Below are 121896 nucleotides of genomic sequence, written 5' to 3' on the forward strand. Positions count from 1 at the left end.
CCTCAGACCGTGCCCTCGGCCCTTACAGGCCCTTTGCTGTCACCGCGCGGATTCTCCCACGGTTTTCACGTCCTGCAGGTCACCCTCCCCAGCGATGTGTTTTCATGGCTCTCTTTGCCCCATCCGAAGGCGCCCTCTTCGCACAGTTCCCAAGGCCTGATTCCCTTCCTCCCCCTCAGGCGGCGCCCCCTCCCGGCCCTGGCCTGCCCGCCGCCCGCCCCCTCACCAGCGGCTGCATCTCCGAGTGCGCGGTGGGCACCTGGAACCGGTCGATCTCCTCCATCATGGTGCCAGCGAGCGAGCGGGCCCGGGGCCGGGCGCGGCCAGGGACGCCAACGGGACCGCGCGGGGCGGCGGCCCCAGGAGCCGGTTGGGTGGTGCAGACTAGGCCGCCTCGGAAGAGTAGGGCGGGCAGGCGGTCGAGCAGATCGACGGTTAGGAGCGGGACGGGAGGTTCGCTGGCGGGCTAAGGCCCGCGTGGCTCCGTGGGCTTACCCAGCACTATAGCGGCCGTGGCGGGGCCGAGCCGCAGGTCTGGCCTCGCCTACTCCTCCGCCACCGCCTCCTGTCAGCAGCTCAGCCACTGCGGTGACTCGGCAACTCCACTTCCGGGTCCGGGACACCGCCTGGATATGCATTATTCATGAGGGGGCGGTATCTGGGAGCTCCAGCCCCTCCCACATGCAGGAGTTACAAATGCGCGCGGCCGCTGGTCGTGTTATTCCTGAGGGGTTGGGACTTCCCCGCACGCTCAGTCCCGCCTCCCCCTCCAGCCCGGAGGAGGCGTCAGAGGCGCTTGCGCGCTGGCTGCGGGTTGGTTGCCGGGTAACAGCGTCAGGGAGGAACCGATTCCCTCCGGCTAAGGTGCGGGGACCCACAACGACGGGTGTCCCTAGAAAACCTCTACGACTGGTAATTGAAGTGAAAGAGAATCCAAATTTCCCGTGCAAGATCGAGGGGACGGACAAACTTCTTGTCTTCAGGCAAGGGAGCGTTTTGTAGTGTTGAGCGCTCCAAGTGTTGAGGTGCTTCCTGCTTCTTTGAAGATGCCCCAGAAACTGCAGTCACGTAAGCAGGTAACACTCCAACCTGCCCTCCCGCGATGAATTCTGACCTTCACCACCAATGACTACTGATCATACCTCTCCTACTGATCCTTCATCTTCCTTTCCCTGTTGACTCCTAACCTGCTCTCTCCTTGTGACCCCTGGCCTGTGTTCTCACTGACCTCTGACCCTTTCCTTTTCTGTCCCACTAATCTTAGCCTTGCCTCCCACACTGCCCTTGACCCACTGTTTCCTACCTCTCTTTCACTTGTCCTCCCCTCACCATTCCATTCCCTCACTCCATCCTCCTTAACTCCCCACCCCCACTCCCACATGTCAACATGTACATAGGTCAACATGTACAATTATTGTCCTCACATTGTTTTGTTTTGTTTTTTTAAATATGTCTTTATTGATTTCAGAGAGAGGAAGGGAGAGGGAGAGAGAGAGATAGAAACATCAATGATGAGAGAGTCGTCACTGACCGGCTGCCTCCTGCACACCTCCGACTGGGGATGGAGCCCACAACCCCGGCATGTGCCCTGATGGGGAATCGAACCGCGATCACCTGGATCCTAGGTCGATGCTCAACCACTGAGCCATGCCTGGCTGGGCTGTCCTCACATTCTTGTCCCAAAGAAATTATTTTTCCAGGACTTTGCTGTGTGACCATTGCTGGGTTAAGTGTGGACACAGGCCTTTGGGAGCCCACAGAAGAAGTACAAGAGAACTGTACAGGAGACACAGGACAGACTATGTGTGCCAGAGTTTGGTTTAGATTTTCTGAGCTGTGAGACTTGTGAAAAGAGACAGGTCAGGTAAAAAGGAAGAGGAGAGAGACCCTTTTCCTATCCCTGCCCCCACTCACACACTGCACACCCCAACACAAACACTTTCCCCCAACTATTTCTGGAGCCTCATATGTCTCTCTTCCTGTGAGCCCCTGGTCCACTCCTGTGACTCATTCAGCCATGTGAATTTTGTGTTCCGGTTGCCACCTGGCCAGATGTCATCCCTTCTCACAGAAAACCCAAGAATCACGCCCCCCTTACCCACTCAGCACAGAGAGCTTTCCTCCCTACCATCACCCTAGAAGGTGAGGTAAGGCGTAGCTTCTAGGGGAGCCCTCTGTGGTGAAGGCACTCAGTCCTTCAAGAATCACTTTTCCCAAAGCTTTTATGAATTAATATCCTGGGACTAATATGCAGTTTCTGGCTCTGTGAGTCAGGACGTCTATTTATTTATTTTAAATTTCCCTCCCTTGTGCCTAGGTATTTTGAGGTTTGGAGAGCAAATCTGTGTCCATGCTGGCTGTGACTTTACATACTGGATTTTGATCTGCCTTCCTCCATATTAGCCTTTGTTCCTTTGCTTCTTTTACCTGGCCTTCCATAGCAGGTGGACCCATCTTTCTTAGATCTCTGTAACCATGGGGAGGCAGCTTTTCCCATATGGCCGTGCCCTAGTTTTATGTCCCGGTTGAACTTTGTTTTGAAGCTCATGCATGTACTGTGTTTGGGCCTTCTGACTTTAGAAATGTTTTTATTTATTGTTGGCAGCATTACAGGTTCCCCCCATGCCCCTCTTTGCTTCCCTCCGTCCAACCCCCGCCCCACCTCAGGACTTCCCCACATTGTTGTCTGTGTCCAGTTTGTTTTAAATTCAGCATTACTGAGGTTGGGTTTACGTACAATTAAATGGACCATTTTAGTTGTACATGTTGACAAGTTTTGACAAATTTGTACATTTGTGAACTACCACTACAATCAAGATATAGGACACTTCCCCTACCCAGAAAAGCTCCCCCTTGCCTCATCCCATTCAGTTCTCCTGAACCCCCCAACCCTAGGTAACCACTGATCTGCTTTCTGTCACTACAAATTAGATTTGTCTTTTCTAACACTTGCAGTTTGAACAAGCTTAGGGATGAGTTTTTCCAGCCCATTAGAGGAGATATTAGAAGCTAATTACACTGAAAGCAGAGAGAAGTGGCTGCAGACAGGAAGCAGAGAAACGTGGGTTACCTGGCCCTACGCATACCAGCGCTTTCTACTCCCCCCCCCCCATGGGTGGAGTGTGAGAAAAGACTGGGTTGTGCAAGGTTGTATTCATCACCTTCTTGTCTCAGTAAAGCCTAATCTGGGTCAGTGATGAGCTGAGTGTATGACAGCCTAAAGAGATTTGAGAAATTGCCCCTGTCCTTTAGGATATCTTAGTCCAATGCAGAGAGACAGAACCTAGGCATACAAAGATAAGGGAGTGGGATCCCTGGAGGTGAGGAGGAAGATGTGCAGGTTGGAGCAGCAGAAAAGCTTCAGGGAGGAGGCAGCTACGACTTGGATGTCTGCAGTCGAGAGGGAAGGAAGATCAGGATTAGGTCTGTTAGGGGACAAAGAAGAGTTTAAACTACACTGTTAATGTTGCTCCACTGATCAGATCTTTCAGTGGCTCCCTCTTGTTCTTAGGATAAAGTTCCAAAAGTCTAACTTGCTTTGTATATCCTGCAAAGCCCTGCAAGATTTAGCCTTTGCTACCCATCCTACTTCAGATCTCACCATTGTTCTGTGAAAATTCCACAGCCATAGCACACTGAGCTGCCCTCACTTCCTGGAAAGTGACATCCGCATTCTTTCTTCTCTAGGCTTTTGAAAATGCTGTTTCTTCTGCCTGCCTGGTACAATCTTTTCTGTCTGTTGCCACCTGCTGCATGTCACCCTGCCCCAAATCTCTCTTTCATCTCCTCTTCATACATCAGGTCTCCAGTTTGCCACCAAATTCTCCTACAAGGGATTGAGAACCCTTTCAGGAGGTGGGATCGGATAATATCCTCACTAGAATATAAACTCTGGGATGCAAGAATCATGTTTGTTTCATTCATTGTTGTTTATTTGTTTTATTTTATTATTTTTTCCTTCTCATTCATTGTTGATTTCCCTGAATCTAACACAATGTCTGGAATATATTAACTTCTGAAAATGAGTTGAATATGAATTCTGAATGCTTCAAGCCATTCTTTGGAAATTTTGCTCTGAGTGGGTTTGAAGGATGGGAAGGGATGAACCTGGGGTGAGGAGACAAGTGGAGAGAGATAACAAGGAAATGTCAGGGTAGAAGAATGTTTTTCCAGGTTCGTGTTAATATCTGCTTTGGCAACAGGGCTATGAATGATTCACATTTTGAACACATATACCCATGTCTTAAAAGTTGGGTGTTAGAGATTAAGAGATCAGAAATTCCGATGATAAATAGCCATTCTCATTTTACAATTATTTGTTGAGTACCTACTATTTGCCAGGTACTGTTCTAGGTATTAGTAATAGAACAACAAACAAAAGAATCAAAATCCCCTGCTCTCATGGGTCTTAACTTTTAGGAGGTAAATTGCCAATAAACAAATAAGTAAAATATAAAGTTCATCAGATGGTATGGTAGGTGTCAAGAAGAAAAATAAAACAGGGAAGTAGACTAGGAAGTTTAGAGAATCAGAATATTATGATTTAAATATAGTGGTCAGAGAAGGCCTCATATAGGTGGCATTTGAGAAAGAACTGAAGGAAATGAGAGTTAGCTATGTGATATCTGGGGGGAAAGCATTCCAGACAAAGGGCATAGCAAGTGTAAAGTACCTGAGATAGGCGCTTGCTACACATGTTCTGGATCAGTAAGGGAAGGGGAGGAGGAAAGTGGCAGGAAATAAGTTCAGAGAATTACATCCCTCTACCCCAGAGGGTTAATCATACTAAATTGATCAAGATGAAGCTCCATGAGTCATAATGTATCATTAAAATGCATGAATGTCAGGCACCATAAACCACGATCAGTTCAAAACATCACTAGCAATGCCCCAATAACAAAGTATCCTTCCTGAAAATTGTGAGAATTCTGACTTGCAACATTGCCAAATATTGCCTGGCAGCCAGACTTCTTAGTAGAGAACTGAATTAGAGTCTTCTGTAAACTCCAGTTAAAAGCTAATTTTAGTTTATGACTAACAAATTTGAATACTCCTTTAGAACTCAGTTGGTTACCATAAAAAATATGAAAGTCTAGAATTTTGCATCACTTGCCTGCAAGAGCCAAAGAAAAGACTTGCTTTTTTGGATCATTTTGTGGTCTCTCCAGAGGCCCCTCTAAGACAATACTTGTAGTATTATTGATCTTGATAAGGGGTGACTAGGGTAGGGGCGAGTGGGCAACATTGAGCACAGGGCCAAAAGGGAGTCTTATTAATTCAGAGATTTTGAGTCTGGTGCCTGGGCCTGGGATCCATAGAAGAGAGGACAGGAGAGGGTGAGCAGAATCTAAGGGAAGTTGATATGTTTCTATATGTCCAAAGTAAGATGTTCTTGCTTCTGTGACCCTTCCCTTTAGTGTCATCCTTACACCTCTTACCTTCCTCAAGTCCTAAATATAAGCCTTTGCCCTTATAACTCCTGAATATCTCTCAAATTAAACTACCTTTTTCATATTCGCTGCCACCCCACTAGCCCAGTCTACAATCATCTCTCACCCAGAGTGCTGTAAAAGCCTTATAACTGGTATTCCCCTCACCCACTCATGCCCTTACAATCTATTCTCTACTCTGCATCAAGTGATATTTTCACAGTCAACCGATTATATCATCCTTCACGCAGAACCCTTCAATATCTTCTCATTGCTCTTAAGATAGGGACCACATTTTTAGATAACCCTTCACATGCCTGTATGGACTGAGGCCTACTTGGGTCTCTAAGCCTTCACTTGTACCACTTTCCCCTGCTATTGCTGTACTTCAGTTCTACATGCTGTCCCCTCTTTCTGGAACACTCTTCATACCTTCTCTCACACATGCACTCACTCACTCCTAGGATTTTAATCCCTACAACCTGCTCCAGTGCCTCCTGCCATGTTAATGAAGATAGGGTTAAGATTCCTCTATTATATAGTCTCATTGCTCTTGATCCTTTCTTCTATAGCATGCATCACAGAGTGTAATTATTCACTTGTTTGTGTAATTATTTGATTATTGTATGTCTTTCTTATTAGACAGGAGCTCCTTGAGAGCAGGGCCTGTGGATGTTTTTGCTCACATCTGTGTTCTCAGTTTCTAACACAGTGGCCATCACATCCAAAGCTCCTAGTGAATGCTTATTGAATGGATGGTGGACTGTGGTTGGGGAAATAGCATATGGTGCTGTGGAAGCATGTGGTAGGAGGTCTTAACACTGATTCTGGGGGAATCAAGGAACATTTCTAGGAGGAACATCATGATTAAAGGTTTGGAAAGATGAAGGAGTCCAAAATGTAGGATAAGGAGTGAGCATAGAAATTAGAAGACAGCAAGGAAGAACAATGTCCCAGAAGCCTAAGGAAAAGCGTGTTTATAATGAGTTTATAGTGTTTATAGAGTATGTGGTCAGTTATGTTGCATGCTTCTAAGAGGTCAATGAAGCTAAGAACTAGACATAGAATAATTATTCAGAGGTAAAAAGCCAGACTGATTTGAGGTAAGAAGCCGTAAAGACCATGTAGACAGGATTTTTTAGAGATGAAAGTAAAACTTGAATATGTTAAATGCCTGGCATAAATAGAAGAAGTCGAAGATGAAGGAGACAGATAAAATAACGGGCAGGGCCAAGTCTCTGAGGAGGTGGGAGTGGATGAGTTATGGACAGAAGGTGGAACACTTTGTAACAGGAGAAAAGAAAGGAGGAAGAGATGAATGCAGATGATGATAATTCAGAGGTTTAGTGGCAGGAAGTTGAGAGAATTTTCTCTTCTCTTCCCCTGATAGTGTTATGGAATTCCTTATGGAAGTGATAACTAGAAAACAAATTTTGCCAATGGCTGTTTCATTTTGTTATGATTACAGTCATGCTATTTTCAGATTTACAGTCTAAGGTTTGTCATGCACAATTATCAGATTACAAAACAGCTGTGAGCATTTGAGGCCAGAACTTGGTCTCCTCCCCTGTTTGCTGTGGAGCCTAGTGCATTATTAATACTCATACATGCCAGGTACTCAAATAATAAAGGCAGAGAGCTCTTGTGCTTATCCCTGGGATTTGCAGCCTGCAAGCTGATGCTGAAGAGTAATTTTGATTCTCTGGCTCCAGCTGTGAGCAAGCCATATGAAATTGTTTTCTGTCAGTTAGGTATTTGTAGGAAGTAGTCAATCTTCCCAATTGCTAAGACAGAGTTGTGTGGAAGAAGCAAGCAAAGGACACTGTTACTGATCAAACTTTGGTTTCACTGCTTTGTGTCTAACAACACTTTGTCTTCCTAATGGAGTCACTGGATTCTGGTTTGTATAGTGGGTTTATGTGCTCTATTTATCTCACCTCCTAGGTTGAGAACCCTTGAAGTGGGACCAACTCAACCTTGGTTCTTCTTTAACTATTATCCTAGGATCTGGCACATAGTAAATGCTTAATAAATATTGGATGAATGAATAATGACTGAATGAATTCATTGATGAGTACATAAATAAATAATGAAAAGGTACATATTGCAATATTCTGAACATTAACTTTTTCTGGCTTGCAGGAGAAGCAGTTTAGTCTTCCTTCATCCTAGTCAAAGCAGCCCAATTCTGTTAATTATGTGGGGATGCTGCTTCTGATGCTAAGCTTATTTTTTCTACTTTTATTTTTACCTTATATTCATTTTCCCATTTACTTATTTTCCATGCATCACATATTCAGCCTTAAATCTTGCTTTGGGATAAATTAGAATATAAATGGTTAAAAAAAACCCTGCTGATCCCTGGACAGACACGTGGTTCTAAGCCTCTATATCTTTGTTAATGCTTTGTTCCCTCTGCCTACAATGCCTAAGTCTTTTCTACTGCTCCTGCCCTTTGTGGGCTTGGAAAATTCTAAGGCTCATGTGTATTAGTTAAGCTCTTTAAGTTGCAAAGAACAGAGGCTCGCTCAAGTTACCTCAAGTAAAGGAGGGTGGTGGATGAAGGGAGAAGGTGTATATGTTGTGGGTTGTGAGTGGACATTATAAATACATAGATAGCCTAGAGTTAGAACTGGAAAACTATTGGTTCTGAAACAGATGTAGGTAATAATTATTTTCTCCATATCTCTCATGGCTTCTCTACTCTGTTAGTAACTATGTTTCATTCCCTATTTTCATTTCCCAACCAGCTAAGTTTTCTGTGGTTTCTGCTCAAAACTCTTTAGTGTCTTTCCAGCTTATGGCCACTCTGGCCTCTCTCTACCTCAAAAACACCTCCATCAATATCTCCATTCAACCTCCAGTTCTCTCTGTAGTCCCGGTTTGTACTTTTGGAGAAAGAATCTGATTGATCCCAGCTCATCTGTTTACACTAAGCTGTATCCAGGAGGAACAAGATCCTATGGCTCTCTTACCAGTCAAAGCTGTGAGAAAATCAGTTTCCCTTAAAAGGAGGTGTGATCTTTTCTTGGCTCCTCCAGTGCAAGGTATAACCTGCTTTGCTCCACAGTAACTTTTACATTGTTTCTGATAAACCTGTTTCTTATACATTGTGCAAAAAGGGCCTCAGAGTTTTTCTAACCCAGTGTCTTCATTAAGGGCAGGTATTTACATTACAAAAGGTTCTCTTCTTTACACAAGCCTTTACTTTAGGGTTTTGTTTTGTTTTTAATCCTCGCCCAAGGATATTTTTTTCATTGATTTTTAGAGAGAATGAAAGGGAGGGAGGAGAGGGGAGAGAGAGAGACATATGGATTGGTTGCCTCCTGCATGTGCCCTGACTGGGGCCATGATCGAACCTGCAACCAAGGTACATGCCCTTGACTGGGAATCAAACCCACAACCCTTTAATCCAAGGGCCTAATCACTGAGCCAAACTGGCCAGGAGAGGTTTTTGTTTGTTTTTTAAATAGCACTTTTCTGCAATGATTTTAAAAATGCAGCACACTTTATATGCGACTTTTAAAGACCTTTACATATGGGACTTATATTCTGGCCATGCTGGAGCAATTCATACTGAACTTGCCCTCCCACTAAAAACAACTCTAGTCCTGGGCATAATGTATGAGGTAACTCTTTTAGGCATTCCCTCCCAACAGTGATTTCTGAAGGAAGGAAAACACCCAACATGACTTATGTGTTTATTCTCATTTTCTGCCTGAGACAATTTCTTGATCATGGTTCGGGGAGATAGGTCCAAAGGAGAGTATGATGACACCAATGAGATAACCCAGATATTGGAATTAGCAGACAGTGACTTTATTTATTTATTTATTTATTTATTTATTTATTTATTTATTTATTGGTTAATTCTCACCTGAGGATATTTTTTCCATTGATTTTTTTTAGGGAGAGTGGAAGGGAAGGAGGGAGGGAGAGAGAGAGAAGGAGAGAAACATCGATGTGAGAGATACAAATTGATCCTTTGCCTCCCACAGGCACCCTGACTGGGGCCTGGGATTAACCTGCAACCCAAGTATGTGCCCTTGACAGGGAATTGAACCATGACCTTTCGGTGCATGGGCCGACACTCTACCACTGAGCCATACCTGCCAAGGCTAGACAGTGACTTTAAAGGAGCTATTATAGTTATATTTATAGACTTAAAGAAAATATTGAGTTAATAGATAGGAAATCTAACCAAAAAGTTGAAACAATGAAAATATATATATTAGAAATGAAAAACGTGTTGGATGGGCCTAACAACTAAAGGTGAAGGTGGATCCATTGAAGTGGTCCAATCTGAAGAACAGAGAAACAAGATTTAAAAAACAAAAAAGAGCTTTAGTGACCTATGGGAATGTGTCATATGTTGTATTTGGGACATGTATTTAGTTGGAATCCCAGAAGGAAAGAGAGAAGGGGGAAAAATATTTGAAGACATAAGGATCAAAAATTTCCTAAATTTGATGGAAAAGATCATATAGTATTTTCAGAAGCTCTATAAGCCCCAAGGAGAAATACACAGAAAACCACACCTAGGTCTCTCATAGTCAAAATACCAAAAACCAAAGATAAAAATAAAATCTTGATACTAGCCAGAGAAAAATGACACATTGCATACAGGAAAATAATGATATGATTACAGCTGACTTCTCACTGTAAACAATGGGGGTCAGAAGACAGTGGAATGACATATTTAAAGCACTGAGAGAGCCTGGCCAGGCGTAGCTCAGTGGTTGAGCATCGACCTAGGATCCAGGAGACCAGGGTTCGATTCCCTGTCAGGGCACATGCCCAGGTTGTGGGCTCGATCCCCAGTTGGGGGCATGCAGGAGGCTGCCAATCAATGACTCTCTCATCACTGATGTTTCTATCTCTCTCTCCCTCTCCTTTCCTCTCTCTGAAATCAATAAAGATATATTAATAAATAAATAAATAAATAAATAAATAAATAAATAAAGCACTGAGAGAAAATTACTCTTAACCAGAATTTTATTTTCAGCAAAAATACCCCTAAAATGGAGGGCAAAATGCATATATTTTCAGATAAACTAAAGCTGAGAGAATTTGTCATCAGTAGACATTTACTATAAGAATTACTAAAGGAAGTTCTTTAGGCTGAAGGAAAATAATACCTGATGGAAGCTCTATCTATAGGAAGGACCAAAAACTACTGAAAATGGTAAATACATGGCTAAAGAAAAAAGGCTCACTTTTTTCTTCTGTTACTTTTCTTGAAAGATATATGACTGCTTAAAGTAAAACTAATACCATTGTAAGGTGGGGCTTATACTATACATAGAAATAAAATACATGACAACAATAGGGCAAAGGGCGAGGTGGTGGTGGTAGATGGAATTAAGAGGTTGTAAGGTTATTACATTATGAAACAGGAAGTGGTATGATATTTATTTATTCTTAGTAGACTATGGTAAGTTTAGGTTACATATTGTAAACGTTAGGGCAACCACTAAAAGGTACTGTTAAAAAAAACAATAGAGAAAATAAAATACTAAAACACCCCTCAGTTAACACAAAAGAAGACAAAGATGAACAGAGGAATAAAAGCAGGTGGAAAAACAGAAAACAAAGACCAATGTGGTAAAGACCAATACTTTCAATTAAAAGGCAGAGTTTATCAGGCGAGGAAAGAAAAAGGCAAGACTCAACTATATGCTGCCTATAAGAAGTAGAATTTAAATGTAAAGACATAGAAAGGTTGAAAGAATGGAAAAAATATACCACCAAATGGCAAGATGTGCCCTTATAATATTATCAGGACTAAGTAGACTTCAAGATAAGAAGTATTCCCAAAGATAAATAAGGGTATTTTATAATGATAAAGGGTCAGTTCAAGAGGAGACAGGTAATCACAAACATGTATGTACTTATTAAAAGAACTTCATGATATCTGAATCAAAAACTAGTAGAGCTAAAGGGAGAAGTAGAAAAATACATAATGCTTTTAACACTCCTTTCTCAGCAATTGAAAGATACAGGAGATCTGTTAACCAGCTTGACCTACTTAATATTTATAGAACACTACACCCAAGAAATGTAGAATGAAAATTACATCCAGGAACTACACAATGTTCATAAAAATAGACCATATACTAGGACATAAAATAAGTCTCAATACATTTGAAAAGATAAAAATCTGGCAGATTTTAACTCAATTCAAACATCCCTCCACAAAAGAAAGAATCTCAGCATACTAGGAATAGTTTGACCAAAATAGAATTAAATTAAAAATAAATAGCAATATGTTTAAATCCCCAAATATTTAGAAATTAATGAACATAGTTCTAAATAATGCTTGTCAAAAAAAGCACAAGGGAAATTAGAAAACACTTAAAAAATATATGTCTTTATTGATTTTTAGAGAGATAGAAAGGGAGAAGGATAGAGAGAGAGAAACATTGATGAGAGAAGTGGCATCAATTGGCTGCCTCCTGCACACCCCTACTGAGAATCTAGCTGAAACCCCGGGCATGTGCCTTGCCTGGGAATCGAACCATGACCTCTTCATTCCTGGGTCAACACTCAACGACTGAACCACACAGGCCAGACTAGAAAACATTTTAAATTAAATGTTAATGAATATATAACATCACAAATTGTGGGGAGCTGCAAAAGTTGTGCTTAATGGAAATGCATAGCTTTAAATGCTTATTTTAGAAAAGAAGATTTAAAATCAATCTGTTTCTGCCTTAAGAAAATAGAAAAAGATGAGCAAATTAAATTCAAAGTAAAAAAAAGAGCAAGATTTATTTCATCAGTTCCATTTACTTAATTGATTTATTAATTTATTGTTTCATAGAAACAATGAGAAAAACAATAGAGAAAATTAACAAACCCAGAAGTTGATTCTTTGAAAAGATTAATAAAATTGATAAAACCTAGCAGAGTTTATCAAGATAAAAAAGAAAGAACAACAGCCAATATTAGGGATGAAAAATGAGATACCACTACAGATCCCCAGACATTAAAAAGGATTAATATCCTTAATAGGGAATATTATCAACAACTTTATGGCAGTAAATTAAAAAATTTAGATGGAATGAACAAATTTCTTAAAAAACACAATTTACCTTAAGTGATGCAAGAAGAAATGGAAACTATGAAGACTCCATACCTATTTAAAAAAATTGAATTCATAATTTAAAACCTTCCCACAAAGAAACTCCAGGCCCAAATGGTTTCATTGTATCAAATATGTAAGAAATAGCACCAATCTTACTTACACAAAGTTTCACAGAAAGCAAAGAACTAAACAAGACCCAATTTATTATTATTTGTTTTAATCCTCACCTGTGGATATTTTTTTCCATTGCTTTTCAGAGAGAGTGGAAGGGAGAGAGAGAGAGAGAAACATCGATGTGAGAGAGACACATCAATTGGTTGCCTCCTGCTCATGCCCCGACCGGGTCTGGGGCTTGAGCCTGCAACCGAGGTACGTGCCCTTGGTCAGAATCGAACCTGGGACCCTTCAGTCAGCAGGCCGATGCTCTAACCAGTGAGCCAAACTGGCTAGGGCAAGACCCAACTCATTTGATGATGCCAAAATAAAAGCTATTATAAGAAAAGAAAATGACAGGCGAATATTCCTCATGAACATAAAGGCAAAACATCCAACAAAATATTAGCAAATCTGTTCCAACAATATATTAAAAAAATAATATATCAGACCAAGTGGGGTTTATCCGAATAAAGCAAAGTTAGCTCATTTAAAAAATCAAGATACTTCTCAAAGATAGACCACATGTTAGGGCACAAAACAAGTTTCTATAAGTTCAAGAAGATTGAAATCATATCAAGCATCTTCTCAGACTTTTACACCATGGAACACTATGCAGCTGGAAAAAAGAAGGATTCCTTACCCTATGAGACAGCATGGTGGGACCTGGAGAGTATTATGCTAAGCAAAATAAGCCAGTCAAAGAAAGACAAGTATCACATGATCTTACTCATATGTGGAATCTAATGAACAAAATAAACCAATAAACAAAATAGATCCAGAGACATAGAAGCGTGGAACAGATTGATGAATCTCAGAGGGAAGGCAGAGGTGGGTGGGTGGGGAGAGATTAACCTAAGGACTTAAATGCATATATGCATAACCCATGGACACAGACAATAGTGTGGTGAAGGCCTGGGGGAAGGGGTACAGGGGGGAGGGGATCAATGGGGGGAAAAGGGGGACATTTGTAATACAACAATAATGATAAATTTTTAAAAAATCAAGGTACTTCTTTACATAAACAGAAAAAAAGATGGCATCTCAATAGATTCAGGAAATAAAATTGACAAAATTCAACATTAATCCACAAAAGATTAGTATGAGTCAGATAGGATGATATACTTGCAAATGTCTAGTAAACTGAAAGATGCTATATAAATGGAAAGTACGTTTATTCATTTATTTATTTTTTATTTTTTAAAAAAAGTATCTTTATTGATTTCAGAGAGAGGAAGGGAGAGGGAGAGAGAGAGATAGAAACATCAATGATGAGAGAGTCGCCATTGATTATCTGCCTCCTGCACACCCCCAACCGGGGATCGAGCCCCGCAACCCAGGCATGTGCCCTGACCGGGAATCAAACCCAGATCTCTGGATCCTAGGTTGATGCTCAACTGCTGAGCCATGCCGGGCCAGAGGGGAAAGTATTTTTATTACCACCCCCTGCTGTGTCCAATTTGCCCAGCACCAATCTGCATTCCCACCAGCAGCGCATGAGGGTTCCCTTTTCTCCACATCCTTGCCAAAACGTATTTGTTGATTTATTGACAATAGCCATTTCAACAGGCATACGCACATTCTTAAAGTAAGCAGATGGGTCATCTATTCCTGTCACTTAAAAAAAAATTAACAATACATCTTGGAGAGCTTTCCATAACAATACATGCAAGTTTACATCATTCTTTTAAAAATATGCATAATAGCTCTGGCCAGTGGCTCAGTGGTCTTGTGCACCACAAAGGTTGCAGGCTCGATTCCCAGTCAGGGCACATACCTAGGTTTCTGGTTCCATCCCCGGTCAGGGCACGTACAAGAGGCAACCAATCAATGTTTCTCTCTCTCCCTTCCTTGCTCTTTCTCTCCCTTCCCTTCTCTCCTTGCCTCTCTCTCTCAAATCAGTCAATAAAAACATATCCTCAGGTGAGGATAAAAATATGCATAATTCATTCTATTCCATAATTTATTTAACTAGACTTCCATTGATGAATATTTGGGTTCTTACATTTAAAAAACATTACAAAAAATGCAGTGAGCAGTTATGTACGTATATCTTATGCATGTGTATGGATAAAATTCAAGAAGGTAGAATTACTGAGTTGAGGGGTATCTGCATTTAAAAGTTTGGTAGGTATTCAAATAACCCTATAAAAAAGTTTTCATCAGTTGGCACTTCCAAAATAGCATATGATAGTGCTTGTTACTCTTGATCAAGTGTTTCAAAATTTAGAGAATTCTTTCAACTACACGTATTGAGTGCCTTCTGTGTGCTTTAGACACTGCACTAAGCCCAGGAATTTGAAATACAGTCTGTTTGGTTAGAGGAAGATTTGTTGGTGAATTACTGCTCCTTTGGGACTAAGAGCTTTTACCCTTTTAGAAACAGGAAACTACAAGCTGGTGAGGTATTTAGTTTCAATTTAGCTTAATGGAAACCTGTTAGTGAGTTTTAAAATAAGGACCAAGATGACTGCCATGGTAAAGTCTCCTGGGCCCCAGGCAGGAGGATGCAGCGTCTGTGGGTTTGCGCTTCGAAGAGCCCTTTCCAGGAACAATCATGTTTCAGCATTGAACTCTTCCGCGGAGATGTGAGCTGTTGAAGGGTCTAGTCACCCCTATGGCGGGTGCTTCCTAATAGGAAAAGGGCCACACAGATCCTGTGTGGCTGAGGGCAGAGCAGGGTCTAAAATGGGAATATAATGCTGCCAGCTATCTTGTACTGGGCACAAACTCTGGCCAGCCATCATGCTGTGAACCTTGTGTGTATCAACTCATTTAATCCTTCTAACAAGCCTATGGTTATCTGAGAGGGTCTCATTAAAATGCCAATTTTAAAGGTAAGGATAGCACTGTATTGAGGTTCAGAGAAGACATGTAACTTGCCTAGAGTCATAGAACTACCAGAATGGGGATTCTAACCCAGGTAGAGTTGACTTCAAAGCCCACATTTGGGCTTCATGGGTACATCTGATCACATACTTTAGAAATATATATCTTCATGCTTAGAAACAGCTTAAGAATTTTTTATCTTCTTACACTTAAAATATGCTCAGGGACAAATGGGCTGCTTATACTATTCTATGGGTCATATATCAAAACAGCTCTAAGTGCAGGTAAATGCCCAATAGGTGGCAATAATAATCATGTTAACATTGGTCAGAATTTTTATTTTCATAGCACCCTTCCAATGACTGTGGGAAGAAAAGAATCAGAGATGAGGTGGATGTTGTGTTGGGGAGCTTGAGATTCATCTCATGACTGAGGGGAACCTTGGGATGCTTTAAATTATGAGAGTGACATGATATGACTTGTTTTAGAAAGAATCACTTATAGGTAGTGATTAGCCTGGGTTCAAATCCTGGTTATTGTTGGATCAGTTACCTGATCTCTCTGCCTCAGCTTCCTCATTTGTAAATTATGAATAATGATAGCTCCTACCCTATAGGATGTTTGTGAAGATTAAATGAGATAATTTTAAAAGATAAATCACTTAGTAAGTGACTGGCCCAGAATAAGTACTCCATAGCTGAAAAAGATGATAATGATATAATTATTAGGGTAGAGAGAAACAAAAGTCAGGGAAATCAAATGTAGTTAGGCAAGACATAGTAAGGGCCTGAATTAAGATGGGCACAACTGAAGAGGATAGTTAGGAAATATGTTAAAGAGAATTGTTAGACTTTGAAATATGATCCTAATGGGAAGGTGAGGAAAAGGCAGGTTTCTTTGATGGCTCCCAATTTCCAAACCTAGGTGACTGGATGGATGGTGATGAGCTGAATGAGGTAGGAAATACTAGAGAAAAATGGAAGTTTGGGGTGGAAAAAGAATATAATGATTGAGGTGGATAAAGAACATAATGAGGTCAGCATTCCCCAAGAGAGGAGTGTGTAGAATAAGAAGACTATGGGGTCAAGTATATATTCCTGGAGGGATCAAGGATGTTGAGAAGAACTATTGGAGAAGTTAGTGCCATGGAAATAGAGTTGGAGAAGTTTCAAGAAAGAGCGAGATAGCCCTCAGCAATGTCAGGCCCTGTAAGAGAACTGAGAGGTGACCACTAGGCAGCTGTGTTGTTACCAGTTGCTGCCCTGAGGATGCTCACACTAAAATCTGTAACAATAAGAATAGAAAAATGCTCTACTATGAAGAAATTCAGGCTGGGACATCTGCTATCCCATTGATGACCTGGGTTAATTCGACTGCCCTGATGGGGAGGCGGGAGTGTTCCTCTTCCTGCATTGCTCCTTGGCCAAATAGGATGACCTGCCCAAGAACAGAGAACCTTCTTTGGTTAATAGTATAAGAATGGTGGACCTCCTTTGCTGGAATTTCAAAGCTGCCTCCTAAACTTAATTTAATACTGCTGTATTATGTTCCTTTTTGTAATAATTGTCCCTGTTTGCAGATCAAAACCCAGAGACAACAGAGTGTCTGTTTGATCAGTTCTTGTGGTGGTGATGGAAGGTGGGGCAGAGCCTTGCTCAAAGGGAGGAAGGGAAGAGTAGAAGGAGGTAAGAGAAAGGTGGTAATATGTCAGGGTTAGATGGACTAGCAGAGGCTGGTTGGGTAGGGTTTTGTTAGGCAGAGACAGTGGGAGCAGGGAGGGGGGGGGGAAGATAGTATTCCGGGGAAGGAGGAATGGTAAAAGCAAAAGTGTAGAGGTGGGAAAGCACAGGCCAAACTCAGGAAATGTGAGTAGCCTCACTGGGCTGCATCTCAAAGTCCTAGCACATGAAGGGTGGGAGAGCAGGCTGGAATGGAGACTTGTGGCCAGATGGTAGAGTTCTGAGGGCCAGGGCAGGGGGTTTGGGCTTTCTTGCTCTGTGGTTTAACGGCTTCTGGGAGGAATCATCAAAAACTTCTCAGGAATTCAGGCTTGTCTTTCTCAGGCTTCTCTTTCTGGAGGACTGAGCGCCCATAGTGGCAGCCTGACATTCAATCTCTGCCATGGTTGGGAAGTCAGGGCTGTAGCTGATTTCATTGGCCTGTTTTGCATTTATTATAGTGTGGCTTTTATAGTGTGTTAATTGAAATATTTCCAACTGCCAAAAACAATTACACTCAAATTGCCTTGTCAGTTCTTTTATTGCCAGATAAATGTTTTACAGACATATTTATGGGGGCAGTGGTAACTGGATCTCGTTTTCTATTTAAGGCTGGCAGTTTGGGTTGGGAATGGCCCTCCAGTGCTCTGATGTGGGCCAGAAAGCTGTTGGGCATTGTAGCGCTTCCATCTCGTTACCTTAGGGATCAGACGCCCTTCAAAGGAAGGCAGTTTTCTGGCTCAAACAGCTTAGTCTCAGAGAAGGGTTCCCATCTCTGGAAACCTTGGTAACCTGGCAGAAATCTGAATCCTGCTGCCTGCCCTACCAGCAACAATTCTAGCTCAAGCTGAGACATACTCCACTCTCTCTCTGGGGTCCCTTTCTCTCCTCCACCACCAAAACCTCTCCCACAGACCCCATCACGTAAGGGCTGTAAGAGCACATCTAGTCAAACTCTTACACTTTGTACTTGGGAAACTGAGGCCCAGAGAATTCCCCAAGATCACACAGGTAGTCAGCAAGAGCTGGGAGCAGAGGTCTCTTTCCCATGTGCCATGCTGCCACCAACATGTGCCCTTTGGCTTCTCTGCTGCTTTGTCCCCTCGAACAGTGCTTTAGGCTGGCTTTTTCTAAGAGCCCCTCCCTTACATTTCCAGCCTTCACTGATCTCCTTCTTGTTGGATCATCTGAAACACCTATTGTTCTGTTGCTACTGCAGGGTTTTTGTTGGTTTGGTGGAACATTTTGCTCTATCTGTCACTATTATCCTCTTGACTTTGTACGTGCTATATTCTTCTGAAAAGCCCTTCCAAGAAACATTTTCTCTACCTGGACACCCCTACTTGTTCTTTGGTACCCAGCTAAGAAATTGGCACCTCTGGAAGCCTTTCTTGTGCACCTCAGGCTGGGTGCCTCCATGCATTCCTACAGCACCCTGTGCATACATATCTCTATTGTTGGCACAGAGCAGGCTTTCAAAGGAACATATGCTGAGTGAGTGAGTGAGTAAGCGAGCGAGCGAGCGAGTGAATGAGTTAATGATGAGCACCGATCATACTCTTCTGTCCTCCGTGGACCCTGAGCAAACTGGGATAGGGACATCATAGCTCTTAGTTTTTGTCCCACTGCTTAGGTTAGTGCCTGACACATAAATAGATGCTCAATAAATGTTTATCAAATTGAATTGAACATGCTGCTCTTGGGAACAAAAACTGAGCATGTTAGAAACTGGAAGGTCATCATATCCAATCCCATGAATTTTACTGACGAGGAAACTAAGGCTCAGAGAGGAAAAACATTTCCCCCAGGATCATGATTATTAATGGGTTTGATGGCATTTGCTCATTTATTCAGCAAGTATCTTTGAACATTTACTATATTATGAACCAGCAGTGTACAAAGCAAAGTACCTGATCAATCATAAAGAACTTATATTCATTCCAAACAAGTGTTTAGGAATATAGTCTGCCATTAAAATCTCCTTTATGCCTAGTACAGAGCTGAGCACTTAAATAGGCTTTTAAAAAAAAGGTTTGTTGAGCCCGGCCGGCGTGGTTCAGCGGTTGAGCATCAACCTAGGATCCAGGAGATCACAGTTTGATTCCCAGTCAGGGCACATGCTCAGGTTGTGGGCTCGATCCCCAGTAGGGGGTGTGCAGGAGGCAGCCGATCAATGACTCATTATTGATGTTTCTCTCTCCCTCTCCTTTCCTCTCTCTGAAACATATATATATATATAAAAGGTTTGTTGAACTAATTACAAATAAGACATGCCCAGTGCTAAGTTACCTGGTTGCTCTCCATGGGTCAGTCCCACTGATGGTGGAATGGGGTTGCCTCAGATACAGGACTTCCTTGGCTGGCTAAGAAGCACACATTGCCACTGAGAGGACAATTTTTGAGACTTGGGAAAGCTCAATGTCCCTTCTCTGCAAGGTCCCTGGGCAGAAGCCTCCCTGTAATACTGTCTCTGATATCCCCATGGAGACTCGCTTATGACTTACCTTCTGTTCCCATTCTTTCAGAGCATCGGCACTGTGGGCAGAGGAGCCAGGAAGAGAGTAAGTGCTGAAACCACCACAATCTCTCAACAAGAAGCTAACAACACTTCTTCTCTTGAAAATATTAGCTAAATTTTTTTTAGAAAATTCAAATGAGCAAAAAGAACGTTAAAATCACCCTAAACCTACCACCCCCGGAAACCTCTTAGTTAATATGTGGTATCATATATCCTCCCAGATATTTCCATGCATATATAAAAATTACATGTATTTATTTGTAAATAGAATTTCAAACTGCGTATGTTATTTTATAATCTGCCTTTTACATGATATATTTAGAGTGCCTTTCATTGCCAATAAATACACTTTTATAGCATCATTTAAAATTACTGCATAGTATTTTAGCATATATTCCTTAAGGCCATACCATAATCAATTCAACCCCACCCCATTGTTGGACATTTAGATGTTTCCTCTTTTTCACTATTACAATCAATCCAACAAACATTCATGCATTTAAGTCTTTGGGCATATCTTTGGTTATTTCTTTAATATAAATTTCTATATATAGAAATCTGAGTCAAAGAATATAAACACTTATTAAGTTTTTGATAAATAGTTCCAAATTGCTCTTTAGAAATGCAGTGCTAATTTATAGGTGCTCATTTTCCCCAGCCTCACTAACACTAGATATTAGTTTCATTTAGCTGGTTTTCTTTTCTTTCTTTTTTTAGCGGCGGCAGGGGTGGGGTGGGGGTGTCCTGTTGTTCTTTTTTAGTTTTCACCAGTCTTATAGTGAAAAACTGCATTATTTTATTTTGTACACCTTTAATTGCTTGTGACACTGAATATTTTTTACCAGGTCGTAGGCCATGTTGGCAACATGTTTAACTGTCCATCAGGGAAAGGAAAAACTTCTAGTCCTTGATTTTTTTTGCTTTAAGGATCTGATGAGGCTTAAAGTTACCAAGTATAGAGAGTATTGCTGTAAAAGTAACCTTAAGGTGGCAAATTGGAAGGTAAAATATGAATTAAAATGGAAATAGCTTAAAGAGCAGCTGGGTGTCCTATCATATTGCATAAAGCCCTATCTTTGGCAGCTGACCCTGGCCATCAGCTTCTGGGCTGTGTGGGAGACGGCAGGGGTGAGCCAGTTCTTCCAGTCCATTACTGGGGCCAAGCTTACCACCACAACGTTCCAGCTAAGCCCTGATCCCCAGGGCTGAGGTGGCCATGAAATTTCAGGCAATGAGAACTCTGACCTGAGCAGTTCCTTTGGACTCTGTTGTCCATTTTGTATTCTATGTCGTCAGGGCAGAGCTTGGCTTCTGGGGTTTCTGAATGAAGGAACTTCCTGCAGCATGCTTGCTTGTCCAAGCAGATCAGGCATTTCTGATCCTCACATAAGGTTTTTGTCCAGGACGAAGATTCAGGGACTGAAGTGGGAGAAGGGACAGATGAATGGGCCCAGACCAAAACCACTGTCAGACCCCCCGACCAGCTGGATTTGACTGATGCGGTGAGTTAGCAGCATCCTACTCTTGTTCCTTCCACCTCCTCCAGCTTCAGAGCATGTTCTTCCATAGTACCGATTAGGAGCCTGAGCAGAACCTGGGTGTGAGATGTCTGCTGACACCCTGGTTGGGTCCTCCCAAGCCTCAGAGGGGAGTGGGGGCCCTCTATGTATGACCCTCTTGGTATTTCTTTTTCTTAGGAGCTAAAGGAGGAGTTTACCCGCATTCTGACAGCCAACAACCCACATGCACCCCAGAACATTGTCAGGTACAGCTTTAAAGTAAGTCATCCCCTGTGGGACAGGCACCCCTAGGTGCTCCTTTGTTGGCAGTGACTTGCTGCATTGTAAACGCCTCTCAACTATCAGAGATTGCCTTTAAACTGAGGTCTTTGGCTGGAACTCTAGATTTTACGTGGAGTTTTCCAGAGATTTTTGAGATTTCTTTATGAACCTTCCTTGTAGTCTTGCTAATTGCATTGTCTTAAGTGCCCTGCAGAAGCACTCTTTTAAAAAGGATCCTGAAGTCAATTATTTGGTTAGAAAAATACTTCTCCAATGTGTAGAACACATTTTCCACTAACATCAACTGTTGGGTCTTTGGAAGCTGTGTTGTCCTCCAGCCAGACACCTGGTTAAAGTACAAACTCCCCTCTGGACAAGGAGCTGGCCTTTCCCCTCACATTCCTCCTGGGAGAAAGCCCCAGTAGGCCCTGTTCTCAGTGTCTCCTGACATCATATCATATCCAGGCAAGCAGCTGACACCATCAGAGCCTTCCCTTGGTATATGCAGTATGGGCATGCTCTCATTTAGTAGACACCTATGTGGCATACCTTTAAGAAGGACAACACTATGTTCAGCCACAACAAAGTCAGCTCCTGACTGAAGAAAAGTTGCAAGTACAATTTGAGCTAAGGTGGAAATGTGTGTGTTTTTATTTTATTATCTTTGTTCCATGCTTACTGTGTGCTAGTGACAGGTGCTATATTAGACCTTTTACATGTGATCTCTCAAATCATCCCATAGGAACTTTTTTTGTTTTTCTGTTAATCCTCATTGGAGGATATTTTTTCCATTGATTTTTTTTTTTTAGACAGAATGGAAGGGAGGGAGAGAGGAAGGGAGAGGAAAAGAGAGAGAGAGAGGGAGAGAGAGAGGGAAACATAGATGTGAGAGACACAGTGATTGGTTGCCTCCTGCATGTGCTCTGACTGGGGCCTGTGATCGAACCTGCAACCCAGGTGTGTTACCTTGCCCGGGAATCAAACCCATGACCCTTTGGTGCATGGCCCAACACTCTAACCATTGAGCAACACCGTCCAGGGCAGAAACTATTTTTTATCTTTGTTTTATGGAAACTGAGGTTAAAATAAATAAAACAGATTACAAAAGTCACATGACCAAAATTCAAAGCAAGATTTGAGTCTGGCTGGCATAGCTCTGCGGTTGAGCATTGACCCATGACAAGTTAGATTCCTGGTCAGGGGACATGCCTAAGTTGCATGCTCAATCCCCAGTAGGGGCATGCAGGAGGCAGCCGATCAATGACTCATCATTGATGTTTCTATCTCTCTCCCTCTCCTTTCCTCTCTCTGAAATAAATAAAGATATATTTTTTAAAAGACAAAATATTTGAACTAGTTTGTCTGACTCCAAAGCAACATTACACTGCTTCTTTAAATATATATAATTATTTTGAATATACAATAGAAACCCATGGTACGAATTTTAAAAGATTCAAAAGAACAATGAAAATTAAACCTTCCCCAGTGAAAATTGTCCCTTTCCCTGGAGACCACCACTATTAATAGTTTCTTTCTTTAAAAAATACACACGCAGTTTTACTGAGATAGAATTCGCATACCATACAATCACCCATTTAAAGTGTACAATTCAATAGATTTTAGGATATTCATAGATTGTGCAACTATCATCACAATCAATTTTAGAACATTTTCATTTACCCCAGAAGAAACCCTGCACCTCTTCGCTGTCACTCCCCAGTTCTTATCCCTTCTAGCCTTAGGCAACCACTAATACATTTTTCATCTCTACACATTTGCCTATTTTGAACATTGTAGATAAAAGCAATCATAAAATATGTGGTCTTTTGTGGCTGGCTTCTTTCACTTAGCATGTTTTCAAGGTTGATCTATGTTGTAATATGTATCCATAGTTCATTTCTTTTTTATTGTCAAATATTTCATTGTATAAATATGCCATATTTTATCAATTCATAAGTTAATGGAAATTTGGATTGTTTCTGCCCTTTGGTTATCATGAACAATGCTGCCATGAACAACTGTGTATACGTTTTTGTGAACAGTTTTTTGAACACACTGCTTATTTCAGATTGAGTAGTCAATGCCTCCACAAAGAGGTTAGGACAAATACAGATGCATTTCCTGAGAGGTTCTACTTCGGAGCTGTACTAATGGCCTCCCTTGGGCAGCCCATAAAGGGGCTGAGGGGTAGAGGGAAGCTGCCTTGCCCTCCCTGATCTTATGCTGGGGTGTGGTACATTCTATGGGCTCCTGCCCTTCTGACATCCGAAAGAGGACCTCTCTAGGATTCAGTGTGCTGGCCATGGGAGGCATACCACAGGCAGAGGATTGGCACTGCCTTGTGAGTGTCAATGCACTCCTCTTGCTCTCTGGAAAGCCTACTTATTAGAAAAAATTCCTTTGAGTCAACTGCCAGTTAGGTAGCCCTAGGCTCCCAGGTAGGCCCACCTTACCCAACTTTCTAAGCCTCCCAGGCCCTCCTGGCATCCTCCCACAGAGCTAGTCTCCATCTCAGTGGTCCTTCACTGAGATTCAAGAGCTTTAGGTCTCCAAAGCTACTACTTTCCCTTGAAGTGCTTGAGTGGAGAGGCAGATGGTTCAGATTTAGGCATGCCTCTCCTCTTTTCACGGAAGCAATGGAGTCTGAATTCCATCCCTAAACTGAAGAGGAATTCCATCTCTACTCACTGCTGGGGACAGAGTGGAGGTGAAATCTTAAATGACAACTATATGGTTCCCATGGGAATCTCTATCATCATAATAATAGTTACTATTTTTATTGAGCACTTATTATGGGTCAGACACTGTGTTAATAGTTTTCATTATTGTCAATACTTTCAATTATCCTGAAAAATAGATGTTATTACCCTCACTTTACAGATGAATAATTTAAGGCTTTGAGTGGTGAAGCCCACGGTCATGCAGATAATAGAGGCAGAATTGAGATTTGAATCCAATCCTGCTCACTTCCATAGACCATGCTCTTAACCACAGCACTGTACCATTTCCCCATCCGAGTTACTGAGAGAAGAAGGTTTCTGTGGTAACTTTTAAGGCAGAGCTTCTCAACCTCTGTTCAGTTCTCTAGCGGCAGGTGGGTCTGGTACAGCTGGAATCCATGGGCTGGTGTCCTCTGCAGTGAGTTTACCCCAGTATGCCAAACAAATATAATAATTTTCAATATGACTTGGAAGGGGTTGGGAAGAACTGTATTAAAAGAAGGAAGGGACCCCTGGTCTCAAAGTCAACTTTAGGACTAGGTTGCTGATCAATGAGGAGATAATCTAGAACAGTGATTTTCCACCTGTGTACCACAAGAATTTTTAAAACATGCAACACCTGACTATTTAGTCAGGGGCACTGACCTCTTTTCCTTTAGACTGTAAAATAAAAAAATGACAACGCCAACACAGCAGTAGCCATCCAGTGTGAATGAATCAAAATTATACCTTTTGTTTTTTGTCAGATTGGCCGCAGAATTTTAGTAATTAGTTTACATGTGCTATGAGATAAAATGGTTGAAAATCGCTGATTTAGAGGAATAAGAATATAGGCTCTATGAAAGCTGGGGTTATGTCTGTTTTTGCTTAGATTTATATCCCTGGAACCTAGAAAATACTGGTACATTGTATCTATTCAAAAATTATTTGTTGGAAAAGAAATGAACCAGGTTGTCTGGGCTTTAAGCTTTGCCCTGCTTCTAATTTGTTGTGTGACCTGAACAAGTGCCAAACCCAACCTTTTCTAGATTTCTGTGGTCCTCTTGTATGGAACCTGAGGTGTGTGATGAAACAGGTGAGCAAGGATCTCTTGGCATAGATGTAGGAGACAGTATCTTTAATGAGAACCTAAGAAACCCCACTTTATTCCACTTTCCTCCTCCTCTTTAAACTGGAATGCAGTGAAATCTTCAGGCTAACTGAGGGTTTGGGGAGTTATATTTCTGTTAACAGATAGACTGTCGTAGGCCTTAGAGAACCAAGGCAGACTACATTCCGATTCCAGCCCTTTTGAGGACTCCTGGTCTGACTCAGCCCCTTCTCTTCATAGGAGGGCACATATAAGCTTATTGGCTTTGTGAACCAAATGGCAGTTCACTACAGCCAGGTCGGGAACCTGATCCCCAAAGACTCAGATGAAGGACGGCGGCAGCACTACCACGCTGAGCTAGTGGCAGGTAGGCCCCTGGGCCAGCCTGAGGCTGCAGCCTGGTCCCCTTTCTCTGGTTACTCTAGGGAGTATATTGCTGAGCCAGAATTTTGCAGAGTATCTACTTATGTAAAAACTCAACAGCTGGCCTTCCTGGATTGGCCTTGGATCTAACCCATGAGGCTCAGGCCCAGGAGAACCCTTGGGCAGGTGGGGTCTGAAAGGCAGGACCCCAGAAAGTCTGCCCTGCCGGGGGATGGGGAAGTGGGCCTGGATTTTGAGCTCATCAGCAACGTCCTCCCAAGGGTCTCAGGAGTCTGTCAGGCTGGTGCTTTCAGATACAGAAGCTGAAGAAGAAGAAGAACCCAAGGAAGCAGAAACTGAAGCTGGGAGTCAAACAGATTTGCCCGCAGCTGAGGTACGGTGCAGTACTGCTCTCCGACCTACCTGCCCCTTCCCAGCCCAGCTGTAGATGGAGGCTTCAGGGTTGAGCCATTGCTGGTGGGGGCTGAAAATGAGAAGTTAGAGGCTGCAAGTGCCAACGCCTCTGGCATCATCACGCTCTCCCACTGCCTTCCTATTAAGGACATGACTTCTCCCCACTCCCAATTCCCCACCACCTTTTTCTCATGGCTGACTCCTGGTCCTGTGGGTCTCCCCCCCCCCCCCCCCCCCGCAGGTAGCTGAAAAAGTGACTGAAGACTTGATGACTCCTAAGCAGCCCAAGGAGAGAAAGCTCACCAACCAGTTCAACTTCAGTGAGAGAGCCTCGCAGACCTTCAACAACCCTCTCCGGGTAGAGCAACTCCCACCTCAGCCCCTTTACCTCACAGCCCTGCGCTGTGCATGGGAGGGGAGAAGCAGGCCTGACCCCAGCCCCACCAGCCCTCAGCCTGGCAGGGTGATAGTGTACACGCCATGGTTACTTTCTCCAACTGGAGCTGTGAGCATGTGTTTAGGTCCCTGTAAGCCATGCAAGCAGAAGTTCAGAGGGAGTAACAAGGAGACTGAAGCCCTCCACTGAGACAGTGAAACTTGAATTGGCCTTGAAGAGGTCAGGATCTGGGGAAGAGACAGGAGGCCAGAATGTGCAGGGAAGGTGGGGCTAGTTGCCAATTTGACCAAAGTTGACAGTCTCTGTGACAGACTAGCTGGAACAGGCTAGAAAAATTCCCTGGCTCATAAGTATGGAGTACCAGACTGAAAGAACCTCTCAGGATTTCAGGTGAGAGACTCACATGTGCAAGGCAGTGTTCTACAGAAATGAACCTGTGAGTGGAGGGCAGAGGTCTACAGGGTAGGTTTTGGGCAGCTCTGTAGTCCTTATGCTGACATTTGGTAATCTGGGAGGGGGTACATTTTCCTGGTGAAAACGAGTCCCCAGTATGAGGGAGAAGACTTCTCAGAGTGAGGGATGTTAATTAGCCCAGTGGCCTGTCAGAGGCTGACCTCTGTGTCCTGTGCCTGAAGGCTGGCCACAGACCTGATTTCTTGCAGATCTGTCCATCCCCCACTTGGAGTTTTTCTTGGTTGAAACTGGAACAATCAGGCTTCACTGCTCCTGCTTTCTAGCTTAGGCTTCTTCTGAAGGATGCTTGGGTGGAAAATGTCGGCGTTCACTGTATCATTTGGTCGTTTTTACTTCCCTGGCTCTGGCCCTGGCCTTCTTTACTTCCCATGTTCTGTGCCGCCCCCCCCCTCCCCCCCCATCAGCTCCAGCAGAAATGTTTCACCCATGGATATACTGTTGGGTTAAGTGAGAACGAGCAAAGGGCTTTCTGTAGGCTTCCTGTTGTCATTGTTCTCTAGGACCGAGAATGCCAGATGGAGCCTCCTCCCAGGACAAACTTTTCAGCCACGGCCAATCAGGTGAGACCCTGAGCCAGTCTAAAAACCATCACCTCCCCACCCCACCTCTGACCCCATGCAACCTTGTCTGGCTTGGCACCAAGGGAGACTAGTGTGGTCAAAGATTCCTCCGACAGTCTGCCCACCTCATCCATCTACCTCCCTTCAGAACACCAGACACATGAGACACTAGGTTCCCACCTAGCAATCTCTGGATCAGACATTAGGTCCCCACCCAGTGAGCTCTGGATCAGTCACGTGCCCCTCAGGGCAAGGCTGACCAAGGGGGAAAGAGGCATGGCATCTGGAAGTTCCTCCAAGACCAGGGAAAAACATTTGTTCCCATGGACTCTCCATAACCCATGGCACCCCATGGCTGACTCTGAAGCATTAACACTCTAACCTGCCCTTCCAGCAACTTTCAGTGTTCCCGCTGACTCTCCTTCCCCCTCAAATCCTCTAGATAGGCATGCTGATTTGGGCAGGATATGGTGCCAAGAGACCTGAGTTCATGCCCCAACTCTGCTGCTCATACTGTAAGATCCTGGCCAAACCGTGTCACCCTTAATGCCTGTTTCTTTCTCTGTCAAATGAAGACAACAAGCAGCCTGACAGGGTTGTTGGAGGGCTCTGAATGAGATATCATTGAAGTGCATTGCAGTGTGGAGTACTGGCCCATAGGTGAATTATTAAATGTAAGGTGTGCCCCCCATCTGGCCTCCAGGTGGCAGTGACTGCCCAGCTCTGGAGAGCACACAGTGTGATCTAGGCTATTTGCCCAGCCTCAGGTCCTTGTTGCTTCCTCTACTACTGTCCTTGGGCTTCTCTTGCTGTCAGATACAGTTAGCAGGTGTTTTCTAACTTTTTGTTTATCTTTTTTTGTTGTTAATCCTCACCCAAGAATATTTTTTCTGCCTGGCTGGCTTGGCTCAGTGGTTGAGTATCAACCTATGATCCAAGAGACCTTGGTTCAATTCCTGGTCAGGGCACATGCTGGTATTACAGGCCCGATCCCCAGTAGGGGGAGTGCAGGAGGCAGCTGATCAATGACTCTCTCATCTTTAATGTTTCTATCTCCCTCCATCCCTCTTCCTCTTTCTGAAATCAATAAAGATATATATTTTTTTCATTGATATATTTTCTTTTCTTTTCTTTTGGAGGGAGTGCAAGGGAGGGAGAGAGGGAAACATTGATGTAAGAGACACATTGGTTGGTTGCCTCCCATATGAATCCCAACCAGGGCTAGGAATCAAACCTACAACCCAGGTACATGCCCTTGACTGGGAAATGAACCCGTCACCTTTCAGTGCATGGGCTGATGCCCTAACCACTGAGCAACACTGGCCAGGGCCGTTTTGTGTACCTTTTATGCTGAGAAGGTATGGTCAGTGCTGTAGACAGCCAGCCTGAGCCAATAAGTTTATCCCATCTCCATGTTTTTAATTTCCTACTTCAAAGTCATATAAATCACCAAGATAAATGTGAGCTAGCCTGATGTCTGCCCATTTCTTTTGCCTGGTGGGGATTGCAGGCTGGAATAATACTGATCTCCAGCTGACAACCAATCCCCTGGACTGCAGGGTGGAAAGCCCAGCCCAGAGGTGCCCTGAAATCTTTTGTTCCTGTTCTAGAGCTGATGGCTATCAGGGAAGACAGATATTGAACACGTAATTACAGTGGCCAAGTAGAGGATGTTATGGGGGCATGTGACGGGGTTGGCGTGATCAACTCCTCAAGACCTAAAGACTGAAAAGGACCTGGCTGGCTGAAGTTTTTGCCCTGCATCGATCCTTCTCATTTTGTCCTTGCCTAGTGGGAGATCTATGATGCCTATATAGCAGAACTTGAGAAGCAGGAGAAGACCAAAGAGAAAGAGAAGACAAAGACACCAGTAGCCAAAAATTTGGGGAAGATGGCTACGAGGAAGATGACATATCTGGAGTCCCAGGTTTGGGGAGGGTTACCATGGCTCTGTCATAGAGAATGACTGAGTTGGACCTTGGCCCCTGGGTAGATATAAGCCTGGCTATCTGAGAGGACTTCACAGATACAGAAAAGGGTGGGGGCTAATGTTGAAGTATGAATAGTTCTTTCCTTGTGGGAAGATGTGAGGAGAGCTACAACTGCTTCTGGTATTCCACACCTCCCCCAAATTTTATATAGGTCTGGAGGCTAGCAGAGATTCAATATTGTTGGGCTAGAGAACAACAGAAGATAAGAATGCTATTAAGCCTAATGTGTACCCTGGAAGAGCTGGGGAGTCTTCCCAAGGTGGGGTGGGATCTGACAATAAGTCACCTTCTTCATGGGCAAGGGCTAATGGGGTTTGGGAGGGTGATTTGCTCTTTGACCTTTAGTCCTTGGGTTTACTTGCACTCAATTTTTTAGGTAAGTCTTCAGGACCAGAAGCCAAGTCAGAGCTGCTCATGGGTAGCAGAAAATTAAGGCCAACGGGTGTGGCCAGTCTGGAATGGCTTCACCATGAGGAGCCATGTAGTAGTTGTTATAGAGGTCATGGCTAGGGGGGGTCACTGTAAATGTAGCCAGCATAGGTTTGGCCATCATGATGGAAGTTACAGTAAGAGGTCACTGAAAGGAGGTTCACCACAGGGAGATGTTGAAGGGCCACATTTGTCCCTTCAACAGAGAGAAAGCTGAGTCAGGAGCCAGAGTCCCAGTATGGAAATCAGAATGAGCTTGAGCTGCAATTAGGGTGGAAAGAACGAAGTCCACAGGAAACTAGGATCTTGGTTCAGCACCTTGGAGAGCTCCCAGAAAGCACTGGGAAAAAGTGGCTCTGCTCCTCCCCAGAATAGAAACCAGAGGGGTTAATGGAAGTTCTGCTTCTTTGTCTGAGGTATGCCCACTTCCACTCAATTCCCTGCCCCTGGTAAAATCACATTTTAGGAGAAGTTTGAGGACTCCCTGCCTTGGCTCAATAGATACTGCCCCAATTCAGTTTCATTTAATCATAGACCAAGTACTTGGTGATCATGACCATGCTGGGTACTGGAGCCCTGAGGTAAAAGATGAAGTCCCTGCACTGCAGGTTCCTCTGTCCAGACCCTTGACTTCCCCTGCACCACTCCCTTAGAGGTTAGGGGTTTCAGAGGGGCTGTTGGTCTGGGGCAGGGTTCACTTGAACATCCATCAGGGGTTTGGCTATGGCCTCTGTGCTGGGACCATGGTTACAGAAACCTTAACTGGAAAGTGGTCAGATTGTAGAGAAACTAGCTCTCTGTGTGGGGCTGAGAGTATGGGCCCTGGATTCCACAGACTTGAGTTTACATCCTGACTTTGCCACTTATTAGCTGGGTTTTTCTAAAACCTGTTTCCAAATCTATAAAGACATTCTAATGATAACTACTTGGCCAGACTGTTGTGAGAACCCAAATGTATGTACAGCCCCTAACATAGTATCTGCTTGGTACCGATTGATAGGAGGTGCCATGCCACAGTTGATGGAGCTGGGAGGGTTCACTCAAAGAAGTGCTGACTCGGGGGATAAGGCACTGTCCCCTACATCAGAGGAGCTATTACCATGCACACAATTCTGTGTGGCCAGAGCATGGAGTTAGGACCAGGGGTAAAAGACCCAGGGAATTAGATTTCAGTCAACAGGCTGTCTGACCACAGAAGATGCTGCCTGACATGGAGAGAGTTGTTTGCCAGGAAGTTGCTGAGGGGAAAGGATTCCTGCTTTGGAGCAGGGAGTAGGGGCAGTAGCTGGGACTAGGGGAGTTCTTAGGACTGTGATTGTAAAACTCCAATGAATGTCCTTGGTCAGTTTTCTGAGATAAACTTGGGAGTCAGTTTGAGACCTGACAAAAGGCACTCACAGGGCAGTTCCCCATATGTGACTTGATAAGCCCCCACCACACTGGTTTGTGTGTTTCCTCTAACAACACAACCATCATCACCAACTGGGCACTGAGTTAATAATAGCACGTGCATTATTACCTTTAATCCTACAATGACCCTATGATGCAGCTGGCATTATCCATCCCCACTGTATTACAAGACTCAGAGAAATCAAGGAACTTGCCCAAAGTTGCCACCTGGCATCTAATGCAGGTCTGGGTGGCTCCAGAACCCATTTTCTTTATAACCACTTCCTGACACTGCCACTCCTGGGAAACCTCATCCTCGAGAGCCATGGGCCTGGCCCTCTGGAGCCCCTATGGGGGGCTGTCCACTCAGCCAGCTCTCCCCTGCCACCTGCCCTAAACTCTTGGGCTTTTCTTGCCTGACCTAAATTCTTTGCTTCTCTAATAACCTGCTAAGTGGTTAACCTTGTGGGTTTATGGAATTTCACAGAATGATGATCTTGTTCTTTGGTTCAAAATGAGCCATTTTTCTCTGACATGCAACTTCCTACTGTCTCTTTGGTCTGGGCAGTGGGTGGGGCCCTGGATTGGGAGTCAGTTCTGCCTGATATTCCCTGTGTACAAGCATGTCTCTCTCCCCTCTCTTGGCCTCTGTGTCTTCCTCAACTCTTGACTAAATCTCTCAGATCTTTAATGGGAGTCTTTATTGTTACCTGAGCTGGTGAAATCTCTGTCCTCACCAAAGAAGCCTCTTACCTGGCCTTGTCTGCTCTCCACTCCAGCCCCCTTCTTGGGCTCTCTTCAATGCCCTGTCTTGTTCTCAGAGATGTGCCTTCTCCAGAATAAGCTCAGAATGAAAGAGCACAAAGCAGACTCTGCCCAGGAGCCAGATATGGCAGTGTAGACTCCTTGTGCTACTTGTGAGCTAGGCATTCTCAGAAGGGTGTGATGGGGTGAGCTGGGCCTTGAGGCATGAAGAGATACCTTTGCAGAGCTTTCTGGGGTGGGTGGTGTCAGAAAGGCATTGCTGACCCAATTGCAAGTCTGGACCAACGCTCAGGGCATGACCTTTCATATGCTGACTTATGAGAGAGCCTGTTGCCACTCACTGTATCTCCACAGAGTGATGATATCACCAAAGTGACCCAAGCTGCTAAAATAGTGGAGCGGATGGTCAACCAGAACACATATGATGACGTTGCTCAGGGTAAGATTTGAAGTTCTAGCAACTACTGTTATAGCTTGCATTAAAAATCTCTCATATGAGGGCAGTATTTGAGTGTCCAATGGTAGGGCCCACAGGTGCAAGGGGAGTACAAATAATCCCTTTTTCCTCTGGATATGACTAGGGAGACAAGACTTACACAGGTCAACCATGAACAACAGCAAAAGAAAAAAATATGTGTAGTTATGAGATCTGACAGTGGCACAGCAAAAAACAACTGCACATTAGTGAGCCAATGCTGTCTACCAAGAATTCTGGAAGGCAGGCAGAGCCAAGATTATCAACCCTATTGCATACAAGAGGAAGCTCAGACCAAGGCCACCTGGCCAATGAGTGGCAGAGAGGACCGGCAACTAGGTCTTGATCTTCCTAATTCTGTGTTCTGTTCTCTACTCTACCCTGCTTGGGGGCAATATAAATGATAAGATTTATGCTGGGGATCCTCAAGAATGGAGGAAGGGAAATGAGAGATGAATGACAGCAGTCAAGAAAGGCTTCTGGGAGGGTTGAGCTAGATGCCAAAGGATAAGCAGAGTTTGAGTAGGAGATTAGCAGAAGCGTGGATGTTCTGGGCAGGGGACAGCATGAGCAGTGACTCGGTAGTGGAAAATGAATTGCGTCTTGGTTGGTTTGGCTCAGTGGTTAGAGCATCAGACCATGGACTGAAAGGTCCCAGGTTCAATTCCAGCCAAGGCCACATACCTCGGTTGCAGGCTCAATCCCCAGCCCTGGTCGGGGTGCGTGTTGGAGGCAACCAGTCGATGTGTCTCTCTCACATCGATGTTTCTCTCTCTGTCTCTCTCTCTCCCCCTTCCACTCTCCCTGTAAAGCAATGGAAAAAATATCAGCAGGTGAGGATTTAAAAAAAAAAGGAATTGCAGTGGACTCTGGAGACAAAGGGAAGCAGGCTCACTGACCCAAACTGAGGCTTTGTTGGAAAGTGATGAGAGTTCAGGTTGGAGAGGTGGTTGGAGCCAGTTAATGGAGGGCCTTGAATGTCACACAGGGAATCTGAGCTTTCTCCACAAACAGTTCAATGATACTATCCAGGCAGGGACACAGCCCAATGAGAGTGGGGCTGGAGGAGAATGTGATTGGGCAGGGTACAGAGACAGAGGTAAAGGTGAGGTTCAGGTGGGGTGGAGTGGGCCTCGCCACATCTTGCCCAAACTGCATCAAGGGGATGGAGAAAAGGGATCAACTATAATAATGAAAAACAAGCACCAGCATTCCCTGGGAATGGCCTATGTACCAGGCATTATGCTGTGCTATTTACATGATTTTATTTAATCCTGACCAGAGATAATAATACCATTATTATCTCCATGTTATAAGTGAGAAATTCAGGCTGTATTATTGGCACTTGTTCAAAACCACAACTAGTGTGAGGTGTGAGTGGTGCAATCAGGACTCAAACATGGGCCTCTTGGATCCATCGCCTAAGCACTTCAGCACAAGGCTACAGAGCCACTGAGCTGGAAGAGACATTTCAAATAAACATTCAATAGGTCTATGCTGGTGATTAATTAGTGATGAGGTGAAGAAAGAGATTGATTCAGAAATGCTTAAATCCTGGGGGCCTGGGAAATTCTTGTGTCTTTGACAGAGCCAGGAAAACAGAATCCTTCCCAGGGCATACACAGCACATTCCCAAGTGGCTTGTGTTTCCCTAAGAGGTTGTGCACTTATTTGGAACAGCTGTGTCCCAGAGTTGGCAGCTCCTCACTACTGGTCGGTCTCCTTTGCTGACAGCCTTGGGCTCTTCTTGATGACTTGATGCTCATTGCTCACCCATGGGACACAGAAACCAGGGCTGCCAAGACCAGAAGCCTAAACAAGCCCCTTGTTATCATTCAGGCTGGAAAACGACCTTGAGTGCTTTTCAAAGCTGTCAAAGTGCACAGTAGCTCTGAATGAATTTGTCACTCACACAGCTTGGCTTCCTGAAACCCAGTCTCTACAAGTAGCCCCCTAAAGGGCGGCAAACATGATTAATATCCATGGAGAAATTGGCCTTGGTTAAACCTTTTTCATTTATAAGAACACAGTAACATAAAAATGCATTGAACTTCGATTTTTTTAATTGCATACTCTTTTCCCTCTGGGAAAGTGTAATCATGAAGGAGAAGTGAAAACAGGGAAGTGTTACCAATTAGTCTCTCTGAAATGAGGCATTTTCAAAGATAGCCTGAACTCAGAGATCTCTGATGTGATCAAGGCTCATGCCTCTGACCATTCTAATCCTTTTTTGTTCTAAGACATTTTTGAGGTTTAAACGTAGTCCCATAATCTCAAGATGTGACATTGTAAGAGAGGTTGGGGCCATGCCTGGGCATGTCCTTGACCATGTTGAATGAAAGGATTCATTTTCTCAAAGGTCACCTTTGGTTGGAAAGAAGCCTGAGAATCATTCACTTCTGTTGATTTATTTCATTGCAGTCTTTGAACAGTCATTGGTTGTATGCTCTGTGGCTGGCCCTGTGCGAGACACTGTGGATCCAGAGATGACTATCATATGCTTACTGCTCTCTAGAAGCTGTCTGATAGGGGAAACAGGCAAAGGATAAATAGAGGCAAGACAGTGTGACAGGCATTTCAGTAGAGGAGAGGCACAGGGCTGGTATGGAGGAAGAAATGAACTCTGCTCAACAAGAATGTGAAGGCCTCATAGCGGAGGAGCAATTTGACCTGGATCTGGAGTGAGTAGGAATTTTCCAGGAAGACAGAGGAGTAGGACATTTTAGACACTATTTGATATATAGAGGATACGTGAACAGCGGGCTGGAAATGACATGGAAGTAGTTGCCTGGAGTTTTGGTTTGACTAGGGAGCCCCTGTGCAAAAGGAGTCATAGAGGAGTTCTCAGTGAGGTGTGGGAGGTGTATGGTGAGGTGATTTATTTGTTCTCACCCTGGTAGCTCTGTGGAACATGGGCTGGAGGAGGAATTACTGGAGGTAGGGAGACCAGTTAGAAAAATGGTGTGATGATCCAGGTGATGGCTATTGGGGCCTGAACCTGGACAGTGGCTAAGGGTTTGGAGAGAAGTGAATAGATTAAAAACAGAATCAGAAGGAAAATAATGAGAGTTGAAAGAGATCAGTCAAAGGTTACCTAGGTTTCTGGGTTAGACAAGTAGAAGGATGGATGGGGATTCTACCTAAGTTAGAGGAAACAGGAGGCAGGACAATTTAGGAAACAGGAGGCAGGGAAGGAGATAATTCAGTTCAGAGACTCCTTGAGGGATCCAGGCAGTTTCACTATAGTGGGGCTTGGCATTGGCTATTAAAATGGGCAAACTTGGGATTTTATCCATGCAGCTTTATTGTAATTTGCCTCTAACAACAATGATGACAGTAACAATAACACATATAGAGAGCTTACTATGTGCCAGGTATTTTTCTAAGTATTTTACATATAATAACTCTGTTAATCCTCACAAGATTCTTTTGAGTTAGGTATTATTACTACTCCCAGTCTGAAACAACAGAGAGGTTAATTGTTTTGTTCAAGGAGGTACAGACAGAAGGTGGTTGACCTGGATTTGCTATCAAGTGGCAATCCCAGGGCTGACAGCTTATGTGTGTTTAAGATTTTAAGTACTATGAGGATGCTTCTGATGAATACCGAGACCAGGAGGGTACGCTGCTGCCTCTCTGGAAGTTCCAAACCGACAAAGCCAAGCGCCTGGCGGTCACCGCCCTCTGCTGGTGAGTACAGGCACTGCAGCAAACCTAGACCCCCCTGAGTGCCAAGCTCCTGTTGCCAAGTCCTAAGCACCGCACACTTCTACCGCATTTAGCCACCTTGAGGGTGACACGTAGCATTATGAGAGAAAAGGACTAGGATTTTTAAAAAAATTTCATTGTTGAAAGTATTACAAATTTCCCCTTTTTCCCCCAGTTGATTCCGTCCACCCTGTACCCCTCTCCCCAGGGCTTCACTACACTATTGTCTGTGTCCATTGGTTATGCATATATGCATATAAATTCTTATGTTACTCCCTCTGCTCCCTCCCACCCACCCACCTCCACCCTCTCTCTGAGATTTATCAGTCTGTTCCATGCTTCTATGTCTCTGGATCTACTTTGTTCATCAGCTTATTTTGTTCATTAGATTCCACATATGAGTAAGATCATATGACACTTGTCTTCCTCTGACTGGCTTATTTTGCTTAGCATAATACTCTCCAGGGTATTCTCAAAGGGTAAGGGATCCTTCGTTTTTCCAGCTGCATAGTATTCCATTGTGTAAGTGCCCAAGAAGATGCTTGATATGATTTCAATCTTCTTGAAGTTGTAGAAACTTGTTTTGTGTCCTAACATGTGATCTGTCTTTGAGAATGTCCCATGTGCACTTGAGGAGAATGCCTATTCTGCAGCTTTGGAGTGGAATGTTCTGTAAATGTCAATTAAATCCATCTGATCTAGTGTGTCATTTAGAGTCACTGTTTCCTTGTTGATTTTTTGTCTGGAAGATCTATCCAGTAAAGTCAATGGGGTGTTAAAGTCCCCTACTATGACTGTATTGCTATCAATCTCTCCTTTAAAGTCCTCCGGAAATTTGTTGTTGTTTTTTCCAGGCTGTGTGAGTCTTTTGTTCTGAGGTGGGTCTCTTACAAACAGCATATATTTGGGTCTTATTTTCTTATCCATTTAGCTACCCTATGTCTTTTGATTGGGACATTTAATCCATTTATATTTAAGGCTGTTATTGATAGGTACTTATCTATTGCCATTTTATTTCTTTAAGCCTATGTTTCTCATTCTCTCTATTTCAACTTCTTATTACAGCAGTCCCTTTAACATTTCTTGCAATGCTGGTTTGGTGGTGATAAATTCCTTTAGCCTTTTTTTGTCTGAGAAGCTCTTTATTTCACCATTTATTTTGAATGATAGCCTTGCTGGATAGAGTATTCTTGGTTTCAGATCCTTGTTTTGCATTACCTTGAATACTTCATACCATTCCCTTCTGGCCTATAGAGTGTCTGGTAAGAAAATAGCTGACAGCCTTATGGGAGCTCCTTTGTAGGTAACAGCTTGCTTTTCTCTTGCTGCCTTTAAGATTCTCTCTTTGTCTTGGATTTTTGGCATTTTAATTATGATGTGTCTGGGCATGGGCCTCTTTGGGTTCTTCTGGCTTGGGACTGTCTGTGCTTCCTAAACTTGTGTTACTTTTTCCTTCACCAGGTTAGAGAAGTTTTCTGCCATTATTTCTTCAAACAGGTTCTCTAACCTTTGCTTACTTTTGACCTCTTCTGGCATTCCTATGATGTGAATATTGTTACGTTTCATGTTGTCCCACAGCTCCCTTAGACTGTCCTCCTGTCTTTTAATTGTTTTTTCTTTTTGGATCTCTGATTGAGTGATTTTTTCTACCCTGTCTTCTAATTTGCTGATTCGATCCTCAGCTTCCCCTAATCAGCTGTTCATTCCTTCCAATGTTTTGTTTTTTTTTTAATTTCTACTATGTCAGTCTTAATTTTCTTCATAGTTTCTATATCCTTTTTCATGCTGTTGAGCATCTTTATGATCAGTATTCTAAACTCTATATCTGATAGATTGCTTATCTCCATTTCATTTAGCTCTTCTGGAGAATTCTTTTGTTCCTTCATTTGGGGCTTATTTTTTCATCTCCCCATTTTGGCTGCCTGTTTGGATCTGTTTCTATGTATTAGGTAGATCTGCTAGGACTCTCAGTCTTCTGGATGGTCTCTGATGCAGGCCAATGTCAGATGCTTTTTGTTACTGGCCTTGAGTACCCTGTTTGGAGTTTTCCACACTCCACAGCTTCTGGTTCCCTCTGCTGGGGCTGGGTGTGTTTGGACAGGACCAAGGTCTGCTTTTCAAAGCCCTGGGTCTGTAAGCAAATCAGGCAGAACCAAAGCGCCCAGAGGCTATTATTCAGCCTCTTAATGAGCCTCAGGCTGTAGAAACTCCACAGGGTGGGGCGGCTGATTGTTATCAGTCTTTTAAGGAGTCTTGGCTGTAGAAATTCCAGCCAAGGTTGGGGCAATTGCTTCCCCCCAGGCAAAAGCTCCTTGGTTATAAATGTATGCCTGAGAAAGAAGTCCTCTGCTGTATGGGGGAATGACTCAGCATTGGGGTCTAGATGAGTGCCCTCTGAGATCTATTTCCCCAGCCAGTCCCCCTGGATTATCCTCACTCTTCTCTAGTCTGCGCTGCCTTTGCTCTGCCAGAGCCCAAATTGACAGCTTTGTACTCTGGCCCTTTAAAAGGGTGCCTGCATTTCCAGCTGTCTCTCCCTGGCAGACAAAAACCCTGCTGCTTTTCACAGACATGTTATGTGGGTGCCTTTCTCAGTTCTGGTGCTCTAGGCTGGGGAGCCCAGCTTGGGGTTTGGACCCTAGAGTTCTCAGTGGGAACCCCCAGCTGCTGAGATATCCTTCTGGACCTTTAGCTGCTGCTTGTAGGAGCTCAGCCAGCCCTCTTGTGCCTCTGCACTTCCTACCAGTCTCTATGTGGTCTCCATTTTTCATCCTTGGTTATGAGGGTGCTCCCCAGCTAGTCTTCAGTTGCAGTTGATTATTCAGGGTGGTTTTTCTATATTTTAGTTGTAATTTTAGTTTCTTGGGAGAGTGTCAATGTAGCTTCAACTTAATCCACCACCATCTTGGATCTTCCCTTGGGACAGGGATTCTTATGGGATTGTAGAATAAGACCAGGTTTCTAAGCTCAACAGTAGATGTCTGCAGTATAGGTAGATACCAGTGTTCATGGGAAGTCTTGTGTCCATGGGAGAGCCATGTCCATTTCCTAGGTAAATGGGTTCATATTTCTTTTGCAGGAATCCAAGATACAATGATCTGTTTGCAGTGGGACATGGCTCCTGTAAGTAATCTGGCTATTTATTTATTTGCTCATTTAACCAGCAGACACTAAGTGCCTATTCAGTGCAGAGTTCTTTGCCAAGTGTGAAAGATACAGAGATGACTAGAATACAGTCACTGCCCTTGGGGCTCAGTCAGTTGTCAAAAGACTGACAAAATCACACCAGCAATTTGTACTGCTTGGTGGAGAAATATGCCAGAATGAGCCTTAAAGGAGTTGTTATGGTGAAGAAAAAAGGAGAAATCACTTTTGGCAGAGGGACCAGCATATGCAAAGGCCTGGAGGCACAAGAGATATGGCAGGAAATGCAGGTGTCTAGGGGGCTAGGGTCAGCCATTCCAAGAAGCTTGGCCCTTGTCCTGAGGACAGTCTTCTGGCCTTTTCCCAAGAGGAAAACACTGAAGGAATTTGAGAAGGGCAGGGACACAACCAGTGTAGGTGTAATTGCAGGTATGAGACTGAATTTGGGAGACCAGTTAAGAGACTGGTGCAAGATCTGAACCATGACTATAGAGTAAGGATGGAGAAGTGGTTTGAGAAGCATGAGAAGGTAGACTGGACCAGACCTGGGGGAGGATAGGATGGATAGGAAAGACAGGATAGGGGGCTAAGGGAGGGAGTGTTCCTGATCAGACCCTGGAACAGGCAAGGGTGGGGGCAAGTGCTTGATGTCATCACTTGGCCCCCATCCCTTGTTATCCAAGGTGGTCCTGCCCCTCCCGTTCCCTCTCCTCCCCCGACATCAGGAAACAGTACTATAGTAACTGTGTCGCAATTTGCTTTCCCTTCATTTTCCTGGGTCCCTGCAGGAGCCCCTACCTCCTTACAGGCCTGGACGTTCCCCCTTCCTAACAGGAGAGGGCCCCACACTTCGTGTTAGCTGCAGCTTCCCAGCCTAACAGCTTGTTCTTTAGATGGGAGGATCAGCTTCTGTGAACAAGAAAACCTTTCCATTCTCCAAGCTGCTGTTGGCTGGCAGGCTTACAAGTTCCCAGTCTCTGCCCCTCAGACTGCCTGTCTGCCCATTCTTTGACCAGGGTGGGGAATTGGAGGGGCAGGGCAAGGAGGAGTTGGTGTTTGTCATTCCTCTCAGGGAGGAGATCTTGGAGCTGCTCCCAGTCTCGTGGTCTGGGCTGCCTTTGAGGATGCCCTAAATGCCCGCTTTGTGTCCCCACTCCTGAGGGTGGGCTGCTGCCAAGCTGGAAGCACCCTCCCCCTCTGGCAGGGAACTAGCACATTCTTCTCTCTCTACTGCAGCTACTGGGCCTCGAACAGGGCTGGAGGGCTGGGCAGGCCCTCCCTGGAGTGGGTGTGGACATGAATGGGTACAAGGCTGTTTTCAGCCTGGGCTCTCTGCCCAAGCCTGAGGTGGGGGCGGCGGGGAGCGTCCCTAGCAGGTGGGAGGAGAAACTGCTTGGGCTCTATCCCCATCCTCCTTCCACCCAGGGCCAGAAGTAGGGTTGGCTGATCAGAGTCACATACAGACTGTCCATGGAGGCAGCTCTACCAGGAGCAGTGGGGAAAAGTAACCCACCCCCTCAAGGAATAGATGACCTCAATTCCAATAGACCCAGCAGCCTCCTTCAGACAGACACTTGCCCAGGAAGGGTCTCTTTGTCCTTTGCTGGTCTTTTCAGCCATATCCACATGCCTGGGAGGTGCCACTGAGCTGCAAACTTTCTGGCTGGAGGATCACTTTCCAGTAGTGTAACCTGGGGTCAGAAGCCTCTCTGAGCCTTGGTTTTCTCATTGGTGACAGGAAGAGGCTAACACCTGCCAGCCCTCTGTGAGGGCTACTGTGAGGCACACTTGTAAAAATAAGGGGACAAACATGCCCTGTAAGCTGTGGGACCACCCACACATAAAGGACAATCATTGCTGATTTGTCTATTGGTCTTTCCCTTAGCTTTCCTGTAGGACCCTCAGAGTACCTGAGAAGAGATAGAAGCCTGTGGGGACAGAGGGGAATCAGATGAGGTCCCTACCTACTTTTTGAGAGAGCAGGGTCTGATGGCAGTGGTGGTGTTTGCTGTTGATGTTACTGGCACAAGAGTTGTTGACCAGCTTTCAGACAGACATCTGTTCTCCAGAGCCCAGCATATCTTAGTAAGACTCTGCAGAGGCCTGAGCAGACCCAAGCAGGGCTGGGACTCAGGAGGGCCCCTGGATTTACTCCTGAGGTCACCTCTGGGAGTCCCATGCTCTTGAGTGCCCAGGGCTTCCCTGGAAGAAAGAAGGCAAAACTGAGGAAGGCCATAGGCACCCAGTTACTGGACAGGGTCATTGTAAGGAACAGCTGGCTCACCAGCATCCATCACACTGTCTTTGGATGCTCCCAGATGCCAGCCTTCAGTCATCAGACTTGCCTCATGTGAACAAACACTGGAGTGAGCATTTGGGTTTTGTCACTGGGTTTGACCCTGGTGAGCTCAGCCCAGGCCTCCTTTTGCCTGGAATTCCCAGACATTTATTCCCTGACCCAGCCAAATATGACTTTGGCAGGGGTAGCTATGTATCCTAGGAAGGATAGGGGCCAATCACCCATTTTGGGGACAGGGCAGGTTGCCTGGAGCCAGACCAGGAGCAAGCTAGTGGGGAAAGGGAGTCCAGGTAATTGCCTGCAGCAGCACAGAAGCATCCACACCTGCCTCCCTTCTGGGGCTGCTGGGTGCCAGGCGATGGGCATGCCAGGCTGCGTACGGGGCAGAGACTGGGTGCCCTGTAGGGCCAGACTCCATGTTCCCAGCAGAGTGGAGAAAAAGGCTATCAGCAGGTGAAAGCAGATGGAGGAACATTGGAGGGCAAAGGGAGCTTGTCCAGGAAAGGGGGCAGAGCTGGGTTGCATTTATGTCAGCCTGCTGCTCTGATGCGATCCTTTCCAGCTCATTAGGCAGTTCATGGCACGGGAATGGGGACTCCTTATGGTTTTTCAGGCAGGGATGATGGAACAGATCTTAGAAACTCTGTGTGGTCCTGACTTCCCAGCTGTCCCTTAGCCTAGCCTCCCTCTGGAGGACGCACCATCAAAAGGAGCCAAAGTCAGGCCTTGAGTCCTGGGCACTAAACCCATTCCCTCAGTCACACCACATCCTGGCCTGTTCCCGCACCTGCCCAGGCCAAATATACACTTGCAGGGATTTAAATCTTCCCTGATCATTTATTTGTCAGCTTCACTAATTAAGCAATGTTAATTTCACTTACTGAAAATGGAAATTCATCCACCTCATTTCTCCCTGTTCATCCTCCACACACAAAATCCATCACTCCCCGGCCGCAGGCTGCGTGAAATTTACGGGACTAATTATGTTGTCAGGTCTCTTTGTAAATACAGTCCATAAAGGCCACTGTGCTCGCCGAGTTGTAGTGCAAGGGCATTCCTGTTGTTAGTTTAATTACTGGTTAGTTATTTAGGTTCTCAAATGTTTGCCTCATTTTCCCTAAATCAAATTAAATGTCCCGCTTGATGTATTCTGTCTCCGAGGCTTTGCTCTTACTTCCCACACTGTTTAAATATGAATTCTAATTGGATGAGAGTGCTTGGAAAAGCCCAGCTGCCTGGGAGACTGAGCCCAGCCTGGCACCACAGCTTCTGGGCCATGCCGGGGGTTTTGAACCCTCTGGCACTGATGGGGCAGCCTTGGGGTGGTCCCCTGCCATTGGGGACTGTGAAAATCCTAATCCAAGGGGCATTTCTGTTCCTGGAGTCCAAGGTGGCAGGGCTGGGGTGTTGGAAACTGAGGGAGGATTTCATTATCGTCATCGGAAGTGCTGAGGATCATTGCATCCATCCCCCTGACTTCTAGAGGGACTGCTTTTAAACCATCCCAGGAGAAGGAGCTATATATGGGGGCATCTCCTTCGAATTCCTAAAAGTGAGGTTTGGGCCAGCCTTTCCTGAGTGCCTACAAAATTAGTGTCCTATTGCTACTATAACAAATGACCACAAACATAACGGCTTAAAACAACACAAATTTATTATCTTATAGTTCTGGAGGTCAGAGGTCTAAAATAGATTTCACTGAACAAGAATCAGGGATTGGCAGGGCTTCATTCCTTTTGGAGGCTCTAGGGGAACATCCATTTCCTTGCCTTTTCCCACTTCTAGAGGCTGCCCACATTCCATGGCTTGTGGCTCCCTTCCAGCTAGCAATTGCATCATTCTGACATTTGTTTCTGTTGTTACATCTCCTTCTTTGACTCCCCTGCCTTCCTCTTTCCCTTATAAGAACCCCTGTGATTACCTTGGGTCCACCCAGATAATCCAGGATAATCTCCCCATCTCAAGGTTTTAAACTTAATCATATCCGTAAAATCTCTTGCTGTGCAAAGTAACATATTTATGGGTTCTGGGGATTAGGACATGGATATCTTTGGGGGGGCCATTATTCAGCCTACCACAGTCCCCCTCCATGTGCCTGTTGTATGACTTAATAAAGGGAGTCATTAGACAGCTGCTGCCTTAGAGTGAGCCCTGAACTGGACTCAGTAAGAGAGGAGGGGGCCTGCTGTCCAGGGTTGGCTCAATATCCTTGTCTTTGCAGCTTGTCATCTACTTCCCTGTGTCCACTGACCTGGCTTTAGCCTGATGCTCCGCTATGCCCTCTGCCTGTCTTGCTCTCCCTGAATCCTGAGCAGGAGCCCAGGCTTCTCCTGATAGCCAGAACTCTCAAGAGTGACCCCCCCCATGATCTAGAGCTATTACTTGCAGAGCAAGGATAAAGCTGGGAGGCTGAGGCCCCCAATGGTGATTGCCAGTTCAAGAAGACATCCACCCATACTCTTCACTGGGAACTACTCTGCCTGGGCCCTAGCAGAGGGAACTGAGGGCAGCGAGAGGTCAATTGTGGAATTAAGCTATCCCTCCCCTGAGACCATGGTTTTCTGAGAACTGCCAAATCAGGCTCTAGGAGGTGATTGATTCTCCTCCTCCAAATCTTGTGGATCACTGAGGACCAAGTCAGAGAGGGCTTAGAGATTATCCAGCAGAGCAGGGTTAGCAGGAGGCAAGCCTCCCACCGGAGAGAGCAAGCCTGCCCGCCCATGCTATCCATGCTTACTCCATCCTTTGGTGGAAGGCTAAGTAAAAGGCCTACTCATCTGTAATAAGATATACAAGGCAGGGCACCCACCGGGGAGGGGCTCACTTTCCCCAGAGCAGCAGCATTTGCCTTCCTGACCACCATGTGGGGGAGAGAGCCCTCTTCTCAGCCAAAGGCTGCCTTAGCATAGGCCCCCAAGATGGAGGGTGGCTCTAACCTTCCACCTCTCCAGCTCTGGCTCTTCTGAACTTGGAAAGGGTCCTGGGCTGGTGGCAGCAGAGCTGGACTTGAAGGCTTGGGACTGGATTCTGTTCAGTGACTGAATTGTCAGGGCACTAAGTATACAGAGATTTTTAAAAAGAGTGGGAAGCACTCCCTTGACATGGGGCAGGCAGAGAGGAGGAACTCTGCCAAGTGGTCCATGGTTAATCACCAAAAGCTGTGCCCAGGCCAGAAGGATGGCACAGTGGCCTGTAGAAGCCTGACTGGCTGGCCTGGGACTTCTCGATTCTGGGAGCATGCCTAGGGCTAGAGTTCAGGGATTGTGGGGCCAGAAGATATGGGAAAATGCCTGGAGGTGGCTAGTTTGGGACTCTTATAGACAATTCCATGTTAGTCCACACTGAAACCCTGTCCTTGGCGGGAGGGCTGGGAGGCACATAGGCATCATGCAGGCATCTAAGGACAGCAACCTGCCCCTGGCCCAGACATCTGAATCCTCTCTGAGAATACTGCTCCTTCTGAAGCCCACACACATTCTTCACATAGCAATTTTTTTGAGCCTGTATACCCCTTTCCTGTACCCCAGGGAGTGTAAAGAGAATGACGGTCAGTCCCTCAGATAAGCCTGGTCACCTTTACTGGTTGTTGGATCCTCCTGTGAACCCTGAGAAAGGGTAGGCCAAGTCTTACGATCCCATTTCACAGACAGAGAAGATTAAGCCGAGAGAGGAAGCCCACAGTCTCTGGCAGAGGCAGAGCAGGACGGGGCTTGTTCATCCAGTGGGGAAGGGGCATGAGGGCTTCCTGGCAGGGCAACTGGATCCTCCAACTGCAGAGGCCCATTTTCCCCGGGGCAGATGACTTCATGAAGCAGAGCCGGGGCATGCTGCTGTTCTACAGCATGAAGAACCCCAGCTTCCCTGAATACACCTTCAGCAGCGAGAGCGGCATCATGTGTCTCGACATGCACGTGGACCACCCCTACCTGGTGGTGGTGGGTCACTATGACGGCAACGTGGCCATTTACAACCTGAAGAAGCCCCACTCCCTGCCCGCCTTCCGCAGCTCAGCCAAGTCTGGCAAGCACACGGACCCTGTGTGGCAGGTCAGCCTCGAACCGGGAGGGGAGATGTGGGTATGGGTGAGTAGTGTATGGGCCTGGGAGCCACTGAAGGAAGGGACCTTGGAGAGGAGGAGGGACATGGGGATGACAGAGACCAAGGGTCTGAGAAGGGGCCGAGAAGGACAGAAGGTGAGAATTAGAAGCTAAGAGGGTCTGCAGTAAGAGCTGTGTCTGCTGCCCCAGAGATCCCATCAAAAGGGCCCATCTGTCTGCTAAGGTTCTCTTAAGCATGGTGAGTAGTGACCCAGAGCCTGTGGCTAGAAGCCTCCAGGGCCTGATAGGCCTCCGCTGAGTATGTTAAGTTCCCTGTCTGTGGCTTCCTCAACTCCCCAAAAGGCTCTTCTCTTCCATCTGGGCTAGATTTGGGGGAACTCCCAGGCAGTGTGGGTGCTGCCCATTGCCCACCCTCTGAGTGGGACCATAAGGCCTGGTAGGCAAGGTCTGACCCTGAGGCTTCTCTGTAGCACCCCTCTTCTCCAGACAGACATAGAAAGGGACTATTACCTGGACTTTGGATCTAGGTTTCACCCTGTCTCCCATCTTATTACAATTGGGAGTGGATTTCATTTCATAGTTTCTCAATGGCTCTGGCTTTGCAGGCCCTTCCTCACTGTGTTCCAAAGGTCCCCTTCCCTCTGAGGCTGTGTACCCTGACCTCATGGGCAGGTCTGGGAGAATCTAAGGATAGTTTTTTACCTCAAGTTGTCCAAGGCCTCTGGGCGCATCAGGCAGTGCTGGGACTGTCTTCTCATCTTCTGCCCCATGCCCCAACCAGTCTGCATTCAGGCCCTGCACTTCTGCCTCTTCTGGTCCTGAGCTCTCTGAGTCATGTGGGCACCTGTCCCAGGTATTGGTTCTTAGCTCTCAGGCCTGAGCAGAGAGTGGACTGTCCAGGCACAGAGGACATGGTGCTCTTTCAGCTTCATCCTTCAAGAGCCAGGGCAGGGGGAGGGAAGCACCCCACCCACTAAACACCCCCCCTCCACCAAAGCAGGGGCCCGACCTTGTAGCCTCGGAGTTCTCTCTACCGAAAAACACACTTCCCAGTTCATTGCCTCCATCCAGAGATGTCTGCAGGGATTTTAAAGCCCGGGGCGAGGAGAAAAGAGATGCTTTGACAGGCCTGAACTAGTGTCAGCCCTGGCCCCACTCTCAGATAATCCAGGGCTAAGCATGAAGCATCTCTGGTTGGCCTGACCACCCTCCTCAAGCCCAGCAGAAGGCAAGGGGCCAGGTCAACCACCCTGCTCCCACTCTGCTAGGTTCTCTAAGTCAAATAACAGGTTGGGGAAAGAAATGGGGCATGCAGAAGCCACATTTTCCCTCTCGCTGGGCAGATGCCAGGGAGACTGGAACCCATCTGGAGAGGGGTGGCCTTCTGCTCTCTCACCATCCTGTCAGGAAAACAGGGCTGCTGCCTTTGCAAAACCGAAGACTTAGAGTTCTTGGCTGGAATCATGGCTTGGGCCATGGGAGGGGCCTGCCTGTCTCTCACTAGTTTACTCACTTCCTGCTCCCTTCTTCCCCGCATTTTCCGCCTGCTCTTTCTCATTCACCCACTTGGTAACTCCTCCCTGTTTGCTCCTCTGGGAATCCAGGATGCTTAAGGGCTTGGTCTCTGGAGTCCTAGTGGGGAGATAACCACAGCCATAGGCTGAGCATGACAGGCAGTGTGCTATGGGCCGCAGAGGGCTCACGGGGCACTGAGGAGGGGCACGGATTGTCCAGGAGGCGGAGCAGGGCCAAGAGGGCGGGATGGGAAAGTATCAGTGAGATGAAGAAGGATACAAAGGGGTCACAGGTGCAATGACACAGGGGCACCAAGCCCAGTGGCCTGCTGGGAAACAGCACATCATTTGGAGCACAGTGTGAGAGACAGGGAGGGGGCAGGACTGAGACAAGCACAGGCACCCAGTCATGAGTGTGCGTCTCCAGCAGGTAAGAAGCTTGGACTTTGTAGGCCAGTGGTTTCAAATGAAGTGTTCGTATGGAAGCCCGATATGTTAAAAAGACGAGAGGGGAGCTGCACTGGTAGGATCAGGGTCATACTTGTTTGAGGGTCCCCTGTTATCACTCCCCCTATCTCCTGAGGTACTTTCCCCAGGCTCCTAAGATTTCCCCCCACCCCCCAGCATAGTTTGAAAATCACTACCCAGCCATCAGAGGGTTTGGGGCAGAGGAGTAACACAGTCATATTTATGTCTTGGAGATTTACTCTGGCTGCAGTTAGGACAGAGGCAGCGCAGAGAGAAATGAGAAGACAGGGTCCAGAGCTGTTGAAGCAGTAAACCAATAAAAGGAAACGACTGATTTCTTATGGAAAAGGGAAGAGCTGGTGATGCTGCCTGGGGCTCTGACTTGAGGTGCCTGGGACAATCATTTGGGGTACCCAGCAGGACATCCACAGAAGTGGGAAATGCAGAAGAGGAACAGGTTTGGCCAGAAGTTAATACAAGATGCCAGAGGAGGTGTCCTACAGCCAGTTGGTTGCATGAGCCTGGAGCTTGAAGGAGAGCCAGGCTGGTGAATGATACATAAAAGACATCAGAGTCTAGGTCCTTCTCAAAGGGTCTGTGTCTCAGGGAGACTAAGGAGGTTATTTTGGATCTCAAATGCCAGGCTGGGGCAGATGGACTTTGTTCTGTTGGCAGCAGGGAGCCATGGAAGGTTTTGGAGGCAGGGAGAAAACTGCCTGTTCAAAGAGGGCTGGGTTCCTGTCTCATTACACAGGCTACTTCCCCAGGGAGCCCGCCTGAGTAGCCCAGTGCTGTTCATGCCCCACTGTGAAGCCTCAACCAGCAACACTTTGCTGGATGTGTGTGTGTGTGTGTGTGTGTGTGTGTGTGTGTGTGTGTTCTGTACAACACTGGGGAAAGTGGCAAGAAAGATAAATGAGCACAAACTGGGGTCAAGCAGGTTTGCCCTAATCAGATAAGGCATAAGAGAAAGAATCTGTTAAGCAGCCTCCATGTCCTCCCTACCACCTGCTTCCTGGGCATTCATTCATTCTCTTAACCCCACTTGCCACTTGTACCCCCACACACTTTATTCCTACCCTCCCACCTCTACCCCAGGAGCATGTGTGTGACTTGCACACACTTACACACATACACATGCACTTGTAAATGCACACATCACCCCCCATTGGGCATCAGGCTGCTAAGTGGGGTGTGAAATACAATTTCCATGCATGCTGGCGGCAGCTCATTAAACACTTCCTTTTGTAGCTCCCTAGCGCCTCTTACAGCCTGGCCTTTGACACCCCCGTCCCCTCCCCTCTTTAAAGGGACTATCTTTACACAGAAAGGGAACTGGTCTCAGCATCAGGGCCAGCTCTGACTTGTGTCTCAGAGGCTCCATGGTGTTCTAGGCCCCCAGTGAAAGTGCAAAAGAGCAGCTACCCTCCTGCAGCTCTAATCCACCAGGCCTGGGTAGTGGTTGGGAAGCAGCAACCCCTTTTTTCTCCCCCGCCAGTACCCCTTAACAGCCATGGTGACAGCTGTGGTTACAGGCAGTGGCACTGGGTTCCTGCCCTCCCTCACTGGCCTCTGCCTGTGACTGGGGAAGGGACCCTGGTCCCAGCATGGGAGGTCTGGAGGGAGCAGGAGGATGGAAGGCTCCAGGCACCCAGCCCCTCCTCAGCCCTCCGGGACATGGCTTAGCCCAGCCTCCACATCTGGCAACAGAAACTTGAGCCTGAAGCGTGTCATCTTCGTAAGACAACAGCTCTGTCTCCAAAACACTTTCCCATATGTTTGCTTCTGGCCCTGAGAAGATGGGTGGGGCAGGATTATTAACCCCAATTTGCAGATGGAGAAATGCAGCTCAAATCTGAGATTTGAGAGAAAGATTCTGGGAGCAGGAGCTAGTGGTGAAGTGAAGGTGAGAACAGAGGAAAGACTGCCTAGAGAAAGGCTAAGCCTGGAAGAGGAGATCGGGGAGGGGGCAAGCAGGGAAAAGCCAGCTGCAGAACATTTGCACCCCAGTTCCTAGGATGATAGTGATAATGAGGATATCAGCTAACATTTATTGAACACTTACTATATGCGATGCTCTGACCTAAGGGCTTCACATTTATTATGTCATTTTTTCCTTACAACAAACCTGTGCTGTTTTGGTTCCTGTTTTATAAATGAGGAAACTGGTTGATGGGTCCTGTCCTTTCCAGGCCCTATGTGAGGGGGTTGAACCAAACCAGGGAGGAACTGAGCACCTCCACTGACAAGCCAGTGGATTAGGGCCGTGCTCTGACTTGGCACTGTTGCCCCAGGATAGTCAGGGCAAGAGGGATAAGAGAGATAGAGATGGATAGAAGGCCCTGGCTGGTGCGCTCAGTTGTTAGAGCACCAGCCCATGCACCAAAGGGTCCCAGGTTCAATTCCCAGTCAAGGGCATGTACCTCAGTTGCAGTTTCCATCCCAGGCCCAGTCAAGGAGCATACAGGAGGCAACCAATCAATGTATCTCTCTAGCATCGATGTTTTTCTCTCTCTCCCTCTCTTCCTTCCACTCTCTCTAAAAATCAATGGAAAAATACCTTCGGGTGAGGGTTAACAACAACAATGAAAAACAATAGAAGGAGGGAGGGAAGGAGGGTGGGCCTATCCTGGGACTCTGGGAAATAGGCTTTCAGATTTGCTTCTGAACCTCAGATGGGTTCTTGAGGGAGCCCTGCTCAGCTCACAGTCCTAATGCAATACCCATGCAGAGTGCCAGAGCTCACAGTTTGGGGTGTTTCAGGTCAAGTGGCAGAAGGATGACATGGACAACAACCTTAACTTCTTCTCTGTGTCGTCTGATGGCAGGATCGTGTCTTGGACGCTTGTGAAGGTGCCTGTTTCCCAGAAGGGGTCATGCAGGGGTGGCTGGGGAATGGGGTGAGCCGAATGGAAAAGGGACTCCCCCTTAACCCTGCTGATCCAGCCCAGTTCATGTGCCCTCCCCATCCCCTCTGTGACTGCAGAGTGAGCTGGTTCACACAGATATCATCAAGCTGAAGGTGGAAGGCAGCACCATGGAAGGTCCAGAGGGGCTACAGCTACACACAGTGGGTAGGAGCCTTAGCTCACTCATGTCTAGGCCTGGCCACGGCGTTCAGGTCCTGTGTGGGGCAGTGATGGTGGCCCTCCCCAGTTTTGAGTACTCGCTCCTCCACTTCAGCTGGAGCCAGGACTGGAGGTAATGGGAAAGCCTGGCTCCCTCCGCCCAGGCCTTGGCAGTTTGCAGACCCTCCCTGTTTATGTAGGTCTCATTCCCGTTCGCAGACCCTGTTCCTGTTTATGCAGATCAGGTGCTGTTATGCAGATCCAACCCTGTTTATGCAGATCAGGTCCCTGTTTACCCAGATTCTGTCTCTGTTTACTCAATCCCCACCCTGTTTATGCAGGCTATATCCCTGTTTGCACAGACGACATCCTTGTTTGCAGACCCTGTCCCTGTTTACCCTGACCCTGACCCTGTTAAACTCAATCCCTGCCTTGTTTACCCAGGCCCCATTCCTGTCTGCAGAAGCCCTGGCAGTGTGCAGAGTCCAAACTGCCTGGGACCAGCAGCAGGCCCGAGGGCCGGTTTCTGTTTGCCTGGCTGGCCGCAGCCCCCACAGGGCCTGGGCTCAGGCTGTCCAGGGGGCCTGCTCTGGAGGGGAGGCGCTGGGAACCTCCTGCCCAGGACCCAACTAAGGTTGCTCCCTCTTCTTCCAAGGCTGTGGCACTGCTTTTGACTTCCACAGAGAGATCGACTACATGTTCCTAGTGGGCACAGAGGAGGGAAAAATCTACAAGGTGAGGCAATCTGGCCCCCCATGCCAGCTCCTTACAGGGCGACTTAAACCTGAGTACCCAGGAACCTTATCATCAGACCCTATTCTGACAGACCTTAGTGCTCATCAATTCTAGAAGGCTTCTCGGGGGAAGAGAATATATTTCTTGAACTGATTGGGTGGCAGAAAGAGGGGCTGACTGCGAGAAAGGGGGAGAAGAATCTAAAGAGTGACTTTAGCCCAGCCCAGCATCTTTCCCTCAGGGCCCTCCCTCCCTTCTGGGGTGTGGAGGGGGTAGAGGTGGGAGTGGGAGTTGGGGGAGTTGGAACATTCTGGGAAGATTTCCTGGCGGAGATCTGAACTTGAGCTGAGCTTTGAAGGCCAAGTAACAAGAAAATTTATCTCTGAATATCGGGTGTGTTCCAGCCGGCAGGATGGAACTTCATGGCCAGTTTCTGCAAGGTCTGTGTTAGTAGGTGAACAGCCTTTGAACCTCTCCATCCATCCAGAAATAGCTCTACTGCAAGTTTTTCTTAGGCTTAGAGACCAGAATGTTAATTACAGGCAGCCTCCCGGGAGCCCCTGAGGCCCAGCCAGAGCTGGCCTGAATGCAAAAGAGGTCCCCACCCCCTCTCCACCGTTCCCAGTGGTGGCCCAAGAGAGAATAAGACCAGTCAGTCACACTGTCTCCAGGAGGGAGGGCCTAGAGGCTTGCTGGTCAGGATAAGAAATGGAACAGGAAATCATGAGATTGGGATTTGTTCCCGTCTCTGCACCTGCCCTTACCTGGGCAAGGTGGGAGGTTTATCACTGTTGCAAGGATTCTGTCTGTGGGCTTCAGATGGACCCAGGGCTCTGTCTGTCCACAGGCCTTTGCAATCTGGCCCCTGTGCCAGCTCCTTACAGGGCGACTTAAACCTAAGTACCCAGGAACCTTCTCGTCAGACCCTAGGACCTCCAGACCTACTTCGCCTTGGCTCAGAGAGGAAAGGCCTTTTCTACCTGCCCTGGAATCTGCTGGGCAGACTATGGCACCTTCCCTCCAGGAAGGCTCCCCTGTCCACTCCAACCCCCAGGCCCCTAAGCCCCTCCTGTTACTGGGAAACCCCAGTGGGGTTCAGGCTGCCTTTTTCTGTATCCAATTCAACAGAGGCAGGGTTGAATCATATAAGGTGTTTATTGAGAAGGCCAGCCAACCAAGAAGACAGGGAGCATACGACAATCCAAAACTTGTCTTAAGGAATGGCCTGAGGGATAGGGCTACATAGGGAAATGGGGTAAACTGAGTCTGGGAACAGAATGCAGCTATTGTGCAGCCCTGGATGTCCACAGGTGTCAGCTATTATTCTTGGTCATCTGGCGATGTCTTGATGATATCTTGACTCCTGGTTGGGTCGGCCTGACCATGCCTGTTCAAGGATACATTGTCCACAGCTGCGTCACCTCCTTAATTGCTTTGTCCGGAATCAAGGGGAGTGTATGGCCGTAAAGGCCTAGGGAAAAGAAACTTAAGGAAAAAGAAACTTAAACTCCTGTTCACATGAGTATATGTGTTCTATAATTTATAAGTGATATAATTATATTTCAGATTAATTCAGGTGCTTAATCTTTGGAAATTATAAGTGCCCCATCACTCCTTTCTCCCTGATGTATTGTGGGTGAGAAGAGCAGCTGTTGGCTTGGCCCCAGCTTCGCTGTGACCGTGATGTGGGATAAGGGCAGAAGAGGAGTCTCAGGTTCTGATCCTCCAGGGCCCCAAAGGAAGTGATGGCTACTGACCTCTCTTTCACTCCTGACCCCTGATCCCTTACTCAACCCCCAGTGCTCTAAATCCTACTCCAGCCAATTCCTGGATACCTATGATGCCCACAACATGGCAGTAGATGCTGTGTCCTGGAACCCATACCACAGCAAGGTCTTCATGTCCTGCAGCTCCGACTGGACAGTGAAGATCTGGGACCACACTGTCAAGTGAGGGGCCTGTCCCTGGTCCTGCCCTTCCTCAGGCCCCACCCTGGGCTGGGGCTGTGGGCTCCAGCACTGTGAACCCTCTGTGTCATTAACTTTAAACCCCCCCACCTGCAGGACCCCGATGTTCATCTATGACCTAAATTCAGCCGTGGGCGATGTGGCCTGGGCACCATACTCTTCTACTGTGTTTGCAGCAGTCACCACCAATGGGAAGGTGAGTATCGTCTTCCTGACCCTGCTGAGCCGCTACTGGAGATAGGACGAAATATCCCAGGGTCTTCCTCCGGGAGAGCATACCCCGTGCCCAGGCCAGGACTGTCCGTGTATTCTCAAGGGCCAGGGCACCCAGGGCTCTGTCAGAAGAGGAACTGTTCATCCCACAAGGCCTCAAGGAAAGGATGCAGCTATTCATCTTGAAGGAGAGAGCGCTCTGGGGGATGAGATGCCGTGAGGAGCAGTTACCTTCTCTGAGGCCCCTGGCATGGGAGCTACAGAGTGGCAAGTACCAGCTTGACGTAAAGACAAACTTGAGTCAGAGCTGATCTGTGATTGAAATAGTGTCTAAAAGGTGGTGGAGTCCCCATCCCTGGAAGTGTGCAAATTAGAAGGGGAGATGGGAGTCCAACACTGTGAACTGGTAAAAGCTCAGCAAAAAATATTGTGTAAGAAAATTCTGAGATGCAAACCCATTTTCCTTGTGGACTTTGATATAAACTGAGGGGCACCTACCCAAGGAAAGAATATAGTGATTAAGGCATCCCGTTAAAGTCAGTCAGTCATCTATTTGCTGAACAGATGTTTACTAAGGGCCAACTCTAGCTCCAGGCCAGGGTCTAGTGATTCAGGTCCCTGCCCTCACAGAGCTTATATTCTAGGGAAGGGAACGAGACAAAAAGCAGCAACAGCAAAGTTCCCAGAGTGTTATGTGCTAGGAGAAATTCTAAGAGGTTGGTGTGCATACAAATGTTCATAGCAGCATTATTCTTAATGGTCAAAAACTGGAAAAAATTCACATGTCCATCAACTCATGAATGGATAAACAAAATGTACCTCCAAAGGGACTATTATTCAGCAATAATAAGGAATAAAGTACTAATACATGCTGCAACATGGATGAACCTTAAAAACATTCTTAGTGTAAGAACCTAGTCACAAAAGACCGCATATTATATGATTATATTTGTCTAAATAGGCAAATCTATAGAGACAGGAAGTAGATGTGTGGTGGTCTAGGGCTGGGGGTGGTGGTGGGAGAAAATGGGGAATGACTGCTAATGGGCACAGGGTTCTTTTTGGGGTGATGAATATGCTCTAAAATTGGTTGTGGCGATGGTTGCATAACTGAATATACTAAAAAACAAGAATTCTGTACTTTAAATGGGTGCATTATATATCAATAAAGCTGTTATATTTTAGAAAGAGAGTGATGTAAAAGAAAAGGACTGGGTAGTCTCTTAGAGTAGTCAGGTAAAGCTTCTGCTAAGAGGTGATACTCAAGCTGAGAGCTGAATGGCAAGAAAGAGCCAGCCAAGTGAAGGGGGGGGGGAGTTCCACACTGGGAACAGTTAGTGCACGTGGGAACAGTTAGTGCAGACACCCTGAGGTGAGAGTGAGTTTGAGGGGTTTTAGGAATAGGCAGGCAGGTGTGGCTGGGGTTTAGTGAACAAAGGGGAGAAAGTATGAGATGAGAGTGGAGAATCTAGAATAAGGAACCTGGATTTTATGTATAGTGCCGAGGGAGACTATTAGAGGATTTTAGATTTTTTTATAAAGGTAAGTCTAGCCACTGCATAGAGGATGGATTGTAGCAGAAGAGCAAGAGTGGAAGCAGGGCATCCAGTTAGGACACTGCCACAGCTGTCCAGGCAAAAGTCGCTAATGGTTTGGACTTAGGGCATGGTAAAAATAAGAGCAAACATTTGTTAAGCACTTATGTGACAAGCACTATCTTAATACCTTACATATATTAACTGGTATGAACCCTGGCCGCTACTTACTAGCAAGTTAGCCTTAAGAGCCTCTATCTCCTCATTTATAAAATGGAGATAACGGAACCTACCTTATAGAGCAGCTCTGAGGGTTATAATTAGGTGATACAACCCAGACCCTAGTACACAGCAGTGTTAAATAAATGGTAGTTGCTTTTATTGCTAATTCTGAATAGACTTAAATTTTCTCCTAAGCTTTTTATTTTCATTTCCTCAACCACAGGAAAAACATAAACAGACACAAATGCCCTCTCTCCAGCCTCCAGCTCCAGTGTGCTAGGCTTCTATCCTATTTCCCCAGAAAGCCCAGGGGTGGTTCCTCTGAAGCCTCTTTAGCCCCAAGTGTGCTGACACCCACCTCTCCACAGACCCACGTGTTTGACTTATCCATCAACAAGTACGATGCCATTTGCAATCAGCCCGTGGTGGCCAAAAAGAAGAACAAGATCACCCACGTGCAGTTCAATCCCATCCACCCCATCATCATTGTGGGTGATGACCGTGGGCATGTCACCTGCCTCAAACTCTCACCCAACTTGCGCAAGATGCCAAAGGTATGCTTGGGGAGTTTGGGCTACCAAAGGAAATAGTCTCCTGGGTGGTGGGGGATGGGAGGAGCCAGGGGTTGGCCCCCAGGTTTGTGGCTTGAGAGGCCCAGGGTAAGGATGATGTCAGAGCCCAAATGAGGAGCATAGGAGAAGCAGGTTTGTGGAGACAATGAGATCAGATTATACATGCTGAATCTGAGTTTCCTGTGGGCCCCCAGGTGATATCCAGTGAGTAGGTGACCATATGAGTCTGAAGCCTGGCGGAAGCATGTGGGCACCATTGGCTTATTTGGTGTAGACCAGGTCACTCAGGCAGGGTGCTTGGGGCTTAGTCACTGTTTCATTGGCTGGGCTTACACAGGGCTTCAGCTCCAGAGGTCCCTGTGCTGGGAACTGTGGGACCACTCAGGGAAGAAGGAAATGAGCCGCGACAACTAGGTCAGCAGCCAGGCAGCCCTCCTTTAGAGCTATGGTTCTTTTCTGAGATCTCTAATGAACTGGAGACCCTGCCCAGAGCCCAAGGGCCCCAAATACAGGCCGCATTGCCCAGAGCCCTGATCTCAAAGTCTAGTTCTCAGAGTCCAGATTCAGACTTAAGAACTCAGGCCTTAGAATCCAGAGCCTAACGGCCCAACTTAAAAGCCAGAGCCCAGGAGCCCAGAGTCCAGTCCTGCCCACTTGGTTGCTAAGAGAGGAAATGGAACTTGCTTTCTGCCAAACTCTGGCCAGGGCTGGGCCAAGTTGCCCTGAAGACTGTACTTCGTAGTTGCAATTTGAGGCATTTACTGCAGTTTGAGGCAAGGGCAGGGGCCTGTCTCTCTCAACAACTGACACCTGGCCCTCTGCACCCCTACCAAGGTACTGTACCATCCCTCTGGTGTTGGCCTGTTCTCTTCCCTTCCAAGGCCAGGGAGGCAAGGGCTGGAAGTTTGGCCAAGCCTGTAATTGTAGCCAGCTGGGGGAGGGGCTGGACTTGGCTATAAATACTCAGAAGGCTGCTAAGCGCCTGCAGCTGTGGCCCAGAGGCTGTGGTGGGCTGGGGCTGGGGTGGTCGGGTGTGGCCTGAAGTTCTTTGCTGAGCCCAGCTAGTTGGCCTCAAGGAGGGGGAAGGAGGCAGCACAATTAGTGGAACAGATAAAATCTGCTCTTAATTTAGGGAGGAGAGAGACCCAGGCTTGAGCTTGCAAAGCTGGACAGCTCTGTGGGAGGGATGATGGTCATCTCTTGGGGAAGGGGTATAGCCCTCATGAAGTGAGGATGGTAGATCTGGGTGGGACCTGCCCTGTCCATTCTGACCCAGGGAGGCAAGGATCTCCCGCACTCAGTTCCATCTCCTCTCAGAGCAAGGGTCAGTCATGCCTGGGAGAGCTGGCCTCTGTGTATCTGGTGACTGAGCAGGTGATAACTGAGAGCTGATACTTGGGTGGATTTGAGGCTCCTGTGAAATTGCCATCTGATCCTATCAGCAGCCAAGTGATTGGTGCAAACAGAAGTCCCCTGGTCATCCCTCCTGACCCTCCTCTGGCGGCAGCAGCCCCCCTGCCCTTCCCGTGGGATTGGCCACACAGGTCCAACTTCTGGCCCAGGGAGCTTCCCATGGGAAGCTTGTCAAAGGTCAAGGATTATTTTACCCTATTGTATATATAGGTGGGAAATAGGCTTAGAAAGTCAAGGAATTTGCCCAAAGTCATATAGGGGGTTAATGATAAAGCTGGAACTAAAAGCCAGGTCCCCTACCTCTCAGGAGATGGGATGATGCCAAGAAGAAAACATGAACTTAATTTGGGAGTGTGGGAAGGACAGAAAAAGATCTTTGTCCTCTGCTTCAAGAATATAGAGGTAAACTGGGTAGTCGCAAAGGCACTGGTCTGAAAGGGAGGGGAGACAGATTTGGGAGCAGGTGCAGGGGTCATACCAGGAGGAAATCAGAGCTCCAAAAGGTGACAGCAGCCAAGATGGGGCCAGGAAGGGGGCTGTTGGCCTTGCACTCTCTCCCACCTCACAGCCCAGGCCAGATCCAGGCTGGGCTCTCAGCAGGCAAGGCCGGGACAGGTGCCAGTAAGCACAGGTGGCTGAGAGGGCAGGGGCTTGGAGAAGAGGGAAGGCAGGAAATGGCAGCTGCCCCAGCCTAGCCCATACCCCACTGCATGTGCAAAAGGGAGGATAGGACTGGTGCTGGTCTGCCAAGGAGCTCTCAAGGCCTGTGAGTGACGACACCGCTCCCCCTCCCCCAGTGTCCCAAACTCTTTTTCTCAGGGCCCAGCTTACCAGCTAAAGCATTACAGTGCTCTGTAGGAGGGTGAGGGGTCATAAACTCAGGATCTGCTTCTCTGAGGAAGAGTCCCAGTCAAGGATGTCTAGAATCCCATGGGATGTCCCATCTGCCCTCCTGGGTCTTCTGACACCCTCCCCAAACCCCGGGTATGTCTGACACAGCAGGCTGGCTCCAAATGGCATCCCACTCCGAACACGACCTGAAAGTATTAGAGTACTAGGTGAGGGGCACCTGTGGTTTTTTCACACCTCTCTCCCCCGCTCGCGCGTGCACACACACACACCTCATAGCTTCCTGTTAGAACTCAGCCAGGGACATTCCTGTGGTGAGGGTAGTCCCAACAGTCAGAGGCTCCACCTCTTTCCAGGGCTACAGCTCCTCCTGGCTTGAAAGGGTTGTTCTTCTGAGGGTCAGTGGGTAGATACCCTCCCCCACTTCCAGCATCCAGACTATGTCCCTACGAGGTTCAGAGCCAGATCTGGATGCTTCTTGCAAGCTTCAGCTGGGCCATTGTGTCACCTATCCTGAGTTGGGGAAGGATCAGGTAGGGGTTGGGGAGGCAGGGCTCTAGAATCTAACTGGGCGGGGGGGGAGGGGTAAGGCACAACGGGGGCAGGCTGGGCAGAGGAGGTATTGCTGGGACGCAGAGAGAGGTAACCCATCCTTCACCATTCCTCCCCCTGTACTTCCCTTCCCAGGAAAAGAAAGGGCAGGAAGTACAGAAAGGTCCAGCTGTGGAGATCGCAAAATTGGACAAACTGCTGAACCTGGTGAGGGAAGTGAAACCTAAGACCTAAGGGCCTGGCCTCAGTCCCTGTCCTATTTCTTGAACCCAGTACTTGTAGCCCCTTACCCTAGTACCAAGCCCAGCCTTAACATCTAATATGTGACCCACCCCTTATCAGGTTCCAGCATCTGCCCTTAGCACCCTGCTTCAGCCCTGGCCCCAGCACCTCATCCCAGGACTTGGCCCTCAATCACCATTACCCATTCCTACTTTGCACGAATAAACCTGTCTGGAAACCCACCCCTACCTTTAATTTTGCTACTGAAAGGCCCTCAGGAAGAGGAGAAAATCTCAGGTTAGAGCCATAGTTCCATTTATTATCCAGCAAACAGTGGGAGGACCAGAGGAGGGGCCCAACCTGGACACCCTCCCATTATTGCCAAGGATTCCAGTTTGCTTCTCCAACTGAGAGGGCCTATAGGCACTAGGCCTAAGAAGAGGGTGGACCCAGCCCCTGGCCCTTGGGATGGAGCAGAGTCCAGATGGCCCAGGCCCTAGCACCAACTCATGAACCCCCACCCTGGGCCTGTTTATCCAGGGCCACCAGGGCCCCTCTTGGAGCCAGGCTGGCTAGAGTCTGGGTTGCTAGGTCCAGCTCCAGACAAGCTGGACTCTTGAGTTCTGGACCCTAGGCTGGTTGGACCCTGGGATCCTGATTCCAGGCTCTGGGTGAGGTGGACTTAGGTCCCAGACTCCAGGTTAGGCCAGGGGCCTTCAGGGCTGCAGTAGGTAGCTGCCTTCATGGCTAGATTTCTGGGGTGGGGGTGCCTTCTCAGGACAGGGGCCAGGGCTAGAGTTGGGACTGGATTCAGAGAGTGAGTCGATGTCAGCAGAGCGGGAATGGCAGGCCCAGCAGAGAATCACCCAGAGCAGCAGCAGCAAGAAGCCTACCAGGCCATTGCAGACGATGGCGATGAGGGCACCCTGGGAAATGGCTGCCCCCATGATGGGCAGCACCCTCAGACCAGCACAGACAGCTGGACCAACAGCGGGGCTGCCTCAATGGCAAGGCCCATGCCGAGGCAGAATTCAGGTATAGCCGGTCTTTCGAGGAGGCTGTCCTCTCCGCACTCTCAATGATTCCTGGGCAGCAGAGATGTCCACCTGCAGTCCTGAGCCTGTGGGGGGGCGGTTCAGAGTAAAGGAAAGGGTGTTGAGGAGAAAGGACAGGATGATGCCTAGGAGAGGAGAAGAGAATCCTCTTCCTCAACTCTGGCTCCCTGGCAGAGGACTGGGTTCCAGCAGGCCCAAATACTCCACAGAGCCAACACCCCATGCTCCGGCCTGGCTCTGGACACCTGGAGGGGGCTATAGCCACAGTGGGGAAGCTGGAGTAGGCAGCCTGTATCTCAATCTCCTTAGGACAGGTGGGCATGTTCTGGCCCTGCCCACCCGGCTTCCAGCCCTCTAAAGCACTCTGTGAGTGCGTGGGACCCAGGAAGCCCAAGGTCTTGGAGAGTGGGGACTGTGATCAGCTTTTTTGTGGCCTGGCCACCTCCCCAGCCCAGGAGACCTCCGGAGGTGCCAGCTCACACAGAGGGAACTTTGTGGAGGCCCTGGCAGGCATGTGTGGGTCTGCCTATCCAAGGCTGTGTACTTAGGTGTGACCTCTGTGTGGGACTCTCTCCAGGTCAGTTGCGTGTCTGTGTGCCTCTGCCTCTGTGTACCCCCCTCTATATCTGTGTGTCCTCGTCTCTGAGTGTCTGTGTCTGCTGTATGTCTTGTTTCTCTCCCCATCTGTCTCTTTGTGTATCTCTGTATCAGTCTCTGTCGTTCTCCCTGTCTTTGTGTATGGGTCTCGTGTCTCTCCCTCTTTCTTCATGGCTGTGTGTCCCTCTGTCCCCGTAGACGTGCCTCTCTCCCTTTCTCGTGGGGTCTGTACGTCTCTTTTGTGTCTTTGTGTCTCTCTCCCGGCTTGTGTCTCCGTGTCTCTGTGTGGGTCTATGTGTTTTTATCTCCGAGACTGAGTCCCCGGTTCTCGGCCCCCATGCCCGTGGGAGAAGGGCCCCCTTACCTGAGTTGAGACCGGTGCACGCCCGTCGGAGGGTCCAGGGCAGCGAGATGCTGGCCGCCGACTGAGGCTCGGAAGCCTGAGGGCTGGGGGCGGGGGAGGCGGGTCGGGGCGACGTCCCCTCCCCCGACCCTCCCCCTGGCCGCGCAGCCTCCGCTGGCCGCTCCCGCCGCGGCCGGACCGTGGCGGCCTCTGCCGCGGGCGGTCTGCGGCGAGCGGGTACCTCCTCCCCCTGGGGCGGCGCCTCCTCCGCGGCCGCGGCCGCTCGCTCGCTTGCTGGGCGGCGCTCTGGCGGCGGCCGCGGCTCGGGCACGCGGTTCGGCTGGGCTCGGCTGCGTTCGGCTGGGCTCGGCCGGGCTCGGTGGACGGCGAAAACGGCGAAGAGCCCCGCCTCCTGGGAGGCCGGCGGCCCGCGGCCTGCGGGGAGCGGAGCCGTCCCCCACGCCGCTGCCGACGTTCAATTGGCTGGTTGCTCCAGGCTCACGTGCCATTGGTCGTGCGCTGGGGTGGGGACTGTCCCGCCCCGCGTGCGGGCGAGATGGCGGGTGGCGGGAGGAGGGAGGCGGCAGGCGGAGGCGGGAGGAGGGTTGAAGGGGCAGTTCTGTCTTGATCCTTCCCCAAGGAGGGGGGATGGCGCGGCCCACCTACTTGCGGGATTTCTTGCACCTTCCACACCCAGCATCTGAAAAAGGCCAAAGCTGTACCCCGATATCCGAGGAGACCACCCTTCACATTTGGTAGAAGACTCTGCCTCCCCACACCTGGGAAGAGACCTCCTCATCTTGAAAACTCCCCATACTCCCTCACGCCCACGCCCCCCTGGGTGTGGGATCTGCCTCCCCACTCCAGGAGGTCTGGCTGGCTCTACATTCGCTGGCCCCAGGAGGTGAGATCAGCTCTGCCAACACAAGTTCTTTGAACACATTTACTGAGTTCCCACCCAGTACTGGTCGAGGTTTGCCTTTGCGCTGCCACGGGGGAACCTGGGACAGAGAGGAATGCCGCCTGCGGGATGGCTCAGCCCTGGATGGAACAGGCGTGACCCCATCCTAGAAGCTCTCCTAAGGGGAACATCAGCGTAGGCAGGAGCCATCAGGTAGGCCTTCCCACCCTACCTCACGTTCCTAAGTGTTCTGAACCGGGCCCTCTGCTCACCCCATTCTCCGTGGTCTCCATGGACTAGCACATCCCTGAAGCTATACCATGAAGATAGTGCTCCCAAACCAGCCTTATCTCTGGAATCCTAAACTCAGATCCAAGTGCCTACCAGAATCAGGGTGGCATGGATTCCTGGTTCTGCCACTTCCCTAACTTTGCGACTTTGGGCAAGTTATTAACCTTTTTAAAATTTATTTATTTTAAATTTATCTTTATCGTTGAAAATATTACAGATGTCCCCTTATTTCCCCATTAACCCCTTCCATCACTCACCCACTCCCCGCCGCAAATTTATTTTTTTTAAATATATTTTTATTGATTTCAGAGAGAGGAAGGGGGGGAGAGAGAGAGAGAGAGAGAAACATCAATGATGAGAGAGAATCATCCATTGGCTGCTTCCTGCATGCCCTCTGCTGGGGATGGAGCCTGCAACCCTGGCATGTGCCCTGACTGGGAATGAAACGGTGACCTTTTTTTCTTTTGTTAAAGATTTTTAGAGAGAGAGAAGAGACAACATCGATTTGTTATTCCACTTATTTAAGCATTCATTGGATGCTTCTTGTATGTGCCCTGACTGGGGATTGAATCTGCAACCTGGGCATATTGGGATGATGTTTTAACCAATTGAGATACCCACCCAGGGCTGTTAACCTCTTTTAGCCTCAGCTCCTCTCAGGGTTGTAATTCACTAATTCACTTACAACAGACCAACCACATTTCAGTAAATGCCAACTGACACAACCCCAAGGACTATGTTGCTCAGGGACCCCTTCCTCCAACGCCATGAAATTCACAAGATCCCTATAAATCCAAATGCTATCTTGAAAATGAGAACAAGAAGGGTAAAATAATCTGAAATATGTACTCATCCAAACCTGAATTACTTACAGACTGTCTAAAAAAATTTTGAGACCCTACTGAATTCACCAAAGTGTATTAATTTTAGTTCCCCTGCCCCTGTTACCCAGCAGGGCGAGGGCATTGTGAGCAAGATCAAATCAGTTCTAGGAAACAGAGGAGACTTATATCATTGTACATCTGAGTGTAATGTGAGTGAATATTCGACCCAGCTGCAGGAGCTCAGATTTTATCCTGAAAACTGTGGCTACTGAAGAATTTTGAGCAGAATAGTAATGTGATCATATCCAGAAATTAGAAGGATGATTTGAGCTGCTGGGTGGAAGGAGGGATTGATAGCTTTTGAGATTGAAGGCAAGGAGTAATGACAGGGACTGAAATGGTGCGGGGGGGTAGATGTGAGAGAAAAGGAGAGCGTTGAGGACATTTGGGAGTTACAATTGGCAGGACTTAGACTTATAGGATATGGGGATAAGAGGAAAGGGAAAATCTGGGATAACTCCCAGATTGATGACTAGGGGTACTGCGATGCCATTTATTGAGATAGGGAACACATGAGAAGGGGGCTAGAGGAGGAGGGAAGATGAGTTCAGTTTTGGATATGATGCATTTGAGGTGCCAATTGGACGCCCAAGTTCAGATGTTCAATAGACAGTTGGATAAACAGGTCTGAGATTCAGGAGAGAGGTCTAGGCTGAATTTAACATTTTATGATTTAATAGCAAAGGGTAGTAGTCAAACCAGAAAAGTGGATGAGCTTACCCAGGAAAATTAAGAACTGGTTTAAGCAAAAAAGATACATTTATAATCAGATGCTGAAACCTAAAGACACGGATGCCTCAAAACAACTGGAACGAATAGACTCAAAAGCCATTAGGTTTTCTCTCCACTTGTCATCTGTATTATTTTCTGTCTGCTTCATTTCCCTGCCCTGCCCCTACCCCAGCCCCTGTCAGCCTTACCCCCAGACTGGCTTCCAATGCTCTTCTGGTCCACATGCTGAGAATCTTGACTTCAGACAATCCCAAAGTTTAAAATCTTATTGTTGAGGTATCCAACTCCAGACACTAGCTTCTTTTTCTTAGAATTTGCAGTTTGCAAATTTCTCAGAAAGTACCCTGATTGGCTCAGCCTAATTCGATGCTTAACTTGGGGCCAATCAACTGTGATCAAGAAATTAATGAGGATCAAATTGCCTAACGCGGCCCACAAGAAAACCCCATGGACACTGGGATGAGGGCAGGGCTCCCAAGAGAAGAGAGATCCTGAAAAAGCAGAATGGCAGGTATTCACTGTAGCTCACCCTTTGCCTAACACACATATTGTTTTCCTATATATATATGATTCCAAAAATGCCCTCACCTACATAATCCAACCATCCCACATACATATGCCAGTAAATTCACCTCCTCTCCAAAGGAGGGCAGCTCAGTGACACATCCAGCTATCGCTTCTAGATGTTGTCTCATAGGACCACTGTTCCTCAAATATGGTTCTCTGGGTAATGTCTGTTTGCGCGCTCTAGTTATAGTCAAGCCTCTAGAAGCTGTGAACATGGCTTCTAATAATCCTATTACCTTTGTTTAAACTGCCTTTGAACTACCTTTAAACGAATCCCCCACCAAAAAACCCCCAAACCTCCTAATATTTAGAGATGGAAGAAAGAGAACAAAGTGGAGTAAAAAGAAAGCAGTGTACAGTGGTGACTAATCTCAAGCATCATCTATATTCTTTTGGCCACGAATAACAATGAAAATGATGGGACTAGGAAATCTCATGGCATCTGTTTGCTGACATACTTCTCTGGCTATGGATTTTCTGATTGGCTGACCCAAGGTCTTGCCCACAAGCATGAGATCCCTTACCCAGTGTTCTGAGAGTGCCACTGTGGAGGATTTCTCTGTGGGGCACTGTACTGATTAGTATTACACTTCCTGCTGGTGTTTAAGGGATTGTTCTGGGACTGAGCAAACATAGATCTCTGCATTTATGAGGACTGGGTGTGGTTTTATTTTTCCTCCCAGATGATACAGTTCTTTTAAAACCATAATCAGCTGTCAGTTTCATCTGGGGGAGAATTCCTTTTGCTAATAACACATTTCATTGACCCTAAAGCACATTTTTTTCCTAGTTTAAACAACTCTGAAATGAGAATATGTCTTTCAATTAATGGCATGTAATAGTTTTTTAGTCTGTTTTTTCTTAGTAGTTCATAAAATAACTTGCCTCTGATAATTGATGGAACAGGAGATTTATTAAATATAGTAATTTTATCAGAGTTCTTTTTCCACAAATAATAGAATCCACTCTGGATAGTTGAAGCGTGACAGGGATTTGTTAAAAGATATTATTTAGCTCAGAATTGTTAGGAGGGTTGAGAAAATGGACGTGAGGCTAAGTTTCTAGGAATAACACCCAAACCATACCACACAACCTGATGAGGAAACCACACCACTGCCATTCCAAATACTAAGCACCCAGAGTTCAATCTGACTGCCAACTTACAAGCTCTACGGCACTTCTGTGGTAGGAACTCAATATTGCAACCACTGGGAAACCACCACTGTTACCACTACCACGCCCAACAGCTGGACACTAGTGGTACAACCAGCAAGAGCAGAAATCAAAGCGCTCTGTCCAACCTGCTTCCTTCCTGAAAATCAGTCAGGATCAGCTAGGTAACATAGCAGCTACAGACCTTACTGGCTTAAAATAACAAAAATGTATGCTCATGCTATCACTCCAGCAGAGTGAAGGGGGGAAGGGGAGCCTTGCTCACTGTGGTCACTCAGGGATCTAGGCTGTTGGAGACTCCACCATCTTATGATGATGCTGTCTTCTTGCTATGAATCTTCATAGTTTGCTGTAGCAGAAGAGAGTGAAGAAAAACATACACCGGCTTCTGCTTACATTGCTTTAAGCAAAAGTCTTGTGGCCACACCTAACATCAAGGGAGAAGGGACAAGGTATGTGCCCTGACTGGGAATCGAACCCTCGACCTTTTGGTGCAGAGGACAATGCTTCAACCAACTGAGCCATACCAGCAAGGGCTGAGGAGGCTGGATTTTAAAATGAGAATTTTCCTATATAGGAAAACTATTTAAAAGGTGAAGGACATCCATTAATACAGCATATTTCTATTACCATAATCAATACTAGAATTTTGTAGAACCATGCTCTCTGAATTTTCAGGTTTGCCAAGAAGATACAGGGCCTGTCCAAGCTCTCAGACGAGTGATTTCTCTTTTTTAGCACCATGTCTAGGGGCTCTTTCACCCCCCCTCCCCCCCGACTATGCCTTCTGGATTCATAGGGAATCATTGCCTGGAGTAACACGGATGGAAGCTTTTCTTCAACCTGCCCTGGAATGATGCCCTTGCCTCACTAGCATTCCAGTCAACTCACTTTACAATGGGAGGCACCATCACATTTGCCTGGCAGGGTAGGGATGTCCAAATGGGTGGTCTATAAGCAGTCAGCGGACAACAGAGTAAATATTTAACTTGGATAAGGAAATGTGTTTCAGTCTTGACCTCAGACTGCTAGGTGCCTTGCTGAATTGCAGAAGCTGAGTTTATTGGCTGTTCTCTAATGATGATGGCCTGATTAGGAAGCTGAGAGGGCCTAGCAATCAGGATGGAAATACATTGGAAGAGTCAGATGAATTGGGAAGTCCTGCTCATTGCCTCCACCCTGCCTCCTCTCTCTTTATTTTTTCTCTTCAGACAGGCTTCCTATGCTTCTCCAGTCCCCCAATAATAAACCCAGTTTCTGACGATTCTTAACTTTACAGCTTAAATCCAGGTACCCAACAAGATGTGGCTCATCTCTTTCAGTTCTAGTTCCGACTTATCTTTCTCAATTCCAGTTCCAAAATTCCTAGGGACTTGCTCTTATCAGCCTGACTTTGGTCAGATGCCATTCCTTGCACCAATGATCCATGTTGGGAGGGAGGGTCATAAGGTGGTGGTTCCCATGATAATCATATGAATGAAAGCTGGTTCCTACCAGAAGGGAGGGAAATTCGAACAAAACATAAAGTAGTCTACCATACTAGCCTTTATGGATGCAGGGAAAAAGATAAATCTGCAAGGTAAATAAGGAAGGAGCTGTCAGAGAGGTAGAAGGAAAACCAGAGGGAACATAGTTTCAGAGAAGCCAAGAAAGGACAGAGGTTCAAGGAGGGAGGGGTCAGCAATCCAAATATCAAAGAGAGGTCCAGTAGTTTATATAAAAGGGATCACTGGACTTAAGAACTAGGAGTTTGTTAATTATCTTGGCAAGAAGTAGTTCCATTGGGCAGTGGGCAGTGGAGATGGAGTATGTGGTAGATGCCAGATTTTAGTGGTTTCAAGAGTGAGTAAAAGTAGATGCAATACAGATGGTTCTTTCAAGATCATTGACGATAAAAATCAGGGGGGCCCTGGCCGGTGTGGCTCAGTGGTTAGAGTGTTGGCCTGAGCACTGAAGGGTTATGGGTTTGATTCCCGATCAAAGGCATGTACCTGGGTTGTGGGTTCGCTCTCTGCCCCTGATTGGGGCACATGCCAGAGGCAACCAGTCGATGTGTCTTTCACATCAATGTTTCTCTCTCTCTTTCTCCCCCTCTCCCCCTCCCTCCCGCCTTCCCTCCCTCCCTCCCTCTCTCTTCTCTCCCTTCCACTCTCTTTGAAAAGCAATGGAAAAAATATCCTCAGGTGAATATTATAAAAAAGTAAGGTAAAGTAAAAATTAGGAGGAAGGAGAATAGATATGGAAGGACAGAAGAATGTGGAATCAGAGGAAGTTTTTTCATTTCTAAAAATTTCTTATGTAGCCATGTTTAAGTACTGGTGGGAAGGACCGAGGAGAAAGGATATAACTGATAGCTCTTATTATTATTGCCCATCTCCCCTGGGCTGTGCAGATCTAGGCAGGAAGGACAGGGATGGAAGGAAATTAAGGCCCTAGCAGAAGGCGTAAAACATTTCAGCTTTTCCCAGGCCACACTGGAAAGTAGGGCAGAGAGAGGAGGTGGCTGGCCTCGGCACCGGGTGGCTCAGGGCTCTGGGGCTGCGCGGTCTATACCTAGACAGAAAAGCCTTGTGTGGAGAACAAAGAGTCCCGGGGCTGGAGCCAGTCTTGGGCAGGTGGGGGCAGGGTGGAGACAAAGCAGCTACACTCTGACGGGCACACGTGCCACGTGCTCTGATTTCCCCATCTCAGAACTGCACCTGTCCCTGCCCCCGACCCACCTGCTCGCGCCTCATCCCCGCAAAGCTGTCACCTCCTTTCTCAGCTCCACTTCCTCACCTCCCGTCTCCTCAGCCACCTTCTGCTCTCACCAGTCCTGAAGCTGGATAACCAACGTCACTTTCACTTCCTTGTCACATCCAGTGAATACTCCTTAGCCCGTATCTTTGTTGACTTCTTGGCAGCACTGAGGCTGTTGATCCTTTTTGAAAATCTATCTTCCCTTGTTTTCCACTCTCTCTGGGAACATTTATTTCTCCTTCTAAAACAACTATTGTTTATTGACTGTCTCCACTCTGTCAGAGTTTTATGTCGTCATAGATATTCCCCACCTGCATGTGAGATGGGTCCATGGAACAGATGAAGGATTCTGGGCTGAAGGCAATCGAGGCATTTTTCTACGGTGCCCATAGCAGCCATGGCAGAGTCTGGATTAAAACCCAAATTTGCTGCATTGCCCTTAACTCAAGCATGCCGTCTCCCTCACCTCTCTGGTACCTCCTCAGCTTCTTTGGTGGCTGTGTTCTCTGCACCCACCCTCTTCTCTCATCTCCTTAAGTGATCTCCTCTGCATTGTGGCTGCAGTGCCCATTTTTGTGCTGACAATGCTTTTACACCAACCCAGACCTCACTCCCAAGTCCCAGCCTGGTATTTGCTGCTGCTGCTCCTGCTATGGTTATTAGAAGAGCTAAGATTTATGGAGTGTTTACAACATGGCAGGCACTGAGCTAATTTCTTTATATACATCATTTCATTAAGTCCTTACAATGATCCTAGGAGGTAGGTACTGTCTTCCCATTTTCCACCTAAGGAAACTAAACCTTAATCAACTTGTCCAAGGTCAACAGGAGCCCAGGTTTATCTGACCTCAGTGTCCATTCTTTTAACTACTGACAAGATGCTTCCCACCAAGAGGTCCCCAAACCGGTACACTTGACATGTCTACCTCTGAGAGCATCTGCCCCTGATTTGCTCTGTGACTGTAGGCAAGTGACTGAATGAGCCATGGTTATTATCAACTTCTGCAAAGCCAGTGCTAACTAGATCAATAAACAGTCCTACCATCTCTCAGTCAATAGGGGTTGTACAAGACTCTTCCTTCTCCCTCCCCTCCCCATCCCACATTCATCAAGACTTGGTGACTATGTGCTCAAAAAAGCACCATTTTCACTGCCCTGGCCCTAGTTCTTCTATCTGCTCTCAGGCCTCCCAAATCATTCATTAAAAACACTTCACTCAGGTCTGCTCATGCTCTCTGCCGCCAAGGGTTCCACAGTCTCTTCCCTCCTTACCCTCTCCTCTGCGCACACCCCAGAACAGTCTTTCCCAAACACAAACCTGACCAAGTATCCCCAGCTCCCAGGACCCCCTAACACTTGGCAGAAGCCCCTGGCTTTCAAAGCCCAGACTTCCTGGCCCCATCTCCTCTGCAGCCACTCTGCAGGACTGACCACAGGAAAGGCCTCACCATTCCTGCTTTCCCTCCCATCCTTCTGCTTGTCCCCCCAGGGGTAGTAGGTGTCTCTGCCTCTCCACAGTGCCCCCCTCCACACTGGTATGTGTTTTTCTGGTGACACTGAGCCCAGTGGTGGGTGTGCTCAAGTGAGTAAAATTGTTAATGTTTCTCTGTTTTATAAAAACAAAATATATATGCTAAATAAATATATATTGCATAACAATGTGAATATACTTAATACCATAGAATTGTACACTTAAAAATGGTTAAACTAGTAAAGCAAAACAAAAGGAAGTGTAATTCCTCTCCCAGGTCCCAGCTCCTGGAACCAGCAGAAAGGTCATTTTGTGGGCTCCTCCTCACCCCATCATCCCCAACTTTGCAGAAGTCCTGAGTATTTTATGCTGTGAGTCACGTGATCCCTGCGGAGATGCCCAGATTGGGAGTTCAATGTCCAGGATCCTCCCTTCCCAAGCCCACCCTGCCCCCACTCCTAGAGCATCATTAGGGAGTGTTTGTGGATCCCACCTGTCCATGCAACACAGACCCCCCCCCTCATTTGGGGGGACTCTCTTGATTGCTTTGCCCTCTGTCCCCTATCCTTAGCATAATCCCCTCAAGAAGCGTAGGCTTCCAGAAAGCCAGAATCAGAAAAATGTCCGTGGCTGACTCTGCCTTGGGTGTGAGATCCTCATCCTAAGAGACAGGGAGGAAGAAGGCCCAGCCTTCTGCCTAAGACAGGAAAGGGGAAACTGTGGCAGGAAGTTATCCCAGCACACCAACTCCTGCTTCAAGTGGTCAAATCCCTTGGGGCGGAAATCATAAAGTACCCTTCACTGAATATACAGATGTAAACTACCACACATACACACGAGCCACTAGGTAGAGGCCCACATACATACAAGCAAAGACACATGTACACAGAAACAACAAGCCTGCCCACAGACACAGGCAGGCACATGAAAACACACCCACATAGAGACGCACATGTCTAACACTGGCTACACACATATCACATATCCAGGGAAATACACATAAAGGAGTTCATAGGGCTACATTACACACACACACACACACACACACACCTACTGACAGACTCACACAACAGGGAATGTTTCAGACCAATGACTGAAGAAGTTAGAGATAAAGACACAGGCCACTTTTCTGAGATTGGGGGATTGTGTATATGTGGAGGACAGGCTGGGGGGAGGGGGGAATAGGGAAGGGAGAGATCCTGACACCAAGGAAAAGGAGTAATAGTTATTTACAGAGTACCAACTACTCGCCTAGCCCTCATTTATTCATCTGTTCATTTAATAGTCAACAAGCTGGGTCCTCTGCCGGGCTAGGTAAGCAGAGAGGAAGACATCTATCCATCAGCAACTATAACACAGAGTGGCGAGTGCTGTGATGGGGGATGCACTGCCCACCCCTGGGCAGCCTTGGAAAGTAGGTGATGTCAGGGAAACTTGAATCAGATATTGAACAAGTAGGAGTTAGGATGAGAGATGGATAGGGAAGTCATTTTGGGCCAAGAGAACAGCTCCTAGGAAGGTGTATTAGTTTCTTGTTTCTGTTTTAGCAAATTACCATACAATTAGTGGCTTCAAACACAGATTTCTTCTCTGACAGTCTAAAGGTCAGAGGTCTGAAATCAGTTTCACTAGGCTGGAGAGCCAAGGTGTAGGCAGGGCTGGTTCCTTCTGGAGACTCTGAATGGAGAGTCAGTGTCCTTGCCTTTTCAGCTTCTAGCAGCTGCCTGTATTCATTGGCTTGTAGACTCTCCTCCATCTTCCAGTCTCTGCTTCCATCATCCCATCACCTCCTCCTGCTTTTTTTCTATTAGAATGTTTGTGATTACATTGGGGTCATCTGATAATCCAGGATAATCTTCCCAGGTCAAGATCCTTAACTTAATCACAGCTACAAAACCCCTTTGCCATATAAATTAACATTCAGAAGTTCTGGGCATTATGACGCTGACATATTTGGGGGCCATCATTTAGCCTACCATGGAGGGGGGGGGGCATATTATCTCACCATCTTCAAAACATCCTCTAAGGTAAATCTTGTTATCCCAGATTAAAGATTAGGAATCTGAGGCTCATGGAGGTAAAGTGATTTGCCTTAAACCAAAAGAAACAGATGGATGAATAGGTAGATAGATAGATGGATGGATATTCTTCATTATCTTTGTCAAATGTTACCTTGGAGAAATCCGAGATCAGACTGAATTTCCCCTTGTATATGACTTGCTTTTTATGCCTAGGTTTTTAAACCTAGGTATAAAAAATTCTTATTTTATCCTCAAAGTTTGGTAACTAAATCAGTGTGTCTTAATGTCAATTATTCTGTATCAATTTTTCTGGTATATAGTGTGCACTTTCAATCTGATTATCCAGTTCTTCCTTCATTTCAGGGAAAGCTTTTCTGTATTTCATACCTTAATATCTTTTTCCGTTCCATCTTTGGGACCTCTACGTTAGGGCTCCCAACAATTATGCTTATGGTAACTTGTCTTTGTCCCATCTATTAACATCATTCTGCTTGCTTTAATATCTTTATCGTTGACCATCACATTTACTGTCAGTATTCATTACCTTGATTTGCAGCCACACCTATTCTGTGTTTTTGCTGCTTCTAGTTTATTTATTACCTCAGTAATGGCATTGGTTTTGGTCCTTTATTATTTTTCCTTAGTTCTATAATCTCCCTTTTTATCTCATCCTGTTGCTTTACTATCTTGTCTTTGAGGTTTTGTTCTATTAATTTCTTACTATAATTAAGGCCCTCTCTAACAGGAAGAACGTTCCAGGAATCTGCTTTTATTCCTTTGGTGCGTTTTCTTCTAGATTGGGTTCTTCATCTGTGTTTTGTATTCTGTCTTCCTTATTCCTTTTCCTTCCTTCCCCCCCCTCCTTCCCTCCCTTCCTTCAACTTTCCCTCTTTACTTCCTTCTCACCTATATTGTGGCCGTGGTTTGTATGCCTGAAGGCCATGCCATTTCCCCTTACCGCTATCTACCATGGCTCCCTTTAGCAGGCCTCTCTCCTTGCTCTGAAATGTAGGGCCTTGAGTTCCTTTTTATACTCTCTAGACCAGTTTATCTTTCCTTGGGAGCTATGGTTTGAAAGCTGGCTATTGCTTTCACCCCCCCCCCCCCCCATTTCTGTGGCTGAGGGTGGCTTGGCTGGGGCCTGAATGCTGTCTCTTCTCAGAGGCCGTTAGCTGTCTTATTCCAGCCGGGGTGTGGGGCAACATCCCATCCTGCAGGCTTTGGCACGTCCCCTTGACTTCAGCTCCACACTCTGGAAAATACCAAGCCGTGGCAGCTCTTCTTGCCTCTCCTGGGGGTCTCTTGAAGGAACATAGGGGCTTCTACTTATGAAGGTTTTTGTCCATATTTTTCCTAAGTCTACTTCCTCACTGAATGGTCCACTTCCCTCAGATTACAGCATAATAGTGAGAATTCTCGGTGTTTTGTTGACTCGCCTTTTCTCAATGCTACTTTTGGGCATGGGGTGAGGAAACATACCACTCACTCATTGAACCAGAATCTTCTGTTATGTTCCTTGGCTATCACATTTTTTAAAATCCTCACCCGAGGATATGTTTAGACAGAGGAAGGGAGAGAGAAACATCGAACCCAAAACCCAGGTATGTGCCCTGACTGGGAATCAAACTCATAGCCTTTTGGTGGATGGGACAAGGCTCCAACCAACTGAGGCACCTGGCCAGGACTGGCTATCACATTTTTAAGGTTTATAAAACAAATTTCCTTGTTTGGGTGGACTCGAGTTTGTAGCAACATTTTTTGTTTTGTTTTGTTTGGCCTTTGTTCATTTTGTTGGTGGGGAGTAGGGTGGGGCGGGTGATTCTGTGCCGGCTTCACTTTGCTGTTCTAATCCAAAGATCCCTAGTCTTGCATGGTCCGCACGTCTCCCCTCAGACCCTCTATGGGCAAGACCTTAGCAGCTCCCAGTCCCAAGCCCCTTCAAGTCCCTGGGGTGAGAGAGGCCCACAGCACTAGGCCTCAGCACATAGTGGGTGTTCAGTCCATGGTAAAGAGGGAATAAGCAGGGAGTGTTTCATGAAGGCAGCCTCAGAGGGATCTCAAATGCTTCACAGAAGAGCATCTGGGACAGGCACAGCAGGAACCTACGTGTGGAAGTAGGAGAGGTAGAAACAATAGGGGAACAAGGCGGGAGGCGGTTCAGCTGGAGGAGAGCCAGCTGAAGGGAGCAGGAGAGACGCTGGAGAGGAAAGAAGGCAGGGCCTAGGCATGCAAACTGGCCTGGGGGCTGCCCCTAGGTGTGAGCAAAGCACTTAGCTCTGGCGTCTGGACTCTCAGGGAATACTGTGGTGGGCGGGGGCAGGGGCAGGCACAGGCAAAGGCACAGGTAAGGAAGCCTGGATTCTCTCTCTCCTCCCCATCTCTGTCCCTCCCAGGGAACCTTCTCTGACTGCCCTACTCCCACTGCCTCCCTGTCCTGGTGCCCCAAGGTGCTCCTGCTCTCTTCCATAGCACAGGTAAGGCCTTGGCCATGACCACACTAGGTACACTCTCCATCACAGGCTACACATTAACACACCACAGATGTGCCCCTGGTCACCTAGTCACTCAAAAATACAATTACATGGTTGTATCCCATCACCACACACTAGCACATGATGGTGCAGAGGCACACGCTACTGCAGGCATACTTTGCACACTGTCTGGCTCCTGCTGTGGGGCCTTTGCCTCTGATTCTCCCGAGAGCTTGCCCTGCCCCCTGGTGGACAGTCCCCAAGCCACTGCCCTTCTGGAAGGACCCTAACTATCCACCCCCTTCTGGGTCTGATTCCTGCCCCAAGAAGCTTCTACCCTTGAATAGCCTCTTCCCTCCGACTGGCATTCAGACCAGGCTTCCTTGAATCTACTCGCACATAGGTCCTCCTCCTCCATCAGACTGGTGCTGTCAGGCAAGGCCTTCTCAATTAGGGTGACCAACTATCCCGGCTTGCTTGGGATTGAGGGGTTTCCTAAGATTTGAGATACTCAGTGTTAAAACGGAGAAAAATCCCAAACAAGCTAAGATGAGTTGGTGATCCTATCCTCAGACCCATGTGCCTTCAGAGTAGTCTCTCCTCAGACTGGAACCTTCAGACTCTCTCTAGATTGGCCTACCCCCTCAGACTGGCCCTCCCAAACAATATCGCTTCAGCAGCATGTCCCAGACCAGCCTCCCTTCAGAGTAATCATGTCACACAGGCCATCTCAGACACACTCACCTTCAAATTAGCCTTCCTCATCAGAGTGCCCCTGTCAGACAAGGTCCCCTCCAGCCTCTTTCCTCAGACTGGCTCTATCAGATCCCCCCCTCAGATCTTCCCCCCTCTGCCCTCCTCCAGAAGACGGAATGGTGTGAAGATTATACCCCAACTCTTTCTATCCCCAGGGCTTTAGCCCAGCACCCCCAGACAGGTGCTACGATGTGAGGGTCAGGTTCAGTAGCTCTGGGCTGTGGGCAGAGTGAACAGTGGGCCTCAAAACATAGACACGCAGGTGCAGGGTGCAGAGCTGGGGATCGGAGCCAAACATTCCTTTCTCTCCATGTGAGAATGAACTTCCTCAGAGTCCTAGCCTAGGGAGTTAATGAGCTCACCAGCTCTGGGGTGTTCTCAGGGCCGGAGGCTACTCAGGAGGGATTCCTGCTTAGTGTCTCCTGACCACCTTCCTCTCTCCTGGCTGGCTGCTGGAAGGCAGATGTGGAATTTGTGTGCACAGATAGACGCCTGCCCAGGAGCAGGAATGAAGGGCAGGCAGGTGGCCGAGAGGGGGCAGCAGAAGCCAGGACAGTCCCCGGCTGAGGCCAGAGAGGCATAGCGGCCACCGGCTGGGGTCTGGACCAGCACAGGAACACACAGAGGGAGGCAAAGAGAGGGAAGGACTGACAGAATTGGAAGAGACACAGAGAGACAGAGATGGAGATGGACACAGAGACAGAGACAGGGAGAAAGGTAGAAAAAGGGAAGACTGAGTGACAGGAGAAACAGAGAGGCAACAACAGGGATGGAGACAGAGAAAGAGATGTCTAGAGACAAAGAGGGCAGCTGAGATAGAAGATGGAGACATAAAGAGACAGAGATGGGATAGAGACATAAGGATAGAAACACAAGAATGGGGATGGAGACAAAGACAGGCAGAGATAGGAATGGGAGAGACAGAGAAGAGATGGGAATGGCGTCAGCAAGAAGATAAGGGCAGAGACAAATTAATGTTATAGGAATGGGGCACAGAGGGGGATCTCTATCCCCAGAGCACCTTGGGGAAAGAAAGAGAACTAGTGAGTTGAGAGGCTGGGCTGCTATGCACATTGGGCCTGGGATCCAACCCTCCCCCAGAAGCCCCCCTCAGCAGTGTTTTAACTCTGGATTCTGACTTAGCTCCAAAAAATGATGTCTGTACCTATCCCCAGCTCCCCAGAACCACCATAGGAAATAATGGATGTGAAGGAAGAGCACTCAGAGGCAGCAGATAGCAGTCAAGTCCCTCCACGGCAAGTCCCTCTGTGAGGTCAAGGGCCAGGACCCCCAAGGAGGGATGACTCTAGGCCCAGGCCCAGTCTGGTTAGAGGTATGACACTACCCTTCCAGCCACCTTGAGGCTTGGGAAGGGGCAGGGTCTCTCTCTCGGGGTTGGGGGCAGGGAGATGCCCCAGTCCTCCTTTCCATCAGCCTCCAAGGCTCCAGCAGTCTCCCTCTCCTCCTCCTCCTCCTCCCCAGGCCCCACATAATTGCTTTCCCATGTTGCTAATGGAGGCCAGATTGCTGATGCCCAAGCCCTGGGTGGGCGGCTGGTGGGTCAGGGTTGACCAAGGCTCTCAAGGCAGGAAGGTAGCAAAGACCAGAGACCCCGTAACTTTGCCCTCCCACCCCACCCCAAGGACAGGGAAGGGGGAGGCTCAGACCCATCCCAGGAAGGCAATGTCCTTGGCAAGAGTTGGTGGTCCCTGTTCCCTCCACAACTACTGGACCTGCAGGCTCACGCCCAAGCCACACCTCACAGGGACCAGATAGGCAGGCAAAACCGGGGGTCCAGGGTACAGAGGCAGGTTCATAGCTACTTATCAGATGTCCACCCTGGAAGCTTCCTCCTGTGAACAAGGAGCCATGTGCTCCCATAGCTGGGGCCATTCCGCTTGAAAAGCCACAGGCCTGTCTCCCCTTACATCAGGCCTTTGTTTTCCATGGGGTCTACCACTTGGAACACCCCTCTCCTTTAGTCCTGGCTGGTAGGAGAGCCAGCCACCTTCACTCTGAGCCCCTCACCCGGCCCCAAGTCCTGTCCAGGCCTGACTCATCAGTGCTGAGGACTGTGACTCCTCTTCCCAGAGCCTGATCCCAGGCAGGCCTGGTGAGACCAGGAAGGAATGTCTGAGGGAAAGGATTTGAACTGGGGGGGGGGGGGGGGTGTATATGTGGAGTTGCAGTGTCAGTACCTGTTGTGGGAGTGTGTGCCCAGGTTCAGTGTGCACATGGCCTTGACTCTACTTCTCTTTTCTTGTTCTAGTCACTCAGAGAAAAGCCATGCCTAGCTCCCCAGATTGGGGCTCTAGTCTAACACTTTGCCCCCACCCCCAGCCAGAGGTCCCTATCAACTTGGCCCCAGCCCCAGGCATTCTCAGCTAAGGGTTCACAGTGAGGTGGCTTCTACAAGTAGGGCTAGACCTGAATAGGCCTGTGGCAGCCAGCGGCCCCTCCTCTGAGGAGAAATCAAAGGGATGTGGAGTACCAGTTTTGGAACTAGAAGGGTGTGGGCAGGGAATAGAGATGGATTAGGCACCCTGTAAAACCAAAGCCGATTGTCCCAGGCTCACACTGAGTCCTAACTGTAATCTAACCCCGGGGTAAGCCACATTTCCAGTCCTGAAGCACAGGACTGACCCCTAGTCACATTCCAAGTGGCCGCCTTCGTCTGCCCATGCCCAGGATGCCCTGTATTCTGAGCCCTGTGGCCTGGCTGAGCCCCAGGCCTGACCTGCTAGAACTTCTGGACTGTGTCTCCTAGATGGCAGAGAGACAACCGCACCCCTGCCCCAAGGATGAAGTCTTGCCTCCTCACCTTGCATCTCTGCCCCAGTGGGTCAGACTCATGGAGGGCAGCTCCAGAGATGACCCTTGACAGACTTCTGCCTTGCCAGGACCCAGAAGCCTCCAGGACTGACTGGATACCATATGGTACTGCCTCTCGGAACCCCTCATTCCCCACAAGTCTGCCCCTGACCTCCAGGGGGCCTTACCCTCCAGAGAAGCAGTCTCTCTCCAACTATCATTTCTTCCTCCTCCAGGCCTGAAAGAGGAGGGTTCCTTGGAAGAGGAATACCTTCCCAAAGCAGGTCTGTTCCAAGGACTCATGAAATGGTGACGTTTAATGAGAACCCCCCCACTCCCCACCCCTGTATATACATCTATAAAAAATTCAAATACAGCAAGTTACCATTGAGTCAGACTAGGAGGGACTGACAGGGCATTAAATACTGTGGGGTCGGAGAAGGGGAAGGGGAGGTTGTACAAAACAGGAGCAGAGGTGGGGGACTGAAAAGTATGGGCGCTGGGGGGAGGGGGATGGCTGGGCCCCCCCAGTGTCAGGAGCTTATAATCTGATGGTGGCAACAGAGACCCTGGGACAGACAGGAGGCTGGGGCAGGAGGAGAAATTGTGGATGTGAGGGGCTCGCCTCAGGCCCCCCAAGGGCTCCTGGGAGTCGCTGGCATTGGAGGGTCCAGCCCAAGGGGGCAGGGTCTGGGTGAGGTGGTCTTTGGTGGGTGGGTTAGCTGCGTGGTCCTCCTCCCCTGAGGGAGGGTGGAGGGCCGGTGGGGTGTGGTGGGGCTAGGGGGCGGCAGGCCCGGGCCCGCCGGGGTCTCTACAAATTGTGTCTGAAAAGAATGCAGAAGGTCCTCCTGCCCGTGTGCAAAATAGAAACGGGTCTGCGGGCTCAGCTCCGGCCTCCTGCTCCTCTGCAGGTGCGCTGGCATGTCCTCATGGGATGCCGGGCTCTAGGGAGACAGGGCAGGGGGCTGTGAGGGATGAGGGTGGGATGGGCTCCCCTCTGCTGCCCAGCCTCACTTGACTTACCAGATCAGGAGACTGTTGGCGCTGGCAGCAGCGGCAGCCAGGGCCAAAGTGACAGGGACACTGATCAAGAAGGGTGCTGAGGGTCTTCCGCCGCTGCCCAGCTCCCCAGGGTCACAGATCTTCGTGGTGGGCGGGGGTGCCAGTGAGCTGGTGGTGCTGGTCGTGGTCTCTGGGGAACATGGGGGAAAACTCAGGGCAGGGCCAGGGCTGGAGTACCATCCAGATCTGGGGGTTCACGAGGAGCACTGTTCTACTTCCTATATCACCGCAGTGCTGCCTCCCGATCGGACAGCCCCTGCCTCCTCTCTCAAATATGCCCTGCCTCCCCCATCAGGCAGATCCTGTTTCCCCAAGACTCAGAGACGATCCCTCCACCCAATGGCCTCTACCAAGAATGTCCAGACAGCAAGAACCAGGAACAGCAGGAGCTGGACAGACAAATGGGAGTGTGGCGACCCCGGGGGCAGAGGGTCCAAGTGCCAGGAGAAGTTGGAGGGAGCAGGATAAAATCAGGCAACAGTGCAGGCTGACTGAGAGCACAGTGGGTGGGGGCAGGCTCACCAGGAGCCTGTGCCTCTGTGGTGAGGTGTCGCGGCTCCTCAGTCCAGGGTGTGGCATGGGCGGCCACGCTCCAGTCGCTCCATGTCCCAATCTCATTGTCCTTGGCCGCCACCTGGATGATGTACTCCTTCCCAGCATAGGCATCCGTGATGGTGTGTGCTGTGCCATCGGACAGCTCCACCTGCAGCCAGACCACAGGGGTGGGGGGTGGGAGGTGGGAAGGACCCCTGGGAGTAAGGAGAGTGAGGCACCCCCAGAGGAGGTGAGAACACTTCTGGGGAGAGTAGAGTGAAGACACCCTTAGAGGGAAAGAAAACTTCCCTGGGGGAGTGAGGGGATGTTGAGACTATTCCTGCGGGAAAGTAAAGACATCTCAGGGAGGAGACCCCCCAAGTGGGGGGAAGATGGTCCTGAAGGAGAGGAAGAAAATCTTTAGGGTGATTGGAAACACCCCTAGGGGTGAATAAGGAGAACTTTGCTCAGTGTTTGGACTCTGCTGTCATCCCAGCTCTGTCACAGTCTTCAGCCTGAGACCTGACCTCAGTCCCAGCCTGGAGGTGAGAAAGGATGGTGGCCCTCTCCCATCAGGTAGCAGTTTAGAGGGAAGGTTACAAACACAAATATGGAGCTAGGCTGCTTGAGTCCAAATTTTTAGCTCCATTCCCTACCAGCTAGGTGACCAACTTACTTCCACAAGCCTTGCGGTCCTCATCTGTAAAAAGGTGTTAACGATCTATCTCTCAGGGTTGTAATAAGGACTCACGCACATGGTAAGCACCAGACTTCACTCAGCTCTGTCATCATGAGTTCCAGTTCAGAGCCTGGGTTCCTGTGTGCCCAGTGCACCCACCAGCCTGGCCCCATCTGGGCCTCCCCCACAAGAAGGCCTCAGTATGGTTATGGCCCTACCTGAGGCAGAAAAGGGTGGGGAGCAGCTCCCAGGGTGGCAGGACAGCAGAACAGCTGCTCCATTTCCTCCTTGAGGCATCACCACCCCACCCCCGCCCAGCGGCCTTATCGTGCTGGTCTCCCCCATACTCCAGGCTGGCCTGCCTGTCCAGCGCCCCTCCCAGGCCCAGGCTGGGCTCTGGTTCATCTCAGCGGCACCCGCCGCCTCATTAAGCCGCCTCATAAACAGGGGCAGCCGGTGGGGGCGGAGGAGGAGGGGGCTGCTCTGGGCCACGTCTGGCCTCAGGGCTTTTTTGGTCCCAGTTCCAATCTTCCCCTGCCCCCCCCACCCCAGAAAACTGGGGTCTGGACTACCCGACTTAAAAGGCTGTGAGTACATGTATGCGTGTGTATGTGTATTTGTGTGTGTGCAACTCAGTCCAAGTGCAGTTGGAAGCCCCTCCAGTTCCCTCTGAGTCTGTGACCCTGAGGCAGGAGACACTGGTAAAGGTCAGGGTCAGGGTGAGAGCTGCTTTGGGCCCAGACCTGAGTTTAGTAAGCTCTACTCCCAGCCCTGGAAGAACGGTGGGCCCCACAGTCCCTCTTCTCCTAGAGCTGGGCTCCAGTTCCATCTCTGATCCCCCAGTCCCCTTTTGTTCTGCAAAGACTCCCTCTGGCTGAGTAGCCTGAGCTCCTTCAGCTCCTTCTCCCTTGTAACAGGATTCGGCCCCAGGCCCCTCCTTTGATGATCTCTCAGACCTCCACATCTGTCTTTCCCCAAAGGGAAAGAGCTATAGGGAGCAGATCAAATTACCATTTCCTTGGTGGGCTTATGGTGGGCACCATACTTCTAGGAATATGTCCCAGAAGCCCAATGCCCTCTGGCAGCCACATCTCCTAGGCCTGGGCCCTTCTTGCTAGGTTGTCACTAATCCCTTAATCCACCTCCTTAAGAGAATGGATCCTCAATTGGCAGGAATTCCCTAGTCGCTGGCTTTGGCCTCACCCCTGAGTCCTCCATCCAGTCTCCTGGCCTCCCTGTTGAGCTAGGGCCAGAGCAGAAGACACTGGGAAGGGAAACCCAAGTTGGGTCCTAGTATTTGCCTCCCCCTTGTTCATGGGAAGATAGCCCCTACCAGGCTTCATGGTGCCCATTCTTGCGCAATTCCTGGCCTATATCTCTCATTTCCTCCTGAAAATCCAAGTGATCATTTTTCTCTGCTTTCCCCTCTGCACCCCCCGCCCCCAATTATACACCTGCCTCTCTCTAAGATCAAAAATTGAGGAGAGCAGATTCTGTTCAGAGCAAAACTCAAGTTCAAAAGAGCCATAAATCTGGCCAACCGCAATGCCAATGAGACATGGAACAGAGCTAGCACATGCCACAGGCCACACATATTCTTACTACAGAGCCCCACATATTTTACTCTGCCTACCTTAGTGTGGGGGTCAGCTATGCCCATGGTGCAGGCAAGTGCATGGTTTTGCCATGTTAGTCACATTCATGTATGGAGCGTGGTTCCTCCTGGGGACCACGTGTGTGTGTGCATGTTCCCGTGTGTGTGGTGGGCAGTATGCCAGGTCCACTGTAAGGCGTGTGCGCCGCAACGCGCGCAGGGCTGCTGCCTGTAGCTCGTTAGCCGGGGAGGGGGGCTTGTGAAACTAGACTCTGGTTATTAGCAATGCATTAGGCTCGGGCAGCTGGCCAGGCGGGAGGGACTCCGGACTCTGTCAGGGAACATGTGAGCGTGTGAGCAGACTTCGTGGGGGCCAGGCCTACAACCCGGACAGGCATCCTGGAATCGAATTACGCACTTTAAAGGCTAGCTGGGAGGGGTGCATGCGGAGATGGGGCTGGAGCCTGGTAGATGTGGTGGGGGTACAAGCTGACCCCCAGATGGCAGCCTGAGTTGCCCCATGAAGCACCCTCCCTCCTAGCCCCATTCCTAGCCCACAGACCTCATGGGCCAAGCACAGCACCCATAACCCTATGTACCCAGGGCTCTCAAGGAGGGAGAACATCAAGTATGCCCCAAACCCCCGTCTGCTCCCCAGAGCTCTCTGTCATAGCTTGATTAATATCCCAGACCACAGCTTGACCCACACTGTCCATTGTCCATTGCTTAGTTCCCAGCCCAGGCCACCTTCTGACCCATAACCTTAAGCTGATCCCTAAGTTAGAGCTGACTTTGGAGCCCTGACACTAGTCATGGCCTGAACTCACACCCTGAGCCAAACTTGACTCCATTGCCTAATTCTGACGCCTTGAGCCCATCTGTGAGTCCTTGAGGACAGGACTGTCCTGGCCCTTGGGTCCAGCACAGGCCCAGAGACTGGGCCAAAGTATAAGAGGGAGATTCCTAATCAGGGCTAAGAAGGAGAAGTAAGGAAACTGCCTGCCCTGCTTGCCATCTCCCTCCATTTCTCTCCACAACCCCAGGGAGTCACAAAGACAGATGTGTACCCATCTAATGAACCCCTAAGCACCTTAGATCAGGACACCTCCCTCAGCTCCATCCACCTAGTGACTTCTCCCCTCAGAAAGCCTCCCTGACTGCCCTCAGGCTTCAGACTGGAACAGCTACCAGTAGGGATACAGATACTCAGGGCCTGGGCAGGGTAGGATAGGGCACTCACATGCTGCCACTGGTCCAGGATAAGGGGTCGGTAGCGCAGAAAGAACTTGAGAGGAAAGGAGTCAGGGTCGGGCCAGGTTGAGGGAGTCTGCCATGTCACCTCTAGCCGGCGAGGGTTGCTGGGCACCGGCCGGGCTACCACGTTTTCTGGAGGATCAGGCTTCACTGTTTGGGAGACATAGCTTCATTACCACACTGATCTCTGGGAACACCACCACTTCGTCAACCCAGCCACCATGTCCACCATCTCACATTGCCAACCACTGTCGTCATAATGATGGTTGCGATCCCTCTTCTCTGTTGTCAGTCTGGCAACCACCATTAACAATCATTTCATTACTTTCATCTCTCACATTCCTGTCATCACCAATGACTGTCATTATAGTCACTGCCACTAGCTCATGATATCAACATCCCATCCTCCCAATCCCATCCTCATGATGACCAGTGTCCAGTTACCAAGCCTGTATGATGTCTCTACCATCATCCCCACCGTCACCTGGAACAACCCTCCTGCACCAAGATCATACACCAAGATTCCCCCCAAGCCTGGCTTTTCACTTCAACTTTTCTATTTCCAAACTGAGACATGCCTCCCTTAGTAGAGTCTGGGTTTGAAGCTGCTCTATGGTCAAGGTTAAAAGACTGTCCACAGGTGTTGCAGATCTGGGTTGGAGGTAGGCTAAGGATATGATGGGAGCATATAAGGGCCCAACTCATGTAGAAACAGTCAGTCTGCCTGGGGACCCAGCCATGGGGTGGGGAGGCAAGCAGAGGGTCTGGCTGGGTCTGGGTAGCAGTAAGGGAAGGCAAGGGGACTGGCTGGGATGGAGCAGAGATAGGCAGAGGGTCTGGCTGGGCTGGGGGCTGGGGGAGCGCAGTATCTGTCCCACTCCTGTCTCCTGTTCTGACACCTCATTCATCACAGGCCGTAAGGAAGCTATTAGTGTGTGTGGGGGGGAGGCTGCAGCTGCACAAGGTTCTGGCCCAGCCTGCCCCCCTCCCCCTCCTGTATGCTGTGGGAGCCAGAGAGATGATGGGAAGAGCTGCTGGAGAGGTCTCTCAGCCCTGCAGGTAAAGGACACGCACTCAAATGTTCACAGGTGTATACATGCCATGCATATGTGTACACGTGTATATACATACCACATATACCTGTGCACACATGTGAACATCCCACCAATGCTAATATACACCTCTGGCACATACCTACTTACATATTCCCACTGAAATGAGCAGCAGGGACTCCCCGCTTCCCACATACCAATGGTGAACTCGTCGAAGGTGATAGCTGTGGCGTTGTGGCCCAGGGCATTGCTGACACTTATTGAGACCTTGTACTTGATGGTGGAGAACAGGTGCATGTAGCGGATGTGGCAGCGGTTCTTGAGGGCTGGGTCCTTCTCACAGACCATAATTTTGGAGCCGTGCCTGGGGAGGGGCCCAGGCACTGTTACCAACATCAAGGGTCAGGTGGGGCAGAGGTTGGGGGAAGGTCAAGCCAACGGCTGGGCTAGGGTCTGGACTGTGGGCACAGGGTGGGGGGAGGGCCGGGGGAGAGGTCAGAGGTCAGGATTGGAACTGGGTTACAGGAGTGTCTACTCACATCACAGTCACATTGAAGGTGTTGGGGATGTAGGTGGGGGCAGGCAGATGCCAGCTGCAGTAGAAGCCCTTGGGGTAAGTGTTGGAGCGGCAGCTGAGCACGGGCTCCCGTGGTGGCACTGGGGGTGAAGAAAGCATGGTCAGGGCATTCTTGGAGCCCCCAGTCCCCTGCACTAGTAAGGGGACAGGTGGGCCCCAGAACCCCAGCTCTCCCCCTCCAACCCATCAGCAATGCCAGAGGTTGGGGGGGGACTGTCAGCGAGGGTCTGAGGCTTCCCAGGCCACAGAGAGCCAGATGTTTAATTAAAGAAAAACAAGGGCTGTAAGGAGAGGGAGCCCCACCCCCCCCACCTGCTCAATGGAGGCGGGAACTGTGGGGAGCAGGGGACTGTGGGCCTCAGCTCATCAATCACAGGACAGAGGCGATGTCTGGGGGAATCAGCCCAGCCCCACATCTCCTGCCACGCTGTGTCCATTCCCAAACTGTGCAACAGAGGCCGAAGGGAGTCTGGCTGCTGGGATGATCAGGGTGCACTCCCTGGAGAAGAGACACCTCAGGCTTCCCTTCAGTAGAGAATGAGAAACATGAGGACAGGCCTGGGTGTCCCACAGCAAAAACAGCACTGGGTGGCTGCTCATGTTTGTATTTGTATGTGTCAGCACGCATGGGTATATATGTTACACACGTATGTGACATGAAAGGGTGACCCATGATGGGATGTAGGTACATGTGTAGGAGCATCTATGTGCATGGCTGCCAGATCACGTGCTCATATATGATTGCATGTGTGTGCATATGCCTATTGAGAGGAAGCTGCTATTCCCTTGGTGTGTACCTCATCCCAGCCCTAGCCCTGGCTTCTCTATCACAGACCCTTTACGAAGCCCTTTACATGGTCAGCTGCTGTCTTCAAAATGGGGAGGCCCAGAGAAGGAGAGGGACCTGCCTGGGGTTACAAAGCAAGTCAAAGCTGGGACTATACCCAAGGATGGGAATACCACCTACATGACCACACAAATACACTTGGGAAGTCTTTTCTGCTGTCTAACCACACACACTCTAGATGCCAGGAGCACTTAGTCCAGCTGTCCCACCCTCAGGCACTGGGTAAGGAGTGAGGACAGCCGGCTCAGGTTCCTGGAAGGAGGCAGCTTCTGTGATCTGACCCAGGCAAGGAATGTCCTCAGTGGCTCCAGGGACACTGACACCTCCCTCCCGTGACCCCCTCTCCACCTCCCCACCCCCTGCCTGACAGGTGGACAGGAAATAGGAGGGGGCAGTTCAATAAGCCAGGGACAGTGAAGGGGAGTGCACGTCTATGCTTGCTGAGTGGCCATAGTGACACATGGGAAACTGTGGGTTTTCATCCACAGTGTGCATGTGACTGTGAGTGACTCTGTGAGATTGTGTGTATGTACAGATCCACTATGTTCAAGTATGGACGTATGTATTTGGGCTGAACCCCTAAGATCCCATCTGGCTTTGCAACAGGAGAGATGAGGGGTTCAGAGAGGCATCAGGGAAGCCTGGGTGTAGCAGATGGAGTGGGCAATGCTGTGGGCAGAGGCAGCTGCATGCCCCAGGCCTGCAATGGACGGCCAGAGCCCAGCTAAGCCCCCACAAGGGGCAACTTTCATGCTGCTCACCGCTGTTTGCCTCCCCTGGGAAACCTTCCTGGCCCGGTGTCCATCTTGTGTCTGCTCCATGTTCATACTGCGTGCCTCTCGTATCCCTTCCCTATCTGCCCAGGGGCACAGAGGTGTGGGGGTGGGGTGGGGGGCGGCCAAGGACACAGGAAGTGCCTTGTGGGGGCCTGTGGGCCAGGCCAGAGTTGGCAGCCACCCCAGGAGGAAAGGACATTCTGAGGTCGGCTAAAAAGCTTCCACTCCTCCCTTCTGCCACCACCCTCCCTTACCCCCAGCTTCAAAGGAGAAGGGCGCTGGGGGTGGGGGTGGGGTGGGGATTGAAGCCTGCAGAGTCAGCTCCCTGCTGCCTGGGACTCTTGGGAGGGCAGAGAGGGCCATGGCACTAGACTCACAGGCCCCCTCCCCCGGCCAGCCTCCCCAATGACCAGCCTCCTCCATTCCTCAGACTGTTCCTCCCCCCTCAAACCAGTGCCCCCTCAAACGTCCCCCTCAAACAAGTTTCCCTCTCTAACTGGGCAGGTCATTGAGGGCTAGGGGGCCAGGCAGGGCTTTGTCTGTCATCTGGCTACTCCTGCCTGGCCCTGGGCCCTGAGTAGGGAAGGGCTTGGGTTTCCTGACAGGGACCAGGTTTCTCAGAGGGAAAAGGAGGAAAGAAAAACAAAGAAAAGGAAGAAAAGGAGTGACTTGCTGCAGCTGGAGCCCAGCTGAGGGGCCGGGTGGGCGGAGGTGGGGGTGCTGTGAGAGACCAAGTGTGAGGTTGTGGGACAGCATGCGATCAGGAGGCCTGTTGCGAGTGTGCTGCGAGTCAGGGGAGAAGCAGTTTTTTCAAAGACAGTGCAATTGTGAGGCTGTGTGTGTAACTCTGAGAGGCTTTGTGTGTGTGACTGAGACTCTGTGATTGGCTGTGTGTGACTGAACGACTGTGTGTGTGTCTCAGCGAGAGGCTGTTTGAGTTTGAGACTGCCTGTATGCGTAAGGCTGTGCGGCCCAGGCACTCTGCGAGAGCACGTGTAAGTGCGCCACTATGTCTGAAACAGTGACAGCAAGACTATATACCTGAGACCCTATATGTAAGATGGAGTTTAAGCCTGAATGTATTTTTCAAACTGGGTGGGGAAGGTGCCCAGAATTCCAAGTGTGTTCCCGTGTATGAGCTGAACACTGTGTGAGAGCACGTTAGAAAGAGCTCACATGCATACATATCATAGTATCACTCGGGGCATGAGGAAGTGTTCTTGATGCCCAGGCATCCTGAGTTGCCTCTTGTGGGGACTCCTGAGATGTCCAAAGGATGCTGTGAGCCAGTGGCAGGGTGTCCCTGGGTCCCATGCAGGGCAGTGTGTACATGTGCATGTGTGCGTGTGCATGTGTGCGTGTGCCCTCGCTGGCCCAGGCTTTGTTTGTTTTCCTCCTAATTGGCTTGTGTTTCCATGTCCAGCCCACCAAACCGCATGTTTTTCCTCTCATCTCGCCAGCCCGCCTGGGCTGGAGCCCCCGGCACGCACGAGGCCTGCCCGCCGGCCCAAAGAGGAGGGAGGGGCAGGCAGCCCACACTCCTGGCCAGGCCAGATTGGGCTGGGCTGGGCAGGGCAGGACCCTTCCAGCTCCAGCCCTGCCCAGGCCCCACCCACACTCCTCCTCCTGCCTGGCATTCAAGGGCCATGGCCTGTCCCAACCTTATCTAGTGGCATCCCTTGACATACCTCAACTTCTGGACTCCCAAATGCCCCCTCCTCCCTCCCACAGGCTGCTCTTTCCTTCCCAGCCAAACAAGGCTGAGGGCAAAGTAGTGCTAAACCAGGGGGTCTGGAGCTCCCATCCTGACCGATCAAATACAAATTTTAAAAAACTGGATAAGGAACTGTCCAATTTATTTTTTATTTTTAATTTTTTTTAATCCTCACCCAAGGATATTTTTTTCATTACTTTTCAGAGAGAGTGGAAGGGAGGGGAAGGGGGGGGGAGAGAGAGAGAGAGAGAGAGAGGGAGAGAGGGAGAGAGAGAGAGAGAGAAACAATGATATGGGAGAGTCACATCAATTGGCTGCCTCCCGCTCAATGCCGACTGGGGCCAAGGATTGAGCCTGTAGCTGAGGTATGTATCCTTGGTCAGAAAAGAACCTGGGACCATTCAGCCTGTGGGCCACACTCTAACCACTGAGCCATACCAGCTAGGGCTGTCCAATTTAAAGTTAGTAGATTAATCTCTGATTTGTTTTAGCTTAAAATCAGAATGACACTGCATTAGCAGTGTCTAGTAAAAAAAGACTATTAAAGGTTAGAACCTTGTGATCTTATTTCCTAACTGGGGGGTGCTTCATCATCCTGGGCAGGGGCTCCTCAGAGCTGTTTCTGAGTATCCACCTGAGGGCAGGAAGATGAATCAAGAGAAAGCAATTCAGGGATCAGTCTGATTAAGAGGACTTTCAACAGAATATTTTTATGATCAGGTTCCCTTGGAAATCGTATATATTTAGGATAAATATTAAATAATTTTTGTTTTGAATGACCCACAAATCAGGGGAACTTTGTCCTGTTCTCCGAGTGCTGGCAAGAAGGATAATTTGACATCGAGTGTTTCCAAACCCAGTCTCTTGTTACTAATATAAAGTGACTGAGACAATCATGATTAATGTCCCCTGTTACTCTGACCAGCTCTTTAGAAGGAAAGAAGACAATGAGAGATAAATACCTGTTACTAATGCTACAGCCAATTCATGGCCAGCTCTCCTCTGACAGGCAGGGCTGGGGAGTGGTCAGTACTATATATAAAAGGTCTGGGCTCTGGTCACAACAGGGCAGTTGTGGGCATATCCTGTGTGTACAGACTATAGTAATTACTTCTAGACCCAATTCCCCTCAAAGAAGATCAAGTCATTGGGAATGGGGCCCAGGGTCACCAAGGCCCAGCCATTACTGCCAACCTTGTCCATCCTGAAGACTTATGGGAATCAAACTGAGAAGTCAGGAGTGTAAGTGACAGTGCCAAGGTGGCATCATCCTTCTTCCATGGCACTCAGTATATGCACCCCCCACCCAACCCTCCTCAACCCCCAGTAAGGTAGGGAGGCCGGGGGAGGGGGTGAGTGGAGGTGGGGGAAAGCTGAGTCCTCTGCTCCCGGTGGGTCAAGGGAGACTCCTGTAGGCTGGTCCTACATGTCTAGACCTGGCCAACAGGGGTCACTCCACCCTTGGCTTGCAACTAAGTTGTTTGGTTAGGAAAGCGATCTCTAAAGTTTAAACATATTCAAACAAAGGCTTTTCTGTGGGGAAAGGAACATTCCCACCAAAACATATTTGCACCTCTCCTCTAGCCCTGAGGACCCTGAGCAACCCTTCAATCTAACATTTCCCATGGTTTTCCATACCAATCTCCTGGCAGTGGGGTAAGGGCCTGCTCCCAGGACCCTCAAGCATCTTCTCCCCTCAGTAGCTGCCAGGGAAAGTAAAGAAACCATCTTCAAGCAGTGGGGTGCAGAGAAGCTTGAATCTTTGGCTCAAGGAGAAAAATAAAACTGTTTTCTGAGTACTTATTCTGTCAGTGGGAGCCTCTGGCTGGGATCCGGATGCTGACCCTCATCAACACTGATAACCTCATCCTTCTAAGTTCTCCAAACTCTTCTGCCAAATCCCACTCACCTGGGCTTCCCTCTACCTTCCTATTGGCTCCTCTCTTTGTGGCTCATTTCTCTCCATCAACCCCTTATACAATGATGGTCTTCGGGGCTCATTATGGGTCCTCTTCTCTCCACATCCCACAGTCTCTCCCTGGGCCATCTCATCCCTCCCATGGCCTTAATGTTGACAACTCTCCAAATTCCCATCTCCAGCACAGACCTCTCCCCTGAACCCCAGACCCTTAGATTGACTACCTACCAGCCATCAATTCCTGGATGTCACTCAAAGACCCCAACAAATGTGTCTATAGCAGATATGGATGGTGCCATAGATCCCTCACCCATACATGCTGCTGCTTCTGCAGTTATATGCCTAAGAGCTTTCTTTGGCCACCAAAGCCTGCATTGCCTGCTGAGGCACCAGGCCAAAAGTGCTGGAGAATTAACAACATCCCTGCCCCCACCCCAGGAGAATCCCCCAACCAAGGATGGGCAGGAGTGGTATATAAACACCCAAGCTCCCTCACCCCTCTGGCAGGAGACCTCTGAGGTGCATGTTCTGCCTGGGATGCCAAGATTCCCCCAGTGGATTAAGCTCCAGGAGCCCAGACTTAATGGCTGATAACTCTTAACTTCCTATCATTTTCCCATTCCCCTACGGTGTTTCTGTCACCTGCCAAACTACTTATATGTGAATTCTCATCTTGGGATCTGAGTCTAGGGAAACCCAAAAGACACTGTCCAAATGGAACATACTAACCTCTTCAGTAGACCCTCATACTGTGTCTCTGTTGTAGTGAATGATACCGCCAGCTGTCTTGACTCCTCTTGCTCTTTACTCTCCTGTCCTCCCCACCTCTAATCCTTCTTTTCTGAGCCTTCCCAAGTTCCCTTACCTATACCTACATAACCACAGATCCCATTTTCCTCCATAAGGCCCTCATGGCCATCCCCTGAGAGCACACAGTGGAATGTGACTACTCCCACTCTGAGCTGTGACCCTGGATTACTCCCCACCAGGCCCCAGATGGGCCATGACCTTGCCAGCCCTCCTCTACCCATCTTGTCATAGGAACAGGATTTCAGGATCTCAAAGACCTCTAGGGTTGGAGGGGAGATACATGTACAAAATACCCAGGGGTCTGGACTCAGTGGGCAAGACTTGGCTCAGAGGTCGGAAGAGCAGGCCGAGATGGAATCAGAGGGCAAAGGTAAGGGTGCAACAGCCTTCCTCCCTCCACCAACAGAAAAGGGACTTGATCTAGGCCAAGGGTCTGGGTCTCACTGACAACCCCTTTGAGTGAAGTAGGGGATCGAATGAGGGGTTGGAAGCAACACTTACAGCCCACATGTAGAATGACTTGGTGGTGCAGGTGCCAGGAGTCACGATGGAAGCAGGCGTAGAGGCCACTGTGGCCCAGTTCCAGGCCACGGAGCACGAGCTGAGAGCCATTGAGCAGGTCAGGGGTCAGGTCTGTCCCGTTTACCCGCCACGTCACAGCTGCATCCCAGTTGGCTGTCCCACATGGCAAAGTCACGTCTGAGCCCAGGCGCTCGTACTGCACGTGGGGTGCCTCTGTGGGGATGGGGAGGGCACAGAGCAAAAGTCACAGGTCACAGCTGTGCCCAGCAATCCCAGGTGAGTGTGCAAGGATGAGAGCCTGTGAATGTGCACAAGTGAGGAGTCCAGGTCAAGACACTCTGTCTGACCTGGGGAGATGAGGAGAGTGCAAAATGTCCCCATGACTGTGCAAGTGTACAGGTATGTGAGTGCCTCCAAAACTGTGTGTGTGTGAATGGGTGATCTTTTCTGTGTGTGTGTGTGGGGGGGAGGTGATTGTGTAGAGTGCTGGGAGGTATTTAGAACTCAGTGAAAATCTAGTTCACCTCCAGTCCCTAGGTCCTTTAAAAAGTTTTCCTGACCCCCATGACCCTAACCCTCTTACCACCAACAGGCCCAGCCCCAGTCACTGACATCTGCTACCCAGGCAAGCTGGAGCTGAGGGGCCCCATTCCTGGACTCCTTTCTCTGTCTTTCCCCATCTGTTTCTCTTCCCCATCCTTATCTCTCTCTGTCCTGCCTTTCTCTCTCTCTCTCCCACTCTGGCCCCCCTGACAAGCCCCACCTCCCCACCCCCAACCAGCAATCCAGGGCTTGGGCAGCAGCAGGAGAAGGGAGAATGGGCTGGGTGGAGGACTGGAGCCCTAGGGAACTCCTGGCAGCTGTCAACTTCATGAGGCAGGAACTGCTTGGATTGGGGGTGGGGGAGTGCTGGGACTGAGGGAGCTCTCTGACCATTCCTCTCCTGCCCCCAGGAGGGGCCTGTCTGAGCCAAAAGCAAACCCCAGCCCTGGCCTCGGCAACCCAGGCGTGATGGACGGAGCCCAGGAGACTGGAGTGGAAGGGTGGGAGGGAGCACCTGTCGAGAGGCAGCGTTAGGTGGGGGAGGCATGTGGGACAGAGAAAGTCCCAGACACCCATCTACGGACACCAGCAGAGAAACAGGCATGAAGAGCCAGGAGATGCAAATCTACTCTCTGCATCCTGCCCCCCAAGTATGGAAGGACAGATGCTTCCCGGGTCCCAGCCAGATCTGAGGAGTGAGGGTAGGAGGGGAAGAGTGAGGGGGAGGGGCCTGGGTGGGGGGCTGCGGGATCCCTCGTTAACACTCGCTCAAGTCTCCCCTCAGAGAGGTACCCCACTGAGTTAGGAAATTTTCAGAGGCAGTTCCTGTTAACGAGCCAATTAAGTTGGGCCAGTGGCCTCTTAATTAGACTTGTTAACACCACTAGGACGGCAGGGGGTAGGGATCCCCCTATGTCACCAGCCACCCCCTTGCCTCCATCGCCGCCCCCTCCCCAGTACTGCTTTTCTCTGTGCTGCTGGAACATCTGTCCCTGTTTGTTGCCTCTGTTGGCTCCGTGTGCTGGGGTCTCTCCGTATCTCCAGGTCTCTCCCCCGCTGCCTGTCTCTGTCTTGCCCCTCTCTGAGCCTCCCTGTCCCTGTCAGAGGAGAGGAAAGCAGGAAACCCAGCCAGCCCTGACCATTCATCTGTGGGGCCTGGGACCAGCCGAACAGAGGATGAACGGGGCGGAAGGGCGGCGGCTGGGGGCCTTGGAGGCCACAGCTGTGAGGCTGGACCAGAGACTGAATGGGGGCCTCCCCCTGACCAGAGGCCCAGTGTCCAAAGCTCAAGCCATAGAGCCCCCCCAATCCACCAGCCCTAGCCATTGAGCCCCCCTCCATCCTCCCTTCCAAAAACCTGGAGCTTCCAGGAAACATGCCAAGCCCCTCTCTCTGCACCCCACCCCCCAGCAGAGGCTCTGCGTCCAGCTGCCTGAGGAGGAGGCTGAAAACTGACCGATGGGGAGGGGGTGTGGCCATCATGGTCCCAGCAGCAACACATCAACACTGACCAACAGCAGCTCAGAACTAACATGGACCCAGGATGGTCCTTTAATCCTGGGGGGCAGGTACAGTCACAAGATGAGGAAACAGCGACCCAACAGCATAACAAATATAATAGCAGCGGGATAACACTTCACAGAGGACATGGAAACACAACCCAAGGACAATGACAAACCAAAGATGTAAGGGCAGGACAGGAATGAAAAAACAACAGCACAATGACAGAAGACAACCACAGGCCACAAGACAGAGGAAGAGGGAGCAACATGACATGACAATCACACAGTGTCACACTGCTACAATAACACAACAATGGCAATGCACACAGCCAAGCAACAGCTCCAAAGATGGCAGTGATTTAATGCTTTGTCTCTGGACAGCTCTCCTCCCACCCCATGGGTGTCCCTACTGATATGCTGTCCATTTCAGAAATTAAATCAAGCAGCAGGGGAAGGATGAGGATCTTGGCCCTGATGCGGTGACAAATGCTCCAAAGGAATCAGCTGTGAAAAGGTTGTTAGAAGCCAGGATGAGAGACAGAGACAGGATGAGGTCATGGACACAGAAAACACAGAGGGACAGAGCTGAGGGCTCCCTCACACCTGCGCACACAGACTCACATGGGGGCCACATGCCGGAAACAGTCCCCCCGGGTGTCCTAAGCAACTTCACATCGCCACACACACAGGTTGAGGACAATCACCACAAAGAAGGACACACAGGACAACAGTCCACAAGGTCACAGCCACACAGGGACACTGTCCCACTTCAGAGATGGTAACACCTGATACAAGATCACATGCATGCATAGGAAGGGCCCTGTCACCCAGAGGCACAGTTATATATGGGGATATGGTCTCATACACGGGGAGACAGTTTAACAGGGGCACAAACACACAGACAGAAACAGAAACTATCACACATGGGGTACAGTCTCAACCACAAGGACACGGTTCCACAAAGGGCATGGTCACACACAGAGAGACAATATCACACCGAGGCACAGCCCACAAGGATGCAACCACACAGAGAAACAGAAACAGCGAGGGACATGGTCTCACCCATACAAGAACACTGCACAAGGACAGTCTCACACAGTCGCAGAGATATGGCCTTGGTCACACGTGGTTCTGCTTAACACACAGGGCAGGGACCAGGCCAAAGCTAGAGACCACTGCAGGCCTCTGCAAGTCAGGTCTGCACAGGAGCCAGGGCAGGCTAACTGCAGACGGGAGGTCGATGGGCTGGCCTAGAAGTGGTTCCTTTGGTCCCTGACTATTGGGGAGCAGCCCTGGGGCAGGCCAGGCTCTCTGGGTCTCAGTGTTGGACATACAAGGAAGAGGCCACAGTAGCCTCTACCTATTGCCTTCCTTGAACCCACAGCCTTGAGGGTGGCAGAGCTCAGTCTTCAGGGTCTGCTCCATGCCTGGGCCTCAGAGATGCCCCCACCTTCTCTGCCTCTACTCAAGCCAGCTGAGGTGAGGGCAGGTGGTGCAGAACACATCCAAAAGGGGAGTTCCCTACACTTGGAGCCTTGTTTGAAGAGTTTCAAGGTCAGCCCCTGTATTGATGTGGCTGAGGTGCTGCCTCAAATGCAATGGAAGGGCTGGTGGTCAAGTTAAGAGGGCACCTGTTTCCCAGCAGGGGTGCAGCTCCTTGCGCTGTAGGCTAAGGGGAGAACTCAGCCCTCACTGGACATTGGTAGGGGGAGGGCAGGAGGCTGCTAATTTCACTGCCTGAGTAATACCTGCCTCCTATAGCCATTCCATTCCAGCTGACTAACTGACCAATGCCCTCCCTTAGTGCCAGCCCTCTCCCACTTGCCACCCTGCCCATTCCCCCATCTTGTCCTCAGTCTACCATCTCTGCCCCCATATTCCCTCCAGGATAAGGGAAAGCATTCTTGCCCACTGCCTCTCTCAGTGCCACCCACTGCACACCCCCAAAGACCCTAAGAGACCCCATTTCACCAGATAATGTACAGGGGCCCTGGCCCTAGCTGCCCCCAACTCCCATCCCACCTGTCTATACCCTACATCCATCCTAGTGGGAAGAGGGACAGATCATCTAAAGCCAGAGATACCATCAGCATGAGATCACCCAGGAGGGACTGAAGGACCATGCCTATGAGACAACATCAGTGGGTCACCCTGCATATCAGTCATATAACTCATGTCCTTCTGGGTGCTCATGGATGATTATGCCCAGAATGTGCCAGTGTGTGGCTCTCAGGTGAGTGCATACAGCTATGCCAAGGAAGGTTCATCCTCAGCTCTGGGAGAGGGTGGGCAGGGAATGCTTCCCCCCCCCCCCCCCCAGCACTCACCCTGAGGACTGTGTCTCTGGGCGTAGACAACGGCAGTAGCGGCAGCAAGCACAGCACAGCAGGCCCATGGGACAGGAACGGCCATCTGTTGGGAGAAATGGGGTAGTGGGGGAAGGGGCAGCATCAGCCCAGGCAGGAACCTCCTAGGGAGCCCCCCTACTTCTCAGGCAAGACTGGGAAATCCCAGCCCTAGGGCCAGGCACCTTGACCCCAAATGCCCTTCTTAATGGGGCTCAGGATCCTCTTTCAAGCAATAGAAAACAACATTATTGGCATCTGTAGGCGAAGGTTTGCTAAGACGGTAGAAAGCAACCTACAGTGGTTTATTGCTCAATAAGGCTGCTGGCTGCAGGATGTAGCCAACCGCGGATGAGTTATAGAACACTGGTAATGTTAGGACCATTTTTCTTAAAAAAAAAAACACAGAAAAAATTTACTGGTGAGGTTGGCTAATTAGCCATAAACATCACAGAATGAAAGGGTAATGTTTTAACTTAGTTGGAGGTCTATACTTCTCCAAATTGCCTTGAATGGAAGGTCCCTTGCTGTGCTCCTGGGAAAGAGCCCAAAACCTGGATGCTCAGGAGCCCCTCAGACCTGCCCCTCAGTGAGCTAGAGAAGAATGAGGGGTTTTCACATGTAGGTCCTTGTCAGGAATCTCAGCCCATCCGTCACCTTAGCCACATGCCCCAGGGGCCTGGGACGTGCAGCCCAGCAGATGTGCATCAGTGTCTACATACACCCATGTGGGTACATAAAGCACACTCAGAACATGTCCCCAGAGCCCAGGAAGGACCCGATTGTCCCCCTATTTGTTGTCCTGCTTCCTGGAATGGATCCAGCTGTCCCCCTCCAACCCCACCCCAGCACACACATCTGAGAGAAGGAAAATAACTATTTCCTGCAGAAAAGGCTCCAAATGTGATTCTCCCAACCCAGACTGAGGAGAGGGGGGACTGTCAACCAGACAGAAGTAGAGACCCAGAGAGGAACACTGCCAGACACTCAACCAGACACTGACAAAGGTGTAGCCAGACACACAGCAAAGACACTGGCCCGAGACACTGTCCAACACAGCTAAACAAAACCCTAAAGCAACAGCTTCACAAAGTTCGAGTTATATTGGGAAACTGTGAGGCAGAATCAGACAAAGCCAGAGAACAGCTGATACATAATCAAAGGATCCGCCAGAAACACTGTAAAAGACTCAGCCAGACGCAAGCCAACACAGCACCAGAGAAAGAGAAAGAGGTACAAGCAAAGAAACCATCAGCGACACAGCCAGAGAGTCAGAGACACTGTCCCAAACCATGCCAGAGAAACTGCCTGACACACAAGCAGAGAAACACCGGAGAAATTGATAGATACAAACAGGCATACACCCAGAAAAACAGCTAGAGAGAGAACCAGAGACATAGCCAGATGCTCAGCCAGGAAGTATCCACACCACTGAAAAACACTGCCAGGGACACTCAGACACACAGCCAGAGCCACTGTCAGAAATACTGCCAGAGACACTGCAGACAGCTAAAGCAGGAGGAGACAAATGTGGGTGTCAGCCTGTACCAGTGGGTGGGGCTCCTGAATGGGAAAGGGCTCCTGCCTGCCTGTTGCTATACTTGCCTCTCACCAGGCAAGTCACCCCACCTGCCCTGGTTTTCCTCCAGCCACAGCCATAGGTGCTCTCACTGCTCCACCCTGGCACAGCTCATCTCTCTAGGCCCCATATGGCCTTGGCTATCCCTCCCATGTCAGTGGCTCCTGCAGCCTTAGCTACCACTTGGCCTGGCTCCTGACCCTCAGTCACTTCCCCATCTTCAGCTACTCCTCAGGTCTAGGAGACAATGGCCAAAGTCACAGTCAGCAAGTAGTGGGGCCAGGAAATGAACCCAAAACTGTCTGAATTTAGAGCTAGCACTAGAGAAAGAGACAAGAGCTGGTTCCCCACCTCCACCCTTGCAGGTAGCCCTCAGACCCATCCCCACCCCCACCATCTCTGCCATCTGCCTGTCTTTCGCCTCATAGCCAGGAAAATACTCCACCTCAGTGCCACCCACTGCCCACCACATGGAAGCAGGAACCTTGGCATGGGGAGGCAGCTGGGCAGGCAGAGAAGATGGAGATTAGATCACAGGATGGGAAAAGAGGGACAGGGTGACCCTCTGCTCCTAGCTCCTTCCTGGTCCTGATTTTGGAGGGAGGGCAGGGGTGAGGAGAGGGCCTGGCATGGGTGTCATGCATATAAGCACACACACACACACACACACGCACACACACTTGGGCCCCTGCAGGGGGAGGGGTGGCTTCTTCATCAAAGTCGCCTCCATCAGCCCGATGAGTTACTGTAAGGGCCGGGCCCTGGGCCAACGGGGCTGCAGCCTTGGGAGACAGGCGCTGCTGAGAGTGAGCACTGCAGAGAGTGGGGGATGGGGTACCAAGACAGACACGGCATGATTGGGGTACCCAGAAAAGGGAGAGATCCAGGGAGGCAGGAACACCAAGGCAGGGAGAGAAGGAGAGCCATGAGTGGAGACCCAGAAGGACAAGAAGGGACCAAAATAGGGAGAAATGGAAGAAAAGACTTAGGAAGAGAGATGAGGAGCATAGAAGATGGGCAGAGATTCAAGGGCAGGAGAGACAGACCTAGAGAGAATGACAGAGACATTGGCAGGGTCTCTGTGCCCACCCTAGAACATCTCTCTAAGTCCACTCAGCTCCTCCAATGTGAGGGACAGTGTCAGTGTAGCAGTCCTGGCCAACACGAGTCAAGAAGAGCAGGGCCTTCCTGAGGACTGTAGGACTTCTCTTTGGGGATCCAGTAGCCCAGGCCCCAGGGGATCCAGTAGCCCAGGCCCCAAGGGTAGACTAAAAACCCCACCCCAACTCTCTGCCATAAATCCAGAAAGCCCCAGGCCAATTTCATTTTCCCCTTCCCTTAGAGTCCCAGCTGGGCCCATTCTCAGGTAGAGAAGCTGAGGCCAGAGGCATCCAGGCTACACCTCCACCCTGCCCTCGCTCACCTCACAATGCCCATCCCAGGGCAAAGAGCATCTTTTCCCAGGAATTTTCTGAGTCCACACCCCATGGCTCTGGGGTAGATCTGGAGGATAAATCCCACAAAGTCCCAGATAAGGGCCAAGCAAACTGACCCAGTTTCCCTATAGACGCCTCCAGGGGCCAGCCTGGCCTCCAGCCCCAGCTCCAGAATGAAGAGGGAACAGAGGGCACACCAGGAGCAAGAAAGGAGCCCAGTGCCCAGCAGCCCAAACCCCTTGTTAGCACAAGGAGCCCAGCACTTCTCCTGGCAGAGAACCCAAGTGTCATCGTTATACACACACAACTGACACATCTAGAGACAAATCCTGGCCCCCCAACTTACTATCACTGTTCCACTGTGACACAAAGACACACTTCCACATTGAAAACAACACCCAGTATAACAAGACCGAGCTGTATTGTTGACAATGACACATGGGCGATGACAGTCACTACAATGACAAATGATACAGTGAGTGACAGTCACATGCAATGACACCAACAAACAAGGCACTGATACCTGTTGACGTTGACACATTGTGACAGTAACCTCAAAATCAAAAATGCAATGAGACTGACAGTCAAATAGAGTAACAATGACGGTGACATTCACAGTGCTATAGGAATGTTAATAAGACTCAGTAACAGTCTCCAGTAATACTGGCACCATGGAGGCTGACAATCATCAGCAGTGACAATGACAGATACAAGTGACAGGCTCCAGATTAGGAACCTTGGTTACCGAGGGTCTGAGTCTGGCTTAGGATCCAGGACCTCAGATCCCTCTTGCTGTCAGTGGTGTTTGGGGTGGTGTCTCCAGAGATAACCTCTGGCCAGAGACAGTGCTCTGGCCCCCAATTCTTGTCTTGCTTATAGGAATGAATTCAAACAAGAGACAACAAATGGCAGCAAAAGCAGGCGAGGATTTATTTGTAGGAAAGAAATACACTCAGATAGAACCTGAGCAGGCAACTCAGCCAGCCAAAACCAAACCGAGTGCCCCAATATTTGGAAGTTTAGAGGATTTATACCCCTAGGTTGGACTATCCCTAGGCAAGGAGCAAGTCATCCCCTCCCTCATATCTCAAAAAGATATATCTTCAAACTACAATGCTTCTTCACCTAGGTGTTACGCACCAGTTAGGGGCTCTGAATCTTTCTTCCTCACATAGGGGCCTGCCACCTCCATTGTCTATTTTTAATTTGTCGCGTCTCACACATACTTCCTCCAAGCCCCAGCTGCCTCTCCCAGTTCATATCTTTCTATCTGCCTACTCTAACATTGCCAGCCCCAGCAAGGTTTCAGTTGCCCTGCGGCCCCCACCCTTAGCCCCTGCCCAGCTGAAGGCAGAACCTGAGGAAGGGGAAGTGTGAGTTCTGGAAAGCCTCTATTCATCTCTGCAGAAGCAGACAGTTCAGGTTATACAAGCCCAACATGGGAGGTTCTGAGCACCACTGACCATGGCCCAGTTCTAACTGTGTATTTGTTGATGTGCCACAAACTGTGTTCTGAGCTTCAGGGTGGCGTTGGTTGGCATGGTGTGCTTATGTTTAGATAGGCTCAATCTGGCCTGGACAATGAATGAGCAGGGAGGCCTCATGTGGTGGTGCCTCCAAGAAATTGAGATCCTGTGAAGCTGACTGGCCTGGACTCCACCTCTCCCCCGGCCCCCTGGCCCACAGCTGGGTGAGGTCAGAAATATTCATCTGATGGAGGGCAAATGACCCATGGCAGGCCCAAGGTGACATCTCCACAGCTTCCAGTCCCCCTTTGCAACTGCAGACTCCAGAATCCCTCTGTGAAAGAAAAGGCACTCTGTCCTGGGGCCTTGTTCCCTTCTGCTCTCCCCACAGCAGCCCTAGAGGGTCCGTCCTGAACTCAGGAGAGGACACAGCATGAACTAACTGATTCAAAGGCCAGGGAAACTCTTGAGGCCTCAGATCTAAAGATGAATTAGAGTGGAGTGAGGAAGAGACACCTACACTTGGACATGGAGAGAAAATGAGAGACAGAGCAGAGGCAGAGACAAGGACAATGACAAGGACGAGGTAGGCAGGGAGGAATAGTATTGGCCGAGGGGGAGCCTGGGAGAGACACTCCTGGCTGGTGGGAAGCTCCAGGAGGGGGAGGAGGGGCTGAGGCCAGGAGGCCTCCAGATCCCACCAGGCCTACGCAGCCTGGACAGCGTGGGCGGTGGGGGAGGGGGCAGAGGCCTGAGCTGTCCAGAGGCTGGAGGGCTGGGGGCAGGCCATGGAGGGAGGCCTGGACCCTGGCAGCTGGCCTGCAGGCTCCCCACCAGGGAGGGGGTGGGACCGGGTCAGGGGCCAGCTTCTGGGCTGGGGCGCTGGCCATGGGGTAGGCTTCCACTCCCTGTGGTGTCTCTCTCTCCTGTGTGAGTCTCTTGTCTCTGGCTCTTTCTCCTTTCACTCTGGATCCAGACCTGGCCTTCTTCTCGGCTCTCAGTACCCCTACCCCAGGGAGCATAGGACTCAGAAGCTATGCCTGGGTTCAGGATTCAAGCCTTATCTACTTCTTGGGCTACCACAACCCCACACACTCCTCAGTTAAACCCCAGTGCTCAGGAGAAATGATCCCACTCAAACATAGGTCCCCTCCTCCCCACACAGAAGAGGGCAGGAGAAGTTGAGCATCAGTGGGGGGGCCAGGAGGGAGGCAGAGGGAGCAGTCCCCCAGCTCCAGCCCTTGGCTGAGGTTGTGGTAAAGGAGGCAGCCTGATGTGAGTGAGTTGGGGGGTGGGTATCTGCACCTGCTATTGTGACCTCTGCAGCCGGAGATGCGGCTGGGGGGTGGGGCAAGATTCCAATGGATTTTGGCAGCAGACTGGACTCTGAGTGCTCAAACCACCCACCCCCAGCCTCTTGCACCATGGGGACCCTGAGATCAGCATGTGCATGCCCTGCTGCACGTGTGTGTGGGTGTGTTGTGGGGGAAACCTGGGGTCCTCCCATGATGAGCCTGGATAGGTAGCTGGGAGGTGTCCTGAGAAGGTGGGAATCTGAATCCCACCAGCCTGTGCCCACATGTGGAGCTCCACTCCAGGTGGGGGCTGCCTGGTGACCTGGGCACGGGCTCGTAGATACACATATATGTGGGCTTGTGTTTAAGCAGTCCTCTAGGTGCAAAAGATCTGGGCTTTCTCCCTCAAAAGTCAACTGGTCCAGCTCCCTGCCTCTCAGATAGGGAGCAGGAAGAGACAGATAAGTTCTTATCCTCTCTCTGGGCACATGGCTCTGGATGGCTACACGGAACCTGAGGCACAAGCACCAAATCCTCTAACCCCAGTCCAGAGTCCCTTCTGGCTTCTAGAAAAATGAGGAGGACCTCTCTACCTAGAAAAGGCCCACACACCAGTCAGGTTAATTCTGTGGAGAGTAGGAGCTGCTCCTCTTGGAGGGACAGAATGCTGCAGCAGAAGGTTAGACAGCCGGAAGAACTCCACGAAAGGTGGGGGGTGGGCAGAGCAATGGTGCTGAATGAGGCTTCTCTTAGCTGATGGGGAAAGGGCTCAAAGCAGATGAGGCAGGGGCATGATGGAGGCTGTAGGGCCTTCCATGGAGACAGAAGAATGGACAGAATAGCTTTCCAGACTTGGGGGCTGGGACAAAGACCTATTTGCCTCAGCATCTCCCACTACACCCCACCCCTGGCCCCATCACTGCTATGAGGCAGACACATACTCAAATGCATACACAGAAGCTTATGCTTGTAAGCTTGCATACATGTATACACACACACACAAGGGCTGAGGAGGCAGTGCATGTGAAGCATTGGTTTGTAACAAAAAGAACTGAAGATGGTCTTTCTGACAGAACCAGAGTTGATGTGGCGGTGGGGGACGGGGGACAGAAACTTTGACTGTCTTCGTGTAACAGTGTCCTGTTCTCCCACCCCCCTAACATGCAGGTACACTGCACACACTATGAGGAAGCTTCTAGTCTGCTGGGCAAAAGCAAGCCATCCTTTCTCCCCCTTACTCCCCTCCTCACAGTGGGGAAGCCAGAGCAATCTGTTCCTGATGGGTAAACACAGGCATGAGTACATGCACACACATGCTCACACACACACCAGCGATTCAGGGTCAAACAGCACCCAGTGCTCACTTCACCCTGAGTCCCAGCAGCAGCACACACTTGGGCTCTCACAACCACCTGGCAGACCTCCCCAAAACCCCACCTCAACATACACACAGCCAGAGCTTCTAAGACACACCCAAAAGCCTCTTGCAGACACTGGCACTCAGAATCTACCATCATGGCCACACATCACGGCCTCCCACATGGACACCCGCTGCCACAGCCTCACACACGCTGGTGTGCGTGCACACACACATTACAGTCACACACACAAACTCTTTCACATGTGCTCACTCCGAACAGTGATGGTCTCACATATGGACACCATCACACACTCAGAGCAGTCGATCTTCCACACAGATATTGTCGCACCTCCAGAAACTCAGAGCCCCCAGTCACTCTCAGCCTCTCACATCCCTACACCCAGCAGTGGGAAATACACAGATACACACTCAGAATAGTGACTCTATTCTGGGACCTTGGGTTGCCCAGGCGATGCTTGAGGGGTGAGGGGTAAAGCTCAGGGTAGCCTAAGGCAGGAAGGAAAAGGGAAGAACGTCATTGGTCCCTAAAAAGTAAGGAAATAGATGATTATTCCCTATGCCAGCAATTTTCAACCTTTTTCATCTCATGGCACTCATAAACTAATTACTAAAATTCTGCGGCACACCCAAAAATATATTTTTTTACCATCTGACAAAAAAATAGGTACACTTTTGATTCATTCACATTGGATGGCTATTGTTGGGTTGGCTGTTGTCATTTTTTTAATCTGAAAATCTAAGGGGGGAAAAAGTCAGTGTCTCTGACCAAACAGTCAGGCATTGCATGTTTTAAAAATTATTTCAGCACACCAGTGTGCCTGCCACAGCACACCAGTTGAAAACTGCTGCCCTAGGCAGCTACTTCCTCCCCTAACCCCACTTTCACCAGTATCTGGAAGTGAGGGGACCTCCACGCCAGACAGGAGGGGTGAAGAAGCCCAGGGTAAAAAGATGGTGGCAATGGTAGGAGCAGGAGCCAGAAAACCCCAGAAGCCAGCTTACTCCCCAAGCCCCTACTGTCTCCCTTTCTCACCCTCTCTTCTCTAGGATGAGGGTCAGCAGCAGCTCTCAGCCTAGCTCTCTGCTGTGTGATCCCAGGCCTCTTCAAACAGATCTCAGAAGGAAGGGGATTGGGGGGGACTTGAAGAGATTAACCAAAGAACATATATGCATATATGCATAGCCCTTGGACACAGACAATAATGTGGTGAAGTCCTGGGGGCTGGGGGCTGGGTGGAGGGGGTCAAAGGAGGGGAAAGGGGGATATCTGTAACAGTGTCAACAATTTTTTTAAAAAGCTCTATGCCCACAACTGTCTATAATGTACCAAATGTCAGGCCTGGCTGCAGGAGGGGAAGGAGAAAGAGATGGGACCTCAACCTCAACCCCCAGCCAAAGCACTGTCATCACTATCAGGCCCAAAGAGAGATGGGGATAGTACTGGCCAAACTGGTACTCCCCTAAGTAACCACTGAGGACAAGAATCCTAAAGTGTCCTTGGACCCTGCCCCCCCTTTACCCCCCCTCCCCCATCACAAGAAAGGACACCATGTGTCTGTCCAGACAGAATGAAATCCAGGCTGTGCTGGCTAGGCCCCAACCAGGGAATAATTGGAAATGCTGTTGACATTCTCACCACTTGCCACTCCAGGTGTAGCTTGGACCCTGACTCCCCATCCTAAAGGGAGCCTGATAGGGCTCCACAGAAGCCAGGCAGGGGAGCTAACACCAGGCAACAGGACCTAAGGAAAACAGGCAGGGCAATCCCATAAAGCCAGGTAATAGAGACCTGTGGAAAGCAGGCAATAGGAACAAAAGAAATCAGGCAGTAGGGTCTAGGGAAACCAGGTGACAGGGCCCAAAAGAACACAGACTGTGGGGGCCAAATGAAACCAAGCAGTGGGGACTAAAGTTAGCTAGGAGGTGGGAACAAATGAAGTCAGGCAAGAGGCCCACAGGATGTGAGAAAAGAAAGGTATCAGGAGCTCATCCCCTCTGTCTAGATGTCACCCCCACACCCTGGGCCTCTTTCTCAGTAGCCCCCTTCCCACTCAAGTGGTGGTCCCCTCCCCCAGGCCAATGGACACAGTCAGAGCCCCCTCCTCTCTCAGAGGCCTGGTCCGGTTGCAGCCAGTGGGCCCCCGGCCCCATCCCTGAGACCTCAGGAAGTCCCAGTCCCTCCCACCGGCTGCAGAGGCAGGGGGGCGTTGAGGGGAGAAAGAGAAGAGGAGAGACAGCTTGGCAGGGGGAGCGCGGGGAGCAGCCGCGGGGGGCGGGGGCCGAAGAAGGAGCGGGAAGCGCCGCGGCGGGCTGGCTGGCGAGCGCCGGCGGGGGCGTCTCGGCGGCGGCAGCGGAGGTGGCAAGTTCTGCGGCCCTGTGGCCGCGCGGCCACTGACCTGTGTCCCCACGCAGGCGCCCCGTCGGTGCCTCCGGCGCTCCGTGGGTCCGCCAGGCCGCCCGCGGGCATCGGCCCCCGGGCTCGGGGCTCCCGCCCCGCGGCCTGGGAGGCAGAAGCCGCCCCCCTCCCGAGAGTCCCGCGGGCGGGCGAGGGGCTGCGCGGAGCTGCGAGCGAGCGAGCCGGGCGGCAAGCGGCCGGGAGGAGGGGAGGATGGAGCGCGCTGGGAGCGAACGGGCGAGCGAGCCCAGCGAGCGGAGAGAGCGAGTGAGCGACGGCAGGCAGTGAGGTCATCCTTTGAATCTAATTGTCTGAGTCAGGAGGAGATGTGGCACTTGATGCAGTGAGAGGGGAGGGGGAAGGCACCCTCCAGGCTCCGGGCTGGGGGGGGGGGGCTCTTCAAATCCAGGGGCAGCCGGGCCTCCGGGACCCCGCCCAAGGCGAAGTTGCCTCAGGCCAACTCCGACAGACCCCAGCGGGTCTCAGGACTGACCTCGGCTGCCAGGGGCAATCAGTAAGCCCCGACTGTGGCATCCAGTCCCACATCACCCCCTTCCTACTCTCTGGGGGTGATGGTGACCCCCTCCCAGGCCCAGGTCACCTCCCTGCATTTCTGAGGCAGTGGGAGAGCCCCAAACCACCTCAGCTCCTATTCCTGCCCTCTGAAGATAAAGGGGGAACTTCAACTAGCCTTCCAAGATACCCTTCGTGCATTCAGGGGCATGGAGTCTCCAGTTCTATTCCCCAAGTTACTTCTTGCACTGGAAATTTGGGGGAATCTGAACTTTGAACCCCAGCTCCCCTCTGAAAATAATAGTGCAATGTCACCCAGTTCTCCAGCTATTGCAATTTTATGGAGGCATGAGGACCCCCACCAGACCCCGAAGTCTCCCTATTCTGCATGCCCAACCTTTCAGGCAGGGGCTGCCCAGGGAACCAAGCTGCTCATGTTGGGGGGGGCTAGACCCAGCTGGCCCCTGGGCCTGTTAGGTGTGCACACCCAGGCGTGCACACATGCACACATGTGCACATACACATAGTGGGGGGGCACCAAGCAGCTGGGGATGCTCACACCAAGGGCCACACACCCCTCCCCTCGCCCCCATGGGGGAGGGGTGATAAATATTTCAGGGGCTTTTAGCTCTGAAGGGGCTGAAGCTGGGGGAGGGAGGGGGATCCACAATGCCTGATTAATGGGGTTACGGGCTTGGATCAATCCGTCCACCCGCTGCTCCCTCCTTCCCCTCCTCCCTCCCTCTGCCTAATGCGCTTTATCAGGAGACGCTTTTCTGACTTGGCAGCGTTGGGTGTTTTAAATAGACCCATTTAGAGCAGGGGTTTGGGGAGAAAGGAAAGGGGGGAAGGGAGAGAGATTGAGACAGGCTGGGAGACAGAGACAAATCAGGAGAGAGACAAGCTCCAGAAGAGAGAGACTGAAAGACAGAAGGAGATTCAGAGGCATGGAGATAAGAGACTGAGGATGAGACTCCCACAGAGGCTGAAATGGCGGGGGTGGGAGGGGGGTGGGGGTGATGGGAGGCCAAAGGAAAGCCAAGGGGTCCAAGAGCAGAAATAAAAAATAAATAGACAGATACACAGAGAGGAAAGGAGCCACTGGCAGTGGGAGAAACCCAGAGAGAGGCTCTCTGCAAGGGCTGAGTGCTAGCCTGGGAGACAGTAGATATCTTTTATTTCCAAAAACAGTTTTTCATCCACTTTGTTAAATTAAAAAGCTGTTTTTAAAGTGTAGCTGGAGGTGCTGCTGGGGGAGGGTGGACAGAACTGCCAAGTCCTCCTTCCAGCCTCCTCAGCCTTCACTGAAGCTACCTCAGCCTTATCCCCCCCCCCATGTTCTCCAGCTCCCCTGCTCTTTTTGATCCTCTGTGATCCCTGGGGACAGGGTCAGGGCATCTGAGCTACTGTTCATTGGCAGGAAGTCCTTTCTGCTATCTGGCTTCAGTCCCTCCTGCTGCAGGGAGCCCATTCTCTTGCCTGACCACTAACCTGCTTTTCTTTAGCTCCTATTCTAGCTCCCTAAGGTGTTCCCAAATTAAGGGGAGGATTATGTGCCCTCACAACTCAGTAGCTCACTTTCCCAACAAGCCATCAGACTCCCCCCAGGTGTGTCCCCTATAAATATTTATTATCTACTAATAAATCTGAACTTCTATCAGATATTCCATGTCCTTTGGTCCTCTGGGAACAGTGAAGATGGAAGTTTAACTCTCTACAGCCCTCTGGAGCCTCCCTTCCTCCTCTTCACAACCCCAACTCCATTTTAAGTCTCTTTAAAGGCCATGTGTCAGCCTGGGATACCCTACCCGGCTATGAACAACACCCCAGTCCTAGTTCAAATGGGTAAGTCCCCACCACTCCCGGGGCCAGGAAAATGGCCAGTCTGTTTGGAAGCTGGGATGAAAAGCCCGGCTGGCCTTTGTGGGCTTCTGGCGGGTTTTGGACAATAGGCCCTTCCGTTCCGCTTCAGCGCCTCAATTCCTTGGACAACCCCACCCCCGGGCTGCCAATCCAGGGGCCTCGCCTGTACTGAATGAAAGGCAGGAAGAGTTAGGCTCAACCCTACGACTGGCCCCAGAAGATTTTGGACTTTCTGACCCCCCATCCCATCTCCTCTAAACCCAGCTGCTTCCCCAATCAAGCCAGAGAGATGCTTTGGGGGCAGAAAGGGAGCCTGACAATGAGACAAAAACATACTCCCACATCCGGGATTCAGTCCTCTCATGCAGAACCCAGTTTTCTGACCTGGCTGTGCTCTTGCTTGTATGACTGTGGGTAAGTCTCTCCCCCTTTACAGACCTGTTACGAGAGCATGAAAGGCTTCAGGAGGAAGAAGACAGGGGGAAAGAAGAAAGGGATCTCAGGCCCTCCTTCACTCACGGCCCCAGACCTACAGCTCCACCCACCATATCTGCTTGATGCCCTGAGACTGACCTGCCTCGCCTGGGTTCCCAGCACATACCTCTTCACCACTGGCCGCACACCGAGCACATCAATGTCCTCCTCCTCCAGACCAAACTCTTTCTGAGACTTCCAAAACCAAGGGGGCGGATGATGTGACAAGGCTGAATTCTAGAAGGGCAAAGGGCACAAATCAGAGGTCACAGAGAAGCCACAAGCCTTACTCCAACTCAGCCTGTTCTATATGCACAACCCCACTGTAAGAACAGGAGACTGGGGCAGGCAGCAGAGAAGCATCCAGAAGAAAAAAAGTTGGGAGTAGTCCAAACTCCATCTGGCACCCCTTGCTGACTTCAGGTTCTGAACCACGGGGGCAAAGGGAGGCCAGAAGCAAGTGGCTGACACTACATACAGATGTACGCTCATTCTCACCCACAGATAATCCATAACCTCCACACAACCAGTTCACAGACACAAGTACCTCCATATCACATACATTCTCACATGCATACGACACGGAGACACATGGTCACTGGAAGGGCATACACACTCACCGTCTCACTATCCTCTTCCTCTGCCTTGTCATCACTCTGATTTATTGAGCATCTTTTATGTGCCAGGAACTGTGTTAGGCACTTTTTATGCATTAATCTCATTTAATTTTTTTGACTTCTCTATGAGGCAGATTCTAGTACTATTCACATTTGACAGTTGAAAAAATTTGATATTCAGGGAGGTTAAGTAACTTGTCCAAGACCACATAGCTGGTTAGTTCCAGAACACAGATTTAAGTCTTCACTCCAAAGCCTTTCTGCTATACCAGTTTGCCTCTGGAGATGTCTCTCTTACCTGCACAGTGCCTTTCCAATAATAATACAGTTAACAGCTAGCACTTGTTCAGGATCCTTGATGAGTACTTAACATACATTTTTGCACTGAATCATCAAAACAACCTTTGAAGGTAATCCTGTTTACATTTCACAGATGAAGAAACTGAGGATCAGAGAACAAAATCACCTTGCCCAAAGTTGCACAACTGATAGTTGGCAAGGGAGCTGGCATTGTACTCAGGACTATCTTGAAAGCCACTAATGCTTCCATAGGCTCCAGTCACGTAACAGGGACCCCTCACCTTCTACAAGACCCCTGGAGATCCTCAGAGTCCAAAAGCCCTTCTTTTCCAAAAACTGGTCCCAAAGGTATGACCAGATGCCTAAACACATCCTCATGAGCCCAGCCAGTGTGCCTCAGTGGTTGAGTGTCAACCCATAAACCAGGAGGTCACAGTTCGATTCCCAGTCAGGGCACATCCGGGTTGCAGGCTATATCCCCAGTAGGGGGTGTGCAAGAGGCAGCCAACCAATGATTCTCTCCCTCTCCCTTCCTCTCTCTGAAATCAGTAATAAAATAAACTAAACACATACTCATGAGAAAGGGACTCTGTGTCATCCAACTCTGCCCAGAGATTCAGAGAAACCACCAACTAGATAGAAATGGCCAGAAACTAAAACAAGGTGTTAGAGACAGGCTGGCTGGTCGTAACAAATACAGACACATCAAGAGATAGGCCCAAAGAGAGGGAGGCAGGGAGGAAGGCAGAGACAAAAAGACACACATCAGGCTAAAGAATGACAGGGACAGTCAGAAAAAAGACAAAAGAGGGAGAGCAGGGTACAGGCGGACATGAAAAAATGCAGACAGAAACACACCAACATACACAGACACAAAGACACATATAGAGCCATCCAACCTTCACAAGAAAAAAACTGTGAAAGCAAACTCAGGCTGTGTGTGGCGAGTGTGTGTTGGGGGGAGCATGCAGAGTCTGTATCGCTACGCAGATTACACCAGCTGCTTCCAGCAATTTCATCTGATTAATAATAAATGCCCCATAATTACAGCTGCTCCTCCAGCCCTTCTTCCTGTTTTTTGTCAGCTGCCGCCAGGCCAGCCCTCTGTGGACCCCATGGCCCCCTCCATCCTCACCTTCTGCCTTCTAGGAGGCTGAGAGGACAGGAGCTGATGTAGGAGGCCAGGCTCCCAATGTAAGGAGGATACCCACCTCTCAATCTTGAATGAATGCCTTCTGCCTCGAAGCAAAAGGTCGTCTCCCTTAGGTCTCACTGAGAACTCTCTCTCTACCTTCGGTATAACCTATCACCCTTAATACAATCTGGTCTAGGGGCCCTAGTCTGGGATGCAGAGAGATGAATACTGAACTTTCCTTGCCCACTCTTTATCACTCACTAGCTGAAAGAAGTCTCCATTCACAAACTTCCCCAGCCTTGGAACCCCACAGGCTCAGAGGAGGAAGGGACCAGAACACGGGTCCCCACCTTATCATTCCAACCCAGGCAGCCCCAGAGTATGCCCACTTGTGTAGTGTCCTCATGCTCTGGACACTCGGGGGCTCCGCCTCCCATTCCTGAGCCCCCCTCTCCCCACCCAGGTCCACCTCTTTCCAGGCCTCCCACCCTAGCTCTCCAAGGCAGCTCTATCAGAATCAGCTGTGGGTTTGTGCTGATCTGTTTCTAATCGCTGGGGCCTGGTTCACGCTTGCCCCCCCACCCCACCCAATATTGATTCCATTATTTGGAGAGTCATTGACGTCAGGGGTCTGGATGGATGCCAAAAGAGCCCTTTCTCCAGGCCTGGGCCAGGGCCCAGCCCCACAGTCCCCCCATCCCATGATTTCACAAAGGGGCCCAGAAAGGTCAGCTCAAGGACCAAGGTCACAGGGCATCTGCCTCCAGAGCCTGAGCTTTTTTTCCCTTTGTGGGACCACTGTGTAGCTCCATTCTCCAGGGGAGAGGGGCTACACAGAGGCCTGGGGGTCAGAGGCCTGGGGGGGCCTGTAAAACAGGGTGTGCAAGAACCTCATTGGGACTTGGGCTGTAAGAGCTCTAGGAAGTAGGGATGGGGGCAGTGGCTCAGAAAAGCTTAGTTGGGCCCTGGCCATGTGGCTCAGTTGGTTGGGTATCATTCCATGCACTGAAAGGTTGCCAGTTCAATTCCTAGGAGGTGCAGGAGGCGGCTAACCCATGTTTCTCACACTGATGTTTCTCTCTCTCTCTCCCTCTTTCTCTAAAAATCAATTTAAAAAATTTTTTAAAAAGAAAAGTCTAGTTGGGAAAAATTTTTTTCTTTGCCACACACTTATTTTGGAACATCCTGAAGCTGGACTTGAAATGGTTATTATTGACGACTTGATTTTTATGTCTGATATCAGACATGTCTCCTGATGCATCTCAGAAGGAAATTCTCTGCAGTGTAGGATGACAAATTATCCTAAATGTTGCCATAATTTGACTAACCGGCACCACTAATTTTATAAATCTTTGTTCCATATGAAACAAAGGTTCTGCCTCCTGTGCATCTCCTCCTCATGCTGCCTCAGTTTCCCCTCTCCCAGTCTCTCCTGATTCTGTGTCTGTCTGATCAACATGCAGCCACTGCTACACCAGCCAACACTGGCAACTCCTAGGCTCTGGCTGGACAGGGTATTTTTAGGATCCGAACCCTGTGTTCTCAGACAGCTGTTAATAACCAATACAGACAGTCCGTGGTGCCCACAACAGCTTAACAACCTCAAAGCCCCGCCTCTGAGGCTCAGAGATGGGGTCCATTGCCTTGGTTTGAGTTCAAGAAACCCAGACCTAGAGAAAGGATCACACTCACAACATGAGGAAAGAAGGACTTTCCCACCTTCTGAAAAATCCTGAAGCTGAGGAGAGAACAGAGGCGACCTCCGACCTCTGCCACAAAATCAGGGTAATTGCCCTGCCCCAGTCTCCCCTAGTCCAGACCTTTTCAAGGAAGAAGCTGCCTATCCTCTACTCTCCTTCCCTAAGTACAACGAAGTCCTTCCCTTAGTCTAGCCTACAAATTACTCAGGGGTCCTTCAAGCCAAACAGAGGTGTACAACAGAGGCTGTTGGGTCTCAGCCAGAAACCCCAGGGAGTCCCATCTCCCTGTGGTCTGTCCCACTCAATGATTCATTCCTCAACGTTTATTGAGCACCTAATCCCTCTCAGGCACTATGCTGAAAATTGGTATTACAGTTCTGCCCATGAGAAGCACTCAGTCTGGTGGGAGAGAAAAATATGTATTGTTTAATCAACACAGCCCTCCTACTGTGTACCAGGTCTGCGCCACAGGCAGGGTACCAAGGAGAACAAAGCAGACCCAGTCCCTGAGGCCCACAGAGCCCACAGGCAATTACTATGCAACCTTGCTGAGTGTTGAGGAGAAAGTATGATGGGGTCTAGTGACTGCTCGGGTCTGGAAAAACCAATCATTCCTGCAGGATTGAGGACTCTTTAGTCTGTTTCTAAACCCCAGGACCAGCCCTTGCACTGACCAGAAGTCACCACTATAATTTAACTTCAGTTCCTTCTGCTATTGCTCTAGCCCCAGCTTCTGGGAGTTGGTTCCCCACGGGCGGCAGGGTCTCTGTCCCCTCATCTGCCCCAGCTCCTCCTCCACCTCTTGCTTTCTCCAGAGCTCCTACCTCTGATGACCCCCAACCCAGCATGGCTCTGTTCTTTGGGGGCTCTCTGCCCTCTGCAGAGACAAGGGGGAGATGATGACCTCAGTGCTCTTGGCCCACAGGGACCACTTGCCTTCCCAGTTCCTCCCCACAGGAAGGCAAGAGCCCTGGTGGGTGTGGTCACTCAGGGCCACAGGAGTTTACACAGCTGATGTCCCATGGTTGGACTGGAGGAGGGGGTCAGCTCTCTCTTCTCAGCCTCCTTGCTCTCTGGGACCCCCCCTAAAAACCAGGCACACATGGTGCCCCCCCAACCCATCTGCATTTCAAAGAAAATCCGCTCCATATGTTTCCGATTCATTTACACTTCAACTCACCATGGGGGGGCAGGGAGCTGGGAGCCTTTCCTCCAAGCCCCCCACCCTCATAGGAAGGCTGGAGAGCATGTGTCCCCTTCAGGGACAGGAAGCAGTTACAGCCCAGTCATCTGAGCCTGAGGGCCAGGTCCTGACTTCCTGGGCTCCCATGGGGTGATAGTGCACCTCAGGTACCCCAAGAGCTAGGTCCCATAGTGGGAGCACATATAAAGCCCAGGCAGTGTCTCCATGGCAGATGGAGTGCTAGGGTTGGTTGCAACCTAGCCCAACACCCCCCACCCCCCACCCCTCAAGGATATTGTTCTTCTGAGAAGTAGAGTGGAGAACCTTGGTATTTCCAAGGAGACAGGATAAGGGCTCAACAGGCATTCTAGGAGACATTGTGCACTGTAACATACCTTCTCAGCCAGGGCAGAGAAGAGAGGGTGGATTCCAACCCAGTCTCTTCCTCCAGCTACCTTCTCAGGGACTACTACATCCCTTAGAATCAGAGATTCAACACCCTTAAAGGGTTATAGGAGCCAGAGGCCTACCCCCCCACACACACACATCCCAGATAATCTTCATACCCCTTCCATGGTAAGGATGATTGGGATGGGGGAGATGTCTTGGGAGAACATGAGTCTTATCTCTCCACACCTGACCCTCTCTACCACAGAAGGGATAGACCAAAACTATTTAAGGGGATTGTGCATGAACAAGGCACATGGGAGACTCTAAGGGTACATATCATCCCTGTACCAAAAAGCTACTCAGACCTTCCTGCCAAGAGCCTAGTCTCCTTGGGGAAGTAAAGGCAGAAAGCTTTAACTGGGTCAATGTTTTTCTGGTAGGCAGTTAAGACAGACATGAACAGAGCAAGGATGATGGGCCAGGTACAGGTCACTAGGGTGGAAAGCCACGGGTGCCTAGCAAAGGACAATTGTACAGTGACACCTCATCCCCAGGGTGACCTTTTCTCCCCTAGCATATCTCTGGTTATTTGGTTTAGACCCCCTGACCTTTCCTCCCTAGAGATAACGTCTAGGCCTCAGTTGTATTTCAGCTCCAGGCCCAGAAAAGCGGGCAAGGGACACCAAGGCTGACCTCAGGACCAGCTGCACTGAATAATGACCCCCTGCCCCAGCACTGACCAATCAATCAGTGGAGACCCCAACCTTGAAAGGAATCTTCTATTGAGATCCTCTGTTGGGACCTCCCCTAAGATTTCCACCCTTAAAAGCTTTTAGGAGGGAGGACCCAGTGCACTCTCTCTCAGGAGCACACAGGCACATTTCCCTTCCTCCTCCCCCTCCCCCAAAGCTTGTCACCTTTACCTTCCTCACTTCTAAGCTCCAAGGGCCCCTCCTTTGCCTCTATAACTTGGTTCTGAAACCAATTTCTTCTACAAACTGCTCCTTCTACCTCTGTGATTTTTCTACATAAATGTTCTTATAGTTTGAATCTTGGCTCTGAATTCTTCCCTAGCCAGAACTCAAGTACTGAGGCTTCAGTACCCAGGTCGGGTCTGACCCCACCAGTCTAACACCTGCTGCCAGGCTGCTGGCACCACCCTCTCCATCAGCTCATTTCCCAAGTGAGGCATGTGACCACACATGTATCCCTGCCCCCTCCCTACCCCACCTTTGGAGGGGACACATCTTGTAGCAGTTTCTGTTCCTCACCCCAACTGCTCTGATAGACACAATAAACCAAAAGAAAGCATGGGTGTATTTGAATATGAGTTCTAAATTCCACTGAGAGTGTGAAACCACAGTCCCAGTGTGCGTTTGAATGTTTGAGCCCCAGGATAAAAGTGTAACTGGGTGTGATTCTAAGTGTGAACTCCAAGGCCCCCATGTGAATATGAAAGCTTGAAGATGGAAGCATGACTCTGAATATAAGCGCTAGGGCCCTAGTTGGGGTGAGTTTACTGTAATCGCCAGTGATGTCAGTCTGAGTGTGAACTTTAAGATGGAAGTACAGGTTTGAGTGTGAACCCAGGTCACAGTGTGCATCTGACACTAAGCCCCAGGACTAAAGTGTGAGTTCCAGGATTACCATATAAGTCAGTATAAATATACATTAGAATCCTAGCGTGTGTGAGCCCCTAGTCTTTTTTTTTTGTAGTAATTTTTTTATTGTTGACAGTATTACAAATGTCCCCCATTTTCCCCCCTCCACCTAGCCCCTGCCCCACCCCAGGCCTTCACCACACTATTGTCTGTGTCCACAGGCTATGTATATATGCATATAAACTCTTTGGTCAATCTCTTCCTGTCCCGCCTCCCCTCTGAGACCTGTCAGTCTGTTCCATGTGTCCATGCCTCTAGACCTATTTTTTTCATCAGTTTATTTTTTCCCTTAGATTCTACATATAAGTGAGATCATGTGCTTTTGTCTTTCTCTGACTAGCTTATTTTGCTTAGCATAATAATCTCCAGGTCCATCCATGCTGTTGCAAAGAGTAAGAGATCCTTCTTTTTTACTGCTGCATAGTATACCATTGTGTAAATATACCACAGCTTTTTTTATCAACTCATCTACTGATGGGCACTTGGGCTATTTCCAGATCTTAGCTATTGTAAATAACACTGAGCCCCTAGTTTTAATTTGACTCTGAATATGAGCCCCAGGATGTGTGAATGGAATAAGCTCCAGGGTTTTAGCATGAGTCCAGTTGTGAGCCCTAGGACCCCAGTGAGATTCTGAGTGTGGGCTCTAGGTCTCAATATGAGTCTGTGAGCCAAGTCAGGATAGAAATGTGAATCTAAGTGTAAGTCTAGAGTCCCCGTGTGAGTCTGACTGTAAACTCCAGGACTGAAGTGTATAGCTGAATATGAACCCCAGAATGTAAGTGTGAATCTGAGTGTGAGTCCCATTGTCCTGGTGTAATTCTGAGTGTGAGCCATATGCATATAAGTGTCCCAGTGTGAATCTAAGTATAAATTCCAGAACCCCAAAAAGTCTTGAATGTGAACTTTAAATTCCTAGTCTTTGGATAAAGCTAGGGTCCCAGATGGAGTATTAACCCAGATGGAGTGTGAACCTTAGTTCCATGTCACCAATCCTGCCCAGGAGTCCCAAGAACGAGTCCAGAGGATTTGCCTGGGGTTTGGTAGTAGAGACAGGGAGGCATAGTTGATTGAGACACAGAGGCCCCTCCACCCCCACCCCCCAGCTCAGGCTAGCCCTACAACCATAGGACTATCCAATTGTTGGAGCCCCATCCCCACACATGCAAAGGTATGCCATCACACCCAGAATCAGACACAAAAATATGCTCAGTGTTTCAGAGTCCCTGGACGTACATCAATTATAGATGCACAAACACACCAAGCGTTTCAGACTCCCACCACCTCATTGATTACAGCCACACGAACACCCCCAGTGACACAGACACAATTATAGCAAATATTACAGGCAAAACAACTAATGTTACAGACTCACTCCTAAACAGGCATGCAGACACACACCCAGCGTTTCAGACAAGCTGCCAGCCACACAGACACACACAGAGGCTTCTCAAAGAGAGACTAGTCGGAAAGAGAAAGAAAATCCTGAATTTTCAACAAGGCGTGAAATAGTCCTGCCTGCCTGAAGCTACTGAAGGGGGGAGGGGGCCAAGGGAGCGAGCAGCGCCAGAGCTAGACGCAGGAGGAGAGGCTCCAGAGAGGAGGAGAGCTGTCCGTCTGGTGACCTCCCTGCGGCCCAGCCCCCACGCACGAGAGACACACTACTCTGAACAACACAGGGACACTCAGGCCAGCTCCCACAGAGCCGCACTGGAGGAGACACACACCGACGGACTCACAAAGAGATGGGTATACACCACAAGCGGACTCTGACGGACACGCAACACTGGAGGACTTACAAAGAGACACTGGAGGAGACCCACTACGTGGAGAGACATCCAGGCATACTCACGAGGAAACCAGAGAGAGGCTCATGCCGACACACACACACACACACACACACACACACACACACACACACACACACACACACACACAGGGATTCACACGGACACACAGACATTGGCGGGCGCGTCTTTTCACACCCCTGGGCGCTCTGAAGTCCAGATTTCTGCGGGAGAAGGAAGCCGCCTCCGGGCGCGCGGGGGTCACTGCGACCCCCGCTCAGGAATTTTCCCAGACCCCGCGCGCGCTGCTGAGGGGTGAGGGAGAACAGGAACGCTAGGACAATCCGCCCCGGCCACCTCCCCCAAGCCGATTGTCCGCCCCCACTACCACCACGCCCAACCCCCCGGCTTGCCCGGACGTGGGGGCCTCTTCTCCTGCGCCCCAGCCCCCGAGTTTGCGGGCAAAGTTTCCTGTGAACTTTCCTGTCTCCCCCACACCCGTCTGCGGTCCCACGCGTGTTGTTCCCTCTTCCCGCGCGCACGAGGGCCGCGGGTCTTTCGGTCAGCGCTAGGGTTTGAGGGTTCGGCCGCGCTCGATCCGCCGCGGGGTACTCACCGCGCCCTCGGACAGCCGCGGCTCCAAGCCTAGTCCTCCTATCGCCCCAGGCAGGGAGCGAGGCAGGGAGCGCGGAGCTAACACCACTGCCGGATCCTGCCGCCGATCCCTGCGCCGCGCCGGCTGGAGCCCCGCCGCCGCCGCCCGCTCTGCACCGGCTCCTCCGCGCTCGGCGGCTTTAACCCCCCCATCCTCCTCCCTCCCTCGCGCTCTCCCTCCCTCCTTCCTTCGCCCATGTGACCGCGGGCGCCCGCTCGGCCGCGCGCGCCCTCGCTCCCCTCCCCCTCCTGCCTTGTCTCCCCGCGCCTCCGCGGCTCCGCGCCACGACCCCCTCCCGGCCACAGCCCCCGCGCGCCCCCGCCCTGGCCCGCTCCGGTGCCTGGCACGCGCAGCCCTGTCGCGCGGGCACACTCACCCCGCGCGGGCCTGTGAGCCCCCCTCCCGGTCGCCTGGAGCTGGCACGCGCCACCCCCACCCCGCTGACACACTCGCCCGCACTGGCGTGCGTGGCCCCCTCACATTCGCCCTTTCTCGGAACGCCCTCCAGAAGCGGTGACCCCCGCGCTTCACGCGCAGCCCGGACCGCGGGTCTCAAAGACGCGCGCGCACACATACCCACACCCACTCGGGCGAATCCCCTAAGGGCCGCTGGGCGCGCACCCATCCCCCGGGGTCGCTCATTCACACTCTCTCACTCAGCCTTGGCCAGGTCTCTGCTGCGCACACTCCCGCACGTTCGGGCCCTCACTACCTCTTACCGACACCCTGGCACACCCAGGGCCAACTCTCGAGGCCCTCCCGCCGGCATCTCCGTAAGAGGAGCGCAAGCTACGGCTTCCAAGACCCACTTTGGGCAGAAGGGGCCACCCGTCTCCGTCCCTCCTCTATTCCTACCGCCCCCAGCATTACCTACGCGCTCCTCGACAGGCAGGTAGGGGGCCTTCTGCTCGCGTAATCTGTAAGGGACCAGGCTGGGAGCCCAGGTTCTCGCCTCCCACCAAATCTCCGCTGACACTAGCACAACTACCCTCTCCTTCCTCAGCCTCGGGCACCTGGTCTGGGGAGAAACCTACATTGGGATTAATGGGGTGGGGAAGATGCACCCTCTGTGCCTGGACGGCACACGCGAGTTTGACTCCAGAGGTTTACCCCTCGAGTTTCCCTTCTGCAGCCTGGGCCTCTTAGGGACCGGTGTGCTCACTTCACTAGCCCCGGGGCCTCCCGTCTGGCTACAACAATGGGGGAAGGGTTAGGTTAGACAACCCGAACAACTTCTGAGGCCGCGAGAGAACGCAACAGAAAGGGTAAATGCCGGAGGCGAGTAGAGTGGCCCGCTCCCATCTCCACCCCACAGATTTTTCACCTGACCTTTGACCCATAATCCTTGCGCCTTGCACCTCCGGGGAGCTGCTCCGTGGCTGGGGGCGGGAGAGGGGAGAGAAATATCTCGCTGTTTCCTCACACCCTTCCCCAGTAGGCTGCCCAGAGCGCCCGGGCCCTTTCCCAACAAATGCCTCAGGGACTCTCATTGCAGAGGAAAAACCTTCTTCCCGCCACTGTCGGGGCTTCTCACTTTCACTTCAGTGGCCGCAGAATCCCCTCGCTGCAACCGGCAGGGGTCAGCGGGGCTGAGGCTCAGAGAGGGCCCGCTGGGGATTAAGGACACCCAGCGCCGTTAGTAGTGGCGCCCAGCTGAGAGCAGCCCACCGGCACCCGCACAGTAAGTGTCCCCTATTGGGCCTCTCTGGGGCCCCAGCCTCCAGGTCCCTGGGCCGCAGACAGGGACGAGACCGTGGGTACCAGGAAGAAGTGGGGGCGACGGAACCTTTTGGGGGTCTGAAATTGCCCCTTCCCCTGCACCGAAACTGGGCCTGGGTGCGGTTGGGTGCTCAGGAGGCCGCCCCTCTCCTGGAGGGAGAGTAGTCGTCGCTATTGGCGGGTGACTGATGGGCTGACTTGACCTTGGGATCCTCCAGCGTCCCGGGCTCAGCCTCTTTCTGCCAGGTTGAGAGTATTGGCGAGTTCTGCCCTGTCCAACGTTCCGCGTGGGGACCCCGAGGCTGCCGTCGGCAGTACCTAGATACGCGGGTGCCAGGGCAGGGCCCGCGCGGGGCATCCGGGGCCCGGCAGCCGGGCATGTAGGTGTGTCAGAGAATTAGCTAGGACCAGAGGTGCAGGTCGGACGGGATCCCGGCGTTAGTCCAGCCGCAGTTCCTCCGGGCGCCGCACCCGGTGGCCGCAACTGCTCGCGCTTCCCCGGGGCCGCAGCGACACCTGGCGGGCGGTACCGGACGAGCGTTCCCCCCGGCTGCGGCTCCTGCACAGAGGCAGCGCCCACAAATGAAACCACCAAGATGCGGCCCCCTCTCCCTCTCGCCATCAGCACCTGGACCAGACCGGTTCTCCTTCCACTTAAGCTGGCAACAGATTACTCATGGGTTTCCGCTCCTGTCGCCTCCACTGCCTTATCTGCACACGAGCTTCTGAGCTTCCTAAGCCTCGGTGTTGAACCCTCCGGAATCTCACTGCTGTGGGGGCAAAGCCAGGCTTCTTACACGGAGCTTAAAAGCCCTTGCTGGCGCTGGTCCTGTCTCCTCTCCAACTTCATTAGGCGCCCCCATCCCCGGCCTCCCCAGCTTTTCACCAGCTCCCTTCTCTCACCTATTCTTAAGGCAAATGCCAGTTAAATGACACCCTCCCCCCAGTCCCATCCCATCTTCACCATGCCTCTCCCATAAGGGGCAGCAGGAAATAATGCCCCCAGTTCGAAGCCCTAGTGCCCTGCAAGGGATGAGGATCTCAGATTTAATAACCCTAGGTGGTCTTGGGAAATTGGGGAAAATTCTCCTTGACTTTGAGTCCCTCGAGTTTTGTACCCACCATTCAAGAAGGCTCTGTGGCAGGACTTCTGGCTCCACCCTCCTTCACCCTGGCAGGTGACCTAAATTTGGACCACCTCTCAGCCCCCACCCTCAGGAATCAACTGTGCCATCCCAAGCCTTTGGGTAGCAAGGGCCCTTCCCCATTCCTACTGATGTGGGTCCTAAAGGAAGGAGAGCCCCTCACGCCCCACCTTCCATGGTCCACCTTTTCCAGTTCTCCTTCCAAAACGGTGCTTATTTCTAACCTGCTATACTATCAGAAAGTCCTTCCCTGGGGCACATACCTGGCTACCCAGTTACACACACACACACAGGCTCTGTGTCTTTCCTACAAATGTCAGGAAAGTCACACACCCAGTCTCAAAGAGTCAAACGCATATACTTAACCTTGATGTGGCACACTGGCCCTGGGAGTCAGAGTCCCCAGCTTGGGGCTGGGAGCTAGAGGTCCCAGAAGGGTAAAACTCCAGGATTCACACGCTTATACACAATACCCACACATAGACACAGTCACACAGCCATGTATTCAGTCACACCGCATGTCACACAGGCACACACGCAGAGTCACACACTCAGTCACACGAAGTCCCACACTGGGGTTGGGCGGGTGGGGGCGGGCTCCAGGAGGCGGTTACGTAAACGCCCTCACAGCCCCCCCTCCTTGCTCCTCCTCACCACCACCACCCCCCTGCTTCCTCACGCGGTGCCAGCGCCCCGGGCGGCTTGGCCGAGGCCCGGGAACAGCTCGGCCTCGCGGAGGCTCCAGGCGCCGAGAAACCCGATCCTGACACAGCCCTAGGCTGAGCAAGGGAGGGGGGGCCCAGAGAGCGCGCGCGCACACAGGCACGCGCGCGCACGCACACACACACACACACACACACACACACACACACACACACACACTCTCTCTCTCTCTCTCTCTCTCTCTCTCTCTCTCTCTCTCTCTCTCTCTCTCTCTCTCTCTCTCTCTCTCTCAAGGCCCAGCCCGGCCACCCTGGGACGACTCACTTCCCATCCTGAGACAGCTCCCAGCACCAGCCAGGGACAGTACACAGGGCTCGCTCACAACACCCCCATCCTTCTGGAATCCTGTCATCTGAACCTTCACCTAAGTGTGCCCTGACCTTCCAACCTCTGGCAGCAGAAAACAACAAAAATTCCCTAAAGGTAGAGAACAGGCAAGGGCTGAAGCCATAAAGGAAGAATGTAAGTATTCAGCCTGGAATTGCCCCTAATGCTCTGGAGCTGACTCCTCTTCCCTCCTCACCTGGCGCCTCTAAAGTCACCCTGATAGAAAGAGAGAATTTCACACCTGCTCCAGGACCCCCTCAGATCTGCTGCCAACTGATCCCAACATATTCTCTCAGAATTCCAAATTATTTGAAAGATCCAAGGCCTCCCTTCCTTCTCTTTGACATCCTTTCTTCCTCCTTAGTTGGAAGTTCTAACTCTAGTCTAACCTGAGTTCCTCCTGTTTCACAAAAAAGGAATCTTGATGAAACCTCCAAAAGGAGAAAGGATTAAGGTTCAGGAAACCCCTGAAAGTCAGAAGTCTAAGAGA

General features: G+C 49.8%; 4 protein-coding genes across 7 annotated transcripts in view; 1 reads left to right on the top strand and 3 right to left on the bottom strand.

The window, feature by feature from the left end:
* The window catches only part of FAM219A (family with sequence similarity 219 member A), a 46564-nt gene extending 45985 nt beyond the window's left edge, over window positions 1-579 (bottom strand). For all 4 annotated transcript variants that reach the window (XM_087823195.1, XM_087823194.1, XM_087823193.1 and 1 more), the window contains exon 1: window positions 227-579. In XM_087823195.1, coding sequence (XP_087679321.1) covers window positions 227-286 — 60 coding nt within the window. In that variant the 5' untranslated portion in view covers window positions 287-579. The remainder of the gene's footprint in view (window positions 1-226) is intronic.
* Window positions 580-19711: 19132 nt separating this feature from the next.
* On the top strand, window positions 19712-59172 carry DNAI1 (dynein axonemal intermediate chain 1). The gene is made up of 19 exons (XM_016222804.2): window positions 19712-19777; window positions 21138-21236; window positions 21432-21512; window positions 25566-25692; window positions 25970-26082; window positions 26344-26460; window positions 27474-27533; window positions 29326-29460; window positions 32462-32546; window positions 36155-36272; window positions 39370-39413; window positions 45532-45779; window positions 50537-50626; window positions 50760-50847; window positions 51497-51576; window positions 53377-53525; window positions 53640-53739; window positions 55882-56067; window positions 59035-59172. Exons 1-19 carry the CDS (start codon window positions 19712-19714, stop codon window positions 59131-59133), a joined length of 2085 nt encoding a protein of 694 aa, XP_016078290.2. The 3' UTR covers window positions 59134-59172.
* Window positions 59173-59419: 247 nt separating this feature from the next.
* Window positions 59420-61237, bottom strand: ENHO (energy homeostasis associated). The gene is made up of 2 exons (XM_016222818.2): window positions 61138-61237; window positions 59420-60241 (listed from the first exon to the last, which is right to left on the bottom strand). Exon 2 carries the CDS (start codon window positions 60066-60068, stop codon window positions 59838-59840), a length of 231 nt encoding a protein of 76 aa, XP_016078304.1. The 5' UTR covers window positions 60069-60241; window positions 61138-61237; the 3' UTR covers window positions 59420-59837.
* A 17739-nt stretch (window positions 61238-78976) lies between these two features.
* CNTFR (ciliary neurotrophic factor receptor) lies at window positions 78977-117584 on the bottom strand. The gene is made up of 9 exons (XM_087823197.1): window positions 117454-117584; window positions 108192-108301; window positions 95645-95729; window positions 91252-91485; window positions 84648-84765; window positions 84306-84472; window positions 83043-83206; window positions 79518-79698; window positions 78977-79123 (listed from the first exon to the last, which is right to left on the bottom strand). The coding sequence occupies exons 3-9, from the start codon at window positions 95727-95729 to the stop codon at window positions 79068-79070; spliced, it is 1005 nt and encodes a 334-aa protein (XP_087679323.1). The 5' UTR covers window positions 108192-108301; window positions 117454-117584; the 3' UTR covers window positions 78977-79067.
* Between the last annotated feature and the right edge of the window lie 4312 nt (window positions 117585-121896).

The sequence above is a fragment of the Miniopterus natalensis genome, chromosome 12 (assembly GCF_054644295.1).
Source record: "Miniopterus natalensis isolate mMinNat1 chromosome 12, mMinNat1.hap1, whole genome shotgun sequence".
Lineage (NCBI taxonomy): Eukaryota > Metazoa > Chordata > Mammalia > Chiroptera > Miniopteridae > Miniopterus > Miniopterus natalensis.

What these genes read in the sequence shown, in the direction of transcription:
- DNAI1 (XM_016222804.2), top strand. Translation starts at nt 19,712, where the DNA reads ATGACTTACCTTCTGTTCCCATTCTTTCAGAGCATCGGCACTGTGGGC. An exon ending in GCAGAGGAGCCAGGAAGAGA is followed by an intron (nt 19,778 to 21,137) that starts GTAAGTGCTGAA and finishes GTTTTTGTCCAG; the next exon opens with GACGAAGATTCAGGGACTGA. An exon ending in TGACATATCTGGAGTCCCAG is followed by an intron (nt 29,461 to 32,461) that starts GTTTGGGGAGGG and finishes GTATCTCCACAG; the next exon opens with AGTGATGATATCACCAAAGT.
- ENHO (XM_016222818.2), bottom strand. Translation starts at nt 60,068, where the DNA reads ATGGGGGCAGCCATTTCCCAGGGTGCCCTCATCGCCATCGTCTGCAAT.
- CNTFR (XM_087823197.1), bottom strand. Translation starts at nt 95,729, where the DNA reads ATGGCCGTTCCTGTCCCATGGGCCTGCTGTGCTGTGCTTGCTGCCGCT. An exon ending in CCAGAGACACAGTCCTCAGG is followed by an intron (nt 91,486 to 95,644) that starts GTGAGTGCTGGG and finishes CCATCCCCACAG; the next exon opens with AGGCACCCCACGTGCAGTAC. An exon ending in TCCTGGACCAGTGGCAGCAT is followed by an intron (nt 79,699 to 83,042) that starts GTGAGTGCCCTA and finishes GTCTGGCTGCAG; the next exon opens with GTGGAGCTGTCCGATGGCAC.